Raw genomic sequence first — 122,687 nt, 5'->3', positions numbered from 1 at the left:
GTCACTTTTAAGCTTGTTGCAATAAAATGAGTGTTTTCAGGGGAGTTTGTTATTAACAATAATTTCTTCTTTTTTGTTTATTTTGTTTTGTTTTATTTGTTTGTTTGTTGTTTTTTTTTCATTATCAAGCAGATAAACAATGTCCGCTACCCAGTGAGAACACTAAAGCAAATCATTTTAAATGTTCTCTTCTGTTCCCAAATCGTTTGATGGCCCTTTAAAGGCATCGATCTGCATAAGCTGATACAGTCAATCTGTTAGAGTGCTTTAACTGAAATTTAGGTTGAAGGAAGTTTTAGGAAACGAATTTTTATTTCCCGAATATATGAGCTGTTGTTTGCTTCACAGAAATGCTACTTACTTCGCATTTTTATCGAAACGTTGGTAGTTTTCTAGTATTACAAAATTTTGAACTAACGTTTTGCCCAACTTGTTTTCTTTGCGGTTTTATTTCCTAATCTGTTTGTACACAACATTTTGTCGACTATATGTACGATAAGTGTAAAAGAACTACAACAAAAGTAAACTAATGTATATGCAACTGAAAATGACTGCTGAAATTAGCTTCTTGGTGCACCACGCCTATAGAAGTCTGTATGAACAAGTGCATGCTATACAATTCCATTTCGATAACTTATAATTAACTTGCTCATGTTAATCGGGTTTTACAAGGCCATCCCAAATCTTAATTATCTGGCTTAATTCCAGTCCTGACTCAACGAAAATAAATTGCACCATCCACGAAATGGTGTCCTGAATAACGCAGTGAGTTTAATTTTCTAGTCAAGTTCTTTAACTAATGCAGACATGGCCGAACTTTCTTCTGCTTGAGAAACACCTATCCCACCCCGGCAACCTTGAACTGAGGTTCTCATTCATATTGCGGTTAACACCCATCAAGGGCAAAAATATTGCCGAAAACTGAAGTTAATCGCCCGGGTGCATTGCTAAAATAACAGACGCTACATCTTGTAACGAAACGCACCCGTTAACACCAACTAGAATAACACAGAAATACCCGGTTGCTTGGGTTTCCGTGCCGGCCACTGGGATATGATTAGTCCTATAAACTGGTTCGTATCATTTCTGGTATTTACAAACTGGCCCAGTCTGGTAGATGTCGTCTGAAAAAATATTGTAAGCACACTTCATTTTCAGCTTTCATGTCCAACGTGCTGCGAAAAGTCAGTGAATCTAATGTCAACAAGAATATATCGAAACCGCTCTCATGCAGTTAATGTTCTTACTGCAAATGTTTGTCTCACAGAGAGGTCATTTTTTTCCCTTCAGTGCAGTTGAGCTGTTGTTGTCCTGTTGGTATCGCCCCCAACATACATGTCCAGTATCTCAGCTAGTTCGCTTGCTGTTAGCAAACCTTGTGCGCTGGTACTCCCTTCCACAATCACAACCTTGGTTACGAGATCCGAAGGCTCAAGAGTTCCCTTTTTAGCTTTAGCAACGGCGGTTTGCGTTGAATCTGTTGCACTGACGATGTATTCTTTCGTCACCAAGACTTGCTTTTGCATTTTGGAGCTAGTAGGATCGAGATCTTACGCTGGCAGTCTCGTTGACAAGGAGTAGACCGCTGTCAAAAACTACTCTTTTACACGTCGGTTACTTCTACAATTCCCACGAGTTTAGTATTTTTTCGATTCTTCTCCGCTAGATCGAAAGAATTTCAGCTAGAGCACAACTGCTAGTACAGGCTTTGTGTGGCGTTTCCCGGACAAAGAATAAACAGTTTTGCCTTAGCTTGCGTCTTAGCTATCTTTTGGAAAGATTAGGGTGTTTTTAAATAAACCTTCTTTGATTGGCCCTTGTCAATCGTGGCACCTGTTAATTCAAGCAATGATATCACATGGAGTGTTTCCGGGGACTCAGTGACTTAATCCTGCCCAAGGCGGGGTTCAACTGTTGTTTATGTCAACAACAAACCGCGTTTAAGAGTTTTCGCACCCAAAATGAAAAACAACGATAACTGATTAGTGGGAGCTTCGTTAACAATATTTTAACGTGTTTTCCGTTCACTCCGGCGTACGAAGCTTTCTACAAGTAAAATACTTCTGAAGAACATTCAGAAATATCTAGAATACTTGGAAACAAATTCTACGCCTGCAATAAATGTTGCTAGTATTGGTTTTTTAAAATGTTTCCTTGTTTTCGGGAAGCCTTCACGCCAGAAAGCGACAAACGTGTGCGGGCGTGCATTTCCCGCGCGGATGGTTGCGCGCGTACTCACGTGATCAGTTCCTCGCTCGAATACCGTCGACCGCTTACACTCCGGAATCGTCAGCTCTTCTCATTGTTCTCATTTACACTTTCATTCCATTTTTTCCTTTATCAGTTGCAGCTAGAACATACAACAGGCTTATTCGATGGACGTAAGAAAATTTTAAAACAAATGTTAGGCGGAGCAAAAGTGCCTCCACGATGAGAATTAAGTTCGTTTAGTAATTGATCGCCTTTATCTTATTACCCACTAGGTTCATCAATGGACTAAATTTGCTCAGCGCCTCTTGAGAATACATCCCCTTTTTTAAGCTCACTTCTACACATGGCAAATATAACTTTAACAGTTGGTACCGTAATATAATCTTGCATTTTTTTTCTCTTTCTATTTATATGTACCTTTTCCCTGCCTCATTAGGTCTTTTCTATTTGCGGTTGGAAACTATCTTGTAATTGAGCTTTGAACAATACATGTTGTTAATGTCGTGGACTTTTTAAAAGATCCAACAACGCAGGCGTCATCAAAAATGCCATAACCGCGTGGGGCCTGTGTCGAAGACGCCGTGTCCGTGGCGGGAAAAAAACAGCAGGATTCCGGCAGCGCTTAGCGGCCACTCACTGATACTGAATAAAAAAGTAGCGAAATTTTTTTTCTCTCCAAGTAACAGAAACTGATTATAATAGTGTTTGTAAGTGCAAATGGCGACTACTAAAGAAACCTGCACATTACGGATGAAGAATTTGTTTTGCAATTCAAGTAACTTACGATTTCCCTTACTACAACTACCCGCCGTTCAATTTGGAGAGCTAAAGCTGAGTGTAGGGCAAACTTCAGTTGTTGAAAAGCACCACATTCCTCTGGTAGAAGATGTTCTTCAAATTCCACAATGCTTAGTGTCCGACCAGGGAACGGTTTGCGAAGGAAAAGAATGACTTTGTATGCTTTTAAAGCGATATGCCTTTCCTTGTCGATACAGCTCCGACATGATATCTATTTTTGGAAGAACGGTAGCAGAATTTTGCATGATAAGCGCAACACCGTACCGTAACAGACTGGATTAATAATGCACATCATAGCTACAGAATCACGCAATGGAACCAAACCATTTTAAATCCAGTGCCATTAACAAATTGCTATTGTTTCATAGATGGAACTGTACGCCCAATTACTCGACCTGGGGAAAACCAACGACTGCTCTACAATGCCAACAATGGGCACAAAGGCGTACATGGATTGAAGTTTCAGTCCGCGATCAAACCAAATGGGTTAAAATTGCACATTTTTACGACCCAGTAGGTAAGCGTAACTGCTAACAAATTAACAATAATCTTTTGACTTGGAAGCCTCCATTTCAGTTACCCTGCAAACAAGTCTCCGATATAGCAACAACTTAAATTCTAGCTCCAAATTGAAAAAACAAATTCAAATAATTGACAGGTGGGGCAGAGGATTTAGTACAGTACCTCTTCCAGACCTCTATTTTCATTGCATGGTCCCCAAGTACTGTAGCTCCCATTGTTTTCTGCGGGGGATCCATTGTTCCCAACCAATGACCTATTGTTTCGTTCTCCAATCATAGACCTCGTCTGGATAGCTACTGTCTTCCTATCCAGAATATTTGGCTGAAGGTGTCGTTTAACTAACACATGATAATCGGGCACCTTCCCGTAAGATCTTCTTTGGCCATATGCCATTCCTTTTCCATTTTTCTCGTGTTTTTGTGTTTTAACTTGGCAAGGGCATCGTTTCTTTGGAACGAGATCAGTGGCTAGTTTTGGAGACCTGAAATTTCTTGGTGGAAACATGAATTCAAACTTGGCAACGAGACAGTTCATTCTTGTGTTGCTGAAAAACCTACATGTCATTTCTGACTAGCAAGTTCACAAGGTTCTTACATTGCATAAATACTTGAAACTGATGCGTATCCAAGGCACAAGACTTCTACATATATAAATATAATAACTTGTATTTTAATTGACTTTGAATAATTGATACATGTCTCTTTTCATATCAACTTTATAAGTTAAAATTACATTTGACACTTCGCACCCAAAGCATGCGTTCTCACACACCACAACGAATAAAAATTATTTTCTGCAAAAAGGGTCTGAATCGGAACGCTGAGAAAAAGTCTCTAATGGAATGCTATCCTGCTAAGAAATCAATGTCCTGTTTAAAAGTGAAAGAGCATTTTTTTAGTTTTGTTTGATGTTATCAAAGATAAAAGATTAAGATCAGAAATACGCTAGAGATATCAACGAGATGCCTACAGTCAGTGCATCCTGGGCTATCCAGGAACAGGTCGTCATTTAGATGCGGAACACAGCGAAGAACTTTTTAAAATCAAACAAAATGGCGTTTTTTAATGTTCAAAGCAGCACAGACGGTTTTGTTTCAACCGTATAACGAAAACCAACCCTGCCTCGCAAAATATAACTGGACAGAATTTCCGAGTTTCACTTTTGTGAGGGTTAATCGTTATGTACGGTCAGCGGTGGATACTCCGATTCGTCGTCCAGTCTTAAGTTTCCATTCCCCTGCGGGTCACTAAAGGCGGCGGCAGCTTGGGAAAAATCTTCCGTCCCTATATCCCCTAGGGGCGGAGTGTTTTGACTGGTTTGCGATGAGGCCCGGGCTCGAGTGTCTTGCGAGTCGTCTTCTTTGTTTGATGGAGAAGAACTAGGATCCACTGGAGCGCTCTCCTCCTCCTGTGAACACAAAAGCAATTAATGAAGAGAAAGATGGTGAACGTCAAGCTTGGTATACTTGGTATGGTGGAAGGTAAATTGCAATGATGTTAAGTTTAGTACCACGAACCTCAGACAAAGAAAAGCCTACGTCCCTGCTGGGAATCGAACGCATGACCTTCCTCACGTAGGCCAGTTACGCTACAGGGAGACCACGACCTTACCATCTCGCGTATGAGTGGATTGCTGTGCAGTTGTAATGACGGAAAGGCGAGACTTTGGGCTTTTAGAACCGATGAAAATCAAACAAAAGCTCTCAACTGAAAAAGCTGCCATGTTTTTCCTTTGTTTGGTGTGCTTACTTTCACGATTTGACCCTCACAAAAGCGGGAAACCACATAGCAGTAGTTTTGAGAACTTCATCAGTTTTTAAAGCTCTAAATTTCGTATTTAGCTTAGCTATATACCGATATACATATTATATATGCACAGCACCCCACACAAACGGAGGATGACTTGTATCGAGCTGTTTACTAGGTTCATAAGTGGAATGCCACTGGTACAAACCACTTGGATAAGCGATGTCTAGGAGGCCCTGTGCGGTGGTAAAAACAAAGGTAGTTATTGTCGAGATCGGTGATGCAGCGACTTAACAGGTGTATTCAGTTTGTCATGTACACGAGAACCCTGAAAACGGGAAACGCTGGTGCGAAGTACCTCACAATGACTTTGATCATGTGCACAAGAACAACGTCCGCCCAAGTATAAAGAGCTTTCAAACAACAAGACGTCATATTGAGGTCGGTATTTTATTACTTCGCGTTGTAAAAGATAAATGGTCTCATCTGAAAATTTCATGCGCAACGCTCATAGTCGACTACTGACTGATTCTGCCAAGAAGTGAACCTGGCTAAAAGGCGAGATGATCAGTTAGCTACTTACCAATGGTTTATCGAGCCCCTCTCCTTGACCAATTAATCTAAAACAGCACAACAGGGTTATACGTAATTAATTCCAAAACTGCGATAAACGCCTATTAATGCTTTATCAATCTCTGCTTACGTTCAGTTGTATGTTCATAACATAAATGAGTAGATTTCTTCATGGTGAGTTGTTATTTGTTAGAGTAACTACTTTGGCTTGGGTTTTATGGCTCTCAGTTGAATGCCGTTCTTTAACAAAAATTATCTATTTCTCCGGCGTTCGGTAGGAATTCGCTTTTTCAAGAACTCTGTACAACACAATTTCCAACAGGCAAAGTTGTAGTTTTCAGTATTAACCTGCAAGTTAAGGTGATTCCATCGAATTGCATTGCGCATCCTTGCTGCGCATAATTTTTCGCATCATTTAGCACGCGCACGAGCGCGCGCGCGCACAACATTACGGGATTTCCTTGAGGTTAAGCTCGGCAGGAAAATAAGTGGTCCTTTTCTTCTAAACGAGCACGGTGACCCCCATTTTTTAAATGCATCAATTTAAATGTCACACGGTTGACCACTATATATCGCGATTTAAAGAAAAGTTTAATACTCTACTTTGAGATATTTTTATTTGAATGCTTTAAAAAGCACGTATTTAGGTAGTGCTGCCTGCGTGCACACGCAGCAAAATCCTTAATTTCTTTCATAATCTTAATTTCAGTTCAATGAAAATAGTTTGTTGTGTAAGATTAAAGTACATTTTGTTGAAATGCTTCGATATTTTAATGCAAGAAATTAATTTTTCTAGAAATGATAGTTCCCTTTTCTGATTACTAGCGTCCCTAATGTAAACCTCGTGGGTCATCTATTTACTACAATAGCCATCCAGGTTGCACAAAAACGAGCACGGTGACCCCCATTTTTTATTGCATTTTTGTAATGCTCATAATATAGTCATGAACTGGACCAAGTCTTAGGTAATTTTAAATACTCCTTCTTTTTCAGCGGAATCTCCATAAGTCCACTATTTTTCTTCCATCAGGTAATAATGTAAAGAAGTCTATGTACGAGCTTCACCAATGTAGGTAACAAGGAAAATATTCACCAACAGCTCCTCTAAAAACATTGCGGTCAGGCTAGTAACCATTGGTCAATCTTTTCTTTGATATTTGTAGTTGCCCTTACGCTATCTTTGCTCTCTTGAACGGTTTGAAGCAATTTTCAGCAAGGTTTTGCTTAAAATCATATCGAATTCAGTGAAATCATATCGAAGCTCAAACAAATGGCTAACGATTCTGAACCAGGTGACATTTACTTTGGGCAAATCGATGACCATTACCTGTGTTGTTTGAGAAGCGTACAGTCCCCACCCTCCTCGGGGTCGATGTTGTAGATGTAGAGATAACCGTCCGCACTTGAAACCAACAGTCGAGGGAGCTTTCCAATCCTATGGGGGAGGGGGAAAGTCAGACGTGGCAAGAAAAATTTGAATCTTTACTAGCGCTATTTTACTCTGTAGCGGTGCTACAGTAAAAGATACTTACATTGCTATCGCGCAGACGTTTCTTAGACCTACAGAAGCAGACAAAAAACCAAGATATTAAATATTTGTTTTTAATTGCTGCGTTTGAGCATCGCAATAAACAGTTGCCTTAAGGGTATTTGAAGCCCTCTGGGTAAGAACGTCCTAATTAATTACTTTTCAGGCACAAATACAGACTGGTTGGCTAGCTATACATCTTGAAGTTCAATCTCAACCCAACCCTAGGAAATGGTAGCATTATGACAACAAAGTCCTTTTCATTTGTCAGTCAACTCCCTTTAATGCGTACACTCTCGGGACCGCGAGTTAGTGTCCTTAATAGCGAGAGTCCGTAATAACGCGAATTTATTGCAGTCAAACGTCTGTAATTTATTTTGCCGGGGATTTAGTTGCTGTACGTATTATTGGGGTGTCCGTAATAGCGAGGTGTCTGCAAGGCGAGAGTTGACTGTCGGTATGTCACAGTTGACAACGTTACCTGCTTGTGGTAATCTAACGCTAGCAAAAGCTCTTTCCTGGTTGAAAACTTCAGCGACCTAAAGACATAACAACAAAACAGAGATCAACTTTAACTTTAACACTCGTCAAGTCACCAAACAAGAATAGTTCTAATAAGCTGCAAGCTTTCACTGGAAAGGAAATACTTTTAGATAGCCACCTTGTTAGCTTTAGTTCTACATGTAATAGAAGGCAAAGTCGCAAGAAGTGAAGCAACTAGGAAACTAATAGGAGTATTGGTCCCCCCCCCCCCCCCCCCGATGGGATGCTAGTCCGTTGCTAGGTTTCACCAAGCAGTTTGTCGCCAGTACCCACTCATACACTTGCGTGAAGAGAGAATTTGTCTCTTGTCTAAGAGTGCATGTAGAGCACGATGACGTTCAGATGTAAGATCCAATCTGTTCTCCAATGCACCAACACGCCTCCACAGAAATGGCTCTAGTAATGCAGCGTTCCTACTGTACATACAGTGCTCTAATACACCACTCACATGAACAGGAAGATAACTACTAGGAGAAAGTGCTTTGCCAAAATAGCCCATCAATCCACCAGCCTCATCTGTAGGTCTGTAAATCAATCAAACAAAGTAAAAGGGAAATGAGTACAAATCCACGTTAATAAAGGAAATATAATAATGACAATCTTCTCTCGGTGAAATGAAGGACTTCTCAGACCTCAGTTCCACCACTTGACACTATGCTGAATTTAAACGTTGACTGCTTCATGTCAAATCAAACAGATGTTGATTTTCAGTAGGGAACTCTACAACTAGAGATACAAGTTTTCTTATAATAATTTGTACAATATGTTGGCTTGAGCCAAATTTTGGCAGGCCTTGTATTTGTAGCCTATTTTTAAAGGCGAGAAAAATGTTTGCCAAAAAGTCTGTCCTTTGGAGATTGTACGACTTCCAAGTTTTTCAAACTGTACTTGTAAAGATCTGACACAGACTTATGATAATAATAAAATAATAATTATTCTGACACTAGTTTTAAACGCTCGCAAAACTTTGCCACGAGGCATCACTTTCAACGAACCACGCCTGAAGGTCTCTAGTATCTCAGAGAAAACAGAGGACATCATATAACTTACTCTTTCTTTGGTGCTTCAAGTTTGAAAATGTGCACTGTCTCTGTATTGCTTGACGCACACAGGAACAGTGAATCGTGACTGAAAGCCAGCGAGAAAATGGTAACACATCTAAACAACCAAAGAATATTAAAATTTAGTAGCTTAAGTTTAACTCATACCATTAAGCTCTACATAAGCAAAAAATATGAAAAGTTTGAATGTACCGTTTTACTCCTCGTCGAAATTCATAAAGCTTTTGTCCATCTGGAATTGCAAAAACCCTAATGACAGTTCCCTACAGAAATGAAACAACAATAGATGTTAGGAGGAATCATATTGGACTGATTTCCCTGCTAGCAGAGGCCTCTTTTCTGTTGTTTTCATTGAACTGACGGGCACAGGGAAAAAAGAACTATGCCCTGGGTCAACCCAGGGCAGAGGTCTCTTTTCCTCGCGTCCATCACATCAGCGAAAACAACAGAAAAGAGGCCTCTGCTAGCAAGGAATGGACTGATGTACCTTACTTTTCTTATATTTTTATTCCAGAATCTACATCTTCTACTTATAGTCACCCACCCGTGATACGGCACTGTAATTATGTTTCAAACTTGCCTTTTCTGATGCAGTTGAAAGTTTGGTGCCAGCACTGTTGAATGCCATGGCAGCAACAGGAGAATCGTGAGCTGGAATCATGGTTACTGCTCTCTGAAAAAAAAATGGTTTGATAAATATATTTCCTGAACAAATACATAATTATTTAGATACTATACTCATGAGAGACATTTGGTGGTTTGAAACCTGACGTTTAATTAAACTTTATTGGAAATGGCATCTCAAAGTGAAAATGAACGCTTTGCTGCGCGCAAATGTAATCTCTGCATTGAAAAGGGCTGTAATAAGTGAACAACTAGAATTTACTGAGTTGTTCATTGACCAGAGAGACTTTGCACAGCAGACATTTTGACAGTTGAAAATGCACAGGATGTTACTTACCAAGTTTACACAGTCAAATATCTGGACTTCACCAATCTAAGGAAAAAATAGAAACTACGTTACATCCGATCTACCTCAATCTTAAAACTAGGAACCTTTGAAAACCATGAAAACAAGCTGCCCTGAGCAAGCGGCCTGTTTTGATATTGGTTACCTGATTACTTCCAGGATAAGCAAGGTAACAGTTATCGGAGTTGACAGAGAGAGCACACAGACCTAAAACAAGAAGATATGTCAAAGTTAGTCAGTGACTAGTCTCTCTTTCACCAGGGGGGAGGGGAGGGGGGGGGGGGGGACTCAAGAAAGGTTCACACAGGGAGGTGGGCAGACAGTATGAAGTAATTCTGGAATTCCCATAGGGGTGGTGGTGGGGTTCAAACCAAAACACCTTCCGTGGGAGTGGGAGGAATGGATCTTTTCTGTCCAAAGAATGCGTTATTTATATGTGCAAACCTGAGGGATTAGGCGGTGTGTCTCTTATTGTGTGTAGAACCTGCAAAAAAAATGCAAATTTCCTGAGCGCAAATCACTGTTGATCACTGATCAAGGAATTGGTAAATCACGCAAAACTTAAAGAACTAAGTTTTATTAAAAGTATCTGGTGTTTGGCCAGAGTGGAGGGACATCCTTGGAATGCAATGAGAAAACATTCCCTAAGCAAGCTTTTAACTAAGAATTGAAAATTGCACATTGAAGTCTAGCATAGATTAATTTAATAGTACCTGGAGTTTGGTGAGAATGGAGGAATGACCTTGGGATTGTGGGTATACTGTAAATATAGTGAGTGAGTATTCCCTTGGTAACCTTCTAACAAGGAGTTGAAAATTGGCCATCAGAGGCATGTCTACCATACAATAATATTTAAAAAGATTACTAGGTAAATTTTCTACATTTTTTTTTCAAAATGTGTTTCTGGCTAAAACCTTGTCTCTGGACAAACTTGTTACATTTTCAGTTACCTTCATATCCCTAATGTTGTGAATGTATAAACTTTCTTCTAGCACAACAAGTAGCCTCTGAAAATATCAAGAAACAACCAACCAAAAATAAGCAAACAAATAAGTACGTATTAAATAAATAGGACACATTGATCTGCAGACAACAAAACTACTGAAGACGTGCCTTATCAAGACAGAATTGGTTACACCTTTAGTTGATGAACTTATTCTTAGAACCCAATTTAACTTACCACTCTGTTTAGCCTGACAGCTAGGATTGTGTTAGGGTAACTGTAATTGCATATTTCTGTACCTTTCTATAAATGAGAAGAAAATACAGAGTTGACATTTAAAAAAAATAAAAGAACATATTAATAACTTGTTAAGAGAAAGACCTGGTGAATGTTATATTCATAGCTTGTTATGAGCACTGGACTTAAGAAAAGGGATGGCGTTGTTCCAGAAGATATCCACACCCCTCCGATGGAAAGCTTTTTGGTTGCCCCCCCCCCCCCCCCACTCCCATGGAAATTTCTATTTAACCTCAAAAGTTTAGCTTTTGAGACTTCCACCCTCCCCCCTCCCCTTGACTTTTATTGACCTTTGATGGGGGAGGTACAGTATCTTCTGACGCACACTCTGAGTCCTGACAGAAGTTGCACCCATGAACTTCTGCCCATTGGCTGAATGTTCTAACTACTGAGCTACAAGAAAACTCATGGAATAATTCCACTTTCTGCTAACTTAATGTTACTTGTAATGTATAGATATTAAGGGCGTTAGTTTCTAGAGAAATGTTGGTGCTGTGTCAGTGGGGGAGTGGAAATGACAAGAGAGTTGAAAAGGTAACTTAGCTGCCGTCTTAAGCACTGAACTCTCTTTACAGTGGCCAAATAATACCTAATCATTACCCAGTTGATAAAAACAAATATATGTTACAATGTATGCTTTAAAGACATACTCTCATCCCATTCCTAGGTCCTGACAATTTCTATTTTCTGTTGTCTTTTTGACAAATAGATTCCATTGTGTTTTAGGTGCATCTGTTATGTATCACAGGAAATGAAATCTTACTAGTATTTTGTTTTATACAATAACAGAGACATTTCTTGACAAGCACCATGATGACTGTGGCCAAACATTGTCATAAATTGTCTCAACCTGGATGAAGTCACTTTCAACATTTCTAGTTTAGTGAAAACATCATACCCAATTTTGTTCGCAATGGACCAAAACAATAATTAGCAAAACACACTGATTGGACACTACTAAAGAGCCTTATCTACAGATAGACTTGCCCTGACCCGACCAACACAAGTCTCCACCTGAAACAACGACCCAGGTATGGTTCTTTGACTTTCTCCTTACCTTGAAATGACAAACTTTGAGTTTTCTGGGTGCTGATAAGCTGACAATGGCTACAAGGCTACTGGAAAATAATCTCTCTACTATACAGATGTCTTCTGTTTCTCCTGTAATAAAGAGAAAAACACAGTCCAATGTTTCCCTATAAGCATGCATTCATGTGTAGAGGATATTACATGACCGCGTGGATACAAAATTTCTCTTCAAGTATCACAAGAAGAGAAATTTCGTATCTCCAAGCGGCCATGTAATGTTCTGTTTATTATATGAACACAAATGAAATACCACATCATTGCAAAAGACGCGATTAATTATGTAACCATAGCAATGGTGATCTTTTCGCATGTGAAGATAACATGTTATTTTCACGTGTGAAGATATCATGTTTTCGCATGAAAGCTCACCTAGTATTTCATTAGTGTTTATATAATAATTAACAATTATTCCACGAGCGCGCGTTGGATATGAGATGATAGATAGCCAACGAGGCGCGTAGCGCCGAGTTGGCTATAATCATCTCATATCCAACAAGCGCAAGTGGAATAATTGTTTTATTAAAAACAACCGAGAAATATTGCTAGATCCTACTGATTTCGCTGTGCAAGAACGACCAGAAGGCAATTTAATGGTCGCCATTTCTCGGCCATGGTATAATTGCTCATATACCATGGCCGCTAAGCCAATCAAATCCCTCGAATTGCATTATACAATGATGCAGTTTTTAATAATTATCAATATCACCTTTTAGTTTACAAACTGTGCAGGATATTAATTTATAAGAAAGTAAAAAGAAAACCTCTGGCACCAGGATACCCTCTTATAGTAATACAAGGAATCCCTCAGGCTATGCAGACCTTTTTTGGACTCACTACATCTCCATTTTAAACTAGGTTTAACTTGGGGCGTCCAAACATTTACACCCAGGTCAAACGTTGAACTTCACCTGAGATGAACTAAATTGGCTAAAGCTTGACTGCTGGGTCAAACGTCAAACATAATTCATCTAACCAAGTTCAGAGCAGCAAAACAAATCGTTCAGTCAGCAGGATTCGCTCATTTAGTTCAATTCATGAAAAGATTGACATTTGTCCCGTGGCCGATTTTCACACTTTCTATCCATCTGACTCAGATGGATAGAACATGCTGGTCAATCCAAACTGAGTCAGATGAACTCCATTGAGCCAAACGTATCATGGGCCTTATTCACCCAGTTTAGTTTGTCTTATATGGAGTTCAACGTTTGACTCGGGCCTTAGAGTAAATAAAATGTATACCCTTTTATAGTCAAATCTAAATCTGGAGTAAAACATTGATGTTGGTGCGATGTCTAACAACCTTACAGATGAAATTGAATGTAAATGTAAAGATCAATACAGCATGAATGTACAGATTAAACTACAATTAACTCCCTTTATTGCAGACACCCTCGGGACCGCAAGTTAGTGTCCTTAATAGCGAGAGTCCATAATAGCGGGAATTTATTTCAGTCAAATGTCTGTAATTTATTTTTGAAGGGGATTTAGCTGCTGTCCGTGTTATCAGGGTGTCCGTACTAGCGAGGTGTCCGCAAGGCGAGAGTTGACTGTACTTAGTATACAACATCAAGTACATTATATTCACTGAACTCCAGAACTTTTATTTGAAAATGAAACATTCCGAAAAGTGAAAATAAATTTCAAATAATTTTAAGATATTGACTAATTTAATTTCTCAGTGTATTGTTACAGGAAAAAGAAAACGAAAACGAGCATGATTCTTGGTTGAAACCTATAATCAATGACAAAATAACCGATTGTGTCTTTAAACAAAAATTACACTTTACAAGTTTTAGGATACAAATGATGCTCTCGTGAACAATAGAAACAGCTCGATAATCAGCTGACGCGAGACTACAGGTTTCGTGACTGTACAATGATCGTTTTAATCAGTTTTATCTTACTGAGCCAACTAAAACTCTGCTCAAACGATTAATTAGAGCAGGAACAAAATGTATAGCTCAATGGTTTAGAACTAGTATTAAAAAGACAAAAACTAACCACTTCTAAGCTTACATAAACTATAAGCTTAAATGAAATGACGACATGTTTATGCACCTTGATGCTATTAGTTCGTCTAAGTTCACGTACCCTACTCACTCACCATACTCATAGATCTCTTCCAGCTTCTCCACGGAATTTAAAGAGAACAATTTATAACCAGTTTTCGAGCCAACTGCAAGCGAGCTTTAAAATCAAAGAGATCGAAAGTAAAACATGATATGATAGAACTTATCACTCAAAACATCTGAAAAAAAAAATGGATGTCGAACAAAGAGATAGGCGACTTTGCGCAAAGCTTTTCGCCTCATTTACCTGCAGTCTTGGTTAAAATTGACACAGAGCAAATTTCCCGTTGGATCCCCGCCATAAGCAGCAAGATTCATCGGTAAAACTGAAGAATTTCACTCCAGTTTTTCTATGATTTCGGAGAACTAGCAGAAGAGTTCACAAAATTATCAACAATAACAAAACCCGCTAATGACATGCGCATGGCTGATTCAGCGAAATTCGTTTACCCACAATGCATCTAGAATTGCGCTTTCGCCAATTTTCTTTTTCTGGGTTGAAATGTGAATTGTACGCACGGATCAGACGGAAATTTTCTGGAACAACTGGACGACCTTTTGGAGGTACTCCACTTTTGGGCTGGAATGAAAAAAAAACTGTTCCATTTGCACAAAATTGCCATTTCCATTTGTTGTCAAGTCGCGCCATCATTGCAAGTTGCGTTTCACGAGGCAGGCAATTTTGCTGTGCGTTTGCGTCCTTCCGTGGCGTTAAGCTATCCCTGAACGGGATTGCTCTGTCCATTGTCTCCTTTATCTATTCAACAAAGGAGAAAGGGGGAAATAGAGGTGGTAACAACCTAGGACACTCTAGAACCCTCTAGTCCTTTGTTTAAGTCTCTTGAAATTATAAAATTTTTGGACTTGATAACTTTTTATTTAGCCATCTTTATGTACAAATATCACAATGAACTATTACCACCTGTTTTTATTTCTTTTTTCACTAAAGTAACACAGATTCATAGCTATAATACAAGGCTTGCTGCAAAACAGTCTTATTATCTCCCAAAAGCAAGAACTAATTATGGAATATTTAATATTAGATTTCAAGGTCCATCAGTGTGGAATTCCATCGATGAAGATATTAAATCATCTTCTTTGTCTTTATTAAAAAAGAAAATGAAACAACACTTAATCAAAGATTACTAGACATCTTTACTTCGATTTCGATTTTGCAATTCTAAGATAAGAAATAATACTGTTTTGCAACGTAAGAATTATGGTCATTTTAATATACTGGTACTTTACTTAACTCTGTTTAACTTTATTTTTGTGTGTATTTATGTGTGTTTGTTCTTGTGTCCCTGACCTTAACATTTAAATATCTTTTCTTACAGCTGGCTGCCTGGCATTTTTAACGTTTAGGTTATTTCGGGCAGCCAGCACCCCTATCATCTATTGTATGTATATATTTATATTTTCTGTTGTAATAATAATGGGGTGAAATAAAGTATTGTTGTTGTTGTTGAGGATAGGAGGGGGAGGGGTTTGTTCTAGGATTGCTCATTCGGGTTAACGGCCAAGAGCCGCCTATGTCGAATAACACTATTCAGTTCTATCCACAATTCGCGCAAAGGGGAAAGCGTACGGTGGATAAGACTGAACGACGACTCGAAGACAGTCAGATAAGCGATCATAAACCTAGTACTGTTTCCGCGGGCTTTCAATTTTAACGGAAGCCTCTTGATCCTAACCACTCCCACACTGGAATGCCCCTTATTCCTCCTCGAAACTGGTCAGAGTGGTGTTAACTCTTCATAAGACTCGATTCTAACTCGAATTAACATCGAAGGCCAAAAGAGAATGTCACTTCCCATTGGCGGAGCCCATTTGGTTTCTGCGAATGAACGCAGGCTGGCGCGTGCGTGCGTGAAAAACGCTTGCTGTGCCAAATTGGGCGAGAACGCCTCGATCTTCTCATTTTCGAGTAACAGATATTTTCAGCGGGCCCTCGCATGTTCTTCTTGCTCGTAGTCTACCAATACGATGACACTGTCTCTATTGCTATCTTTTGGTGCACCTTCTTCCAATAGCTTGCAGTAAGCACAGTACGATATAGTACACATAGCAGGGGCACTTAAACTGCCCCTATTGACGGGGTTTGCTTGACGAAAGATGATCTAAAATATTGGGTTTTTTTTTCAGTTTTGCAAAGGAAAATGCAATAATCATTGACATATAAAGCTACTGGGGCACTGGTTAAAAAAAGTAATAATATTTATGGTCCATTATTTATAATCATATTGTCATCGCTGTGTTTATCATTATCGATGTCGTTCATATATGTCATTGTTATTTTTACATGCTTCTGTATTTTTAAGCAAAGCTAAAGAATATTCAACAACAAAGCTTTGATTGTTAACCATCGTAAATCACCCTTAAAAGTCGCGCAATTTCCCACTGTTTGGTGTACCCGAAATGAGACAAATAACTCTTTGCTTCTTGGTTCTGCTTGGCCAGCGAATACTGACATGTCCTCTTCAAAATTGACAGACCACCGTACGATTAACACGTCCAGTGTCACAACCTGAGCGGGTGGTTAGGGATCACTGAGACAAAACTCGAACTCATGAAATTATAACCTGCATTTCAAATAAACAGAAACTGTTTTAAACAGTGTTTTAAGCAGGACCTGGGCCCCGTTCAAGTTCGAAAGCCGATTAACGCTACTCCGCGATTAAAAGTTATCCGAGGTTTTCAGCTCGCTCGTTTAAAATGTTTTTAAAATCCAACTTTAAGCCGATGGTAAAGAAAAGTCAAAGTAAAAATTGAGGGACAAATTATCTTTTTGAAAAATCTTTATTGTTAAGAAATTAAACTCGAATCAAAATTCTCGTTTATCTAGGATTAGCTTAATCGGGCTTTGAACAACTAGGTCCTGATTTTTCTAACTCTGGCCCTGTTGTCCCAAACGCACACACGCCCAAACCGTAAGTGAAAGCCTATTCAATGGACCCACCACCTTAATTAAACCCGGCCCTGAACGTAAAAAATGAAAATAAATCCGGTCAGGATAACGTTTTTACTTTGGCAACTCAAAGCTGTTAAGTTTTCTTGAGTCTGCGTTTACTAAATTAACTGTAGAATAGTTTCTTTTCGTATTTGATATTTATAGCTTCAGTGTCTATCTAGGATCATGTGGTTATAGCTAAGGTCTTTTTAGCACCATAGCTTTTGTAATTTGTTATGTAAACGGCTCACTGGAAGAGCATTTTTAATGAAGTGTTATCGTTAATTAAGTTTTATCATCATCATCTTCATCATCTCTTAATCAAAGCGTTTGCTAGGAACCATACTATAAGACGAATCGCTTTTTTTTTTTTCAAACGCCACGTATTCAAACGGAAAACGAAGTCACAGCGCCCACCAGCCTGCACGTTTATCTTTAGTAAACTCACGGCCCGACTCACAAAACTTGTCATCTCACCGATTTCTCTTATCACTTTCTCTTATCTTATCACTTGTGTGATCACCGGTGCGGCGAGAGATTGAAGGCTGACGTAACCTTATTTTTGCTGTAGTAAAGTTAAGTTTACCATAATAAAGTTAAGTTTACCTCGTCTCAGTTATAGCTTTAATCGTTTACGTTTGACAGCGGTTGGCATGTGACCCTTTAGAAGTACTCACCCTAACTATGATTGGCATGCTAAATCGATAGGTGATCACTTGTGTGATCACTGGTGCGTCGAGAGATTGAAGGCTGACTTAACCTTTTTTTTTTGCTTTATTAAAGTTAAGTTTACCACAATAAAGTTAAATTTACTTCGTCTCAGTTATAGTTTTTAATAAACAACAAAAGCGTCTTGCCATGCACCGAAAAGAATTAGGTAGACCAACTCTCAAAACTGAGTCTTGAGAGTTGGTCTACCTAATTCTTTTCATAGTAGTTAAGGCCTTTTATATCAGTTAATTACCAAATGTGATCTTAAGTAGCTGACCTCACCACTCGACCACCTGTGTATCCTCCCTCTCCAGCTAAGAAATCCAAACACCTTATTGTGTTGTCATTGAACGTCCAGTCCAGTTGGCAGTCGTTCTGGAAGTATCTCTATCAAGTTACTTAACAACGAGAACCCCTCTACATCTAAATCGGAATCAGTCTTCTTTTTTTTATCAAAATCCAATCGAACTTGCTGCCCTCTTCGTTAACAAACCTTAATCAAAGAAGGATTTCCTTTCTACACCTCAGAGGTAAATATGCCCTTAATTAATTTACATTGGTTCTTTGGTTCTTTGCTTTGACAGAAATTCTAAAGTTTTCTTCGGCAAAATGTCACCTCAGAATTTTGTAACACTGGAAGACTTACTCCTTTTGGTTTCGGAAGGGCAAATATGAGAAATAATGGCCGGAAACAACAGCTCGCTGGAAATTGGGGAAATAAGTTTCTGTTACCTAAGACTGTTTAATACTTGTGAATTGTTCGTGGCTAGTCTGACGCGGCGTTTCGTCTCGGCCAAGAGACTCTTCAGAGACCTTTAGAATTTGTAGGCAAACTCGTTGAGCATCGCGCTCAAAGTCCCGTTCGCAAATTCAAGATGTTAGCAAATTTAAGACTGTTTACAACTAAAATTTTCAGCTAACACAAGTCTTCTCGTTGTTGTCCCTGTGTAAATTGTCCCTGGTCAACACTTTCTTGCTAAATACACTAGTTTTGTTTCATTGATTGTAATCTATTCGCCTTAAATCAGAATGCACCAAAAAGTATATAAATTTGCAATTCCAAAGAGTTTACATTAGCCGATTTGTTCCTCAATTATATAATCTGATCATAAATTCTTCAAAAAATCTCTCGAGGGTTGTTTGATGTGGTAGCAGTACGTATGGAATTGTACCAAGTGAGCCTTACTTCACGAGTCACAAAAATCTTAATATCTTTTGTAACTAAATGTGGCGAAAATAACCGCAGAAAGGTCCGCCGAAAGCTTCTTGTATTAATTAGCAGTTTATCCGTTCTTTAACCCAGAAAAAAATACCCTCTCCGGATGAGAAAACTAGAGAAACATGTTTACACTTTTGTAATCGTTCAGCAGAATTTTTTAACTGGGATTAAAAGAGCCAGTGACAAATAATATTCGTTGCTTTTATTTACTAATTTTCGTTATTTTACAATCCTCATTCTTTCATGATGTTTTCATATTTTCATTGTTGCACACGATGTTTTCGTCGTCGTCGTCGTCTTCTTCTTCTTCTTCTTCTTCTTCTTCTTCTTCTTCTTCTTCTTTTCTACCACTATTATGATCCAAAAATTACGCATAAGATTTCTTGTTTCTTTTCGGTCTCTTCGCCACTTTTTCTTTGTAAATTAATTTAAATTATTTTATTGTTTTTTGTTTCTAATTTCTTTATATGGCAACATAATAATAATAATAATAATAATAATAATAATAATAATAATAATAATAAAAATAATGAAATCTTGTTATTCTTTGCAAAACCACAATTTTAAATTCCTGAATGCATTTGAATTTTAGACACTTCCTAAAATGCCAACTGAATGGACTCTTTGGATGTTCTTGTTCTTCATGTCGTTTCATGGGCAGGCGGTAAGGATAGTCTGTAAGATAAAGGGCTATAAAATTAAAGGTGGGAGATAAGCTGAATACAGTCGAAGCTAAGACATGACTAAAAGCGCGTAGCAAAAACCAAAAAACAAAAAACGAAAAGTTTGTTAAAGATAAGGTTTTCACTTCGAAATCTCAACGGATGATAAGTTTTTTTGCGCATCTGTGAGTTTAATTAACACTGTGATTTAAATCACACGTTGATTTACTAAAAGAAGCTTCAGCAACTATTAGGTGAATCGGCGTGACAAACAGTAAACATACACGATGCAGTGCAGATCGGTCTCTATATACTTCACTTTGAGAAAGCTTGAAACGTTTTAGTAAATCATTAAATGATTAAAAAAAGCTGATCTTTGTGATCTCAAAATTATCAACTTTAAGTTCTAAGGGTAAAAACCTATCTTAAACGGATTTTTCAAATTTTTTTTTTACGTTTGACCGCGATGACAGCACAGGGAAAGCAACCCTGCTTAGCAAAGAAAATATTACTGAAACCTCACTTGGGAAGACGGGCTTTCGATGTCTTGGGAGCTTGTGGGACTGACCCTCCAGTAAGCCTGATAGAGGCCTTATGTACCGCTCGGAATGACGACGACGAATGAGTGAGTGAGTGAGTTATTTTTAGCATAAAAAAAACTTTATTTGTGTCTTACGTGTTAGTTGTGTGACGAACTCTACCCGATATACGAAGCTGAAGACATTCTACAACGGCAGCCAGATTGGTCCTCAAGTGATGAAATTGAACCTGTCGAAGTACCTCCCAGGAACGCGGCTCTCAAAGGAAAATTCAAGGAAGCAGGTATCAATCAAGTACTTCGTCCCAAATGGGCACCTCCCGGAAGAGAACCTCTCCATGGAGGACCTATCCAAGGAGTACCTATTCAAGGAGCACCTCTCCAGGGAGAACCTCTCCAGGGAGTACCTCTCAAAGGAGGACCTCCCCAAGGAGTACCTTCCAATGGAGTACATGACGAGACGTATGTACTATGCTCTTGAGTATCAGAGGCTTTTCTTGTGCGTGTTTCGTTTCCGGTCGAAGTCACTGTTTGACTCTTGGGCCTGGCCAATTCCAGGCCTTGAGATAGGAGAGAGGGGGGGGGGGGGGGGGAAGGGGGGCAAGAAAAATGCCCCCGTGACAAAACGAGAAGAGACGTCGTTCATGGCAGTTTTTATGGCATCGCTTTTTGAGTACGCTATCTTAGACGTCTATCTAGCTTTTTTGCATCAGAATTCGGCTGATCTTTCCACGTATGCGTGTCTGGTAAAAACCCCTGGTATTCAGTCTAAATTCCCATTTGTTACTTAATTTTCTCAAGGTTGTTCGCATAATTAATGCTGTTCCTCTGATGGAACCGATAACTCCCCATTGCGTAAGTCTCCTTTCAATGAAATTTCCTAACGTACATTGTTAAACTTAATACCTACTTGCTATTTTACGACTATCTACATTATAATAAAATTTCCTCGTTTTCCCTTGACCTTTAATCTCTGAGCAACATGGCTACAATACCCGTAGTGCATCGATTGATCAAGTAGCTATTGAACCTTTCAAAAACATATTTAATAGATATTAGGCGATTGATGCAAGTTTTGTCGCACCTCCGTTGGTAACAGTTTTGTCACGGAAGAACTGTGCTTCCAAATTGCACATGTAAATTAAACCAGAAATCCTGGAAGTTTGCATCAGGTTTCAACATTGTTGGAAACCCCTCAAAGATAAATCGTGTCCAAATCGGCCGTGTTAGTCCAAAAACGCAATTTAAAACTGCAACTAGGTTGTCAAACTTTCTTGAGTGCAAGAAATGCTTCATTCAAAACGTGCGACAAAAATCGCGTGTGTAAACGGGACTTTAACTAGTCTCCCTCGCAGCCTTTCTTTCTTTTCACGCAACGCTCCTCCTGGGAGGGAACGTTGCGTGACGAGACACAGAACGGCAGTCCCAATAGTGATCAGCAGTTAATTTCTCCTTAAAACGTCCATACTTTATCAAATGTGCAAGTCATGAGAATAAAGGAAACGATCACCAAAGATTGAATGTCTTGATTTTAAACAAATTCTCTCAACTAGTGGGATGAGAAATATGGAGAGACAATGAGAAAAATATATAGGTTGATATTGGGCTTAAAGTGTTACGAGTTCTTTGTCCTGGTAGTGTTTTAAAAAACAAAACATGTAAATGTTAATCATGGAAAAAGATACTCTTGGACCTTCATCTTAACATTAATTTTCCATTTTCCACAGATTATCGGTTCCACGTAATTTCCCCTTGAATGACCCGAATGCAGATGATATCCGTTGGATAAAAGAGAAAATTGTAGATGGCTATAAGTTTAAGAAACATGCGTCGAAAGACCTGTGGATCGAACAGCCTACTTTTGAAGGACTTCTTGGAACTCCGCAATTCAAGAGCGATGCTGAGCGAGTGGAGAGATTCTTTAAACGAAACAACGATTGGGAAGTAACTAAAAACAGCCCACAATTTCGCCAAGGGAGTCAATGTACTGATCTCTTGTACATCACAGCGGCGAGGTACCTCTATGTTACCCATGTTTTGTATGTAATGAGCGGTGAAAAGCTGATTCCTTGCTCGAACTCTGGAAAGAAAATATCGATCCCAGCATCTGGTGTCTGTTATCCAAAGCCTTACGGAACTGCATCCTGTACTTCAGACTACGATGTCGGACTCGTTGGCAGAGATGCTGGGATTCTTACGAAGAATTTTAATGAGCATTTCCAAAATCGCAAAACTGGATTTGGAAAACCTTCAGAGCTCGTTTTTGACACCAACGTGTACGCATTCACACTTGAATACGCCATGCCCTATTTGTTTGTCGATTTTCCGAACCCCGATTTTGCTAGAAACGTTGAGAACGAAGGAAAAAAATTGAACAACAGAATGCAGGAGGTAGCGAGCGCCTACTACAAGGTGTTCAAGTACAACGAAGGCTTTTTTAAAGAATTGAAAGAGGGAGCTGAGAAGGAGATAAAGGCAGTTCAGGCGAAGAAACACCTGGTTGACTGGCTGAAGCATTTCGCGAATTTAAACAAACAGGTTCCAATGAAACTGGGAACTGATGGAAAGTGGCCGAGCCGAAAAGACCACAACGATGTCTACCAGAAACGCGTGGAAGATATGTCCAGTAAAGGAGGGTATAATAAGGATTTGCTAGGTACTGGCACAAGTCTTTCACTCAGTCTTTCGTTCTTAGCAACCTCTCGCCTCCATTCGTAACTCACTGAGGCGTTTACCATTTGTTAATTTAGTAAACTCACAGACTTACGAGAAACGTTTGCCCGGGGTTAAAGGAAACCTCCATTCTCGAAACATAATAACGTTAAATTGTTTAAAATGCAATCTACTTTGAAATTTCGTTGGAAGACATGGAAATACAGTCAAACCTGTATATAACGGCCCTGTATATAGCGGTCACCCTGTATATAACGGTCACTGAACAACTTCCCAAAACTCGTCCCTTATATTTACTGTTAAGTTGACCTCCATATAGCGGTCACCTGTATATAGCGGACGCGGTCACCCTTTAGACTTCCTGAATGCACAATTTCATTATCTTCTACCTGTATATAACGGTCACGAAATTGGGTTGCGATTAACGAATAATGACAAGCTTTATTCATCAGCTCGCTAAATAGTAGCCACCAAGGCAGGGGTCTCACAAAAATACAAATATTGGTACTAAACACAACTACTAACACATGTCATCGCCTACGTTCGACAAATGCTTGCGGCAGATAACATTTAAGTGCCGTAACAATAGTTACCGTAACTGTAACAACACAACCGTACCACACTGTTTTCACTTTCGTCATAGTTCCCTGATTATAACACTGTACTATACTTATCAAGTTGACAGCCGCGGTTTTTCACTGAAAGTATACTGCACCTCCCTTAAAGTACACCACGGACATTTTATGGGCATTTTTGTCGTATTTATTGCGTTTCTGTTTAAAATTGTTGTCAATAAATGTAAATTGAGTGATTTTCCACTTAAAAACGTTGTTCATTAGCTTCCAGTAGACTTTTACTGCACCTCCCTAACCGTACACCACGGGCATTTTATCGGCCTTTTTTTTTAATCGTGATTATTGCGTTGCTGTTACTGGTTATTGTCAATTAAACGTAAATTGAATGATTATTTGCACATAGAAATGCTATTTATTGACTTCTGGGGGAGTTTAAAGGAAACCTGTGTAAAGCGGTCACCCTGTATATAACGGTCACCTGGCCATTTCCCAAGGGTGACCGTTATATACAGGTTTGACTGTAATATTTTAGTGTCAGACAAAACATGATTTGATAATCGCCTATTTTCGCTTTTTAAATTTCCCGGGCGCCGCCATCTTGGATTTCATGACGTAATACGGTTGCTCAATTGTTTCACATAAAAGAACCTCTGCTGAATAACAAAAGCAGCGAACTGGCTGCGTTTTTCCATAGCTAACCTGTTTTTGCTCTTTGTTATCCTGAAGGAAAGCTTGCCGAGGCTTTGATCTATGCCGCAGAAGCTTACCACACCCGAGGAGCTATACGCGTTGTTGTTGGTACAATCCAGATGGGTGGCACGAGACCTCTTACCAATAACGACCTTTGGGTCTCCATGATTGAAAACTGGGGAGATGCTGTCAAGGAGTACAATCACTGTAAAAACAATGCCTTAGCAGTGTGTTTCCTGAAGATGAGTAAATACCTGTGGAGAGTGTTTAACGCCATGAAAAGAATGCATGAGCTAAACATACTTCCGCCCTCCGTGCTCCCCTTTAACAAAGTCATTGATCCCGAAGCCTTGACGAAAGCGTGGGTCGATTACAAAAAGGCGGGAAGGTCTGCGATTCCCAATCAGAAGATCTTAATTCAGAGGTTTTTGGAATTTTTCAAATGCTTTGTAGCAGTTAAGGACATCTCTAAGCCTCTCTCCCCGGAATGTCTGTCAAAAATGAATAACAAAATCAACGAGTACAATAAGGCTTTGGCTTCCATTGTGCGTGATGAGCCATAAATTGCCCTAAGTAGCAGCCCCCAGCAATCGCTGAACTCACATTGAATAGAGCAGTTTCCAACTGAGTGTCGTAAAACTAAAACCAAAGTAATTTCTATGACCAATCACAACAGATGTAAACAACGCAACGCCAACCGGCTAAGCAATCATAGAGTCTAGTAAACACAAACTTACTTTTGACAGTCAATTGAAAACTGCATGCTCTATCATTAAATACCACTTTCTCTCTGACTTGCTCAAAGACTCGGGATGCTTAGTCCTTGAAGTCGTTCCAGTACTGAGATATTTTAATTTCTCGATATTCAATATTATTGATTAACCTTGGAACAGTCAAAGACATTTCTAATGTCCATCATGCATTTAGTAGACGGAAACTAGTGACACTTTTCTTTGTGATAATATTTCGTTTTGAAACAAGACTTGTGAAATGTGGCTTTAATGTATAGGATAGTAAGGGTTGAAGGGTTCGCACTGATAGAAGTAAAGAGACCGCAAGTTGTAAGTTCACACTTTGAGTTATAACATTAAAGATTTGCTGCTGCTACTATTGTTGTTGTTGTTCTCTAGCCCAACCCTTCTTCCTAGGGTCTTCGCGGTTAACTCTAACCCTAATCTTGTACCAAGACCTCACTGCAGGTTTGAAAAACCTAACGAACCCTAACTCAACCCCAACCTCGTTCCCAGGGCTTTTCCCTAACCCTCTCCTCCTCCTAACCCCGGGAGATCTGGGTACAAGTTTCCAGTCGCGCGAACAACGCGCGAGTTGCGTGTCATTTCCCAAGTTTGGAACCGGTTTTTTCGTCCATCTTTTTGGAAGAATCGTTGAACATGTAATGGAAAAAAGGTCAGTAAACTTTACAACTGCGCTTTTATGTTCCCGTTGTTAGCAATATTTTTGTACTTTTGCATATATAGATAAACTTAAATCATCTAGTTTGCCTTTCAGTGTGCTGGTTTACCGTTAGAGAGCTGAAAACTAGCAGAGCTCGCCCTGCAGAACTACAATACACTGCAGCTAGCTAGCGGAGCTACATGTAAACAGGCAAGGCGAACGGGTAAGCTTGTAAAATCTTTCTGTTTGTAAGTAAGCTTACTTTAACGTGGTTAATGGTTTTAGTGGATATTAAAGTAAGGCTTACGAGACAAAGAGACATTTTATACAGACTAAGGGGCTCGGCGCACAGAAGAAAGTCAAGAAACCCAAGCACAATAGTTGAGTTTATTGTAAAACCCGGGGTAGCAAATCGATGAAATTGAAAATCGATAATATTCGATAAAAATCGACAGAAATTAGTTAAACATATCGAAAATCGATAAAATTGATAAAAGGGTTCGTTGTGCGTAATCGATAATTATCAATTTTTCAATAATTAGCGTTATCGATTTTATCAATAAATATCCAATTTATCAATACTAGTTTATGTTACAATTTATCGAAATGAAATCAACAAAGGATATTAATGGTCTTCAACATTTTGAAAAAATAATCACTCCAAAACTTGTACGTGCTATTTTGAAGAAATTCAAAGGAATAGCATAAAACTTTTCCTTCAAATACATTCCCTTTACGAATTCAACGGTCTGGCTGGCCAGTTCTGAAACATCTAAAGTGCCCTATGCACGTTTTTCTTTAGTAAACTGACTCACAGACTCACAAAACTTGTCATCTCACCGGTTTCTCTTATTGTTTACGTTTGACAGCGGTTAGCATGTGATCCATTAAGCCGGCGACACACCTGGCGATTATATATGCTGATCGCGGCGAATTTGATCGCCAGCGAAAATGCAAGCGATGTTCGCCACCAATTGATGCGGAACACACCTGGCGATTTTTTTCACCGATCACGGCGATGTGGGACTTCAGCATTGTTCATGTGATAAAATCGCCCAACCTGATTGATTGCCTTTACTGGCAATTCGCAGCGATGAGCGTAGAAAATCGCGGGCACGGGCACACTTGGCAAATGCCGGCGAATTTAATCGCCGATATCTGACATTACATGCCAGATATCGGCGATTTTATACGCCGATCGCGGCGATCGGCAAAAATCGCAATCGCCGCACCGGGCACACCTGGCGATTTCCGCCGATCGCGGCGATCGGCGTATATAATCGCCAGGTGTGTCGCTGGCTTTAGGAGTACTTAGCCTAACTAAGATTGGCATGCTAAATCGATGGGTGATCACTTGTGTGGTCACTGGTGCGGCGAAAGATTGAAGGCTGACTTAACCTCAGATTTTTGCTAAAGGAAAGTTAAGTTTACCATAATAAAGTTAAGTTCACCTCGTCTCAGTTATAGCTTAAATCGTTTGCATTTAACAGCGGTTAGCATGTGATCCATTAGGAGTACTCACCCTAACTATGATTGGCATGCTAAATCGATAGGTGATCACTCATGTGATCACTGGTGCGGCGAGAGATTGAAGGCTGACTTAACCTTATTTTCGCTATGTTAAAGTTAAGTTTACCACAATAAAGTTAAGTTTACTTCGTCTCAGTTATAGCTTTAATAAACAACAAAAGCGTCTTGCCATGCACCACAAAGAATTAGGTAGACCAACTCTCAAAACAGAGTATTGAGAGTTGGTCTACCTAATTCTTTTCGTAATAGTTAAGGCCTTTTACCACAGTTAAGGGGGCGTTAAACCTAAATTTGAATGAAATTTGAAGAGGTTTTAAGAACACTAACAGACAGTTGATACCCACGCAAGAGCACTGCAGGTTGCTAGTGGACTAACTTGGTATCCGTCTATTAATTATTAACTACAAATTCCAATTTTAAAAATTCACTAAATCTTCAATATTTCTTATTTCTCTTAATTTTACCAATCTTTCTAGAAAAACTTCTCCTCCCAAATATACCTAAAAATCACCCAAAAATTCACAAAATACCCCACAACACAGATTCACGATATGATGATAGGGTTTTTGGATTCCTTGAAACGCGAACGAGATATTTCCATTAAAGCCATGTCAAGTGGCGGACAAGTGGCGTTCAGGTGTAACTGCCCCTTAATTACCAAATGTGATCTTAAGTAGCTGACCTCACCACTCGACCACCTGTGTATCCTCCCTCTTCAGCTAATGAATCCAAACACCTCACTGCGTTGTCATTGAACGTCTAGTCCAGTTGGCAGCCGGTCTGAAAGTATCTCTATAAAGTTACTTAACAACGAGAACCCCTCTACATCTAAATCGGAATCAGTCTATATTTTATCGAAATCCGATCGAACTTGCTGCCCTCTTCGTTAACAAACCTTAATCAAAGAAGGCTTTCCTTTCTACACCTCAGAGGTAAATATGCCCTTAATTAATTTACATTGGTTCTTTGGTTCTTTGCTTTGACAGAAATTCTAAAGTTTTCTTCGGCAAAATGTCACCTCAGAATTTTGTAACACTGGAGGACTTACTCCTTTTGTTTTTCGGAGGAGCAAATATGCGAAATAATGGCCGTTACTCATTTCCGTAAAGCAAACAACAGCTCGCTGAAAATTGGAAAATTGAAAAATTGTCACCTAAAACTGTTTACAACTAAAATTTTCAGCTAACACAAGTCTTCTCGTTGTTGTCCCTGTGTATATTGTTCTCGGTCAACATTTTCTTGCTAAATACACTAGTTTTGTTTCATTGATTTACGGATCTATTCGTCTTAACTCAGACTGCTACAAAAAAAATATATCAATTTGCAATTCCAAAGAGTTTACATTAGCCAATTGGTTCTTCAATTATATAATCTGATCATAAATTCATCAAACAATCCCCCGAGGGTTGTTTGATGTCAGTGGTAGCAGTATGGAATTCTACCAAGACAGCCGGCGACTGGAATTTCAGTGAAATCTCACTTCACGAGTCACAAAAATCTCAATATCTTTTGTAACAAAATATGGCGAAAATAACCGTAGAAATGCCCGCCGAACGCTTCTTGTAGAGCTTCTTATTAATCAGCAATTCATCCGTTCTTTAACCCAGAAAAATGAATCCTCTCCGGATGAGAAACATGTTCAGCAAAAAATTTTAACTAGGATTAAAAAGAACTAATGACAAACAATATTCGTTGCTTTCATTTACTAATTTTCGGTATTTTACAATCCTCCTTCCGTCATGATGTTTTCATATTTTCATTGTTGCATACAATGTTTTCTTATTCTTATTCTTCTTCTTCTTCTTCTTCTTCTTCTTCTTCTTATTAATATTATTATTATTATTACTACCACTATTATTATCTAAAAATTACGCATAAGATTTCTTGAATCTTTTCGGTCTCTTCGCCACTTTTTCTTTGTAAATTAATTTCAATCATTTTGTTATTTCTTGTTTGTAATTTCTTTGTGTGGCAAAACAATAATAATAATAATAATAATAATAATAATAATAATAATAATAATAATAATAATAATAATAATAATAATAATAATAATAATAATAATAATAATAATAATAATAAAATGTTGTTATTGTTTGCAAACCCACAAGTTTAAATTCCTGAATGTACAGGCAGTAAGGATAGTCTGTAAGATAACGGGCTATAAAGTAAAGCTGGGAGATAAGCTGAATACAGTCGAAGCTAAGACATGACTTAAGACCCGTAGCATAAAATGAAATGAAGTGCAACTAAAATGAAGTGAAGTGACGCGACAGAAGATGGCATTTGTATAACACGACACGACGTGTGACATGACATAATATGACTCAACAGTTCGATGGTTTGAATTAGTATGACATGGTGCGTGATATGACACGACATTGTATGACATGACATTTGTATGACGTGACATGACGTGTGACATGAGATAGTATGACCTGACGTTTGATATCACGTGTGACATGACATAGAATGACATGACATTTGTATGACATGGCGTGATGTCTGACATGACATAGTATGACATGAAGTTTGAATCGACATAACAAGAAATCACATGACAAACAGCAATACATGAACGGTGCGTGTCATTTTTTTCGGTTGCTTTCCATTTAGCCAAAAGGTTCGGTTAAGCCAGTTGAATGCAAATATGACGCGCGGATCAAACGAAAATTTCAGGAACAAACGGACAGTCGAGTACCTCCGGAGGTACTCGACATTTCCGGTTGCCGGGTACAGAATAGGCTCGATTACCAGCCGCTGTTCGGGAAAATGAGCCCGCGCTAAGTTCTAAAGGTAAAAACCTATCTTAAACGGATTTTTCAAATTTTTTTTTACGTTTGACCGCGATGACAGCACAGGGAGAGCAACACTGCTTAGCAAAGAAAATGTTACTGAAACCTCACTTGGGAAGACAGGCTTTCGTTGTCTTGGGAGCTTGCCGAAATGTGATGCCAGTAAGCTTGATAGAGGCCTTATGTGCCTCTTGGAATGACGACGACGAATGAGTGAGTGAGTTATTTTTAGCATAAAAAACTTTATTTGTGTGTCTTATGTGTTAGTTGTGTGACGAACTCCACCCGGTATACAAAGCTGAAGACATTCTCCAGCGACAGCCAGAATGGTCCTCAAGTGATGAAATTGAACCTGTCGAAGTACCTCCCAGGAAAGAGACTCTTAAAGGAAAATTCAAGGGAACAGGTATCAATCAAGTCCCTCGTCCCAAATGGGCACCTCCCAGAAGACAACCTCTCCAAGGAGGACCTATCCAAGGAGTACCTCTCAAGGGAGTACCTCCCCAACAAGCACCTCTCAAAGAAGTACTTCCTAAAGGAGTACCCCTCCAAGGAACACCTCACCAGGGAGTACCTCCCCAACAAGCACCTCTCAAAGGAGTACCCCCTAAAGGGGTACCCCTCCAAGGAGCACCTCTCCAACGAGCATCTCTGAAAGGAGTACCCTCTAATGGAGTACATTACGAGACGTATGTACTATGCTCTGGGTACCAGAGGCTTTTCTTGTGCGTGTTTCGTTTCCGGTCGAAGTCACTGTTTGACTCTTTGGCCTGGCCTATTCCAGGCCTTGAGATGGGGGGGACAGGGGGGGGGGGGGGAAGGGGCAAGAAAAACTGCACCCGTGACAAAACGAGAAGAGATTACTTTCGCTTGCATGGCGGTTTTTATCACACCGCTGTCTGAGCACGTTATCTTAGACGTCTATCTTTGTTGCATCAGACTTCGGCTGATCTTCCCACGTATGCGAGTGTGGTAAAAACCTCTGGTATTCAGTCTAAGTCCGCCTTTATTACTTAATTTTCTCAAGGCTGTTCGCATAAGTAATGATGTTCCTCTGATGAAACCAATAACTCCCCAATACGTAACTCTCATTTTAATGAAATTTCCTAACGTGCATTGTTAAACTTTATACCTACTTGCTATTTTAGGACTATCTATATAATGTTAAAATTTCCTCGTTTTCCCTAATTGACCTTCAATTAATCTCTGACTGCAACATGGCTACAATACCCGTAGTGAATCGATTGATCAAGAAGCTATCAATTGAACCTTTTCAAAAACATATTTAATAGATACTAGGCGATTAATGCAAGTTTTGTCGCATCTCTGTTGGTAAGAGGTTTGTCACGGAAGAACTGTGACTCCAAATTAAAAGTGTAAATTAAACCAGAAATCCTGCAAGTTTGCATCAGGTTTCAACAATAATATTGTTGGAAGCCCCTCTGCGATAAGTCGTGTCGAAATTAGCCGCGCTATTCCAAAAACGCAATTTAAAACTGCAACTAGGTTGCCAAACTTTCTTTAGCGCAAGAAAAGCTGCATTCAAAACTTGCGACGAAAAGCGCACAAAAATCGCGTAAGTAAACGGGCGTTTAATTATTTCAGTTCCAATTGTGATCAGAAGCTAATTTCTCCTTAAAACGTCCATACTTTATCAAATTTGCAAGTCATGAGAATAGAAGAAACGATCACAAAGATTGAATGTCTTGATTTTAAACAAATTCTCTCAACTAGTGGGATGAGAAATATGGAGAGACAATGATGGGAAGATGCATGTTGATCTTAGCTCTTAAAGTGTTACGAGTTCTTTGTCCTGGTAGTGTTTTAAAAAACAAAACATGTAAATGTTAATCATGGAAAAAGATACTCTAGGACCTTCATCTGAACATTAATTTTCCATTTTCCACAGATTACTGGTTCCACGTACTTTCCCTTTGAGTGACGAGAATGCAGATGATATCCGTTGGATAAAGAAGAATATTGTAGATGGCTACAAGTTTAAGAAAGATCCGACGAAAGACCTGTGGATCGGACAGCCTGATTTTGGAGGACTTCTTGGAACTCCGCAATTCAAGAGCGATGCTAAACGAGTGGAGGAATTCTTTAAACGAAACAATGATTGGGAAGTAACTAAAAACAGCCCACAATTTCGCCAAGGGAGTAAATGTACTGATCTTTTGTATATAACAGCGGCGAGATACCTATATGTTACCTATGTTTTGTATTTAAAGAGCGGTGGAAAGCTGATTCCTTGTTCGAACTCTGCGACGGATAGGAGGAAAATATCGATCCCAGCATCTGGAGTATGTTATCCAAAGCCTTACGGAACTGCATCCTGTACTTCAGACTACGATGTCGGACTCGTTGGCAGAGATGCTGGGATTCTTACGAAGAATTTTAATGAGTATTTCCAAAATCGCGAACCTTTTGGAAAACCTTCAGAGCTTGTTTTTGACACCAACGTGTACCCATTCACACTTGAATACGCCATGCCCCATTTGTTTACCGGTTTTCCGAACCCCGACTTTGCTAAAAACGTGGAGAAGGAAGAAAAAACTGTGAAATACAGAATGCAGGAGGTAGCAAGCGCTTACTACAAGGTGTTCAAGTACAACAAAGGCTTTTTTGAAGTATTGAAAGAAGGAGCTGAGAAGGAGATAAAGGCAGTTCAGGCGAAGAAAGACCTCGTTTTCTGGCTGAAGCGTTTCGAGGATTTAAATAGAGAGGAGGTTCCAATGAAACTGGGAAATGGAAAGTGGCCGAGCCGAAAAGACCACAACAATGTCTACCAGAAACGTGTGGAAGATATGTCTAAACAAGGAGGCTATACACTAAAAAATATCAAGGATTTGTTAGGTACTGGCACAAGTCTTACACTCAGTCTTTCGTTCTTAGCAACCTCTCTCCTACATTCGTAACTCACTGAGGCGTTAGTTACCATTTGTTAATTTAGTAAACTCACAGACTTGCGAGAAACGTTTGCCCGGGGTTAAAGGAAACCTCCACTCTCGAAACATATTAAAGTTAAATTGTTGAAAATACAATCTACTTAAATTTGAAATTTCGTTGGAAGACATGGAAATAATATTTCAGTGTCGAACAAAACATGATTTGCATGATTATCGCCTTTTTTCGCTTTTAAACTTCCCGGGCGCCGCCATCTTGGATTTCATGGCGTAATACGGTTGCTCAATTGTTTCACACAAAAGAACTTCTGCTGAATAACAAAAGCGGCGAACTGGCTGCGTTTTTCCATGGCTAACCTGTTTGTGCTCTTTTTTATCCTGAAGGAAAGCTTGCCGAGGCTTTGATCTATGCCGCAGAAGCTTACCACACCCGAGGAGCCATACGCCAAATCCAGATGGGTGGCACGAGACCTCTTACCAATAACGACCTTTGGGTCTCCATGATTGAAAACTGGGGAGACGCTGTCAAGGAGTACAATCACTGTAAAAACGATGCCATAGCAGTGTGTTTCCTGAAGATGAGCAAATACATGTGGAGAGTGTTCAACGCCACCAAAATAATGTACGACCGAGGCATACTTCCGAAATTCGTGCTACCCTTTAACAAAGTCATTGATCCCGAAGCCTTGACAAAAGCGTGGCTCGATTACAAAAAGGCGGGAAGGTCTGCGATTCCCAATCAGCAGATCTTAATTCAGAAGTTTTTGGAATCTTTCCAATGCTTTGTAGCAGTTAAGGATATCTCTAAGCCTTTCTCCCCTGAAGGTACATGTCTGGCAAAGATGAATGCCAAAATTAACGAGTACAATAAGGCTTTGGCTTCTGTTGTACAAGATAAGCCATAAATTTCCCTAAGAAGCAGCACCCACCAATCGCTGAACTCACATTGAATAGAGCGGTTTTCGATTGTGTGTTGTAAAACCGAAACCAAAGTAATTTCTCTGGCCAATCACAACAGATGTAGACAACGCAATCAGCCAATCAGAACTAGACGTAAATGCATGGACCGGCGTCAAGCGCAGGAAAACGTGTGCGACCTATCACGATTGGTTTTGGTTTGGCTTCGCATTGGTTGAGAAAATGGCGCGAGCTTTACCAACCAATCAAAGAGTCCAGTAAAGCAAAACTCAAAGCAAACGTGAAATTACTTTCGACAGTCAATTGAAAACTGCTCTACCATTAAATACCACTTTCTCTCTGACTTGCTCAAAACTCGGGACGCTAAGTCCTCGAAGTCGTTCTACTGAGATACTTTAACTTCTCTGTATTTAATATTATTGATCAACCTGGGATCTGTCAAAGACATTTCTAATGTCCATCATGCATTGAGTAGACGGAAACTGACATATTTCTTTGTGATAATACTTCGTTTTGAAGCAAGGCTTGTGAAATGTGGCTTTAATTTATAGGATAGTAAGGGTTGAAGGGTTCGCACTGATAGAAGTAAAGAGACTCCAAGTTGTAAGTTTACACTTTGAGTTATAACATTAAAGATTTGCTGCTGCTACTATTGTTGTTGTTGTTCTCTAGCCCAACCCTTCTTCCTAGGGTCTTCGCGGTTAACTCTAACCCTAATCTTGTACCAAGACCTCACTGCAGGTTTTAACCTAACGAACTCTAACTCAACCCCAACCTCGTTCCCAGGGCTTTCCCTAACCCTCTCCTTCTCCTAACCCCGGGAGATCTGGGTACAAGTTTCCAGTTGCGCGAACAACGCGCGAGTTGCGTGTCATTTCCCAAGTTTGGAACCGGTTTTTTCGTCCATCTCTTGGCAAGAATCGTTGAACATGTGATAGGAAAAAGGTCAGTAAACTTTACAACTGCGCTTTTATGTTCCCGCTGTTAGCAATATTTTTGTACTTTTGCATATATAGATAAACTTAAATCATCTAGTTTGCCTTTCAGTGTGCTGGTTTACCGTTAGAGAGCTGAAAGCTAGCAGAGCTCGCCCTGCAGAACTGCAATACTACACTGCAGCTAGCTAGCGGAGCTACATGTAAACAGGCAAGGCGAACGGGTAAGCTTGTAAAATCTTTCTGTTTGTAAGTAAGCTTACTGTAACGTGGTTAATGGTTTAAGTGGATATTAAAGTAAGGCTTACAAGACAAAGAGACATTTTATAAAGACTAAGGGGCTCGGCGAACAGAAGAAAGTCAAGAAACCCAAGCACAATAATTGAATTTATGTAAAACCCGGGGTAGCAAATCGATAAAATGGAAAATTGATAATATTCGATAAAAATCGACAGAAATTAGTTAAACATATCGAAAATCGATAAAAATTGATAAAAGGGTTCGTTGTGCGTAATCGATAATTATCAATTAGCGTTATCGATTTTATCAATAAATATCCAATTTATCGATACTAGTTTATCTTACAATTTATCGAAATGAAATCAACAAAGGATATAAATGGACTTCCACATTTTGAAAAATAATCACTCCAAAACTTGTACGCGCTATTTTGAAGAAATTCAAAGGAATAGCATAAAACTTTTCCTTCAAATACATTCCCTTTACCTGAATTCAACGGTCTGGCTGGCCAGTTCTGAAGAATGTAAAGTGCCCGAAGCACGTTTTTCTTTAGTAAACTGACTCACAGACTCACAAAACTTGTCATCTCACCGGTTTCTCTTATTGTTTACGTTTGACAGCGGTTAGCATGTGATCCATTAAGCCGGCGACACACCTGGCGATTTTATACTCTGATCGCGGCGAATTTGATCACCAGCGAAAATCGCAAGCGATGTTCGCCACCGATTGATGCGGAACACACCTGGCGATTTTTTTCACCGATCACGGCGATGTGGGACTTCAGCATTGTTCATGTGATAAAATCGCCCAACCTGATTGATTGCCTTTACTGGCAATTCGCAGCGATGAGCGTAGAAAATCGCGGGCACGGGCACACTTGGCAAATGCCGGCGAATTTAATCGCCGATATCTGACATTACATGCCAGATATCGGCGATTTTATACGCCGATCGCGGCGATCGGCAAAAATCGCAATCGCCGCACCGGGCACACCTGGCGATTTCCGCCGATCGCGGCGATCGGCGTATATAATCGCCAGGTGTGTCGCTGGCTTTAGGAGTACTTAGCCTAACTAAGATTGGCATGCTAAATCGATGGGTGATCACTTGTGTGGTCACTGGTGCGGCGAAAGATTGAAGGCTGACTTAACCTCAGATTTTTGCTAAAGGAAAGTTAAGTTTACCATAATAAAGTTAAGTTCACCTCGTCTCAGTTATAGCTTAAATCGTTTGCATTTAACAGCGGTTAGCATGTGATCCATTAGGAGTACTCACCCTAACTATGATTGGCATGCTAAATCGATAGGTGATCACTCATGTGATCACTGGTGCGGCGAGAGATTGAAGGCTGACTTAACCTTATTTTCGCTATGTTAAAGTTAAGTTTACCACAATAAAGTTAAGTTTACTTCGTCTCAGTTATAGCTTTAATAAACAACAAAAGCGTCTTGCCATGCACCACAAAGAATTAGGTAGACCAACTCTCAAAACTGAGTATTGAGAGTTGGTCTACCTAATTCTTTTCGTAATAGTTAAGGCCTTTTACCACAGTTAAGGGGGCGTTACACCTAAATTTGAATGAAATTTGAAGAGGTTTTAAGAACACTAACAGACAGTTGATACCCACGCAAGAGCACTGCAGGTTGCTAGTGGACTAACTTGGTATCCGTCTATTAATTATTAACTACAAATTCCAATTTTAAAAATTCACTAAATCTTCAATATTTCTTATTTCTCTTAATTTTACCAATCTTTCTAGAAAAACTACTCCTCCCAAATATACCTAAAAATCACCCAAAAATTCACAAAATACCCCACAACACAGATTCACGATATGATGATAGGGTTTTTGGATTCCTTGAAACGCGAACGAGATATTTCCATTAAAGCCATGTCAAGTGGCGGACAAGTGGCGTTCAGGTGTAACTGCCCCTTAATTACCAAATGTGATCTTAAGTAGCTGACCTCACCACTCGACCACCTGTGTATCCTCCCTCTTCAGCTAATGAATCCAAACACCTCACTGCGTTGTCATTGAACGTCTAGTCCAGTTGGCAGCCGGTCTGAAAGTATCTCTATAAAGTTACTTAACAACGAGAACCCCTCTACATCTAAATCGGAATCAGTCTATATTTTATCGAAATCCGATCGAACTTGCTGCCCTCTTCGTTAACAAACCTTAATCAAAGAAGGCTTTCCTTTCTACACCTCAGAGGTAAATATGCCCTTAATTAATTTACATTGGTTCTTTGGTTCTTTGCTTTGACAGAAATTCTAAAGTTTTCTTCGGCAAAATGTCACCTCAGAATTTTGTAACACTGGAGGACTTACTCCTTTTGTTTTTCGGAGGAGCAAATATGCGAAATAATGGCCGTTACTCATTTCCGTAAAGCAAACAACAGCTCGCTGAAAATTGGAAAATTGTAAAATGTCACCTAAAACTGTTTACAACTAAAATTTTCAGCTAACACAAGTCTTCTCGTTGCTGTCCTTGTGTATATTGTTCTCGGTCAACATTTTCTTGCTAAATACACTAGTTTTGTTTCATTGATTTACGGATCTATTCGTCTTAACTCAGACTACTACAAAAAAATATATCAATTTGCAATTCCAAAGAGTTTACATTAGCCAATTGGTTCTTCAATTATATAATCTGATCATAAATTCATCAAACAATCCTCCGAGGGTTGTTTGATATCAGTGGTAGCAGTATGGAATTCTACCAAGACAGCCGGCGACTGGAAGTTCAGTGAAATCTCACTTCACGAGTCACAAAAATCTCAATATCTTTTGTAACAAAATATGGCGAAAATAACCGTAGAAATGCCCGCCGAACGCTTCTTGTAGAGCTTCTTATTAATCAGCAATTCATCCGTTCTTTAACCCAGAAAAATGAATCCTCTCCGGATGAGAAACATGTTTAGCAAAAAATTTTAACTAGGATTAAAAAGAACCAGTGACAAATAATATTCGTTGCTTTCATTTACTAATTTTCGGTATTTTGCAATCCTCATCTGTTATGATGTTTTCATATTTTCCTTTTTGCATACAATGTTTTTGTCTTCTTCTTCTTCTTCTTCTTCCTCTTCTTACTACCACTTTTATTATCTAAAAATTACGCATAAGATTTCTTGAATCTTTTCGGTCTCTTCGCCACTTTTTCTTTGTAAATTAATTTCAATCATCTTGTTATTTCTTGTTTGTAATTTCTTTGTGTGGCAAAACAATAATAATAATAACAATAATAATAATAATAATAGTAATATTAATAATAATAATAATAATAATAATAATAATAATAATAATAATAATAATAATAATAATTATAACAATAATAATAATAATGAAATCTTGTTATTGTCTGCAAAATCACAATTTTAAATTCCTGAATGCATTTGAATTTCAGACACTTCCAAAAATGCCAACTGAATGGACTCTTCGGATGTTCTTGTTCTTCATGTCGTTTCATGGGCAGGCGGTAAGGATAGTCTGTAAGATAAAGGGCTATGAAATTAAGGTGGGAGATAAGCTGAATACAGTCGAAGCTAAGACCTAAAAGCGCGTAGCAAAAAACAAAAAAACAAAAAACGAAAAGTTTGTTAAAGATAAGGTTTTCACTTCGAGATCTCAACGGATGATAAGTTTTTTTGCGCATCTGTGAGTTTAATAAATCATACTGTGATTTACTAAAAAAATTTTAGAACTATTAGGTGAATCGGCGTGGCAAACGTTAACAGTTAACAAACACAATGCATTGCAGATCGGTCTCTATATACTTCACTTTGAAAAAACTTGAAATGTTTAAGTAAGTCATAAAATAATTCAGTAAACTCACAGACTCGCAAAAAAACTTATCTTCGAGATCTCAAAATTATCAGCTTTAAGTTCTAAGGGTAAAAACCTATCTTTAATGATTTTTCTATGTTTTTTACGCTTGACCGCGATGACAGCACAGGGAAAGCAACACTGCCTAACAAAGAAAATGTTACTGAAAGCTCACTTGGGAAGACGGGCTTTCGTTGTCTTGGGAGCTTGCGGGACTGAAATGCCAGTAAGCCTGATAGAGGCCTTATGTACCGCTCGGAATGACGACGACGAATGAGTGAGTGAGTGAGTTATTTTTAGCATAAAAAAAATTTGTTTATGTCTTACGTGTTAGTTGTGTGACGAACTCTACCCGATATACGAAGCTGAAGACATTCTACAACGGCAGCCAGATTGGTCCTCAAGTGATGAAATTGAACCTGTCGAAGTACCTCCCAGGGACGCGGCTCTCAAAGGAAAATTCAAGGAAGCAGGTATCAATCAAGTACTTCGTCCCAAATGGGCACCTCCCGGAAGAGAACCTCTCCAAGGAGGACCTATCCAAGGAGGACCTATCCAAGGAGCACCTATCCAAGGAGCACCTCTCCAGGGAGTACCTTCCAATGGAGTACATGACGAGACGTATGTACTATGCTCTTGAGTATCAGAGGCTTTTCTTGTGCGTGTTTCGTTTCCGGTCGAAGTCACTGTTTGACTCTTGGGCCTGGCCAATTCCAGCCTTTGAGATAGGAGGGAGGGGAAGGGGGCAAGAAAAATGCGCCCGTGCCAAAACGAGAAGAGATGTCGCTCATGGCAGTTTTTATCGCATCGCTGTCTGAGTACGCTATCTTAGACGTCTATCTAGCTTTTTTGCATCAGAATTCGGCTGATCTTTCCACGTATGCGTGTCTGGTAAAAACCCCTGGTATTCAGTTTAAGTCCCCATTTGTTACTTAATTTTCTCAAGGCTGTTTGCATAATTAATGCTGTTCCTCTGATGCACCGATAACTCCCCATTGCGTAAGTCTCATTTTAATGAAATTTCCTAACGTACATTGTTAAACTTAATACCTACTTGCTATTTTACGACTATCCGAAATTATGATAAAATTTCCTCGTTTTCCCTTGACCTTTAATCTCTGAGCAATATGGCTACAATACCCGTAGCGCATCGATTGATCAAGTAGCTATCGAACCTTTTCAAAAACATGTTTAATAGATATTAGGCGATTGATGCAAGTTTTGTCGCACCTCCGTTGGTAACAGTTTTGTCACGGAAGAACTGTGCCTCCAAATTGCACATGTAAATTAAACCAGAAATCCTGCAAGTTTGCATCAGGTTTCAACATTGTTGGAAACCCCTCAGCGATAAATCGTGTCCAAATCGGCCGTGTTAGTCCAAGAACGCAATTTAAAACTGCAACTAGGTTGTCAAACTTTCTATAGTGCAAGAAATGCTTCATTCAAAACGGGCGACGAAAAGTGTACAAAAATCGCGTGTGTAAACGGGACTTTAACTAGTCTCCCTCGCAGCCGTTCTGTGTTTCGTCACGCGACGCTCCTCCTGGGAAGGAACGTTGCGTGACGAGACACAGAACGGCAGTCCCAATAGTGATCAGCAGTTAATTTCTCCTTAAAACGTCCATACTTTATCAAATGTGCAAGTTATGAGAATAAAGGAAACGATCACCAAAGATTGAATGTCTTGATTTTGAACAAATTCTCTCAACTAGTGGGATGAGAAATATGGAGAGACAATGAGGAAAATATATAGGTTGATATTGGGCTTAAAGTGTTACGAGTTCTTTGTCCTGGTAGTGTTTTAAAAAACAAAACATGTAAATGTTAATCATGGAAAAAGATCCTCTAGGACCTTTATCTGAACATTAATTTTCCATTTTCCACAGATTAACGGTTCCACGTAATTCCCCTTTGAGCGACCCGAATGCAGATGATATCCGTTGGATAAAAGAGAAAATTGTAGATGGCTACAAGTTTAAGAAACATGCGTCGAAAGACCTGTGGATCGAACAGCCTACTTTTGAAGGACTTCTTGGAACGCCTCAATTCAAGAGCGATGCTGAACGAGTGGAGAGATTCTTTAAACGAAACAACGATTGGGAAGTAACTAAAAACAGCCCACAATTTCGCCAAGGGAGTCAATGTACTGATCTCTTGTACATCACAGCGGCGAGGTACCTCTATGTTACCCATGTTTTGTATTTAATGAGCGGTGGAAAGCTGATTCCTTGCTCGAACTCTGGAAAGAAAATATCGATCCCAGCATCTGGAGTCTGTTATCCAACGCCTTACGGAACTGCATCCTGTACTTCAGACTACGATGTCGGACTCGTTGGCAGAGATGCTGGGATTCTTACGAAAAAATTTAATGAGTATTTCCAAAATCCCAAAACTGGATTTGGAAAACCTTCAGAGCTCGTTTTTGACACCAACGTGTACGCATTCACACTCGAATACGCCATGCCGTATTTGTTTGCCGATTTTCCGAACCCCGGTTTTGCTAAAAACGTGGAGAAGGAAGAAAATACTGTGAGATACAAAATGCAGGAGGTAGCGAGTGCTTACTACAAGGTGTTCAAGTACAACGAACGCTTTTTTGAAGTATTGAAAGCAGGAGCTGAGAAGGAGATAAAGGCAGTTCAGTCGAAGAAAGACCTGGTTGACTGGCTGAAGCATTTCGCGGATTTAAATAAACAGGTTCCATTTAAACTGGGAACTGATGGAAAAAGGCCGAGCCGAAAAGACCACAACGATGTCTACCAGAAACGCGTGGAAGATATGTCCAAACAAGGAGGGTATACACTGAAAAATATTGAGGATTTGCTAGGTACTGGCACAAGTCTTACGCTTCTTTCGTTCTTAGCAACCTCTCGCCTGCATTCGTAACTCACTGAGGCGTTTACCATTTGTTAAAGTAAACTCACAGACTTACGGAAAACGTTTGCCCGCGGTTAAAGGAAACCTCCACTCTCGAATAATATTGACATTAAATTGTTGAAAATGTCATGGCATGGAAATAATATTTCAGTGTCGGGCAAACATGATTTGATAAGTATCGCCTATTTTCGCTTTTAAATTTCCCGGGCGCTGCCATCTTGGATTTTATGACGTAAGACGGTTGCTGAATTGTTTCACACAAAAGAACTTCTGCTGAATAACAAAAGCGGGAAACTAGCTGCGTTTTTCCATTACTAACCTGTTTTTGCTCTTTGTTATCCTGAAGGAAAGCTTGCCGAGGCTTTGATCTATGCCGCAGAAGCTTACCACACCCGAGGAGCCATACGCCATGTTGTTGGTACAATCCAGATGGGTGGCACGAGACCTCTTACCAATAACGACCTTTGGGTCTCCATGATTGAAAACTGGGGAGACGCTGTCAAGGAGTACAATCACTGTAAAAACGATGCCATAGCAGTGTGTTTCCTGAAGATGAGTAAATACATGTGGAGAGTGTTTAACGCCATCAAAATAATGTATGAGCTAAAGATACTTCCGCGCCTCGCCGTGCCGCCCTCGCCCTTTAACAAAGTCATTGATCCTGAAGCCCTGACAAAAGCGTGGCTCGATTACAAAAAGGCGGGAAGGTCTGCGATTCCCAATCAGCAGATCTTAATTCAGAAGTTTTTGGAATTTTTCCAATGCTTTGTAGCAGCTAAGGATATCTCTAAGCCTTTCTCCCCTGAAGGTACATGTCTGTCAAAAATGAATGACAAAATCAACGAGTACAATAAGGCTTTGGCTTCCATTGTACAAGATAAGCCATAAATTTCCCTAAGAAGCAGCACCCACCAATCGCTGAACTCACATTGAATAGAGCGGTTTTCGATTGTGTGTTGTAAAACCGAAACCAAAGTAATTTCTCTGGCCAATCACAACAGATGTAGACAAGGCAATCAGCCAATCAGAACTAGACGTAAATGCATGGACCGGCGTCAAGCGCAGGAAAACGTGTGCGACCTATCACGATTGGTTTTGGTTTGGCTTCGCATTGGTTGAGAAAATGGCGCGAGCTTTACCAACCAATCAAAGAGTCCAGTAAAGCAAAACTCAAAGCAAACGTGAAATTGCTTTCTACAGTCAATTGAAAACTGCTCTATCATTAAATACCACTTTCTCTCTGACTTGCTCAAAGACTCGGGACGCTAAGTCCTTGAAGTCGTTCTACTGAGATATTTTAATTTCTCGATATTCAATATTATTGATCAACCTGGCCCCAGTTGTTCAAAGGCCGGATAACTTTATCCAGTGGATAAGTCACTATCCGACAGTTTCAATTTGTGCAAAGATTTCAGTATTTCCTCGTGCACAAGCGAATATGCACACTCTAACCACTGCCTAGTTGGGGAATGTATGAAAACCTTGGACAACATTTAACGTGAAGTATACTTTAGACGCTGAAGAGTGCCTTATCCAGCGGATAAAGTTATCCGGCCTTTGAACAACTGGGGCCTGGGATCTGTCAAAAACATTTCTAATGTCCATCATGCATTAAGTAGACGGAAACTGACATATTTCTTTGTGATAATACTTCGTTTTGAAGCAAGGCTTGTGAATTGTGGCTTTAATGTATGGGATAGTAAGGGTTGAAGGGTTCGCACTGATAGAAGTAAAGAGACTCCAAGTTGTAAGTTCACACTTTGAGTTATAACATTAAAGATTTGCTGCTGCTACTATTGTTGTTGTTGTTGTTCTCTAGTTCAACCTTCTTCCTAGGGTCTTCGCGGTTAACTCTAACCCTAATCTTGTACCAAGACCTCACTGCAGGTTTGAAAAACCTAATCTCGTACCCCGATGTTCGGGAATGTCGAAATGTGATCTCCCCTCCGCCTGACCGTGGGAGATCTGGGTACGAGATTATGAAAAACCTAACGAACCCAACCCCAACCTTTCAGAGCGGAAAAACGCTCTGCGCAATTTTTCTGCGCATATCCGTTCGCGGGCGCAAGTGAATTGAAAATGCCGCCGTTCGATTCTGTATTGTTGAGCAGTGGCTTTTGTGGTTAAACTACATTTTACCATCTACGTTTTGTCCAATTTCATCGAAAATGCTATAAAATCGGACCGAGCATTTTACCAACACCGTGTAAGGACAAGAACGAAAACTGGACTTGCGGTACTGGTTCCGGTACATGACTATAAACGCAGCAAAGGGACACTTCTTTTGTAACTATGCTACCCGAGCTTTATCTCTATTTAATTCTCTATGTTCCTCATTACAAGACAATTCAATTTGCTGTCAGCACAACTGAAATTGCCGGTGAATAAAATTCCATGTAAAAAGTTGCAACTGGTCAACCTCTACTCGCTGGATGCATTTATTTATTTATTTATTTATTTATTTTTTCGTTTTTAAAAACAAAATTGTGCGACGAGTGAATGATGGCAAGAGTGCGACCACGGAAGGCTTTGTGAAAGAAATTCAAAATCTCCGCTAAGCACAGTGACTAAAGGGATTATTTGGGAAGTTTCCGTGATTAAAGATATTTTTCCTGCCTTCAGTTGACCTGTGCAGATAAATACTGTTACACATCAGTTGTATAATTGACCTGAGCCTACTAGATAGATGCACACACCGTGTCAAAAACAAACTTTTTTTAATGAATTATTGTGTTTATCATGATCAACTTTTAGCTAATTATACTGGACCGCAAGTAGCGAAAGCTAATCGAGGCGGGCAGTGAAAGACAAAAAGAAATAAACAATGTATTGAAGAGGCATAAACTAAACTAAAGGAAATAAAGCTGTACAATATACTAAGAGATCGAAAGTACTGAAAGTAACGCATCTCATGAAATTGCTCCCTCGACACCGATAATCAGATCCTTGCGAAAAAAATTAAAAGTCCGCTCTGGCAAACAGTTATATACTTTGGCAAACTCGGTAGTTAACGATTGACTATTTTTCTACCCAGGGTTGAGCTCTCGACCTTAAATATTCAGGGGTTTGCTTATATAGTCGCCTTTTGTAAAAAGGTCCATGACAATAACAGACCCGTAGAGGCGATTTGTTTACACGCCGCGGGAACAATGATGGTTTGAAAATCTTTCTAAAATTCTAAGAAGCCCTAAGAAAATCGAACCACAGCAAGGTTACATCTGCAGCTATCTTCTTGTGTGGGATAATTATCGCTACTTACCGAGATATCTGCGGTAGCGTAGTAAATTGTTGAAAATAAGAAAATTAAAATTGCCGCCATTTTTGAAACTTTTGGTGCCCAGTGCTCACGCAGAGTTCGCGCATGCTTTTTGTGTTTTTCCACCTTAACCCCTGTAGCGTTGCAGTTTGGTCTTCGTGGCGGGTATGTCTTCTCACCTTGTAACCAATAATGAACGTTCTTCTTTCCACCAATGAAACTGCGTTGTGATCGTGTCCTCTGTGATTATTTTGACAAGGGAGGGGATCAACTTGGTCGACTTTCGCCGGCGATAAGCATTAAGAAGTCGCCATTTTGAACTAAACACGAACTGAACTGAACCATCGCGAGATGACTCGTGAATTGCAGGTAAGCAGCCTTTGTATTATTTTCGTGCAGTGTTTTGCAGGACTTTTCTTTGTACTGTAAACTACATTCGATGCCAGTTGAAACCCGGATGGCTGACGCAAAGCTGTCGTCCTTTTGCTAGATGTGCTAGTTTTAATTTCGAGATCTGTGCAATGGTTCTGTGGAACTTAAACTGCGGAACACTTTATTACCTGATGCACGTTTTCCTGGTTTTACAAGTATCATAAGTTCGACTTCAGCTCGAGAACAATAAAAACTTGCTGATTGACCATGCCCCTGGGCAGGATGAAAGTCATCTCACCATGCATGATAAACTTTATCTGACCCAAAATTATTTCCATCTTGTCCTTGCTGGAAACCACGTACCCTGCTGGCAGAGCTTTTCTTAACTCCACAGGAAGAAAGAAAGGCTCTGCAGAAATTGTGTTTTATGGAGTATGCTCATATTTGCTTGGATATACTGTAGTTTCAAATTCAGGGTGTCTGAAAAACTCAGACCTCAGACCCTGGAAAAGCTCAGACCCCCTTAAAGATCATTTTGGGACTTAGCGTCCTGTCACAACATTGATGATCAACCAAAAGCTAAATTTTACAAATACAAAATGTTAATTGTTAAGACTGGTGATAGTTGATCATTCACCGAAGTGGAGGTGAATAGTGATGGATATTTACCCAGCCGCAAAGCGGTGAGGTAAATATCCATCACTTTCACCGACACTGAGGTGAATAATTGTTTTAGTATATACCACACAAGCTGAATAACCAGTGGACCACAAAATTATTTTATTTCTGACAATATTTATTCAGATAATACTGACAAAATGGTATGAAATTTAAAAAATCTTGCACACCACGTGGTAAGCAATTTCTCATGCAGTAGAAAGTTCTGTCTCACTTCCTTGCAGACAAATAAAACTTTTGGAGACACTTGTTTAGTTCCTACAGTTGTTGCCATTTATGTATTTTTTTAACAGCCACCTTGTTTATTGAGTAACCATGGCGAAACGGGTAGTACTTGGCTAATGACCTCCAAACTAGCCAATCAGTACATGCGAGAAGTACTATTCACTTGTGTGGTATATACTAATTTTATCTGTTTGGGGTGATCTACCGCACCGCTATCGTAAATTCAATTCAATGGTATTTAGGCATTTTAAAACTTTTCTTTAGTGCTGAGTTAGGTGACACACAGCCAGATTTTATTATTAACAGGACCTAGCACCACTGTGACCTTGAAAATTATGCTATTAGTGTTTTTTGTTTCTAAACTAGTTGTTGTCACCAAAGGATTATTTTCAACTTGTGTTAAATATTTATGGCTTTCAAGCCTTTTACTGAAGTGTTTGTTTGCCTTGTTTGATGGCTAATTGTGCATTTTAGGAGTATCTGGTCACTGCAGCCTGATATTGTTATGGCAAAATGTTTGTAACCAGTATCTGTTTCTGAGACACCCTTCAAATTCAGGCCAAGTCCTATGGCTTCAAATTAGTGTTTACCCAACAACAGCAACAAGCTTCCCCTAAATGGAAAATTTTGGAATTCAGATATCAGTAACTGCTTCCATCTCGATACCACTGAGGCCTTCAATTTTCACTGTTGAGTAAAGGTACACGCAAGTCATTTGAATTGTTGTGTGAATCATTTTGAAAGGCATTTCCTCACCAGAACTATGCACTTCTTTCAAAACTTATGGAAAAGCTGTAATTTAGGAACACAAAGAATCAGTCAATTGAAGGGCTGGGAGCATAACGGACCTATGTCGAATTTCAGCCCGTTTTTCGATTTTGCTTGGATTTGTCCGAATTTTTGCATGTGAACTTCAATTCGATTGAAAAACATTGTCCAGTGTTTTTTTCCGCCGATTTGTGTTTCATATTGGGAATAGTTACCATCTTCTAAAGAAAAATCGATAACATGATAGTCAATATGGATGACCAAAAGGACAATGCATTGAGTATTAATATTTGTATTAAATATAAACTTGTGGTCTTTGAACCATGGGACACAAAAGCGGTCTTTCTCGCGGGAGAAACGAAAAGAATTCTGTTATGCTTTTATTTGATTCTGTTACAAACTACTACATGCGTGACAGGAATGTAAGAAACGCACAACAGATACAATACGTCATCAAAATGTCAGCACATTTCTTGGCCACAGTTCTCACCACTAAAAAGTCATTTTTATATGTTCGCTGGCAATGTATTACCTTTAGCAGCACATAAATGCTTTGTTTATCATTTGATCACCATGTTGAAATGCTTTCCTAAATGTGTTTCACAGAGAAAATCTATTTTCGAACAGTTCTCACCCCATTACGTAAAAATAATTCAAAATTCTATTAATTTCTCTATTGCGACATGGATGAGAACTGTTGCCAAAGTACTAAGATGCACTTTTGCTGTGATCAAAAGGGGTAGAATAGAAGGGCAACAAATCGGTTTTTCATTGAGAGAAAACTTATCTCGAAACAAGCCATTTCCTTCCCTGCAACACGATTTGAATAAGCAAGAACTGAGGGCGAGAACTGTTACGCATTGAAAGAAAACTAAGTTCTATGTCACGCACTGCGTGACTTACGGCTTTACTGGCTTTCAAGAGAGCGGTCTTTGTATGAAGTGCAGTTATTTTCCCTAACGGTTAAGTGAAACGTTACAGCCACTAGTTGGTTCTATCGCCTCGAAGGGAAAACACAAAATTGGAGCTAGCATTTTGGTGAAATCACGCTAAAGCTATTTGCGCCACACTTAACCTACGGCTAAAAAGTAACTTTCTTGACATCGTTAATGCACAAAGCAAAAATATGCACCATACGACTTGGCTGACCGCAAGCCATAACTTACTTTACAATGTTTCCGCTTCCCAAATAGGCACGGTCACCTTATAACCAGAACGCGCGGTCCGAGTCCTCTTAACCGACGAGTACGACGTGGACGACATCTCTAACAACATTACCCTTCCAAGCGCGTTCACTGGTAAACAAGCAAACCACCACATCCCCCCCCCCCCAACTCAGTGTTGTTTTCTAGGTCACGAACAGTCTCCTGGCAAGCATCACCTTCCAAATCAACATTGCATAAGGGGGAGGGGGGGAGGGAGAAGTAACTGTGGTAGAATTACGAAGAGAGAAACAGTAAGTGAGTGGTTTTTCCATCTGTTTTCAGTTGTCATTGCATAGGGGGAGGGGGTGGGAGAGAGAAGTAAAGTTCTGTGGTAGAATTAACAAGAGAGAAATCGTAAGCAAGTGGTTTTTGCGCTGTTCGTGTTTGGTTTTCTCAAGGAGTTTTGTGCACGGTTGTAAAACCGCGAAATGTTTTTTAAACCTGGGAGAGCAAAAATTCGGACAAATCCGAGCGAAATCGAAAACCGGGCTAAAATTCGACATAAGTCGGTTATGCTCTCAGCCCTTCAATTGTTTTTCAAAGGCAGAATGATTATTTGAAATAAATGTGATGGTATCTTTCAAGCCTAGTGAATGAATGAGAAATTGATGTATTATTCTAGAAAGTGACACAGGCATGCTCAGAAAAAAGAAATCCAAGTGCTCCGATCAGGAGTCGAACCTAAGACCTTCCGATTACTAGTTCAGATGCTCTACCACTGAGCTATAGGAGACTCGTGGGAGCTTAGGCCAATATACCACACGTTCAACATTCAAATCCTAGCAGTATGAAGGATATTTGCCCCATGAACCTAGTTTAATGGCCTTTGCTCCTATGAGTCTCCTGTAGCTCAGTGGTAGAGCATCTGAACTAGTATTCGGAAGGTCTTAGGCTCAACTCCTGATAGGAGCACTCAGATTTCTTTTTTCCGAGTGTGCCTGTGTCACTTTCGAGAATAATACATCATAAGTCAGTTAGCAAATAATGATTTCTTTGCTTTTAACTCTGACTTTTAATTCCATGTTTAAGCTGTCAAGTATTCCTCAAAGTGTGTTTGCTTTAGCATTCTAAAAGTGGAGGTGTGTGATGAAGTCTTATTAAGCATAGATTCAAAACATTACTCCATCGAGGCTCTCAAGCTTATAAGAAATTGTTTTGCCTTGGTGCAGTGGGCTCATTTTTGGCTTTCAGTTTTTAATTTATTTTAAAAATGATATGTGCACTGTCAAAACCGGTCTAATGACAGAAAACCAGAGTGACTAGGCCAAAAGTTTGGACTTAATAGAGACCTCAAAGGCTTGACATGATTTCTGCAGTCTGAAAACGTTTGTCACAGTTCATGCCAGTCCTTACACTGTTAAACACGGGTGAAATAATTCTGGGATGAGCTAATCTGAGAGCAAAACCATGTAAACAACATCATGGAAATGACTGGACACCAAGCTGAACTTGTCCCAGAATGAGAAGTGCTCCATGTAAACAGGCTGTTAGTCTACTTGGCAGCCATTGTTCTGGAGATGTACTGTGTAGTGATCTCAATAACAACTTTTGTAGTACTAATAAAATTTAAGATTCTGTACTCTTAAGTAATAAAAATCATAAAATTTGGGAACAATCTATTTAGACCAACCAAACTTCATTAGCCCTGTTGAAAGAACAAATATGTTCCCAAAGTTTACAATAAAATAATAATTGTTGCCTTCAGCAAAGAGATTTGTGTTGCATAAGTTTCTTGTGCAAGAAAGCAGCACTTCCTAACAACAACCCATGCATTTCAAGGTGACTGGGTAAAATTGTAAGAACACTGACTGCGCTGTGATGGCAATTTTTGTCAATGATCCTGATCACAATGAAAAGCAATGGAGGTCACTCAATACACTTGTACTGTAAAAATTTGAATTTATTATAGCCCGCAAAATCTTCAGTAGAATGAGTGCTAGAGGCGCTTTATTTTTTAAGGCCAATTTAGACAGTACAGCTTTTGCTTATGACTGTTGCATGCAATTTCTTTTTTGTGCGCTGCTCACGTCATGAAAAAAATTGTACACAACTCTCGTCATTCAACATGCCCATTGCCTACAACTATGACTGTCATACATATAGGATTTTAAAATATGTTTCACAATCCTACAATATTTTATATGTCATGCACAACAAGTTGTAAGTTTGATTTACATGAAACATGAGTCAAGAATTTTTAATGAGTCCAGAGATTTTTGTAGCCTCCCACGCAGTCGTTTTTAGGGGACTCGTATTACGAGGTAATACGAGTCCCCTCAAAACGACTGTGTGGGAGGCTAGAGATTTTTGAGGCTATCTGTAAAATCAAAGTCAACGAACAGTTTGACTTATTCACTGAAGATTTTCTGTGAAAAAAACCGGATACTTTTTTTTCCAGATAGAACATCATGAATTCTTTAAACAAGAAACTGAACTTCAGGAGACAGGGTATATGTAGCTAGGGTAATGTAAATTGTCTGACTGGTAAAAAAGAGCTTGACCAATATCAAATAACTTCAAACCCCAACCCTAGATCAAATAATGATACTCCCTTGGGTTGGGCTAATAAACTTTATCTTTACAGGGTGGCCCAATCAGCAGCAAGGCTGGTATCCATAGGGGCCCTGTAAGTTTGTGGATATTAATTGACCTATTGATAGACTAAATACATGTATTTTTGGTAAACTTATTATCAGAAGATTGGCCAGAAGACAACCTTGGGTGGTCACCTTTTTTAGATAGAATGCTGTGCAACTGTATAATATTGGGAAGAATGCCAATAACACAAACCAACACTGGAATAATTAACCCTTAATATCAAAGAACAAATTCTCCTACCTTTTTCCCATACTTTTCCTATAAAAGTACTTGGGAGACGTTATTAAAATATCAAGAAATTTCATTTTGGGTTATCATATCCTTAATTCTCATGACCTCAGGGGTGGAATAAGCATTGATATTACTAGGGGAAATTTGATACTGATCACTGTTAATACAATACAAGTCAGAATAATAATATTATTCTTGTGTGTTTATTATGTATACCAAATAGGTTTTTAGCTATATTTTTTAAAAATGTTTTCATGCTATGATCTTCAGATTTAATAACTTAAATATTCCTTTATAAATTATTTTTCAGCTAGGTCACTCACTTTTCTAAAGTTCTTCACTTCCAAGTGTACTAAAGTTTCTATCTTTTATACATGCAGACATCCATAAGAAATTGACCAGTTCTCTTTTTATGGTCAGTCTCAACTTTTAGTGAACTGTGCATGTGCTGCATGAAACTGTCCTACTCTTGAACAGCAAAGACAAAAATCATGTTAAACAGCTTGGGATTTATGCAACCTGAATTTCTCTGTATACTGAGCAAATAAAAGTTTTCACCTACATCTAGACCGAGAATGCTGTATTATTCGGTAAGTGAAACAGGCATACTCGGAAAAGGAAATCATGTAGACTGTTTTACAATAAAAAAAAGGAAATAACTTTATAATCTACAAGAGGCAAAATAAAAGACTGCAGGGTTTGTTTTCCTTAGGCCATTTGGTGCACTTTGTCTGCTTTGTCAAGTCAAGAATTCAATCATTGTTGATGAAAAATAACCTGTCTATTCAGATAGGCCACTCTGAAATAATAATAACCAATCTTAATCATCATCATCATTATCATCTTCTTATCATGGTAACAATTAAGTTTCTTGATATTTCTGATTTTATGTAGATTAAGGGCAGATGGATGAAATTGGGATCAAGAATTAGCTGAACAGGTAAGTTCAAACATGGAAGCTACTTAAGACAAAGTAGTGAGATCAAATAAACAGTAGTTGTAAGTGTTCGGCAGTAGTTCCTATCTAACCAAACTATTGTAAATGCATTATAGACAATTCACTACCTTACAGAGAGCAGTAAGTTAATTATGAAAAGTCAATCCATTTTAAAGGGGCTATATCATGGGGATTTTTATGTGTTTTGATCAAGAATTGTGCTGCAACTGAATCTAAGTACCTATTTCTGTTTGTGAAATGCCCCCAAAAACACCAATAAAAAGAAGATGTCAAGTTTTCAATTTTTAGCAATTTTTCAAAGACACAAGAGGACTTGAAAAAGTTGGCCGTTTTTTTCAAGTTACAACCCACTTCTATCTTCGCCATCTGTAGCCAGACTTGTAATTACGTGTAATCACAGTGTACACTATAGTGTTGTAACTTTTAACAAAACTGCAACCTTCATTTTTGGGCTTGCATGTGTGAAAGTGCATCTAGGTACTTCAATGAAAGTGTTACTTAAAGTAACTGACATTGTCCTCCAACCATTTTCTTAGCAACATAGGTCATTCAATGCCTTGTGACATCACACCTGGGTATACATAACCTTGGCTAAAACGGCAACGCAACTGTACTAACAGAAATTGTCATTGTCAGATTCACGCTTGGTCAATACTTACCAGCCCTTACCCTTGCTGAAGGGAATGTTAGACAAAATAGACATTACCTCGCTCCGAAGACCGCTTTCCACTTTAGGGAATAATACACAAACTCTAATTTTCACCATCCCTCCAATAACTGCCACGTGGGCTACAAACGTACTTTTCCTAACTCAATACTGGTTGAAAACTTATCTGTGTGCGTAGTGAGGATATTTTTTGATTAATTTATTTTGCTTTTCTGAAATAGATTGACAGAAACATAACTGGAGTTATAATTGGATGAAGCACCGCAGAAGATACATAAGAAGACTAAGAGGCAGATTATGAGGACATGATGAAAATAATGGAACTTTGTGCAAAAAAGTTTGTTGAATTAAAGAAACTCACATTGAACGGCCAGCATCAAGTTGAAGTCAATCTATTGTACCATTCTGAGAGAATCGCTGCTTGTAAACCATTTACACTTTTAAACTTTAAACGATTCGTTAATTCTTTTAGTTGATTCTTTCGCCCGTACCAAGAGAGCCATTTTTTTTACGAGATTTTAAAACAAACAAACAAATAAACACATCAAAATTGAATGAAGTCTTAGCTTTGGAATAAATTTGCTTTAAACGTAAGAAGTCGCCATCTATATCCATACACTTATTTATAGCTTGTTTTGCAGCGCTTGGTGCACTGATAAATGTTGCAAATGTCATAGATAACAGAATAAACAGAGAGTTGAAAGGTTGTGGAGATAGACAGTCATATCATGTCTAGGAGGGGCTCAAGATTTTGAGCTATTGATGAGTCAGGGAACATTGTTAGATTAGCCTTAGCGTCTAACCAAGGGGAATCAGCTCAGTTAATTCAGCGAGTTGAATTCAGTAGACACACACAATTGTGGTTCAATGGCTGCTTGTATTTTGCTAGTTCACTCTAAAGCTCAGCTACAACATTCTCTGACGAAGAACTTCTCGCGTTGCTTTTATGTTGGTTGGAGTATGATTGACAACCTACTGTCAAAAACTCATCAACTACTAACATAGGCTTACGTAAGCCCTTCTATGATTGGTTAGTGTTGGAATTGGAAATGAGTACCTTCCCTTTATTTACAGTGAGAAATGTACCGTCCTTTCAAGATTTTCACTAGGTTCTTCGATATGTCCAACCAAAATAAAGCAACGGGAGAAATATAAAAATTACAGTGAATATTTGTATCGATAAAAAACTACACATTCACAATCACTAGTTTGTAACATACTCGGATGAAGTTTCAGGCAGTGTTCAGTGTTCTTGTTGTAAAACAACAACTTTCCGAGAAGAAAGGCGGTACTACAAGTCCACGCCTATTTCCATAAATTAAGGTGTACATGTTTACAACTTTCAGCTACCTTATTAAAGATACAGTACGTGGTTACAGAACAAAAAGTATTGACATTGACAGTCACCTTCAAATGAAAAGATCTAAAGATTATTTTTATTAAAATAAATACAGTAAAAACTAACTTAAATAATAAGATATCGGCTGGTATAGATTCGGTAAGAAACACTGAATACCTTTACTAGAAAACGATAAAAAACAAGAAGGATGGCCATTTCCAGGCAAATGCCAGCGAAAGGTTAACTTAAGGTCAGATACAATAAATTACGGTTTGATCTTATGTAAACAATGTATTGTTCTTGAGGAAAAACTTATTTTAAACATATTTGGTAGAAGGATCAATTTCCTGGGAAACAATCCAAAACAGAACACCTGCTTATACCAAATCTATACCAGGAGAAAACAACATTTGATCAGAGCTAGATCAGCATTATACTAAAACATAAATAGAAGGACAAACCATTGAACTTTTAAATGTTTTTATCCCTTTGACTCGAATATTCCCGTAAATAACGTATATGTTGTACCGCTTCCCAACACCGAACAATAGATAAACCCCAGTAAACCAATCATAAAATATTACAAGAGTGAGTTTCGACATTGTTCGTATTTTTATTGTTTAACAACATGAAAAGATCATCTCACTGGCACAAATTCTTGAGGGATCTCACCAGCCATCGACCATATGTTATTTGTCCCGTTGAATTAGCTGAACAGTAGATTTGCAAAAGGAAAAATATTGGCTTGCGGAAAGAACTATTTATGAAGGCTCTTAGTAGTTTTCCATTCTTGCTCGTAATGCTAACGAAAATCAGCGGCCGATTTTGCTTTGATGAGGCCTCTTTAACCCGCTAAACGTTCGAGTAATGAGTTGTAAAATTCGATTGAGGTACGATTTTCCTTTCTATCTGTGAATATATTAACTTTCATGATGTTCCAGCTGGCTTCAATGCTGAACACACTTTTTCATTAATTGAAGAGAGGAAAGACTTCTATTGATCATCATAAGCAACCCTATTGACCAACGCTGTTGGTAGACACCGGCGCGCGGACAAAACTTTGTAAGGGGCGCTGAACGCAATTTAATGGAACTTGTTAGTCGTTTGTGAACAGAGACGGTTTTAGGATTTTTGTTGCCCAAATATATCTTGGCTACCAGAATTCAGTGCTGTCTATAACACAGAGGATTTGTAGTACCATTTTCTCTGCGTTTTACTAGACAAGTTGTGGCTTGTACAATGTGCTAAGGGTTCCGCCTAGAAGCCACAGTATTCCGAGTGATCAGAGAGTGAAGGAGGGGGAGGAAAAGTTAACGTGTGGGGAAAAGTATGACTAGGGGAAAAAGGGGAGAGCGTGTACACCTTCACTCATTTATGGCGTAAACTACTGGGCCCTTTCATTTGTCATTCGAGTGCTTTTGCTTTTCGATATTGTTTTGATTCACGAAGTTGAGGTTTTTTGGATGATGTAAATAGCCCATCTTGTTTTTATTTTCCCGGGGCTTTCAGCGCCCAGGTATTACGACGGCTTTGATCCTAAGAAACTGGATCTCCCTGATTGGTTAAGCTCAGTGTCATTCTTCACGCGTTGAGTGAGGCTATTTTACCAGTAAATACGTGATTTTCGATCATTTGATTACAAGGTATGGCATGAGAACTTAATTCGTGCTCCGATAGTAGACCATTTTTCCCGACAAAGTATAATCATTTACGACTGGGAAGCAGCAGCAAATACAAAACGTATAAACAAATAACAGGATGATATCTGTACTGATGAAGGGCCTATCGCACATTGTTAAGAAGTCAATCAGATAACAACAGATTGCTGTTCTGATGAGAACCGAATTACCAAAAAGTACGTCATCGTAAAACAACTTTGCTCGAGGGTCAAAGAAATCGGCCGGTGCTGTAGAAGAGCCTGTTATTTCCACTCCCCTTCACCTCCCACCAAAATAAAAAATAAAACTTGCGCTGGGTGGCAGTGATTTATCTGATTTGAAATCACTTGAAAAACTGGATTATAATGGATAAAAAAAAAATGAAATAATTGACTGATAGTTCATCGTGCTGCCAATTGCTGAGCTCCTTTCTCAGTGCGGTTTCAAGTGTTCCGAATTACTCAGTCTGAATTGGACTCACTAGGTGCCACAAAGCAACGCACTTTCAACATAACTTTTCAACTTTATTTATTGCCCAAAATCACTGACAGGTATCGTTACATTAGTATTTCTTAACCCTTTAAGCCCCGAGGGAAATGCCAAATTTTTCTAAATCGGTAACTATAAACCAGGAGACCACATGTGATATACCATTTGAAAGGTGTTTTCTGGGGTATGCTATAAATCACACCAAAAGAAATGGAGGAGGTCACAGATTGAATTGACAAGTGCCCAAAATGAAAAAATAAAAATGTTTAAAATTTTCCTGTTCCTTGTACAGATTGGGTATGTCCCTAAACTGTAGCTTAATTTGCAGCTCTCAGTGCATTGGTTGTTGTCAGATATTAACTTGGCCTAAAAAGTACAAAGATAAAAAGTTCCAAAAGTTGCAGGGGTGGCACTGATCAAGTCTTGTATAGGAGTGGGGCATGATATTATGCCTTCCATATGCAGATCTTTCCAAGATCTTTTAGTTGTGCAAATTTCACACAAATTGACTGAATATTGAGCATGTAATTGCATCTTGTGCCATATGGCACTATCGGGGCTTAAAGGGTTAGCAAAAGTCATGATATTGAGCTGGAAAGCTCACAAGCCTTTCTAGGCTTATCCGCAGAGACCCCATATTCACTAGTATCTCCGGTTGTAATAACCGCGCCACAGAGCGCTTTGTGGTGTTTTGATTAGGCCACAAAGCGCTCTGTGGCACCTTCTTTAGTCCACAAAGCGCTCTCTGGTGATAAAATTGGAAAAATCATATAATGTTCACAAGATCGTGTGATATGCTTGTAGGTGTCAAGGAAACACCCAGTTTTCATTGTTGAATGCCCTAAAACTGACCACAAAGCACTTTATGGCTTCACATACAAAACCACAAAGCGCACTGTGGTAATTATCAGATAAAACATCACAAAGCGCTTTATGACTTTCGTATAAAACGACTTAAAAAACGCTCTCAGTGAAGACAAAAAGACATAAATCTGCAAATTCCGCTAGTTAGTTTTAAAGTAACAGAAGTAAGGCGACGGTAGATTAAAAACATGAGACAGACGTGAGTACTGAGATTTGTGTCGCGCTTCTCCTTTGGGCTCCCTGAGTGTTTGTTTGCGACAAATAAATGGTACTGAAAACCGGACAACTGATGTCCCAAAAATGTATATAGACTGAGGACACAACTGAACAATTGAAACGGTACTATTGTAATAAAACTTCAGAACGTTGCCGAACATATTGCGCTCTAAGTCACAGCAATTTTGCTTTTTAATTTGGGTGCACTAGGTTTCTAGAGAAAATTGGAATGCTATGATACGAAGATCAAGGAGAATCGTTGAGTTTGAAGCTCTCCCGTTTGTCGGGAAAGAAGCGTCCTCCTTCTTGTGACCTCTTGTCGGTTAGATCGTAAGCTCAATGTTAGCATTTCCTTCTCTGATTTATCCTCTTATTTACGAGGATAGTATGAACAAGACTTTAGAGGCTTATGGAAACTGAACACCAACGCACATACTGTTGCTTTCGATTTTTAAACGAAGTCGATCGATGTAAGCCGCTCAGTTACGTCGCTTTCAAATCAAGTCAAATATATTTGCCACTTACCCTCACCCCGTCGAATAACCAATTTTGCTCGAAGACCGAACTGCAACGGAGTCTCTTTACCAGTCTTAATTCGCGTGGGCCAAGATAGATCGCATTATGTGATTGGCCCATCATATCACATGACGTCAGAGGACATGTCTGCAACGGAGGACATAACTGCAATGGTACAAACCCCAACCCTCCCCTCCTCCTGACCCCGGGAGATCTGGGTACGAGTTTCCATTCGCGCGAACAACGCGCGAGTTGCGTGTCATTTCCCATGAACCTTTGAAAGTTTTGAACTGGTTTGATCGTCCATCTTGTGGCAAGGGTCGTTGAACATGTGCCAGCTAAAAGGTCAGTAAACTTTACAACTGCGCTTTTATGTTCTCTCTGTTAGGAATATTTTTGTACTTTTGCATATATAGATAAACTTAAATCACCTAATTTGCCTTTCAGTGTGCTGGTTTACCGTTAGAGAGCTGAAAGCTAGCAGAGCTCGCCCTGCAGAACTTTAATACTACACTGCAGCTAGCTAGCGGAGCTACATGTAAACAGGCAAGGCGAACGGGTAAGCTCGTAAAATCTTTCTGTTTGTAAGTAAGCTTACGTTAACGTGGTTAATGGTTTAAGTGGATATAAAAGTAAGGCTTACGAGACAAAGAGACATTTTATACAGACTAATGCACTAGTCAATTGAAACCCCCACCCCCCCGGACCCGGGACAAATAGGGGGATTTGACAAAGGCCCTGATCAAATCATACCAAAACCTCCAGCCCCTGGGGAAAATCTTGAGATAAAATTCCCCTACCCCTGGAAACAAATGGGCAAGGGATTAAAAAAAACCCAAACCAAACAAAACAAAACAAAATGAAACCGTTCACACTGTTGATTAGGAGCAAAATATACTTTAATAAGGCAATAGTTTTCTTGTAATACATCTTAACAAAACTTGCTACTGATTATTAAATTTTGCAAGAATATGAATTTCACATTGCAACAGAGCATTTCTGAACAGTGATTGCTTTGAAAATGTTAAACAGCACATTCAGTGTAAAGCCACTTTTGACTTGGTGCATCCACAAGTCCCACGCATTCGAAATGGAGCCACTCTATAGGGGAGCCAGGATTATCGCAAGCAATCATATTGGGTACAAGAGTAACAGGCCTGCACGGCTCCCTAGCGTATAATTTGGCTCTCACTGGCATATCTTTGATTGACCGCCCCCTCATTGTAACATATGAGAAGCAGGTCTTTGTAGATTTCTTTGAGCAATGGTTGTTGCTCTATTAAATGCCAGTCTTTCATGACTGCTGGGTGGTGTTGTGTTACGAAAGGCAAGACTCGTTTGTTCTCCTTTGGTTTTTGAAGGAGTGCTAATTTCCTGTTTCCAAATTGCACTTCTGAGAGGGTCCTTTGAACAAGGTTCTCGGGATAACCTCTTTCCTGTAGGTGTGATGTAGGATTTTAATGAATTTGCTTTTCAAATATTAATTTTTAGAAGAGTTTGTTCTGAGAAGTCTCTGTGCTTCGCCTTTGATGAAGCCTTTTTTTACCCCTGGTAGGTGGCACGAAGAGAAGTGCGTATATTGAAATGTTTCAGTAGGTTTGAGCTGCGTACGAACATCAAGAACTGAATTGCTTCTGAATCTTTCGCCTATAAATGTTTGTTAATCCAGAAATGTTTCCGTTTCTGAAATTTCAGCCGTAAATTTAATTGTGGGGTGGTGTTTGTTTGCTTACTCAATGAACTGCATTATCTCCTCTCCTTAAAGTCCAGAGCGAAAATATATCGTCTATATATCATTTCCAAATGAGTGGTTTTAAAATCTCTGTTTCAACCTTACCTATAATATAATGGCAAAGGCGACTGCCATTTTTGTACCCATAGCTGTACCATGGGTTTGTAGGCAGAGTTATTCCATAGAACTGGAATGAATTTTCTTCTTACTTTTGAATTGTCTTTAAACCAAATTTTGCGAAGCATTTTGCCAATATAAGCCAATCCGGATGGCGCAAAAATGACGATGTGCAATCGATTGACTTCGTGACGAACTTCGGTACCAGTCAACCACAGTCAAATCTCCCTGATTCCCCGAGGTGGGGACATATAAAGAAGCAAAACACATCTTATCTACCACCCCCAGGGGACAGATCTTTCATCAAAAGTGCTTATATTCTCCTATTATCCCCCTATCTGTCCCGGGTCCAGGGGGGTGGGGGTTTCAATTGACTGGTGCATAAGGGGCTCAGCGCATAGAAGAAAGTCAAGAAACCCAAGCACAATAGTTGAGTTTATTTTAAAACCCGGGGTAGCAAATCGATAAAATTGAAAATCGATAGAAATTAGTTAATCACATCAAAAATCAATAAAAATTGGATAAAATGGTTTGTTGTGAGTAATCGATAATTATCAATTTTTCAATAATTAGCGTTATCGATTTTATCGATCGATAAATATCTAATTATCTAAATATCTAATTTATATGTTGAATCTTGTATGCGCTATTTTGAAGAAATTCAAAGGACTGCGTAAAACTTTTGCAATGTCTTCACAAGCGCCTTCTTAACCTTATACTGTATAATTAGAGTTACCACAGGCAGACTACCCTCTGTTTGTGTGGTGTAATTGCCACTTAGAACTTGAGGCTTTATATTTATGCAACACAATTGGTTGAAATTTTTTTAGTGGAGATACTAAAGTCGCTTTTTACCTTTAAGTGGAAATAAAGTTTCAAGGAAATGTTGATTGAGTCTTGGCGGTGTTCTTTGCCATTCTGAGCCGTGTCGAGTGTTAAAACCCCCGTGCTGGGCAGAGTTGGGTATTTGAAGTGCAACGGCTGCAAAGTGTTGGTTGGCTAATTTAAAATGGACCGGATGTTTAGAATCCCTTTTGTCGCTGACTTTGCTACAAATCATACATGCAGTTTGAAACCTACCTGAGCCTAAGGCCAGTAGTTACCTCTAGTACTGGCCTTAGGCCGGTAACAGTAAACTCACCAGACAAAGGTTTCTACGGCTCTGAATCTTCAGCAAAATCATGGGTGACTCAATCAACATTTCCTTGAAACTTTATTTCAACATAAAGGTAAAAGGCGACTTTAATCATTTATGTCCACAAAATTTCAACGGATCCTGTCGTGTGAGTTCCAAATAGCAATTACTCCACACAAACAGAGGGTGGTCTGCCTGTGGAGTCACAATCAAATGTGGCCTTAACGAACATACCACTACTCTAGGGGACAGGCTCTGCCTTCTCTGCCACCCAAGTTTTGCCACAACAATCGGTGTTGTAAATCTTCTTTGTTTTCCCCAGCATACAGGGCTCTGGGCTTCTGTACCATGTCTCCTTTAGCGCAATTAGGAGCCAATTTCACACAGTACATCCAAGTCAGAGTCCTATTCAGAGACAAGCATATTCACCAAAAAGATAAGGTGCACTGTAGCTTGGCTTAGTCTTCTACAGCACAGAGTTCATAAAAATTTATTATGGGTAGTGAATGAAAGGGTCTCATTACTATGCTCATCAGTTCAGTATGCAGTTCAGTAAGTTTTGCGCCCAAGTTTCACCGTTAAAACTCCACTGTTGTCAGGGGGGACAGAGCTAGTTTCCGTTAGAAGCATCCCATGGTATTGACCACATCAGTCTTCTGTGCGCGCGAAATCTCCGCACTTCTGAAAAATGGCGAAGTGCCAACTGAAAGCAGAATATACTGGAATACAAAGAAATAGATGAACTGAAATGGATCAGCTTTATGATTCCAGCTGCATTAGTGAATTCCGGCATTTATTCTTTTCAGTCACTGGTGCATGACCATACAATCGCTACCTGTGGGAAGGTAATTTTAAACTGCATTCATCGAAGAACTTGAGCTTAAAGGGATCTTTGGTATAAACATTTGAACATTTGCAGTCAATTTTTCTAATTTTGCGCGCACAGGATTTATGATGTCAATAGCACGAGCTGTTTGCAATGGAAACTACCTGTTGCCCCTGACAACAGCAGGGTTTTAACAGTAAAACTTGGGCGCAAAACTTCCCTTGTTGCATACTCAACTGATAAGCGTAGTAATAAGGACCCAGAGATTCAGCGTACTTTGTAAGGGATTCAAATGTATGATTAAATGGGCAGGCGAGAGTGGGAGACAAAAACTTGGTATTAAAGAGAATTGAAAATAGAAATAAAGCATTTGCAAGTGGCCAGAACTAGGAGAAATATAGGGAAGTTATGGTACAGAAGCTGAAAAGGGCGGAGTTGGAAGGCAGGAAGTTGAAACCGCTACACCCTATCCTTCAAACCCTCAACCCCCTACCCCAGTACCCTTTTGCACTTTTGTCCTCAATGCAGTCAGGATGACAGAATTTGGATAACCTGGAGCCCAATACTTGTAGAAGTGACCAGGATTCAAACTCTTTTCCAATAATTAATTTATTGTTCAACCGCCAACCTTGTTCCCAAGAGGACCCTGGGAATTGGACAAGGTTATTTGACCACTAGTAAAGAACAAGATCTTAACCAGCATGTGTGTATGATAATTATACACATCTCTCTTCCTATGTTAATTTCAGACATCATGACGGGACAAAATAAAATGAACAAAAGAAAACATCATCCTCCAGCAGTAGGAAATTGTTTAAAGAGGTGAGTAGTTATTTTCGTTAACTTAATTTCTTTATTGATCAATATTTATACTAAACACACCCAGATGCATTACCAGCATACCGTAAAATCCCAGTTTTAAGCCCTTGGCTTATACAATTTTGTAACGAGTTTTGGGTGGGTGTATATCCCAGGGGTCAGGGGGGGGGGGGGGGGCTTATAAGTGGAGTAAAAAATGTTCCGAAACAAGCTGATACCAGAAGGTACTTTATTTTTCTACAAGCCCAAATTCTAAACACTATCCTCAACCGGAACATAACAAAACAAGATCAGACTTTGATCTCAGTTTTACTTCACAAGGTTAATTAAGGCTTTCTACTTCAAACTTGTCTTGTTCATCATTGTCAATGCCATTGTCTGAGTCATCCATCTCAAGGTGAAACTCCACTTCCTCTTCAAGGGGTGGGGGGCTTATGAGTGGTGATTTTTTTATAAAGGAATCCCATACCCTTTTTTAGTGTACTTTTTTTTTTAATAGTTAGTTAACAACTGCATTAAGCTGAATGGAAGAAGGGTGCCCGGGAAGTACCAGGGGCCTCCACTGTGACCAGCTAGCCCCTAGACAGTAATACGCTCCCAAAGCTGGCAATCCCCGCAACCCAGCCATGAGCCCCCACACCTGGTCATCCGGACTCCCGTCACACTGCGTAAGCAGTGGAAAAAAAGGGGAATCAAGGGGAGAGGGAGAGAGGGGCAGAAAACCGAGACAATCTGACAAGAATACTCCACAAAAACGCTACGAACCGCCACGCTTAAACGCCACTACAAAGCAGTGCTCTGCGCATGCGCTACCTACCAAGAGCCGCTGACCACCCAATGAATGCCAGCTTTTCTTTGTTGTTAACCTAGTTAAATTGCATTTAACGCCTATGTCGCAAATGGAGGTTGGGTGCCCAGGAGCCAGGGGCTGGTACCGCCAACCCAAACCCAGGTAGGTAGAACACCCCATAAGCCTGCCCTACCCACAACCCAGCCACGAGCCCCGCCCGCAACCCAGCCCCAACCCTAGCACCCGTCACACTGAGACAAAAAGCTCAGTGGAAAAATAATAAGTACATAAGACAACGAACTAACCCTAACCCTAACCAACCCCCAACACCAATCCCCAACAATAACAAGGTAACACTACTGGGAGGGAAGGGAGGGAAAGAAAAGCCCAACAAAACGCGATAAACTAGCCACGCCACGAAAAACGCTGAGTAGAGTAAATTTCCGAGCACGTGCAAAGGAGCACGCCTAAACTGCAAGAGAATACCGCTGGCCATGCAACTGCCTGCAGACCTGAACCAGGCCCCAAACAATAATGTAACAACAAATGCCCAAACGCTAATGTGCTACCCGTGCTCAAACTATACGCCAATAAACGCTAACGCCTCGCTACGCCACGCCACCACGGAGCAAACTTGCTCCAAGTCGTTAACTAAGTTAAATTACATTTAACCCTATTTAACTTCATTTAACAACTGCATTAAGCTGAGTGGAAGAAGGGTGCCCGGGAAGTCCCAGGGGCCTCCACTGTGACCAGCCAGCCCCTAGACAATATTAACGCTCCCATGGCTGGCAATCCCCGCAACCCAGCCATGAGTCCCCACACCAAGCCGAAGGGACCTCCGGGCTAACCAAGAACAATAGCCCGGAGCCTAAAGAGGGGCTTGTGGCTGGGGGAGCCCGAGCCGCTAACGAAAACACTGCCAGATCCCGAGGCCCAAATACTAAGTGTTATCCTGAGATCAAACATACCTGCTAAATCAACCTGCCCGTGACGTTGAGAAACGACTGCACAGGAGTCCTGACATATAACTGGTAAGCATCACTGGACCAACGACCCAAGGTCTTAATCAAATGATCAGGGAGACCCTGTTATGCGGCTGTAGTGGCTGCTCCGATGCGGAAACTGTGACCTGAAAAAGATCCGGTTATCCCCGCAGCAGACAACGTAGACTTAAGAAAATCCGACAGTTGCGATCAAGTTAGAGGGCGACCATCTTGGTGAATGAAGAGAGGACTAGGTGCCGGGCCCCGCTGATGAAGGTAAGCCATAACTGAAGAAATAGGGCAAATGGATGTGCGACCACGCCCCAGGTAGATAAAACAGCCCTGACGAAAAGGGTCCGTTTTTGAACACTTGATATGAACCCGCAAACAAGACGGATCAGAGGTAGAGTCCAGCTGCAAATCCTGAAGTGTCAGATGAACGTTAGGATCAAAGGGAGAATTGACAGTGAATTCCCCGGCCCTCAAGAAACCAAAGAAACCCACGCAACATGCGGCCCACATCATGGACTGGGTATAGTCGGAGAGAGTCAGAATGCCGTGAATAGCTTTCATCAAGTCGCCTGTGACTGGTTGGCGTGAGTTCGTTCGGGAGCCCTGATGCCGCTTAATCCCACGTAGTACTCTTTGGAGCTGCAGACAGTTGGCAAGGGGATCACCGAACCTCATATCAATGTGTAGAGAACAGACTCCAGAGAGATACACCTTGATTGAAGTGTGATGGAGGCGGTCCACCAAGTGGGAGCAAAAACGCATCAGGGTCTGCTCTGAAGCTGGGAGAATGAAGCCGTCCTGGTTCACACTGCCATCCTGAATGCAGAAGTCTAGGAATTGTTTTTGAGCTGAAGAATAAACGCGCCGGGTTGATGGGGCAAGCCCATTGGAAAGATAGAACTGACATTTTTGGGTTAGAGCCGGAAGCTCCTCCAAGATGGCTTCCGGAATTCGAGTTGCTGTTGCTGCTGCATGAGGTGCCAAAAAATAGAACTTCTGAAAATTAAAGCAAAAAGAGCATCAGCCACCGGGTTTAGCTTTCCTGCTACATGGGTTGTGGTGAAGGAAAAACAATGCGGCACTGCTAAGAGGGACAAGTGGCGGAGGAGGGCCATCAAGGTAGGTTCGCGAGAGGTTCCGGACCATAAGGACCTCAACAACAGCCATATTGTCAGAGCAGAATTCCACACGTCTGGTGGACCACCGGGAGCCCCAAAGAGAAGCCGCTACCACCACGGGGAATAACTCTTTGTAGGCCATAGACAATGCCATTTGGGTAGACGACCACGCACCAGTAAACCATTCCCGCTCAAAGATAGCCCCATAGCCAAGGGAACCCGCCGCGTCCGAGGACACTTGAAAATCGGGCAAAGGGGCCCACTGAGGGAAGAGGAAAAAACTGGAGCCATCCCATGCGCGGAAGAAGTCTCGCCACCAGGTGAGGTCCAAGTGAAAATCTTTATTCAGCCGAATAGGGTGGTCATCTTTTCTGAAGGCTGACAGAAGATTTATCATCCGACGCAGGAAAGTACGACCCTGTGGGACCACCTTGCAGGCATGTTGCAGGTGCCCAATAAGTGACTCCAAATCTTTACGCTTGCAATGCTTCTTGCACGACCACTCATCCAGTAGACCCATAATACGGTCAAATTTTTCCTTTGGTAAACGAGCCTGAAGAGCAACGGAGTCCAACTCAATGCCAAGGACTGTCATGACTGTAGAAGGACCTTCAAGTTTATCGGGGTGTAACGGGACACCCCAGTCAGCGAAAAGTTTTATGCAGGCAGCAAGGCTTTGTTCACACTGAGATGAATTGGGTGGGCCCAAGGTATGAAAATCATCCAAATAGTGCTTGAGAAAAACCACGTTATAATTATGACGAACAATCCACTCCAGTAAATTCGCGATGGCCGTGAAGATAAAGGGAGCCGAATGCAGACCAAAAGGAAGAGCTAGGTCGACAAAGAAGCTACCCCTCCACTGCATTCCCAAAAGAAAAAGGTCGTCCGAGTGCACTGGCACGATCCGATAGGCACTCTCTATGTCGAATTTGGCCATCAGCGTCCCACGGCCATACATCATAATCCCACTGATGACATCATCCACTGACATATACTGAACGGAGAACATATCCTTTGGGATACCATCAGTGACGGTGGCCCCTGTCGGGCTGGAGAGGTCAAGGATAAGACGCCATTTTCTGGGCTGATGTTTCTTAGGAATCACCCCAAAGCGACTGATGTGAAGATTGGGTATAGGAGGAGTAGGAAAGGGGCCAGCTATTCTTCCCTTGACCAACTCGTTCTGCAAATAAGAGTCAATAACTGAAGGCTGAAGCGAAGCTGAAGGCATGTTTCCCGCGGCCGATCTCAGGGAGACAGAGGACGAGTTGAAGCCTAAATGGAAACCGTGGCGAAGACCGGCAATGACATACTCCGCCTTAGCCCTGTCTGGGAAATGGCGTAACTCGAACTTCAGCTTGTCCACGTTGATGGGAGAGACCGTACCTGGAGGATGCAAGGGGGAAAAGGAACTGTCCAGAGAGGGTAATGGATCCAAGGTAGGGGGGCGCTGAGAGAGACTGTCCGTGGACTGGGGAATCCCTGCCTGGCAAGGAACCTCTGTAGAAGCCTGATGAGCGATGGTCGGGATAGCAAACTCGGAGGGGTCATGATGCACAGGGGTGTCGGTCCTCATAGTACTGGAGCCTGAGCCGTAAGGCTGTGAAGAGGAGGAGTAAGAACAACTGGAGAGAGCACAACCTGAACTTGAAGAACTGAAACGCAGCTGACAGGAATGCAGACTGTTTAAATATTTACACTATTTACAAATTAGCGCCGTCGTCGCTTGCCCCCCGATGGTGTGGGTGACTGGGAGGGCCAAGCTGCCTGGGAAGACCGGTATGGGCATGATGTACTGCGGTGATCTCCAGTGCAGGCCTCAAAGGCGTGGCGAAACCGACACCGGCCAAAGGGCCAACGGCATTCACCAGCATTCCACGAATGGCAGAACTGGGTGGAGCGAGGGTTGTGGTCAAGACCTTGCGGCGAGGATAGAGCCTTAGGCTGGTGAGTAGACGAAGCAGACGAGCTGGGAACCAGCTCATGAAAGTTGTAAAGGTCAGGATTCATTTTTGACCAATCCCTCAGGCCTGTCGCGGCGGCATCTTTCCGAAATGCGGTGTCGTATTGTTGCCAAGCTTTCCCAGGGAATTTCTTTGCCGTCTAGATAACCAGAAGCTTGTAATGAGACATCAGCCCATCTTGATGGTTGGGAAGCGCACAGTACTAGGCAATAAATGGTAAATGCCTCCACCCATGTAAGGATATCTTGTATTTCCACCGTTCTTTTATGAGCCGGAGCGACCACGAGTTTACCCTCCAGGAAGGTTTGAGTCTCCGACTCGTTTACCTTCAGGTTGTCCAGAAGAAGGTCCGCCAGCTCCACGAATTGGCCGCTCGTAATTTTGTTGGCCAGCTTGTGGGGGATGGGCGAGAAGCCAGGGCTGATGACGAAGTCTTTCCCAATAACAGGAGCCGTGGATGAAATGGTGGGGAAGGACGAAAAAGGAACGCCCCCAACGCTCGCTGACGTCTGCGAAGCTGACGACAGAGAAAACGAGGGATAGCCGAAGGCGGGAGATGGAAGAGTGGAAAAGGTAGAAACAAATGAAGGAACAACAATATTACCTGACAAGGCGGATGATCCCGTCGGTAAAATGGATGAAAAAGTCGAAGGACCAGCAGGAATCGTGCTCGAAGGGGCGGTGTGCTAAGGCGCGATGTCCCGGCCTTGCATCGACGCGAGAATCCCCGGTAGGCAGTCCGATAAAGCCCGCGACATCGCCTGGGCCAATGCCTCACCGCTGAAAGTCGGTCCAACGGGCTGCGCTACGGAGGAAATCGCGGCGGCATCGCTTGGTGGTGCTGTTTCCTGTGATCCAGTAGTGAGCAAAGACGGAGCTGAGTCGGGGAACATGGCGGAGGCGAGGCTGTTGTTCGTCGATCGAGCCATAAAACAGATACAACTGATCAAAAAATGAACGCGTCGTCGACACCGAAAGACGACAAAAACTCGTAACAAACAACTCGTAATAAGTTGTAGCTTTTATATTAAATTGTTAGAGCTTGATGTATTTACTGTGTTTAAATAAAGATGACGATGATGATGAGTGTGTGTGTGTGTGTGTGGGGGGGGGGGGAAGGGGTGTTTATATAAAGATGGGTGTATAAGCAGACGTAGTGCATTACCGGAATAAAATTTTTGTTTACAATAGCCTAGCCAGCTAGGACTAAATTTGACCTGAATTAGCTTAGATTTTCTTGCAATAAGATGAGGACCAAGGAAATAAAACATTTTTGAGCTAGAACCCTGGCGCATTTGAACAACCAGTTTCTCTCGGCTGTGGGCTATTTGCCAGTTTATTTTCAAAAAAATCCTAATTCCTGGGGCTCGGTCCGGTGGGGGGGGGGGGGGGGGGATGGAGGATGGGTACTGTTGGAATTGACTGATGCATTAAAGCGGAAATACCAAAAGATTTATACCTACTCATACAACCTTCGGTCGTGTCGCGTAAAAAAAATTCTACAACATTGACAGGGATAGTTGTATTGGCAGGCACAAGCGTCCGCCGTGCTAAATATCCTGGTGTAATTGCATTAATCACAACTTTTCTTTATTCTTTTCAGGATACAAGGAACATTCAGATACTGGAATTAGGCAAGCAAGCAAGGAGGCAAGCGAGAGAGATCAATTAAGTAGAGGTAGATACAATAACATTGATACTGATTGAGCGCAGCTTAAAGGTTACCATATTCACCCGCATATAGGCTGCTTATTTTGAAGATAAACCGGTCTTTAGGGTAGCATTAGGTGTAATGCAATAGTGCAAGCATCAACTATGATATACATTAAGATTTTTAGGGGGGACGGGGGAGGAGTAACTGGATCGCAAAGTTTAGAGTACAGTTGATGCGTGCGTTCGTCCTCTATGTGGGTTAATCTGGTATCTTTTGGCCAGAGTACTAGGCGTTATTTTCTTTCAATGGCAACCGCAAAGTGAGCGAAATTTAGGTCCTGGGCGGCTAACGTGTAGTCCAGAGCGATTCTGTGAAATAATTAATTTGCACCAAATTTGGGATAAATTGGAAGTGAACGCCCACGTACTTGGCTTTATAGCTTTTCTTCAATTTTTCTGAAACAAATGAATTAAAATAAATTTCAAGCTGCTGTGGTTGATACAGTGCAACACATGAATAACAACTTTCCTGATGCAAAGAAAACAAAATTCAGTGCTTTGTGATAATTCATAGCGGGTATAAAATGAAAGCAGCTAAACCAAATTTGTATTTCCTATGCATTGTCCGATCAAACCTCTGTTAACAGAGTATAAAGGTACAGAACATTCATCTGTCTAGAATCATTGTTTGATTCTGTCGTTGGTGACATTGACAGTCTTTTCGAGATGAGCAGACGAGGACGAGCAACTGTTGAATGTAGTAAACAAACACAAACTGGACGCACTTGTTTGGGACAACCAAAGGTATAATTAAGAGCCTACACATGACCAAACGGTACTAAGCAGTTCATGGCAAACAAAACAGCGAACTTCTCTACTGAACGGAAGGAGATGATGCTGGCAACAAATGACTCGGTCTTTCTACCAACTGAGAGGCTCTCCACTACAACCACAGAAAACGCACAAACAATACATACATCAATGCGACCCATAACCTCGTTCTGTTGGACTCTCGCTAAATATTTTTAAAAAGATTTACACTAGAACGTTTTGCAACAAACCTAAACAAAAACTAACAGCTTCTGAAATGATTGAAACTTTTAAATGCGGTGGAAATGACTGACACCTTAAATGTGAAATTACATTCTGCCAATATTTCCAATTCCAACTAGTCAGAATGCAGATAGCCATAAAAAACTTTCCTAGTATTAAACCACAGCTGTAAAAAAAAAACATGGATATCGTGGACCTTCTAGGCTTGTGCTTGTAACTTGTGGACAAAACCCCTGGATATGTTTTGCTGAGAAGATTGAATTGAAGGGAATTGTAAGTTTCTGTAACTAAGACATGAGAGCAACTAAGATCAGCTCATTACCGACAATGAATGTACATGTACATTAGGCCCGCACACACCGATGGACTTACAAACAACCACTGTATATACTTGACAAGACAAGTACTTTGGTTTTGGTTTTACAACACTCGATTGAAAATCCCTCTAACACCTACTGACATCACTGCTTAATTGACCAATCGGTGACCAGGGGAATAAATACCATCTACTGATGTTCCACAATTTACTTGACTATGATGATGACTTCTGCTCAGTCCGTCCAAACATCAGTCAATGTCACCAACAACAGTTCTTTTTTTAAAGTCAGACTATAATTAAAGCAAAACAAACCAAAAAGTTTGTTTCTGATAACTGAAATCAATACTTTTCTTTTTCACTATCCAACTTCAAACGTAACTTGAAACAAGTACCAGTAGTTTTTTTTTACCAGTAGTTTTTTCAGTTTGAATCAATCACTTGAGGATTTCAGCAGGTACTTCTCGCTTTTTAGGAAGAATGTTGAGTTTGAAACACTTTTTTTGTAGCAATGTCAAGTCATTATTCATTCACTGATTCAGTTGGTATTGGTGTAAAGTAGATTCGTCTGCATGTGGTACAACAAAGTGTTGGCAGCTTCACAGTTTTCTGTTAAGGCTTGAGGTTTACTCGATCTGTCATGCAGAAAAAGAAAATGTGAAAACTTGTTTGTCACTGAATTGAGGCCTTTTCTGTAGTCTGACCACTTTTATTTAGTTGATTGAGAAAAGATATTGGCATTATTCTTAGTAAAAACAAGCTTTTTTTTCTTTTCTCAGAGAGATTGGATTTGTCAATATATTTAGCCTTTTGTCTGTAATAATTCAAAACTGGTTAATGGAAGCGAATTTTTCAGTGAAATCTTGAATATGCAATTGTCTTTTCCACTGTTTATATTTTAGCCTTTTTTTGAAATTCGCAGTATGAGCCGCAATCGATGTTACCAAACCAATCGTGAGTAAAAGAAAAACATAACATGAATGACTATTGTCAGCTTGATCAAATATTGACACTTGTAAAGACTTCAAAAAGGTAGAGATAAAACAAAAAATTTGTCACTAAAAATGTTGGACTATTTGGTACATCTGAATAACACAGCTGTAAAATTGGTATTTTTTTATCTTAATTTTTGGGGAACGTAGTTCAAACAGACACACCCACTTTTCTAAAAAATAGTTTGGTCACATGTTTGTGAGACAGCGGTTTCCAAATTATAAAATAGCTTACCAGTTTTCAATTTTTGCCTGTAGTTGAGATGCAGCAACTTCCTCAGTACAAAGTTAGATCTTTTTTACTGTTGAGTGAAGATTTTGATGTCTAAGTGAAATTTCCCAGTGAAAATAATTTATTGACCATTTATCTGTTTAAGTGTTTTAGTCGCAGGTAACAGGTTCAATCGTTGCGGATAAGAACAGGCGTATTCAGCCACATTGTGACAATTGTACATATCAGTTATTCATCTTTTAAAAACACAGGATAGTTTTTGAGAAACAGCTAATGCAATCAGAAGAGAACTTTGAAAACCTGCCTGAATGGGGAAAATCAGATTAATTTTGTTAGAGGTGATGCACAAAAAATGGGTAATTTTGTAAAAAAAAAAAAAAAAGGAAAAAAATCTACGCAAATAGGCCTACTCACCGATTTCTATCTTCTTCAAATATTCAGCTTTTCTCAAAAGTCAGCTTGGAAAATTTAAGACAATAATGGAAGCAAATAAATTCAAATTTTTTTACTTGCTCACCTTGTGGCAATATTACAACTTAATGTTTTTGGTCGGTTGTAAGGTTTGAAAGTTGCTGTTTTTCAGAGGAACTTTAGCTATACAAGGATTAAGCTAGGTATTTGATTTTTTCGGATAATATTTTGTATTTTTAGCTTTCAGTAATGCTGTTGATGTTGAGCCACGGTTTCTATTAAAAAAAAAATACAAATGGCAGGCCGCTAGTGTTTGTCAGTTTTCAGCCAGAAATTGAAATTGACACATTTAAGTAAAAAATGTTTGATTATTTGACTGTTTTCGTTGTAAATTACAACTTACCAGTGAAAATGTGGAGCCATTAGTCACTTTTCAGTAACATTATTAATTTTCCTTTTAAAGCAATTTTAGGTTGAGACACGATTTCTCAGAGAAAAGTATTTTTTGTCTATTTTCGATTTACTAATACAAATACAAGCAAAAATTGATGATAAAAAAAATCAATGTTTTGGGATCTTCATGGCACCATTATCAAGTTAAAAATTGTAAATTATGCTCCGACAAATTTATATTTTAAATTTTACTTATTAGGATACTTGAGCTTTAATTTTGTTTGCTTTTCAACTTCCACTAAGCAAATGTTAGACCATTTGCTTCCAAGTTGTCATTAAGAATTTTGAATTTGAGGCATTTTTCAATAAAAATGTTTTGCTGTTTATCAGTGTTCAGAAGGAATTTTTAGAAAGGTGGAGACATTCAATTTCTCAGTGGACGGTCTGGCTTTATGTTTTTCTCTTTCAGTTTTCTTCATTTCTATTATTTGAAAGGTTGTTAATGAAAGGCGACTTCCAAAATCAGGCCATTTGTAGGCCAGATTTTAATAAATATTTTGAAGCTGATACAACTTTTCTGTAAAAAATTGCAAGGCTCATTGTCAGTTTTTAGCAAGAATTACAGTGTTGAGACACTTCAGCAAGAACTGAATACAGCTGTAGGCCTTATCACTGTTTTCGACGCCATTTTGACGAGTAGGCAAAGATGTCTTGAAATAACAGTGTTTGTATGGAATTTCGATATCAAATAATTTTTATAAAACATTGCTTCTGAAAAATTCGTGAATTGGAAACTTTTGGCACTAGGAAAAAGGATTTTAAGAAAAAAAATTGGAGGGATGTAGCTGTGCCAGAAAGCGTCCAGTCGTGTTTTGAACTTTCCATACATTTCCCTGTATTTTTTCCCCCGCGAACTATTTTTAGTAGCAGTTCACGGCTGGTTTGCTATACAGACAAATGTATGGAAAGGTCAAAACGCAACTGGATGCTTTCTAGCACAGCTACATTCCTCAGTTATTTTCTGTAAAATCCTTTGTATAGTGCCTAAAGTTTCCAATCCATGAATTTTCAGAAGCGATGTTTTATGAAAAAATTTTGACATAGGATTTCCATACAGACACTGCTCTTTCAAGACGTGTTTGACTACTCGTCAAAATGGCATCCAAAACCGTTATAAGGCCTATCTTGTACTGTTTGTCAGTTTCAGCCAACGTTCTAGATACTGTAGCTTCTTTGCCATTTCCTGTTTTCTATTCAAATAAGTTTGATTGTTTCAGCCAACTTTGAACAAAGGATAAGGATTTAAACCTTCAGATACTCTCTGAAAATTAACGTCAAGTCATTTTTCCTTATTCCGGATAAAAAGTTGAGGCTTCAAACTGGCCGTTTCTCAGTTCAGTTTAAATTCTGTTTCAGTGAGCTTTCAGTAAAAACTAAAAAGCCTCATACGCCACTAATTTCTCTGGAAAACTTAAGGCCATTTGACTGCTTTCAAATAAAATTTGTATTGGCTCAGTCAATTTTAGTGAGGATTTTAAGCTTCAGACATTCCTGACATTTTTTGTATTCAATTTAATTTTTCCTTATTTATTTTCAGTTAAGATTATAGCTTCGGTCTCTGTTGATTTCTCTGGAAAAAACCTTAGGCTGTTTGACTGCTTTCAAATAAAATTTGGATTGGCTCAGTCAATTTTAATGAGGATTTTAAGCTTCAGACATTCGTGACATTTTTTCTGTATTTAAATCAACTTTTGTTAATATATTTTTAGTAAAGATTATAGCTCCGGACTCTATTGATTTCTCTGGAAAAAACGTTAGGCCATTTGACTGCTTTCAAATAAAATTTGGATTGGCTCAGTCAATTTTAGTAAGGATTTTAAGCTTCAGACATTCGTGACATTTTTTCTGTATTTAAATCAACTTTTGTTAATATATTTTCAGTTAAGACTATAGCTTCGGACACTATTGATTTCTCTGGAAAAAACGTTAGGCCATTTGTTTGTTTTCAGTTCAAATTTTGACTGTTTGCGTAATGATTTAAACTTTCAGACACTTATCATTTTACTGTGAAAAGCTAGGCCGTTTATATGTTTTCAGAATATTATACATTTTGATTCTTTCATGCAACATTCAGTAAACTTTTTGAGTCTGAAACGCTTTTTCTTAGGGGAAGTGTTAGGACGATTTTTTTTTTGTTTTGAGTTTGCAACTGAATAACCTTTGTCGAAAGTTTTCAATAAAACATTACAATTATCTTTTGATTGTTAGTTTCCAAACGCAAGATCCCGATTCGTCAAGAAACCGTTAGGCCGTTGGTTATCTTTTAGGCAAGAATTTGAGGCTTTTAAACACGGACTCGCACTATAAAGGAACCTTGGCTTGGCCAAGCCGCCAGTCATTTCATTGTAGACACTGGGCTGTGAACATCGTAGAGTCCGTGCGGCAAGATACAATAGAATATTGACAGAATAAATTTGAAAATCGTATGCGTATTTCCTTCGTGAATAATACTAGAGTATTGCTAATTTGATTTTTCGACCCAGTTGCAATATATTTTGTCCAAAATATTCTTTTAACAGGTTTTTTTTTCAAGACACGTTTGGCTTTATTTCTCGAAATCCCTAGTCCATAGCGTTTACTTTGTACTTGCTCATTATGTCCGCCATCCCTAATGTGACGTTGAAGCGGTGACTGGAGTGCGACAATTAGGTAGGAGTAGCTATCCCTTGTTTGTGCGGGTCCTTGTTTAAGCGTTCTAACACGAATTCTTGGTGAAAATTTTAGGCCATTTGTTAGTAGTTTTCTGGCAAGAATTTCGAATTTTATGCGCGATTTTTCAATTTTCAATGAATGTTTTCGGAGGATCCACAATTTCTCAGCAGCATATATACTGTATTATCAGGTCACTGGTATTTTTAGTCTAAATTTTGTTATTTCGCCCCGTTTTAGTGATGAAAACAATTCATGGCCAAAATTGTCATGCAATCAACTGTTATCAGCTCGAATTTATCGGTAGCTTTGATCGACTGATTTATTTTTTTACGATCATTTCAACAATCCATTTTGTCATCAAACTTGGAATTGTTAGTTATATTTGTGTTGCACTGTATCGATACCGAAAGACGAATTTTCACGATGTTAAGTGTGCTTCTCTTGAATTCGCAAAATGTTGAAAATCCCTGGTAATTCGAATTGTTTACCAAATATTTCTCGCTGTTTTCATCAATCGTATGCAAGCTTTGCCGAGTAAATATTTTACTCATTAAAATCGCTTAGAAATTAATTTTTGTGTAGCCTTCGGATGATTTTAGGAGCAAATTTCAATTTTCAAGTAAAATCAGTATCATTTCAGCTTAAAATTGTTCGGCAATTGTTATGAAATTTGAATCTATTTACTCTTTGCAAAGTCTGCATTAAATTTGTTAGCCAAAACTTGTTCGCATTTTTGTATTGGAATACTTAAGTCGAATTTCTTTTCAATTCTCTCATGGTAACCCCTGTTTAAATTGCTCCAATTTTCCCGCCAAAAGACTTAGAAAAAATACGGGCGCCTCAAATACGCATTCGCCAATTTTTTAAAATGTTCAAAAAATGCCAAGTTGTTAACATTTGTTTGAAAATCTTAAATTTCCCCGCCAAAAAACTTAGAAAAAATACGGTGCCTCAAAATACGCATGCGCCGTTTTTTTTTTTTTTATAATTTTCAATAGTTATTTTTAGTGTTCTTTGTTCTACTGTAAGCTTAATGTAATAATAATTGATTAGAGGACAACAACAATAAAATCTCAACAGTCATTTCAGTTTCATTGTCTTTATTATCTCTTTAATTATTGTTACAAGTTCTTCTACTTCAGTTAATTAGTTAAGTGAAAATCGTTTAATTAATTAAAAGTGTGACAAAATTTTTCTTCCTATATGTACTAAGTCTTTTGGCGGGAAAATTTGAGTAAATTTGCACAGCGTTTCCCCTGGCAACGATTTTGACAAAAAATTTAACGGGGAACCCCTTGAACATTTTTTGTTCCCAAAAATGTTCAAGGGTTACCCCTACAAATTTTAACCCGCCAAAAAACATACACCATCTCGAACAGAAACGTTTTAGACGGAATTCCAACAAAAAAAAAATCTAAAACCGGCTTAATCTATAGATTTCCTGCACGAGATGGTGTATATAAGGAGGATATTAAAGACAACATGGCAAGCTATGAAAACTAATACTAACTTTAGAGAATTTTCTCTGTAAAAAGACTTTTGCACGGAAATTGTGTACGATAAAGAATGTTTTGGAAAAAATAAATCTTAAATTCTCGTATCGCAATCTTTTTTTCTTTCAAGTCCAATCAATTCTTAGCTTAGCTTGCCATGTTGCTTTTAATAGCAAGATCTTTTTCTGCAAGACAATTTTCGTTGTAGCACATGCAGTGGAAAATGCGTGGCCTTAACATTTTGCGCCATTGAAAATGACTGCTGTTTGGAAGTTTGGAGCAAATGATAAAATTTAGAGCATAAAACAGACAATTGTATGGCTCCATGTTCTTTCGAGTGTCAAATTCAACCCGAGTTGAAATATTTAGCTCTTCGCGATCATGCATTGATAAATCAGTTTATTGTGCTACATCGAGAACAGGGCGTGCAGAGAAAAGGTCTTTTCCTCCAACATCACATCTAGAATTAAGAGTTTATCATAAAACCCCAGTGTCTGGTTCTTGGTACAAAATCATTGTTTCAAGTGACAACAAGTTCCATTTTAAAAATCGGAAATTTGAATAAAAAACGAAACATGAATCAAATAAACGCATGGCATGTTAGGCAGACCACAATAAACGCAAAATAAAATCAACATGAAAAGAGTCTAGTCGAAAGCAAAATGTGCAAAATTTTTTAAACGAACGAAAAAATGAGGACAATATTTGCGTTTGAAGAAATTACGCGTCCAAACAAGTCTTGCTCGGTGTTTCAGTGCCTGTGCATAATTTTTATAAACAAATTGAAAAACGAAATTCTACATAATGGTCCCATTCGAATCGACTGTATTTGTTCATAGAACAAATTTTAAGTTGAAGCAGCATGTGTCCAGAAAAAAATAGTTTTGTACAATTTAGACCCACAATCATTAGTGAATAAGAAAAATAATCACATGCAAAACACAAACGCCGCCAAAATGGGTTTTGCTTTGGTTCCAAACGGAAAGTTTGAAATTTGTTGGATAACGAACAAACAATTGAAAGCATGTTCCTATAATCTATTATCGCGACAATAATCAGGACAATTTTGTTACAAGAAATTCAACTGCTACAAAATCATTTCGAAATCCTCAAGAAATTATAAAAACACGGCAATGACGAAGACATTTGCGTGACAAAAAGTATTTTGGATCATTATGAATTAACTGGTTCCAAAGTCTTCTGTTTTGCTGAAAAAATGATCATATTGTCCCATAATTTTTTTCTACTTTAAAAGCGAACGACAACAAAATGTTGTGGAGTGGTGCAGAGAAATTAAATCACCAAATGAATTGATCAAAAATTTCACTCGAGGTTTGCAATAAATGAAACATCATTCAATGTTTAGTCTCGATAATCTGAATTTTTTTTTGAAAAAGTTCTGTTCTTATTGTGGTCTGTATAACAAGCCTTTTTTAATCAATCTTAAAACCAATTTTTCTTTTTACACCAGACATCAGAGTTTTATGACAACTATCAACTGTACAACGACAAGAGAACAGAGGCACTTCAGTCAAGAACGCGCGAAACATTCCGTTAAGAATTATCTTTCCTGACAAGTTAAACCAGAATTCGAGAGGCGAAGAATTATTTTTGTAATGTCTACGACTATAAGAATTATGTTCCTTGAATTTGATAAGCAAAAATTTTTATAACCAAGAACTTGAAAGTGCCTCTGTTCTCGCGTGTAACAAACGTTTATCATTCGATGCAGCGAACGTGTCGATATTTATAAGAAGGCAGTGACAGTTTACCATATACGTAAATATGTTTTCTCAGTAATCAGTGATGTCAGCCTTGAGGTAAATCTGAAATAAGTCAATTAAAACTTTCAACTGATTAACAGAAATGTTTTCAATCTTTTCTTTCTGGAAAAACGCACATTTCGAGAAAAAAAGATATACAATAAACATTGATGCGACAACACCAGAGTTTCGAAACAAAATTTTTGTTTGGATTTTAGTCGTAAAAACAAATTTATTTTTGTTTCACAAGTGTGAAAATGAAATAATTTGGCAACTTCAAAAGTGGTTAGCATTTAAATGAGCTGGACTTTACAAAAGCGTGTCGTTTTTCGGTAAATAAGAATTTCATGACATTTGATATCAATTTTATTGTTTTACTTTGTTTAAATTTGAAAATTGGAGAAGGAAAAATGTGCAAAAATATATCTACATTGATCTCTAGCTTGTTTTGTAAAAAGGTTTTTGCCAATCAGTTGCTAAATAAAGAGTTTTTCTTAGTTCCAAGAAACAAATATTTAACACCATGTGCCGAAATTGCATCCTGTAAAAACTTTGTGCTTGATAAACTGTCAGTTGCCAACTTAAAATACCAAACATCCGACGACATCTACTGAGCCAACAATAACTAATTTATATCTACACGTTGAGCGATCAACAAAACAAAATCGTATTTCTTCTGTAGGTCAGAAGATCCAATAGACAACCAATTTTCGCCAACACGAGAAAAAATTTTCCTTCAGACAACTTTGGCATAAGTTTTAACGCGAAATAAACCCACCAACTAAATCGTGAAATTACCCATCGAATGAATTAGAAGATCGCTCAACGTTCAAATGGTGGCTGATATTAACCTTAGTTATCACAAGTTCTTTTGTTTTTCTCCCATAACAAGGGGCGAGGACAAAACATGGACCCACTTCCCCCCTTTTTGAACCCAGCCGCAAAGTCGATCGCTTTGTGTTTGTACGCACGCAATAAAATCACAAGTTGTTTTACTTCAAAAAAACATAGGTATTGTGTATTTGAATAAACTTTTTGGCTGGAACAGCTTTTACAAATTATCCTGGTTTTGGAATTATATATTTGCCTTTTGGAAAAGCGAAGTGTAAACATTGACAATTTGCAAATTGAAGCTACTTGAAATCTGATATGTTTGCGCGACTAATTTTAGCAATTGGCGTTTAAAAAAAAAAACTTTTAGAACTGTAGTCATTCTTAATATTGTTGATTAGTTTTCTCTTTCCAATTGGTTATTGTATTTCCTTGTGATGCAAAGAATCTAGTTCACATGTTGCTTTTGCAAGTCACAGTTTTTACGCTTTCTTTTAAAGTTGAGGACAGTTCCCAAATGAAGTTCCCATGTTTTGTCCTTGCCCCATATCAAGTCCTATATGCCAAGCTAAGATTTAGCCAAGAAAAACTGACTAGATAATGTTAACAATTCTGTCTGTGAATTCATTTCAAAATCCAATTCAAGTATTACAACAATTTGGAGAGTAAAGTCAAACAATTGGCAGCGAGATCATCTCAAAATTCTTAAACTAAATTCATTTATAACGGACCAAAATTCCGTGCAAAATAAATTCAATTCCTGCTTTGTGTCAATTTTCTACATTTGCTGAATACGAAATCAGTTCACTCTTCCGTAAATTGAATACATTTGGTAATAATACAAGCTGGCAATTTTTTCAGCCACCATTTTTTTAACTAGAAAATATAAAAGTTCTTATCTTTGCCGAGTTCCTTCTGCCCTGTTCGTCCATGCCTGTTTGTTCTCTTCTGAATCTTTCGTCTTTCCTTCCCACATAGTTTAGCAGTCTTTCTGAAAATGAATGATACGGCAGATAAGTGCAAATGCTCAATTTTAAAACATAAAACGGAAAAACTCTTCAATACTGACAAACAATGTTTCAATTTTAGGCGAGAAGCAGTTCCTCCAAGCTTAGATAAACGTCCTAAACAGAGAACACAAACTACAAGCTCAGCTCAAACTGAAGCGACGCTGGAAGCACGTGCTAACTTCACGGAGAAACTATTTGTAGTCTTTAAGCCTTCTGAACAAAGTTTAGGTTGTAAATTTTGAGAAACAATGCTTACCTTGATTGGAGTTGTCTTATAGACTCTTTTCCCTGTCGTAAACCTTTCCAGCGTCTTCACGGTTCTCTCAGAGTTCCCTCAAAAGCACGAACTTTTCTTTACAAGACATCTTCACACAGTCACGGCCTGTGTGGTTATGGCAAATTCAACAGTGTGTCATGAATATTGATTAGAAAATGAAACCAATCGCGGGCTACTACGTCACTTGACAATAGTTTGGTATGCATGAACGTTTTTTCGCATTTCTTTTAGCAAATGAATCCCAAAGCGAAAAAGGAACAAAGAAGAAAAAAAGACGGCCATTGCGTTCGCTAAAAAAGTTCGCATTGATAAAAGTAATAATTTTTTAACAAAATTATTCGGTAAAGGAGATTCCAGACAGGAAAAAGTAAATTGGGAAATTCTTAAGCACTCTAAGGGCAAAGAAGAACTTTACGTTTTGTTCAAAAGGAGAGCTCAACAACAACGTCAACAATAATCTTTATTTTTTAACTTTTAGCAATTTACAACTGGACTGTCCCGCAGGTAGCAAGTGCTAGTCTTGGCAGGCACGTTTATTTAATTTTAATTACGAATTCTTTATTTTATGTATCAAGAGCAAAGAAAGATGGAATAGAAAGGAAAGGACGAAAAACAGAAAGAGAGATTTACACTTGTATGCAAGGTTTACGGCAAGGTTGGTTAAAATGAGAAATTATGAAGAATTGTTAGATGACGCTTTTGCTACGGAGGATTTAACTTTAGAGATAATCTTGTGTATGTTAATAAAGGAAACTTCTTCTACAAGAACACTCAGCAGTATATTTTGAATTCTGTTCAGATTCCTTGGGGGTGTTGGCGGCTTCTAGAGGGCTGGCCGCCATCTTGGATTTTAGCATTAAAGGCATTGTACCTTTACATGTTCCCTTTCGCATTCTTGCGGAATCCCTTTTCAGTGTAAACCTAGCGTCGTTTTTTCGCACCAGCTCTTCCCAACTTGTTTATAAATCTATTTGTCAATACTATTAAAATGAAATCGGAGTTAAAGTTCTCTGAACTTGTGGATAACACTGTACTGTGTTTCTCTCTGGTCTATTCTTAAAATAATAACATGAATTGAGTAATGACGCCGTACACCGTTTTCCATATATTCATTTTGCAAATCTGCTAAGAGACATTACCATAAAATTCGCACCGTACGGAAAAGATGACGGCTGTATATTTTACCAAAATACCTTGCGAACCTAACACAGCCAAAAGGCACATAGAAAATCATATTTTTTTTTTTTGCGAAATTCGTCGCTGTACTGAACAACATTGTGTATGCTAGGTTTGAAGTTTTTAGAACTTTTCCGTGCATTTTTATTAGCGTTTTTTGGAATTTCAAATGCTAAGGATTATGGGTAACCGTACCAGTTGCCATCTTTTTCGGTGTGGTGGATTCTGTTGTTCCTAAGTGAAGGTTACGTCCGTATATGTCAGGTCACGTTGCTGTAAAACTCACCGCTATAAAACCTTGACGTTTCCCTTTGAAGTCTGTACTTTAGAATGCATTATTTACGTTACAATTAGTGATCCGTACCGGGTAGGGGGTGGGGTGAATTTTTGGTGGGGGCGTGGGCTCGGTTTTCTAAACTCTGACCCTATTTCAGACCAAACTAAGTAACTCTCCGGTACCCTTTTTCAAACCTTGATTTCTGTAAAACCCATACCCGTTCAGACTTTCCGACCAAAACGTTCAAAAACCACATCCTTTGGCGCCTTACATACCGATACAAAATATAGCAAGAGAAAATGAGGAGACAGAGAAAGAGACCCCAGTTATAGCCCTTGGGATATGTGAATTTCACTCAAGTTATTTTTAGAAGTCGTGAAAACGGAAGTCTTTTCCCCGAGACGTCCGCAAACGTATCTTAGACATCTGTAAATGCCACTTAGGAAAGCCATACTGAATATTCAACAGCCGCCATTACACAATGGGACGTTGGCACGCTCCGATGACTTCCCGTGACGTCACACTGGCCGTTTGCGGACATCTCGGGAAACCGACTTCCATTTAGACGATGTCTTAAAATAAACTAAGTGAAATTCTCATATCTCAGCCAACACCCCTAGTTTCACTCTCTGTCCCCTTATTTTCTCTTGAATATAGACCGTAGGGTAATCTTGGAGCAATTTGTTAATATATTTTAGTTGTTCTTGCTATTTTGTTCATTTTTCGCCACCTCCGCCGTTAGGATCAGTCTGCCGTCTGTATTGTGCATTTGACTGAAATAATTTATTGATCCAGGTGTACAAGAGACCCGGCACCACTTATCGGTTTGTCGTCGTGGTCTTGCATATTTTAATTGCTGAGCTGCTCATTTTCGAGAGATGGGTTGTAGGTTTCGTTGACAGGAACAATTCGTATCGTAGGGCATTGCAACTTTGTTCAGGTTTACAAGTCTAAGACAATAGCCGGCGTTTTATGCTGACAAGGCGTGTACAATATCGTAGCATTTTGAGAGAAAATAAATACACAAACCACAAGTTATTACAAACAAGTGTTTGGTTTTATCAACAGAGAGATTCAAGTGCTGACGTTTCGAACGTTAGCACTTCGTCAGAGCTTTGGATTCGCTCAAAACGTCAGCTGTCAAATCTCTTTATGGTCTCTTTTGGTCAGCGGGTGGTCGTGCTCTGGTGATAAAACCAAACATTCGTTTCCACGCCCCAATCCCCCCACGTTGGAAAGAACAAGCCGCGCGTTCGAGCGTCGAGTTAGTTGACGTTCTGGCCTGAATTTGTTGTAGAGAATAATGACACAAATAGTACAAGTTCAGTACGGATAAAGGCTCGGTTCAGCACTCTTTAGGAATTTTTTGTTCTTCGCTGCTTGTGGTGGTTGCTGGGAAAAAGAAAATCTAGAGATTCACTCTCTCGGACACAAGGTGTTTCAACAATCTTTATTCGCGAGAAAAATAAAACATGTTAGAAATATACAACAAAGCTACGTATTTATCACAACCGTTTGACAAACCATGTCATAACAAACACTAAGCTTCTGGCACGCATAAAATATTGTTAACCTGTGAATACCGTTAATCTATCTGTTAAAGCAATAAAATTTACTCAGGAATTTGATAGCTGCTTTTTAATTACTCATCATATGTACCATTCCTTTTCATTACAATAGAGTCTTCCAGTGATAACGTCACAAGAACTTTATTCAAGAAATTATGGGACTTGCTAAGATCTTGTGAAAGAGCATGATGAAAAATGCCTCCTTACCAAAAATCAGCATCTTATTGCAATTGGACGGTGAGATATCGGTACAAATCCTTCAATTTTGGGTTACATTTGTGACGTCACACTTCAGGACTCTATAAATCTACAGTAAATCTTTCGATTTTTGAGTCTGTGGATGAAATCCCGAAGCACGACAAGGCTAATCAGTGGTACTTTACCAGGGCGTTTCTCGATTTTAACCCTTCCCTCACGGACTCAACCACGCTCACAATAAATTTCAACAGAAAACGACCAAAGAACATGCTCTCAGTTCAACTCCTTGGTAGAAAATGTAAATACAGTTAAACAAAGCTTTCCTGTTTCAACCGCCGATCTATTCACTCTAATAGTTTTCATACAACACTTGTTACGGCCATCTCTTTACTGCAGCCCGTAAATTATTTCTGTGAGTAGTCGTTCTTTGTAGGTTCGATTTCTCCCTACCGAGTGACCAAGCCTTATGCTTTCACCTTGTCCTCCTCTAAACGACATACAGTGCAACTTGAAAAATTGTTAGAAAGTAGCTATGCAAACAACAATATTTAATACGACGTCCATTTATTTATTTATTCGCATCGTGCCAACTGAGGGGAGTATGACACGATGTCAGCTCTGAGATCCATGCTGATATCAGTCCGTATCTGATTCCAGCTGACTTGCAACTGCTCATATAGACACAAAGATTCTTGAGCTGTACGTAGTTTGGCGTATAAACATGTTTGAGCCAGCCAACGCTGTTTCAAGAAACGTCTCAAGGCTAAGGCTCATTCGTTTTAGTTGATTAGTTTTAAAACTTTCCCAATAGCAATGGTTTTACCTGATAAAAGAAAAAAGAGAGAGAAAGGGATTTAGGATACTTCAGCCAGTTAGTTGAGCCATGAGACTAGTGATCATCTCTCATCACAAGGATTACCCCAACCTACCCGGCCCCAACCCTCAAGTATTTTGAATTCGTAAGTTTCTTGAAACATGCACTGGTGCCGTTTATTTATGTGGGGTGGGGGGGGGGGGGGGGGAATATGGTGGGATACACAACACATCCTAGTGGGCAGAAAAGTTTAATTCGGGTAACATGACATCCCTTTCAGTTATTGTGCCCGTGGATTGGAAACGCCCCCATCTTCAGGTTTTTGATATTAATTTTTTGATTCTTAGATTTCATAGTTGTTTAACTTTCCCTATGATGTATTCAATTAAGTTTAGAAGGACCACTGAAATTGGTCTTAGCTGTAGTGTTTCCCACATTTTTTTTTCTGTTTTCTACTGTCTGTCATATTTTTTTGTAGCTTATTTTTGCATGGCAACGCTAAAATAACGATAAAAAGCAAACAAACAAACAAACAAAACATTTTGCAACCAACTTGAATTGTTCTTGTGTGGTGGTGTATAAAATTTTAATCCTTTTTTTATTTCTTTTCAAAATCACAAACTTCGAGTTGAAATAAGTAACTTACTTGTTAATGGTTAATTGGAAATTCTTACCTTCATCTCTGAGAGTAAATCTACCCATCTGTGGAAAGTCAGAGAACTTCTCTATGCAGACAACTCCTGTTGTTTGTAACCGTGCAATGGCCACTTGGTCCTGTTTGATAAATCTTGGTCTTTGCTTCATTCTTTTTCCTGTTTTCTTGTCAATTACATCTATTAAAACCTAAATTCAAGAATAAATAAATAAATAAATAAATAAATAAATAAATAAACAAATAAATAAATAAATAAATAAATGTAAGTAAATAAATAATTAAGTGCAAATCCAATGAGAACATGAAAGTAAATGGTCTGAAATGTCAGCTGCCTCTAATGACAGGAAGAGGTGATATTTACCTAACATGGGTCGAGTCAAAATCAAAGGGCTGGCAGCATAACTTCCTTATTGAGAATTTTAGGCTGTTTGCTTAATATGTTTGCAAAAGGCCTCAACGCTACTTCGATTCACTCTCATGAAGGGTTAACGTTCGAAACGTCAGCACTCGAATATCTTTACGGTGGCCAATTTACCTTTAGTTGTCAACTCTCTTGCTAAGCCAAACATTCATTTCAAATACATTAGACTGCATTTTCCATCGTTTTCTTCAACAAATCTTCGTTAAAACAAAGACGATGGGTCTAAAATTATTGCCAAATTTCATCTCTCTTGCATTCTCGATTTTTTGCACCACGATGACTTAGAGTCCTAAATCATTTCACAAAGTTAAGAAACTTTGCAAAAGGCTTGCAGAAGAACAGCCTCCCATGCAGTCATTTCTAAGGGAGACGTATTACCCTATCTCAAACGCATTGATACTTCCTGAAGAGAAAACAAAGGAAATCCCTATCATAAAGGAGGTTTGGAAATGTGGTCTTGATTATCATAAAATTTGGCGAACTTTTGCATTGATTTTGTCAAGAAATTATTACGAATTATAGTATTAAACACTCGAAAGAGTGTTTCATCCTACTTCCAAATGCCTCAAAGTTGGTTAATTAAACTCGGCTGTGCACCATTTCATCACCTCACTTCTTGGTGTTTGGAAATCAGAGGAAACACTCTTCCTCGTGTTTGATATATTACATACAACTTCCCTAAAAACACCTGCATGGGAGGCTACCACAAGAAGTGCTACAATCATGGACAAATCTGATAAGAAACTGTTAGTCCATCTCCAAATTCGAGCGCTACAATGATACATCAACAACACAGCCCCACCCCCCCTCCCCCTCATCAGTGTTGCCCTGCTGCTGAAAAAAAACGCTGGGTCATCGTCCAGCCTTGAAAGCAACATTGAGTCATGGGGGGGGGGGGGGGTAAGTGAAGGTTTGGTATTTTCCAGGCAATGTTTTCTTTAAGGTTGATTGAAATATATGCGCAAAATTCCCAGTTTTCTTAACAAGTCTTGTCCACGATTGTAGTGTTGGGTCTCGAATTTACGATACGTCACCCCTTATGGGGCCATGTTTTGAAAAAACTTGTAAGCCATGTGCAAACTATTTAAATCATCTGAGAAAAAAAAAAAAACAAGAAGTCTGGGTTGACTTTGAAGCTGGCTGAGGCACCCACCCACTCTCATATGTTTTGATAGTAGCAAACACAGACTTATGTTAAGCAACATGTCATAAATAGCGTCATCTTACCACAAATGAAACTTCTTCTATGACATTGTGAATATGAAGAACAGCCCTATACCCTGCACAGATAATGGACTTGTGCTCAAGAATGACCACCTTTGGAAGAAAATAATCATTGACTTCACTTAAAAATATTCTATGTTCTCCTGCCAGTAAAGTACATTAATTTCCCCCTACTTATATACCATTAATGAATTATTATTATAAACTAGTATTTACTAGTTCTTTTGATGTCGCTTTGTTTCATTTTCTAACCATTTTAATGTAATTTTGAGGGAACCCAGGATCCCATCAGCGACATGATTTCTATCTAGGCTCCCTTTTCAATCATGTTTCTGTGAATAATTTGAACTGAACAGTTTGTCAGGAAAGCCCTGGATTATTGCCCAGAGTTAATTAAAATTAATTTGTTCTAGTCAGTTGGCTATCTACTGGTTCACATGGCCCCTCAACCTCTTCTGACTCCTGAGGCTGTGTCGCCTGTGTCACTTTCCAGAACAACACCTCATTCTCATTCATTCACCATGCTTAAAATATACCATCACATTTATTTCATAATATACGACACGTTCGACATTCCAATCCTGGCAGCATGCAGGATATTAATTTTGTCCCATGAACCTAGTTTAATGGCCTTAGCTCCCATAAGTCACCTGTAGCTCAGTGGTAGAGCATCCAAACTAGTAATCAGAAGGTCTTAGGTTCGACTCCTGATAGGAGCACTCAGATTTCTTTTTTCGGAGTATGCCTGTGTCACTTTCCAGAATAATACATCATTCTCAACAATATTTCTGTTGCTAAATACCATAACAGGGTCATCAGAATGAAAAATACTTGTCTGACTTTTCCACAACTATTCACTGACTGCCAATGATGAATCCTATGGCAATAAAGCCAGTGACTGAAGCCACAGAAACCTACTCCTTTGCAGTTCATTTTTGGAATGACATTACCTTTGCCAGCAAGGAAACTGAATGGCTAGCCAAAGATAAAGTTCTTTGACTTTACACTGTCTTCGTGTTAGGATTAAGAAACCTCTTGACTTTATTATTTAACATTTTTGTGCCCTTCACTTAATATGTACTGGTTAAATTGATCCACAGTGAGAAATGCATGAACCATACCTGAGCCTCAAATGTTTTAACAGTGTGGCATAAGTTATCTGGTGAACATAGGACAAAACCAGGAGAGACATCCTAGGAAAATTTATAAGACACATCAACATTGGCATTTAAAACAATGCAGACAACTTATTGTATATTAAGTCACTGTCCAAATTATACATTGTGAAGTGAAGATTATCGGCAAAATTATTGTTAAAGAATTAGTCCATCAACGACAAATTTAACTCAAGGAGTGTTAACATGACCTACTGTAATCTTGGACAAAACTGTTACGAAACTCTTTGTTGACCTGAAAATTCTACCACTACAGTGATGCATCAACAACTTCTCCCTTGTCAGTGTTGGTCTACCGCTGAAAAATAAGGCTGGGTAATCGTCCAACCTTCAACCTTTAGTGAAGGGTGGGGGGAATGAGTTTTGACTGTTCTCCAGATGGTGTTTTTCCTTAGGGAGATTGAAATCTATGTGCACAATTTGCATTTTCTCAACTCGTTCTGTCCAAGATCGTAGTACAACTTTCAAAACTGATCTGACTGTGCCTTGTTTCAAGCTGAAAATCCCCTTGTCTCTTTCATATCTTTTTGGAGAATGACAGAGGGCAAACTTTCATTGTTAAATGCATCAATTCAGCTCTTATGCACCTTACCTCTTCTTCAATTCCTCTCAACTTTAGTTTAACATTATCACCAGCTACAGCTCCAGATTTTTCTTCTTCATCAAATATTATCCCTAACACCTCAACTGGAACCTGTGAAAAGAATAAAGGAACATACTCACATGGAATGCAAATTGCAGTATGCACATACAACTTGCGGCCCTTTACACTATCATATCAGAATTATGATAGTTAAGGAACCTGTGTACTGAGTCAACTACATTTAGGCCTAGTAGAGTCTTCTTTACAAAATAATACCCTGTACATTTTTATTCTATTGGAAACCATTGTAGTTAACTGCTATTCTTCACTATTTTATGTTATGCAAGCTGATTTATGTACAAAATGAATGAAAATTTGTGAAAGTGTTGATTTAGTTCAATTGATGCAAATTCATGAAAATTCATGTAATTAGACAAGATTCAAATTTCTTGCCCTTTCTGAAGAGAACACTTACAGTGTATTATACATGAGTTTAATTATGACCCTAATCAAATTAGCTAAACCCACAACAAACATTGAGATGTTGAAGGGCGAAAATGAACATTATGGTTTCAACTAGAGCAATCACCTTGTTAGGCATCAGCATCAGTGAATCCCCCTTACTAAGTTTTCCAGACTCCACTTTACCAAGTATCATTGTTCCCATGTCCTGCAAGGCACAATATTCATGTACACAAAATTATAAGAAATACAGCAAGGGGTTGAAAGGAACAGGTTCAAAAGGTCATGTTTGTAACTGGAAGATTTTATCAAATTAATTTTTTATTTTATTCTTCCTTTTTCAAGGTCATTCCACTATAATTTATTGAAGGGTTTGTTGCTTAACCAACTTACAGTGAATTTTAGAACTATTTTTGTTTTTTAGCTCAGCTTCACCAAATTTTTGGTATGTGGCTTAAAATTTCTTCAGAAACCGTCACTCCAATGATTTATCTGATGTTTTGCGCTTCGTGTTGTGATAAAAACGGAAATTTGCCAATAGTCATAGGTTTTCATTGCAAATGAATATTGAAAGAAACTAATAAAATATTGGGGCAACGTTTCCTGAAGGAATTCAAAGCCAAAGGCAAAAAAAAAAAATAGTGAATCTGAGCTAAAACAACTAAAAGCAATCTGAAATGCACCATATGCCAGTGATGCACTGAGCCTAATAATAATTATTATTACTGAAGGCAGAAAAAACTCAACTATTGCAGCTGCAGCTGGTTTCTTCTCGGCCCTTTATGTACCCAGCCATTCAAATGATTAAAACTGGCCACAAGCAATTGATAATTTATTATTTTTTGGAAGTGGTCATACCTTGTATCTTTCCGATATAGGTAACCTGAGAGGTCCATCAATAGAACGTGTCAGTGATGGGAGCTCATCTATATACTCCAAGAAAGACTTGCCACTGCAACACAAGTAAGTTGAAAAATAAACATCTTACTTACCAACAGGTTTTTACGCAGAAGATGAAGACAAGCTACGCGACAAGTTGGTTCTAACTTAAAGTTTGAGGCTGTGAATGAAACCCTAAAGTGTGATCCTCAAACAAAAGCTATTCAGTAGTGCTTCCTTGGGTACGTTGGCGCTTACCATGTTATACAAAGTGGTTCTAGCTTTTGAGTCTATGGGTAAAATTTTAAGGTGTAACCAGTAAAATGAAAACTACAGAGCAGTATTTTAATGTGGCAGAATTCATATTTGTGCTCCATTGCAAGCTGTTACTTAAGTACAAAGTGACAACAATTAACGTAAGTTATATGTAAGTGCTGTAGCTCTCACCTAAACCAAGTACAAACATTAGGATCTAGTCTTTCACGAAGATTGGCACCTGTCAATCCTGAACAAGGCATATAGTGGATATCTATGGAAAAACATATAACACATTTCTTGAGCATCAGAAAAAAAAAACAAAATAAGCTACATAGAAATTTTATTTGTCATGAAAATAATTAAGTACAAACAAACCTGACTTGGGATTAAAGCCAACTTTCTTTAAGAATGGTGTCAGCTTTGTCTGGATTTCTTCATACCTTTTGGTGAAAAAAACAATAGGTGAATAATTCTGTAGAAGAGTTGCAGCGTAAAAGGGGCTTTCTATCTCTCCTTTTAACAGTTATAGCTCTTATGATTAAAGAAATATAGATTGATCAAACATAATTTCCCCACTCTTGTAAGAATTACTATATAACCCAAGGCCTTGCCTTAGTACCTGATTATAAAATCCTAGTCACGTTGCACTGTTTTAACTTTCTTTTTAGGGGAAGGGGGGCAGGGACAGTGAATTAAATTCTAAATTGTGATTATTCAAATAAAAGATTCTGAGCAATACCATCAAAGATATAATTGAGCAAGTTGTTATAACTTTTGAGTCTGTTAACAAATTCCTAAAATGTGACCATTGGTACATGTACTGTCAGAGCATAAAAGGGTTTAACTGTAAACATTCCACTTGTAACAACCTTGATTTGTCCCATTCCACCGTAGGATCATCCATTTTGTTGACAAGTATCACCAGATGTTTCACTCCAGCTGTCTTTGCTAACATTGCATGTTCTCTACAAAAAGAGGTACAAATGCTTTGAACATTTTTCTTTGTTGTACATTTTTCTTTGTTGGTTACCTTCACCCATGCAGGTCTAGTAGAGATCTGGTGTGTTTTCTCTCTGCATCATATCTCATTCAGAACTAAGACCAACCCCCCCCCCCCCCTCCACACACACAGTGATACAGCACTTGTAAACCAAGTCTGAACACTACTGGCGCGGATCCAGGTTTTTAGGAGAGGGGGTTCGATGAAAGGCGGCCGCCGAAGGCAGTGCCCCAGTAGCGGGGTCCTGGGCATCCTCCCCCGTAAAATTGTGAAATTTTAAGTCCTCGGAAACGCAGTTTCTGCTATTCTAAGGCAAAGTCAGTGTGTTTTAATATCTCAATTTTTAAAGTTAAAATGCCATTCTTTTTCATAAAAATATAACAAAGCTATGTAAAAACATGTTTTAGCTTTATTGAGCAGCAGAGGCTTAACTTGGTTATGAACGTTTTGCATTTAAGATTGAATGTATTTATTTAATATTTTTACAAGCTTTTGGCGTTAGCTTTTTTAATTTAGGGGGTTTGATCGAACCCCCCGAACCCCCCCCCCCCCCCATAGATCCGGCCCAGCACTACCTTCAGCTGCACTGATTCATGTAAACGACAGTTTGACAGTATGTAGTATGCTGTAGTATACTGAAGCATACTGTAGTATACTCACTAAGATGAATATAAAATACTTGCTCTCCAGTAGGCAGAAACAAATCTATAAATTTTACTTATATCTAAGAATCAATAGCAAATAATGGGCAATTATGGATCTCCCATGTTTTGTAGTACAGTACATTCCTGCTCCCTTGACAGATTCAAGTAAACAACACCAAAGAAAAACAAAATAACACAATGTTATTAATTCGATAACTACCTGGTCTGCCCTCCTCGCTCAAATCCAGTTTCAAATTCTCCTTTTCTGGCAGAGATTACCTTAGGAACAAAAAACAACATCTGGATTAAAACAAATCGTCAGCTTTACCAAAAACTACGCTTTATGTAATTGTACAAAATGCCTCAATTGCTGAGGTTCAAGGTAAGCAGTGGCCTGAAAAAGCTAATCAAGGGACAGGGAATGGATTTTTGTTTCATGTCACAATGTTGTAGCAGGAAAACCAAATATTTACTGAGCTATACCCTACACTGTATGCCTTAAATGTAGCATCAAACAAAGCACAACATACATGTATAACACCATGTTTACATGCATCTATAATAAATTCTGACAGTATGGGAAACTCAATCCCAGGCAGGCCTAAAATAAGGTGTTGATAGAGTATGGGTAGAGGCATGATTTGTCTCTGAGGCAGGGATATGAATTTGAAATCCACATCTATACAGTAGACTATGATTGAGCTGATATGTGGACTGAAACCAATATATCATTTTTGCAAATTATACATATACCTTTCCTTTCAATATCAGTGAGATTGAAGTTTCTCTATGTGACCACTTGGAACAAGCACTACGTATTTACAACCTCATTAATTAATTACTTGCACATACCAGCACTCCAAGATCGGCCTGACAGGCTCCACTTATCATGTTTGGAACAAAGCTCTTGTGACCTGGAGCATCCAGTAATGTGAAATGTTTGTTGGGTGTGTCAAATGCTGCTCTGCCGACTTCTACTGTTTTACCCTGAGAGACAAAAATAGTCGTTAGATCCAGTCATTTGGAAAAGTCTTTACTAGAATGTAGCATAGTTTCACTTGTTCGGTAGGTAACCCTTTAAAGTAAGAGTCTAATAATATTATTGCAGTTAGAAATGCTTGAAAAATTATTTAAGGAAAAATAAAATGTTATTTAAGGGAAAGAGACCCTAGAAGGTAAGGCATATTTAATTATATAAATTCTTTTGATATTTCTTTGCAAAAACTACAACAGACTGCGCTCGCGTGATTGTTATCATTGATAATCAACAAACTTAAATGTTTCAGACCAAACTCTCAATGTTAAGCCTGGTTATTAGCTGCCAACTTCACTACATATTAAAGGGAACCTCCACTCCGACAACAAACTGATGGTAAATTGTCGGAAATAAAGCCTAAATTCTAAATTTTAATTTTCAAAGTAGAAGTAACATTCAAGCGTGCTAAAAATTTGATATGATTATCGCCTATTTTCGATTTTAAATTTCCTGGGCGCCGCCATGTTGGATTTTATGACGTCATATGGTTGCCACTATTGTTAGTAAGCAAAAAATGTTTTGTGTGAAACAATAGAGCAACCATATTACGTCATGAAATCCAAGATGGCAGCGCCCGGGAAATTTAAAATGAAAAAAAAAAAAAGGCGATAATCAAATTATGTTTTGTCCGACACAGAAATATCATTTCCATGTCTTACAACGAAATTTAAAATTAGATTGTATTTTCAATGATTTAACGTTAATTTATTTCAAGAGTGGAGGTTTCCTTTAATAAAATATATGCTGTAGGTCAAAATGATTTCAAACTAGGTTGATTTGTATTTTCCTTTGTTTAAGGATTTTGTATTTACATCTGGGACAAAGGAAAATAAAAATCAAACTAGTTTGAAATAATTTTAACCTGGGATTTATTTTAACCTACAACATATATCTCTGCTGTTAATGTTTCAGAAAAGCTGTCTTACCTTATCTCTTTCTTCTTGGTTTGTGTCTAATGCCCATGATAAATACCTAGAAGAAGAAAAAACATTAACAAAATTTAATAATAATTACTTTTGTACTTATATCTGCCAGTACAAGGAACACACTTAGAGCAAATGATAATCAGCCAGGATATTACAGTCTAAAGTCATTTACAAAGATATTTTGTCAACATGTCGATTCAACATACCATGTTTCTCTGTTTTTTTCTTTTGCTTCTCTTTCATATTTTTCAAGTGTTCTTTTGTCCACCTGCCCTGTCAAATACCTATCAAGATAAGCATTAATTATTAATATAACACAGTAAACTTATCACTAACATTTTGCACAATTTAGTGAGAAAGGAAATCACATTTCACACAAAATGCAAAACATGTCTAATTTGCCATAAAAAAACTTATACTTACATGACATGACCGCCAATTGTTGATTTCCCAGCGTCTGAAGGAAACAAAGATCTGAAGTTCAATACAGGCCTGTTTTTATGAATTCTAAAATGAAACTACAAAAACTTGAGCCAGGGATGATGTATTGTGACACTTGTCCATACATGTAGACTGCATATTAAACCTTCTGTAACATGGAGCTAGATTCTGGAAGCCAGAATGTCAGATGAATAGGGTCACAGGGTTGGTGGTTTGAGGTTTGGTTCGTTTTGTGTCATGTTGTTTCCCTAGACAAGAAATTTAATCACACAATGTGTAGCAACAAAATGTTAGGGATCACCCTGTGATGGACTAACATCCCATCCAGGTGATGGAGCGGTGTGGAGGGAGCACTTATGCTCTCAGTGGCAAGCTTCAGGTTACAGAAAATGTGTTACGCTCTGGCTGTTTAGATCACCTACACTGTATGCCTGACATGCGAAGTACTATTTTAACTGAGATCAGATTTGGCATACATTAAGCCTTAATTTAGGTATAACTATTAGTTCACCAGACATTTGTCAGACAGCAGTCTGCAAAAGCCATGTACCACAGTCGACTCCTGATAACTCAAACCTTGCGCTAACTCAAACCAATTTTCCTTTCCTTTGAGCTCATTTTCTATATAATTTTACCCTCGCTAACTCGAACCAATTTTCCTTTCCTTTGAGCTCATTTTCTATATAATTTTACTCTTGATAACTCAAACTCCTGCTCTCTTGAACTTTTTTCAATTTCCCTTGAAGGTTTGAGTTATCGGGAGTTAACTGTAGTTCACATGAACAAGAAGAGTTAACAATAAACTTACCAACATGACCTATAAATATTATATTAACATGTTCCCTCTTGTCCTCAACTTCCTCCTCTTCAACTTTTTTCTTAGAGCTGCCTATCTTTGTAGGCTTTGCTTCCTCTTCTTCCTCCTCTCCCATTTCAACATCATCAATGTCTTTATCTTCTGCAATAACAAAGCATTAAAAGAGAAATCACCAAAAATGATTCACATTAACATGAAAGAGATTCACAGGCCTAAAAAAAAGTAACTGCACCAACAAACAAGAGAACATTTGATTGAGAGAGCAAATTTATTTTTATTTGAGCTACAAGAATCTTGAGTACATGCCTATTGGCTAATGCCAGGCTAACAAGGCCTGTGACTGGCTGAACATGTGTCACCTTAATGTATGCATAAAATTACAAGGGAGGACCATAAGACTCAGCTCACGACGTGATTCGTGCATCTGTACAAAACCCAAAGATGTTTGTCTGACAACAGAAACAAAAAAAAAAATAATTGTCTAGTTTTGTTATAAATTATCACCCCAGCGCAATAAAACTATCGATTAGTACCTTTGGCCAGAGACAAAGAAGGTCGGAATGGATTGAAACTTGAAAAACAATTGGCTAATGTTTTTCAAGTTTTCGTATTTTTGTTTCCAAAATGCACTAGAACAGAGTACGAGCTGTTTCTGTCAAGAATTGAGTTGATTTCTCTCCTCTCTTTGTTCTAGAATTATTTTGCAGCAAAGTGAAGGTCTCATTTCACCATTTTTAACAAAAGAGGTCAAAAACCCCATGATACTTCCCTTTTAATCACAAACTTGTCTGCACCAATGAACACACACGTTTTATACTGTCCATTCTATAAAATCCATCGATTGAAAGTTATACATGTAAGTAGTCTTACCTTCTTCTTCCATATCCTCATCTGGTTTCATTGAAGGGTCTGTGTCTCCACCTTAGGTAAACAAAAATAAAGCCTCTAAAATCATTATTTCAACTAAAGCCTAAATCAAAAGGGCATCTGAGTGACCAACCCTTTAAGCCTCAATATCAAGCTCACCATTGTCCATAATTAAACACTGTTCAAGGTCTTAGGGTGTCCTAAAAAGAAGACTTTTTTCTCACACAACAAAATATTATTCTGGCTAGTAAAATAATTATGATTGCCAGTTTCTTGTACTACCTAAAAAAGATCAAGATAGCATTCTTTGATTCTCCTGAATAAAATGCACCATTTACATAAAAAAGGTATAAATGGAAAGGGAAAAAGCTAAAAAACACTCGACTGAATCTTAAGTGGAATTTGAAGGGCTACAAATGATGAAATTGCTCTTTGAGGATCGAGATGTGTTTTTGTGAAGGTAAAGATAAGCTAGCCATTGAAAGAATTCATGTGATCACCAAATAAAATGTCTTGATCTTTAAAGTTCCTCCCAACTAATTATAATACATGTACATGTATTGTAGGAAATATGGAGAGAACAGTTAGGAGAATACACAGGTTAATATTGGGACTTAAAGGGTTAAGGACCATCACCCCATGCAGTGTACTCACAATGAGTAAAGGGGCCCAAAGAAGGAAGGTGTTGGTGGGGGAAGGTAAGGGTACATTCTGTGTATATCTGACACTGAAGATATGCCAAGAGTTTCAAAGTTATACACCAAATACTGCTGAAATGCCTACCATAGAGAAATGTTACACCAACCGCCATGCCAACCTCACCACCCAGACTCCTAGTCTGTGTAACTATTGGTATTGTCCGCACAAGGATATAAGTTTTGGTGGTCAAAAGACGTCAAGAAAATACCACCTGCAAATCGCCTTTTCCCCATTCTCCCTGAGGCTTTGCTAATCATTTGCTTAACTTTCATCTTTGTTCAACATCCCTATGCAGGCTAGCTACCAGATCCCCTACTCTGCTCCCCTGCCTAAGACTCTAAATCCTATAATGGAAGAGAAATCCTGGATATTGTTGAATAACAACAGTTCATTTGAAGAGTGTAGTTTTCAAAAGCCAAGGAAATTTTTCTTCATGCCAATGCCTACATGTATATATAATGCAATTTTATGCCAGACACAAGACGCTACTTCTGTCTTACGCCACTTTACGCCAAAAACTACGATCGTGTGCCAGTATGCCAAGCGGATTTGGGAACACACGCCAAAGACGTTTGGCGTAAGCTAAACAAAATGCAGCCTGGGGGTGGGGGTGGTGGTGGGGGAGGGGGGGTAGGGGAGTATATTTGTATATTTCAGTATTAAACACGTTTTGTGAATGTAAGCTTACCCTCCATGACCTCTTTGTGCTGATCTGGCTCAGTAGTTTCTGGCTTAGCATCGCCATTAGTAGATGGGACAGCTATCAAAAATAATCCCAAATACAGAAACATGCAGTCAAGATAGACATCGTCTAATATGAATCACCTTTGAAGTTAGCTTTTAAATAAACGTGCCATACGATCGACATCTTCAAAATTATTACATTTATCACTACTAAAGGACGCAAAATCTTACCTTCGGCTGCCGGAGATTTCATGAACGAAGGAACAAACGCTGGGGCATTCACGTTTGGAACGAAAGGTTTTGCGTTGACATTGAGTGAATGAAGTCTCTCGCTCAGATCGCTTGCCTCTCCGCTCATTTCTCCTGGGCCAGGATCATCTAAAGAATCCCACGAATCTGGTGCATTGGCGTCCGAATTGGCTAGATCCATTTCTTTTTTCGTGGTTTCTTTGAAAGCTTTTGATGTTTTGGACGCAAAATTATATTTTTTTCTTGTGATCCACGAGAAATGGTGCAATTTTCACGCCGGTTCGTGGGCACTGAGCATGCTTCGTGAAACCGCTGACAAAACGGCGGCTCAGAGATAAGTCATAGTACAAATCAGTCAATTTGACTTCCTTTCGAAACTCGATATTAATAGAAAATGCATATGTTTAATAGGGGAAATATTGTCAATACAAATATCATCAATACAACCAACAGTTTCAAAATGTTTAAAGGGTCCTTCTATGCTTGCCTAAATTTCCGGAGGGGTAGCCGTCAAGAGCCGCGTGGAATAAAAGCCGGAAAAGTTGTCTCCTCTCGCAGACTAACGGAGGAAGGAGTGTATTTCGATGTAAAAGCTTCATACGGCGAGGCTCAACCCCTACCCTTCGACTTACCAACTTTTACAGGAATGTTGAACCTTTCATGCACATATCTGAAACAAAACATTTTGCCCTTTCTTGTACCTTTATGCCAACAATTGTCACAAGCGTTTTGAAACGGAAAAATAAAAACAGAACTGTGTGGTTTCATCTTTTCCAGGCGGCAAGCATAATCTATGCTTTGCATTTTCTGGCGAAAATTTCTTGTAGGTTCTTGCTATCTTTTTTTATAATTGCGATCATGTTCGATTCACAGTTTCATTTTGCTTATTTAGTCACAAGCGGAATAAAGGAGCTCCACGCCCCACCCAACCTTCCTAGAGGGAACCAAATGGCCGGGAGAGGGGCGGAAAAGTGAGGAGATTCAATATGGGAACAAAGCGCTTTCCGCTTGCCCGATTTACACCTCCCCTCATCTGCTGTTTTTTTTTTTTTTTTTAATCTATAGCGCACATATGACATACGTCCAGAATGTAGAAACGTCTCAAGACGATTTACATCCCTAGTCTGACCGTTACGTTGTAAGTGAGGCTACTTCGCATTCATATTCCCGCGCAGTCCACGATCTAGTTTAAGAAAATGGAAGGTCTGTGAACAGGTTAAGAAGCCTTGGCCTTTATAGTAGCCTGGCTGCATACCAGTCCCCGCTCCCCAGGACGTCCTGAAAGTCAGGTGAATAGAAAGGCGCTTCTGGCACCTTATAATAGTCTGAAATGTCAGCCGTCTCCTCTCCCTAACCCACAGCCCCTGTGGGTTAGGGGGAGGAGACGGCTGACATTTCAGACTAACCTTGTAATCGCTTCTCACCCATACAACGCTAGCTATGATGAAACACTAGACCTGCACCTTTCAAAAGCTCTATTTTCACTGGACCCTGAAAACCTGCAGCTGCATTGTTTTTTAGGGTTGGGAGCATTGTTCTGCTGTTCCTTTTTTTATTCTCTCGACCAACCGTGTACAACGTTGCAAACGGTGCAGGTCGCCTCCAGAAGAAATGCATCGCATGGAGGCCGAACATCGTCAGGGTTCGTTACATCCTCGGGATTTCGTTTCACGTCGCCGAGCAATAAGAGACCACCATTTTAGTGTGGTCACCGAGAAACGGGGTTGGGTGTTTGCTTGCTTTTTTTTTTTTTTTTTGTTGTTGTTGTTGTTTTAGTCGTTTCCACACTGAATTGCTACTTAAATAAAAGAAGTCACAAATCTCAAAATGATAATTTAAGATTTATTTGCAAAAATTTATACAATTTTCTCCGATAGTAGTTGAAATAGAATCATTTTACCCAGTACCAAAGCACTAATTTCTTTATTTTTAATTCAATTTATCATAACAACTGGAACGTTCTACAAGATCAATTCCTGACGCCGCAATTTACATGTAATTGTCCACCAGAACTCGTCAAGATGCCGCGAGAGCTTGCTTCACGTCTGTATTCTGTGAAGACTGCCTCTCGAGCCTCTCGTGAAGTCTTCGGCAATTTTCGGTGATCCCGATCATTCTTCGCTCTCTTGGGATTCTGCATCATCGTCGTATTCCCTTAGTTCCTCTTGGCTGTGGTCATTTGCGCCCTGTAGTCGGCTCAAATGTTCATTTTCCACGCGCAGAAAATTCCATATGAATCGCCTGCAAAAGAACGTAGTCGTAAATACTTGACAACTTATTCATGGAATTGAATATCTTGGGCCTGAGTGGAGAGCACGTTGTTTAAGAGTTGGAATTCACAGTGGGAAACACGAGTCACCGAAAGCGTGAATTCGCGAGGTGCGAAGTATCGAAAGCGCGAATTCACGCGCGCGAGTCTCACGCGTCCTCGGCATCTCCCCCCATTTCTCGCTCGTTCCAGACTTAATTATCGCTTCAAGATCACACACGTTCGTATGGCCGACGAATGCGTAAAAAGATACGATCATTTTGCGATCTAGAGAAAAACTTACGCGGAGAATGAAGGAAAGCTTTTTTACCTGAAGACTTCCAGTACAGCCAGTAAAGCTGTTAATATTTCAGAATGAAAAAGTCCTGCTTCGCCAACTGACACAGTTAGAATCCATGACAAGCGGAGGAACAGGTCACTAACCAAAGCAAAGTAATAGAAACCCTGTGCAAAGAACAAGAAGAAATACTCACTAAAACATTCGGGAGGTGCGGGCTTAATCATTTTAACTTACTTTCAGTCAGTAGCATAATTAAACGTAAGTAAAACTAAACACCACAGGAAAGTACTGCTTATTAAGCTTTCATTTGAATGGTCAAACCATAACCACAGGCTCAACTGAAATAGGCCATTTCCGAGTTGTTGTGAACCTCACTATGAAAGCAAGGCAAAATGTAAAGCTATTCATATGAAAATTAGTTTTGTTTGCATATGAATGAAAACAAATTTTCATAATAATAACTTTACACTTAGCCTCGCTTTCATAATGAGGTTCAAAGCAACTCGGAAATTGCTTATTATAACCACCTTGTACACATAATAAACAGCACCACAGGGACATACTCGTTTTATCTAAACATTTCACACATAGACTCAGGACCTTGTAACATTCATAAAGAATAGTACTACTGTGACAAAGTGCACGTAAAGTATTGTTTGATAGCTTTCACTTAAATTTTCAACTGTTCCTTACCAAGTGTTTAAAGAGCAGCTTTGCTCTCAAATATCCATGATTAGGATCCAATAATCCCCAGTCCATCTTAACGTCCCAGATGTACGTATAACACGTGCTTACAAACGCAGAGAAGATCCAAGAAAAGAAGTAGAAGTCCACTTCTTGTTTGCCTGTTCTCTCTGTTGGAAAAAGGGCATAACGTTAGCTGTATTTCAACGTAAAGAAAAGACTTCCTCGAGAATCATTTCAAGGTAAAGCATCAACTCGAAACAGTTTGTCGACAGACATTATTCCCTCAATTGTTCAATCTTACTTTGCAGCAAACTAGAGTTTTTATGGCCCTGGCTAATTGCGTTCGACGTAGAAAAAACGCGCCCCTGATACAGATTAGAGTCGAGATTGTATGGGACAACGTTGATTGAATGAATGGATCTTGGGACGCGTATCTGGCATCCCCCGCAGATTTTGCAGGGGCGGATGACGTCATCACCAACTTGGTAACGGAGAGAGAGAATCTGGGATCGAATGAACGCACTCCCTCAACCTATCTTTGATTATTACCAGTAGATAGTACAAGAATCAGTAGGGGAGAGTGTGGATTGTTGAGTTCAAGTGTTTCAAGGGTATATCGTGTTCTTTACTGAAAGTATGTTTCTCGTATGAAAATAAGTCAACTAAGATTTGCAGTTTTCAAAATTCGGGTAATGGCTTCTATTTCCTACAAATTTTGGAGATTCTCAAAAGATTTTTTCTTGAGTGTTCCTGGGTTGCGATTGCGCTGTGCTTGTATCAAATGCGTCATGTGAAACACTGTTCAAATACAGTACAGTCATACCTTTGTTAGTTGTTGCCACTGATGAAAAGAAGACAACGAAAAACGTTGTGGAGTATTTCCCTGCATTGGCAAGGTGTGGAAACTTCTGCTTTGTGTCATCGTATCTACGCAGACTCTGCGCAAAGCGCCACCAAGCAGGAAGACAAGCAATTAGCGGTCTAAGACCGTAAAGTTTGCTACCACATTGATTGCGATCTGCGAAAAGTAGAAAATAAAGGAGAACACCATTAGTGACTAAAATCGATATAACCTTAACCTTCAGTATCAGGCTTTTAGGGACGGAGGGGGTGGGGGGGGGGGTATAACCTCGGTCGGCAGAGGCTCCTCGGCGGGCAAGGGCAGCCCTGCATGTCTACAATCTGAGTATCAGGTCTTCTCAAGGGGAGGGGGGAGGGGATGGGAGCCGAAAAGCCTGTAAATCAGGTTAGCATGTCTATCACGCCAGCTACGCGCCACGAGGGCGCCATGAGGGCATCACGTGTCCCTCGCCAAACACGGGAAACATGCAACCCAAAGACAATTGCGCCGGGAACAGCAGGTCCATTCAAAGGACTTTTTTACTATTTTTTATCAAAGTACAATCTATTATCAAAAAAAAAAGGTTCGTGTTACAAACATGCCGGACAGAACGTTGTTGTATTAGTTCAATTGTGTCCAGTTAGATACGAAGTGTAAAGAGTATTCTGGACAGTTAAATCGTAAGGCGACATGATAATTAAGCCACAACGATTGTGTTTAACGGCATGGATTGCTCACCTTGAACTGAATAGTAATCTAGCGCGTAGAAGCAAGACAAGTACTCCATGTCAAGTATAGCAACCACGAGACTGTTTAACTGATCAGCGAGCCAGAAGTCAGCAAATGCCACGTGATGGAACGGCGCAGTCAATACTCTCCACTGTAAAACAAAAACAGCGTAAAGCATTTCGTCAAGAAGTGTTTACGTGGCGGCCAGGTCTTTGCCCTCTCGCTGTAATCTTAGTTATTTTTATTGCCTCCCTTTCCCTCTTTTTTCCGAAAACATAAGCTTAATTTAATGAACGCCTTTGATTTTTTTGTTTGTATATCAGAAACATTTAACAATTATTGGACGAGGTTGAGCAAAATATCGTGATTTGTCAGTGGCGAGCAGATCAATTATTTGCCGAAGCCGAAGGCTGAGGCTAATAATTGATCTGCGAGACACTAACAAATCACGATATTTTGCAACAACCGAGTTCAATAATTGTTTTATCATTCGATCACCAAGTTTGTTTTTCGCGATTATTTTGCTCAGGGTTTCAATTACGCTTGAGCAGAATATTATTTGCAGTAAAACACTGTTGGACGGTATTGCGCATGAGCAAACCATTATCTGTAGGTAGTTATTTGCAGGTCAAGTGGTTTGCTCTCGGCCAATGAAAAGGAAGAAAAAAATACATCGTATGATAAAACGATTTAACTAACTCGCCATGAATAGCAACTACTTAAGATGCGTAAATAAATGCGATGGTCATTTGCTTATTCATTCCTTCATCCGAAGTTTACATACATGTATTTTGTCTCGCAGATCACTTCGCCTCGACGGCTATATTAAGAATTCACAGAATGACCAGAATTTTTTTCAGGCTTTTTTTTTTTCGCAACTGCTTATTTTAAGTTACTTACATAACTGCGATGTTTATTCACTTATTCAGCTATCTGCAGGGTAGTGTAACTGTATTCGTTCTTTTCTTAATAAAATTTCTTTGTTGTTCAGTTGTCTACGTTTGTAAACCGGCAGAAAAAAGGACAAATTTGCAAACTGGCGAATTGCATGGTACAACCAACAAACTAGATATTGAAACATTAAGGTTGAAAATTTCGAAGGGAGACAAGTTTAAACTAGAATCTTTTACCTGCCAACTTTTTCTGACTAAATAAAAGACGTGAGATTTCTATCCTGGGAGTGCCTGGATTTTTGAAGACGACACGACTATATCCGAAGATTTACGAAGATTTCCGAAGACTTCCGAACACGCCCGAAGATTCCCAAAGACGTTTCGAAAATCCCCGCGGGCGTGAGACTCACGCTTTAGGCGTGAGAGTCGACAGGTATAGAAACTTCAAAAGAAACGCATAAGAAACCGGGAGAAGGCATTCAACTTACTAATGCTCGCAGAAGCCAGAATCTGCAGTTTCTGAAACAAATGTTCAGCGTGTTGATGAGGAACACCAGGAAAAAGCAACTCAGCGCCAAGGGATGTGCATAGTGAGGAATTCCAAACTGATCAGAGAAAAGGAACGTTACCGCACTTGCGCCCCACACAACGGCAAAAAATATGGCCATCTGTTGAGACGAAAAGAAAAATAAGGAAGCGATTAGAAATGGCAGCTTTAACCCTTTAAGTCCTAAAATCAAAGAACAAACTCTCCCATCTTGTCTCTATATTTTTCTTATAAAACTAGTAATAATCAAAGATTAGGGAGTGCGGCCGATGTTACTGGGTTCTCTCTCCTTTGCCAAGTTGATGATGTCATCCGCCCCTGCAAAATCTACGGGGGATGCCAGATACGACTCCCAAGATCCATTCATTCGTTGATTGTCCCATACAATCTCGACTTCAATCTGTATTAGGAGTGCGTTCTTTGTAAGTCGAACGCTGTCGAGAAAATGAACTTTGAACTGGAACTTGACGAAAGATTGAAATAGTTAATGAAGAACTTTGAACTTGATCAATTGTTAACCAACCGGATGTGAAAAGCGAACCTTAATTACTTTTGTGATATCCGATCCATGTATTTTGATTGTTTTAAGATTGGCCTAGACATAAGAAAGAACATTGCGAAACAGGACTCGAATAGCAATAGAGAAGCGCGCGGAGTTAAGAGATCGATATAGTGATATATTGTGAAGCCTTAGATTTTGAGCCTTAACGGAGGAACGAATTAGCCATTAAAGGAAGTTTCCATTACATGGTCCGCCTCGAGCCGGATAACATTGGATAACATGACGAAGAAGAAAAAATCACGACAGGGGCATCGCTCGTACGCAACGAAGCTGATGGCCAAAGCAGAAGAAATCGTGAAAAACTACGATCCGTCTTTAGAAAACAAGCTGAAACAACTGAAAATGTCGCTTCAAGATCGACTAGAAACTATTCATAGTTTGGACGCCGATATTTTAGACACCCTAGATGACGAGAAAGCGATTGAAGAAGAGATCGAAGAAGCTGGTGTCTTCAGTGAAAAGATATTGGAGATTGTTGTCGAAATTGAAAGCGTGTTGTCACGAAAAGACAGCCATGAGCATGGTGCTCCGTCGCCAAGCCAAGCATCACAAGGCCCAGCCATTGCAAACAAGCACGCGAAACTGCCTCGACTTACTTTGAAGAATTTCTATGGGGATCCAAGCCAGTGGCTTACCTTTTGGGATAGCTTTAGGAGCGCAGTCCACGAAAATCCCGAATTACACAAGATCGATAAATTCAACTACTTAAGAAGCCTTTTACACGGATCTGCAGCCTCTACAATCGCCGGTCTACCTTTAACGAGTGATAATTACAGCGCAGCCATTGACCTTCTAACGAAGCGATTCGGGAACAAGCAAGTAATTATAAGTAGTCACATGGATAGCTTCCTAAAGTTGACGCCTTTACAAAACACATCGGACACTCGAAAACTGAGAGAAACCTTCGACAAAATCGAAGCCCACGTAAGGGGATTACAAGCTTTAGATGTGCCTGCAGAAACGTATGGAAGTTTTTTGGTTCCCGTACTGATGTCCAAAATTCCCGACGATATTCGCCTTTTGGTGGGCCGTGAAATCAAGGATGGAGAATGGAATCTTACTGAAATACTGCAACTTCTGCGAAACGAAGTCGAGAACAGGGAAAGATGTCAGGGAGTACCGGCCCTTACCACGAAAGAGAAATCATACAGTCCAGATGATCGAAGGAGTGGAAAACGAGAGCCAACAAGCGCGTCGGCATTATTCACAGAAAACACGCCTTCAAGTACAACGCATTGTACATTTTGTAAACAGCTACACCCGACAGCGAGCTGTCACGTCGTGACTAGCAAAGCCGCAAGAAGAGAATCTCTGAAAAAGCAGGGACGGTGCTTCGTTTGCCTTAGAAGAAGCCACCTTGCAAAAGATTGCCAATCGAAAATTGCCTGTTTTAAATGTTCTGGTAGGCATCATGTTAGCCTTTGCGAAATCGAAACTCCAGAAAGAGTCATGAAAAAGGAAACCAGGGTAAATGGCCAAAACAACAGCGACAACGGAAATGCCGCAAACCGACAGCCTCCTCCTGTGCAAGCAAGTACCTTTCACGTGGGATCGCAAGATTCAGTGTTACTTCAGACCGCCTTAGCCCTGATACAAAATGGAAGTACAACAGCCTCGAACGGAATTAAAGCCAGATTAATCTTCGATTCAGGGAGCCAGAAGAGTTACGTAACACAACGCGTGCGTGACCAGTTGAGCTTGCCAACGATCAGCAAAGAGTCTCTTTTGATAAAAACCTTTGGAACTGACGTCACTGGCCAACCAACTGCGTGTGAAAAGATAAAAGTCAGCGTTGGAAATACAAACAAGTTGTCATCGAAAGAAATTGAATGCTTTGTAGTGCCGACAATTTGTGCGCCGATCGGAAATCAAGAGATTGACACTGCGATAAAACGATTTGCCTATCTAAGAGATATCGAATTGGCCGATGGTGTACATGGAAACGAAGAATTGGAGATAGATTTACTGATAGGAGCGGATTTCATGTGGTCGTTTTTCACTGGCGCGACAAAACGTGGAGAAAACGGTGAAGGTCCTGTGGCAAGTTGTACCATTCTAGGATGGGTATTGTCTGGTCCAGTCTCTGGAGAGAGCAAAAATCCGCGACTTTCAAGCGTTAATTTCGTTTCAACACATGTTCTTAAAGTTGCCGCTGAACCAAAACACGAAAGTCCCCGAACGGAGGAATTACTCTGTCGTCTTTGGGACCTGGACTCCATTGGAATTCGAGACAAAGAGACTGTGCACGAAACGTTTCTGGAGAACATATCATTTGCAAACGGGCGTTATTGCGTGACGCTTCCCCTGAAAGAGAAGCGAGATCTCCTTCCTGACAATTATGACCTTAGCCTCGTCAGGTTAAACTCTCTGATGCGACGTTTACGAAAGGAACCTTCAATCTTAAGAGAATACAACCAAGTATTTGAAGACCAACTTCGTGAGAACATCATAGAACTGGTGGACGAGAAAGAAGAACTGTCACGCGACATCCATTACCTACCCCATCAAGCTGTCTTAAGAAGTGACGCCTTAACAACCAAATTAAGGGTTGTTTTCGATGCAAGCGCAAAGGTGAACCCAAGCTGTCCCTCGCTGAACGATTGCGTTTATACTGGTCCACCGCTGACCGCAGGGATTGCCGACATACTAATGCGCTTCAGGGCCCATAAGGTGGGATTAGTTGCAGACATCCAGAAAGCCTTTCTTAACATAGAGGTGAACGAGCAACAAAGAGACCTCATGCGATTCCTGTGGATCGATGACATCAACAGTGAAGATCCAAACGTCCTGATCTATCGTTTCTGTAGAGTGATCTTCGGAATGAACTGTTCGCCTTTCCTGCTGAACGCCACCCTTAAACATCATGTTACCAAGTACTACGAGAACGATCCAGACGTAGCACGCAACACATTAGAAGGCCTATATGTCGACGATTGGACGTCTGGCGGCGAAGACGATGACGAAGCCTACGCTCTCTACAACACAACGAACGCCTGCTTCGCAGCCGGAGGATTTAACCTGAGAAAATGGGCCTCAAACAAGAAAGAAGTTATTGAGAAAATCACCCTTGATCGCCTCAAAAAGGAACGCCTTAAAGAGCAAGAGTCACCCTCGAACGAAGACCAGTCTTTCGCAAAACTCTCCGTTGGTGGCTTAGATGAGATTGACCCGACTAAGGAGCATAAAGTGCTTGGAACTAATTGGAACTTGGAGGAAGACATCTTTATCATGAAGCTAAACAAAGTTGTGGAATTCGCCAGAAATCTGGAACCTACCAAGCGAAACATTCTCCGAATCGCAGCTAAATTGTTTGATCCACTGGGACTTATTTCACCGGTGATGGTTGGGCTTCGAATGCTGTTACAAAAACTGTGCCTAGACAAATGCGAATGGGACAGTCCCATCCCTCAACACCAGCAGCATTACCTCCAGAAGTGGATGAACGACATGGAAAAGGTCAATCAGATAAGCGTAAGCCGCTACTACTTTCCGGGCGAGAGAAAGAAGGTCAAGTCAGCCTCCCTGCATGGTTTTGGAGACGCCTCTAAAGAAGCCTACTGTGCAGTTGTTACTTGTGCATTGAAACCGAAGAAGGATACAGGACCAGCCTTGTAGCGTCCAAGACGCGAGTCACGCCCTCGTCGCCCATGACTATTCCAAGACTTGAACTACTTGCCGCACTCATCCTAGCACGCCTGGTCGCAACCGCACGAGAAGCCTTGTCACAAGTAATTAACATCGAAGAAGTCTTCTGCTGGACTGACAGCATCACCGTGTTTTATTGGATCCAGGCCAACAAGGACTTCAAGCAGTTCGTTCAAAACAGAGTAGACGAGATCCAAAAGTTGACCGATGTAAAGAGCTGGCGCCACTGCCCCGGAGTCGAGAACCCCGCTGACGTCGGGTCCAGAGGATGTCCAGCATCCGAACTAGTGAGTAACAGCCTGTGGTGGGAAGGTCCTGCTTGGCTTAAGGGTTCCTCAAAGCACTACCCGAAGTCCGGAGTATCGAACGAAGAAGATCTTTCAGAAGAGTGCAAGAAAGAAGTCAAACCAATGAAACGGAGCCCAGAGATTGTGACAAATACAAGTAGCCTTGTTAGCCTGACCAAAGAGCCTACACCGAACAAGCCTGTGAAGTTTACCGACGACATCGACTGCGAACGATTCAGTGATGTCATGAAACTATTCAGAGTGACAGCCTTCTGCCTAAAGTTCATTAGAAATTTGAAGTCTTCGAGAAACCGAAAGAGAGAGCCTCAGAATACAGAGCCAAGCCTAACAGCGGAAGAGATTGATGAAGCAAAGTGTCTATGGATCCGCAGTTTACAAGAAACCTTGAAGAATGAGAAGAATTTAGACAACCTTAAGCTTCAACTTGGATTGTTCAATGACGAAGACAACGTTATCAAGAGTAAAGGTCGACTCGGAAACGCACAACTGCATGCCGCAACACGTTACCCTATCCTGTTGCCAAGAAGACATCACGTGACGAAATTGATTGTTGAAGCCTGCCACAGAAAAGTGAAACATGGAGGAGTCAAAGAAACACTCACAGAATTGAGAAGTGAATACTGGATTCCGAAGGGAAGACAGCTTGTCAAGAAGATCCTTCACCACTGTGTCGTATGCAGGAAATTGGAAGGAAGGCCTTACACACCGCCACCGAGCGGCGATCTGCCTGAATCAAGGGTCACCGCCACCTCTGCGTTCACACACGTAGGAGTAGATTTCGCCGGCCCCTTATTCGTGAAAACTGGGAGCGGTGCAGCCAAACAGATGAAGAAAGTTTATATTTGTCTCTTCACATGTGCCACTTCAAGAGCCTTGCATCTGGAACTTACCCCAGACCTGTCATCAGAAGCATTCATAAGGTGTCTACGAAGATTCACAGCCAGGCGAGGAACACCAGCCTCCATAACGTCCGACAACGCCAAAACATTCAAGAAAGCCAACAGAGACCTTGTCCAGTTATTTCAAGACAAGAAGACCCAAGATTATGCCGCAAACCACGGCATAGCCTGGCTCTTTATTCTGGAGAAGGCCCCCTGGTGGGGGGGATACTATGAGCGTATGGTACAGCTAGTAAAGAGGAGTCTCCGCAAAGTCTTAGGAAAGGCACAGCTGACATATGAAGAACTCCTCACTGTTCTGACAGAAGTGGAGGGAGTGCTAAACTCACGACCTCTTACGTACATCTACCCTGAAGTCACAGACAACCCACTTACACCCTCACACTTAGTGATCGGAAGACGTTTAGCCACTCTACCGGATAACGACCAGCTAAGCGATGATGAAGAACCTGTATCCAAACTGCAACGAAGGGCACTATACCTCAGTAAACTCCTGGAACATTTTTGGAAACGCTGGAAAAACGAGTACCTTGTGGGCCTGAGAGAATTTCATCGTTGCAGCCCAAAGGGAGTTCAGGACAGAGAGATCAAGACTGGTGACGTGGTTTTGGTCCATGAGGACACTTCACGAAGTAACTGGAGATTAGGAGAAGTGATAGAGGTGATTGAGAGTAGCGATGGTTACGAGCGAGGTGCGTTATTGCGAGTGACAAGTAAGAAAGGAAAGCACTCAAGGATACGGAGGCCGATTCAGAAGCTTTTCCCACTAGAAGTGAACACAGGAAACACACCTGCACAAGAGCAAGTCGGAGTTGTCCAAGAACCCAATCCTCGTTCCGAAACCTCGAGACCACCAAGACGGGCAGCAGCAGCTACTGCCGACGTAATCAGGAGACTTGTTGACCAACAGTGAGCGGTTGGTCAAGGGGGGAGTGTCGAGAAAATGAACTTTGAACTGGAACTTGACGAAAGATTGAAATAGTTAATGAAGAACTTTGAACTTGATCAATTGTTAACCAACCGGATGTGAAAAGCGAACCTTAATTACTTTTGTGATATCCGATCCATGTATTTTGATTGTTTTAAGATTGGCCTAGACATAAGAAAGAACATTGCGAAACAGGACTCGAATAGCAATAGAGAAGCGCGCGGAGTTAAGAGATCGATATAGTGATATATTGTGAAGCCTTAGATTTTGAGCCTTAACGGAGGAACGAATTAGCCATTAAAGGAAGTTTCCATTACAAACGCTATGTCAAGAAAATTCACCTTCGGGTGATCATATCCTTAATTCTCATCAGTGACCTCAGGGGTTGAATAAGCATTGATATTTCAAGGAGAAATTTGATGTTGATCACTGTTAGGACTTAAAGGGTTAAAAGCCGTAAAGTTCCGAAATTAGTGAATTTTCATACTTACGGTAGCTTAGGCAGGTACTGTTTAAGGGCGATAAATCTTTATACACACGTTACTAGTAACAAAACACACGCAGAACTTTTCAGCAAAAACGAGTGGAGTTATCTTTCTCTTTCTCTTTTCATAGAAAACTTGTAACAGGCCAGATAGCACTAAGGACGTTTCCAGCACAATTTTAGAAAGTTGTGTTTTGCATTTCTCTCCCAGGTCCTCACGATCAATTCATTTCGGTGAAGCAACCGAGGCGAATGCTTATTCGCTCGGACCACGTGACCCGAAACGGATTGACCGAGATGAAAGACAGAGAGGGGCCTGTGAACTAGGCAATATCCTTCCCAGGTGACTAAACGTACTTACCTCCAGAACTCGAAGGGGGCAGAGAAGGTTCTTGAAGTCACAAATGTGTGCGTTATTGATCCCAACAGCCTGCCATCCATACAGATTGATCCCAAACAGAAAGAATTCCAGAATGAACAGAAAGAGTCCTCTGTACATACGGAATGCGGGCTGCCACTGGATATCATTGTCGGCTTTAATTGCTGTATTGGTAAAGAAAACAAATAGGTCGATTTACTAGTCAACCAATGGCGCCAACTACTTGTATACCCTTGATATCGAATTTCCGTTCGTAAAGGCGTTTTTGTTTTGCATAACTTGAAGGAAAGCAAGAAGATAGTTCAAGCGCGTTCGATGTACCTTTGAAGTCAAACAAATTAAAGTAAGGTTTGTTGTGTCAGCGAAACTTTAAGATCAAAGCCTTAGTGTCTTGTTGGTGTCTGATAAAGGGTGCTAAAGGCGAAATTAATTTGGATGCTGTGTCAAAGCAAGCCAAGCTTTAATTCTAGCAAAAACAGAACGATGCTAGTTTAAAGGATTGACCGGCTCAGCCGTGTTTTTTAGTCTTTCTTCTCAAACCACTGAGCTGCGAAGCGAAGAAAACGAGCCGAGCGGCGAACAGATCAGAAAAAAGGGAAAGACCGGGGCCGGGTAGTTCGAAAGCCGATTAACGCTAATCTACGATTAAAAGTTAATCGTAGTCTTCATCCCGCTCGTTAAAAATGGTTCTAAAGGCTAATTTCAAGCTAAAGGTAAAGAAAAACCTAAGTCAAAACCGAAGGGCAAAAGTCTTTTGGAAGAATCTTTATTGATTGATTAGTAATTAAACTCGAATCAAAGTTCACGTTAATCCAGGATTAGTTTAATCGGGCTTTGAACAACTGGGCCCTGAGTATTTGCCACATAGATCAGGTCCCAGTTGTTCCAAAAGTAGATAACTTTATCCAGTGGATAAGTCGCTACCCAGTAGATAAAATGTAGCCACTCAGTTCCCGTTGGATAGCGATTTAACGGCTCTTTGAACAAACGGGAGCAGGGTTTTTTAGGGCATTTTGACAGGATTTCTCGAAAAATGAACTGCATAACCACTTCTTTCAACTGAATTTTTTTTGGCAGCCGGGGGCACAAAAATCGTTCCTTACCTGCGATGACCAACACGGTAAACAAAACAAAGAACATGCCGCTCAGAAGACCAAGCCTATACGTCAGCCATATTTTGTAGTCCTGGTAACATAACAAAAGGAAAGTGTTAGCCAATTATGGGTGATTGAAAGAGTTAACCCTTTATGCCTCAAAGATGAAATGTCTTGATTTTTAGACAAATTCTCCCAACTACTACCATAAGTAATATATGAAGAACAGCGAGGAGAAGCTCCATGTTAAGGGTTAAAACGATCGGCCTTATCTATCGATTGTTGTAATAACAGTAATACCTGAGTACTTTGTTGTATTTCTTGTGCATCGCATTCGGACTCAGCTTTCTGATGATACCTCTCATCTGTTACATTATCTCCAGCTTCACAACCCTAATAAAAAAGAAATACTGTATTTGAGTTTCAACGGTGTTTTGTAACGGGAAAGAAAATGGCGCGGGAACAGCTTCGACTAAAATTGAAAGGTTCTGACATTCTTGTTTTTCGTGTGAGCGTAACGATGAACTCGCACATGGGCGCTTAACCCTTTAAGCCCTAACCGAGTGATCAGCATCAAATTTCTCCTTGTAAAATCAATGCTTATTCAACCCCTGAGGTCATGAGAATTAAGTATATGATCACCCAAGGTTAATTTTCTTGATATTTCAATAACTTCTCCCCAATACTTTTATAGGAAAAGTATGGGGACAAGATGGGAGAATTTGTTCTTTGATATGAGAGGTTGAAGGGTTAAGGAGAAATAATAGATCGTTTAAAACTCAGTGTTTTCAGGACAAAACAGGATAAAACTGTTTTCAAAATCTGCTGTAGTTTTATGTATTTTATTATGTAATTATCATGCATCATGAAAATGCTTTAAAGTACATGTTTCGTTTCTAGTCCTTTCATATCTTTTTCTTTTTCTTCTTCGTTTTTCTGTTTTTCTTTTTTTTTTTTGACCCGAAAGCTATCCTTGGACTTTAGATGCAGATAGTCGGAGCAAAAGAAAATCGAAACTATTTTTCCTTGCCTTTTCTTTTTTTTTTTTTTTTTTTTCATGTTTTGTTTTGTTTTGTTCTTCTTTGTTTTGTTGTTGTTCCAAAAGCAATCTTTGGTCTCAGATGCAGATAGTCGGAGCGAAAAAAATCGAAACTGTTCTTCCTTTCCCTTCCCTTTACTTTTCTTTTTTAATGTTCTTTTTTGTCCCGAAAGACATCCTTGGACTCAGACGCAGGGAGAGATCGGAGACAGGCAGGCGCGCGAAGCGAAAGAAAATCGATAATCGAGAATGAGCAGAATAAGAATATGCGCTTCCGGCGTCCCCCGCGCTGTCTACCTCCAAGATCACGTCCTGTTTGCGTATACAGTTTACCTAACCTTCAGAACAAATACTACAGCCTCGAGAAGCCGTTCGAGTTACATATCTTCCCAAGCCGCTCCTTTATTTTTCTGCTACGCAGGATGATCGGAAATGATTAGAACTGTGGCCAAATTGGTCACTATAGCCGGAAAATGCTGTGCGTCCATTTACAACTATTTGTACAAGAAAAAGTGAATCGATTGCAAATAAAAAAGCAAACTATATATAAAAAAAATTTAATAAGAACATACTCTTGCAAAAAAGAGTGGAGGTGCGGGGTTTCGAACCCCGGACCTTCCGCATGCAAAGCGGACGCTCTACCACTGAGCTACACCCCCGACAGATAACATGGAGGGCGAAACAAAAGGAGAGAATTCAACCAGCATAAAATATACACATTTTTTCTTGTCGTTTATAAAACAATCCTTCGTTGCTTTATGCGGTAGCTTCTTGTTTAGAAATCATCTATATGGTTTAAAGTTACAATTTCAGTTTACCTCCCAAGTGTTAAGCAACACAAATATGATACCTATACCTTGTGTTTCAAAACACATTTTACCGGTGCAGTCAGCGCTGTGGATTTTTTCCAATGATCTATCCTTACTGAAAACGTGCGGTCTGCAACTTTTTGCGAACTACTACCTAGAACGCGGGCGCGGAGTCCAATACACGCACTTCGCATCCTTTGAAAGGTCAGCTCTAAGGTCAACCCGCATGTTATGTAAGAAGTACTTTAAAATTGAAAGACATGGCCCTCGTATTCAAAAGAAAAGGATGACTATGTGAGCTATTAGATAGCGCAAGGCAGCAAGGCTGCCCAGGAAAGCAGGAACTTCCCTCTGACGTTTCTAAAAGTGAGTTTCCGGCGCTGAAAAATTGTCATGTAGAATCTCGAAAAATAAGACTTCAGCTGTGCTGGCTCCATTCCAAGAGAGTTTATGAAAGGGAGTGCCATTCTGTGTTTCTCTTCGAAAGAGCACTGGAAAATAAAACCAGCCCCAGATGGACCCCCCAGATGAGAGTAGATTGTTACATCGACATCGGAGAAGTTCGATCATCCGTGTGCAGAGACAATTTTTTTTCAATTCTCGTTTATAATATTGTTGATCCTTCTTGAGGCGAGAAATGATTAAAATGCGCATAAATCTTTAAATCCCCGAACTAAACAATAGATTACAGGCCGAAGGAGTTGAGAGGCTAGAGGGTGACAGATCGGGAATTTGAGCAACGTAATGCTCAATTGCGCACCACATGCAACGAGGGTTAAATGCCAAATTTTGAAGCGCTCGCAAAAGGGAATCTCGATACGCAGAAAACCAAGTGACGAAGTAAAAATGTACAAAAGCAACTGCCTAACTCTTTTGATATTCAAATTTATCAACGACTGTGTTTAAATAGCGCAGCTGATTGCTGTTGATGAGTAGGTCGTTAAAACCTATCAGCTGGCAACACAAATCTGCTAAAAGATCAAGCAAAATTACTTACCTCGTAGGTCTGAACTTTGTCGTAGCACCGATTCCGACATCGTCTCCGCTTAACGTCGTCCGAATCGTTGTCCAAGCTCTGCACAACCGTCAAAAGTGCCTTGAAATGCATCGTTGATTTATTCACGTCGTTTAATGACCAGCAAAATCACAAGAAAAACATAGACAGTGTTTATGCCGCAAACATCCCAGAGCAGACACACAGCCTGGGATTTATAATTGTGGCGGATTCTGTATCATTACCGAGGTAAAAGAAACAGAAGGGAAGAGAAGAAGACAAAGGACGCAAAAAGAACCGATTGCGCTAGAGAAGAGACAAAACACTTGATAGGAGACCAAGGTGCCTTGGGGTGAAATGTTTTCATTTTGCACTGGTCACGTGAATCAAAGAACCAATCAGAGAGGTCACATTGTTAATATTTTCAATCAGTGCATTGTTTCAGTGACCGGAAACTCGAGAATATGATATATGTGATCGGTGCTTGTTCCAAAGTTCATAAAGAGGCTGGGCCCCAAAGGGCAATTTGCGCTTAGGCTGCGAAGCAGACATTTGTAAGTGTTGTAAGGCACAAAACCCCACTGAAACACTTGTTACGAAGGCTATGCTAATGGCAAATTCATTGACAAAGTGCCTAGCGATGAATTTACTGAAGCGTCAAATGATAATCGGGCGATTTTTAAAATCGTTGGGTTTGCAGCGCAGTCAAGCGTTTCCACCCCCTCCTATCCCCTCCCCCTCCCCCGTTATTTCTTTCTAGTCCCAGTATCTTTGCGGCCAAAAGCAAAAAAAGCACTGGTTATTTAATAAAAACTTTAGCGAGTACAAGTTGATTTGCGTGCTGTTATTGTCAAATAAGTTGAAAAAGTAGTAACAGCTGCATAAATAGTAGTAAAAATTGTACATATTTATTTTCATGCCTGTTTTTGATAGTTGGCGGCCATCCATGATATTGAAGATATCCTGAACAAACAAATGCGACTTTGGAGTACCCGGGTAGCATGAAAATGTTGCGGGTTCTAATTTCTGCGGATTTTGCGGATTTACCTCGATCCGCAAAAACTAGTTCCCGCAGAAAAAAAAAAACTGCAAAATAAAACGTCGCATAAATTAACTCGGCTTCAGTCAAATTAAAAACTCTGCTTTTTATAATCGACGTGTGCCACTGGGGTGATATACATTGGAGAACAGTAACACGAGTTTCCATTGGAAAAAGCAACCAGAGCTTTAACAGATACATATGGTAGTCTGTATCTAGTCTGTTTTATTAAACCGTATTAATGAAACTGTGTTTTGTTGCAGTAAGGTATTACAGTGATATGTCTCTAATATGTAAGTAGTGTGAACTGTGACTCAACATACCGTACAATAAAAGTTGAAAATATTAAGGTTTATTCCACTTAAATGTTCTGCTGCTTGAACAAGAGAATCGAAAAATTTAGTTCCCGGCAGAAGTTTCAGTCATCTTAAACTGCAAAAATTTGTTCCCGAAAACCACAAAAAATCGCCAATCCGCAAAATAAAACTCCCGGAATGTTTCGTGCTACACTGGCCTTAGTATCAGGCCTTTCTAAGGGGAATGGGGAGAGTGATAGGGAGAGGAGGAGAGGAGACAGAAAACTCAGGTAGATAATGGAGAGAGCAGAGATACGAGATGGCAGATAATTTTAGATTAAAATGATGACGACGACGATGCAAATTGTCGCTTCAACTTCATCAATGGCAATCATTTTTTCTCCAGAAATCGGTGCAAATCGAGGGGTCTTTTAATCTGACAAAACCGATATTATCGATTCCCTATGATTTCGTAGTTTACACAAGAAACAAAGCCAGAACAAAAGTATTTTACCAAATCGGAAAAATAGACAAGAATTATCATGAAAATGATGTGTTATTCAGTCAGTCGGACACAGCTGATCAGTCAGCCGAAAATTGAAATCCGAGTTCTACCAATTGGATTCGAAGCTATGACCTTCTGATACTGCCTAGTTCAATTTGAATGTAAACGGATTCTCTAGAGAGTACAAGGTTCATGTTACAAACATCTTGTATATACTGCTCGGTGTTGGGTGGAATCCCGCAAAGTGGCGCCCAACCACGTATGGCCTGACGATGACGATGACGATGTGTCATCGAAAAAACGTTTTCAAGCTTAGGTAATGAGGCGGCCTGTACCGTTTCCAACGTCTTACATGGTTGACAGGTAGAACAAAAGAACGAACAACAGAACAATACCCCCAGCCCAAAAATTCATCATAAACCCGTTATCTGACAACAATGGAAGGGCTTCAACTAAGGAGTCAACAAGCATTGTAAATATCGCACATTTCAAGACCTAAAAGGCAAAAGACCTTGGGTTTTCAGTGATATTTCGGTACCTTTCAACACTAGCCATTTTCGTTTCGGACAATCTATTTGTTTTATCACTAAACTTCCCATCGGATGGTTTGTATAAGAAAACAGTAAGCACCCTTGATTTCCGTCGTTTTCACCAAACGTCCAACATTGATCTACTCTTTTCCGATGCTGCATAGTTTCTGTAGTTACACGCAACATTTGATTATCCAGGCCTGCACCTTTCAAAACTGCTCTATTTTCACTGGACCTAGATAACCTGCAGCTACACTGATTTTTGCGTCTGGGAGCATCGTTTTGTTCCTTGTTCAGACTTGGTGCCGGTGCAGGGCCCTGAAAAGGACGTTGTCCTGTCCTCGTTCTTCAATTTAGCGCCCACCATTTTGTTTTCTCTATAGGCAGGCATGTCAGAGGAAAAAAAAAGGGGGGGGGGGGGGGCGACAAAATCCTGTTCAGACCAGAGCCCGCTCGGCCGTGCTCGGGCACCGACAAAAAGCTATGTTCAGGTAATGGTTAACACCATTAATATGGTTTTCACATAATACTCTCGGACAATTTATGACTGACTGCTCGCATTTTTCATTCCTCTTAACAAGCAAATCGTAAAATGGCTGGAGTTTTGACTGTAAAATCGTAGTGTTTTCAACATGGTGGTATAAACGAGTCCTAAAGTACTGATAAGTGAAATCAAAGTACTGAATTTATTAGGCCAGGCCCTAAAATTCAAGAGCTTTTCATTAAGGACTTCTTCACATGAGCCCGATCAACTTGACTGGCTTGGTTTCTAAGATCTCTCCTCACCGCTCTTTCCTTTTAAAAATTTCGATGTGTTTAGATGTGAAGGCGGGCTAGCGTGATCTCGGTTGCAACTGGGTAAACCGACCTGAAAAAGTTCTTGTATGAACTCTCCAGCCCAGTTACCAGGCCGAATAAAAAATGGCATATGAAAGCCTTAATTCAGTACCAAGAACTGCAAATAAATGGAAATGGCAAAACTTAATATGGATGATATTTTTATGTTCGGGCCCGTGGTTGCTTCACAGTTGCCACATGACTCCGACAAAGGTTGAAAGGAAGAGAAGGCCGATAAAATTTCCCACATGAACAGAAGACAAAATTCGTCCTGGCTCAAATGGAGAGGGTTGTTTAGAGACAAGGTTGGACAACTTATGATGTTTACACCAATTCTCAGTCTTGCTTATGCAACAAGGATTTCAGTAGCAGGAAAAACACAGCCGTTGACTATGCATAAGTTTAATGACTGTAGCAGTTTTTGTAGACAAAATAGAAATAACAACTATGAGTTTGCATAAAATAGCTCCTGGAAAAACAGTATCACAAAACTAAACGAGTATATCTTATGTGGAAAGGTTCTCCCAGTTCCAAATTTGCAGAAAAATATTTGCGAGGTCTAACTATACTCCAAAAACCTATGTTCCTAAAAAAGATTGTAGAAAAATAACATTTGATAGTAAGGCATAACGAATTGAAATCTAGTGGACTATAGATGTCCTTTAATCATTTGAAACTGTCAAACCCGACTTTAATCCTAAAAATAAATTTCAGTTAATTGATTCTAAGCTTCCATGCTATCGTCCATTGACGTTGAGGAGTGACTACGTCCAGATGCGGAAAGTCCTCGGTTGAAGGAAGACTGCAAAAGAGAGAAAGAAACACTGTTAGTTCGCTTTCAGTCGTTTGGGAGAACTTTTTGGCTCTCAGAGCGAAAACGTACAGTCAGCTAAATGGTTCTAAATTTTCATATGCTGTACAAGGTGGTTTTAACGGTTGAGTCTGTGGATGATATCTTCAAGTGTGACCATTCAAATGAAAGCTACTGAGCAGTACTTTCGTATGGTGCTGTTTATTATGCTATACGAGGTGGTTCTAACTTTTGAATTTGTGGATGAAATCTTTAGTGTGACCATTCAAATCAAAGCCACTGAGCAGTACTTTCCTGTCGTTCCACTTATAATACTTTTGAGTATGTGGATGAAATCTTGAAATCTAAAAGTGACTTTTTAAAAGAACCCTGCCATTATAAATTGCCCTCTCTCAAAACTGGGAACCCTTTAGGAGAGGGCAGATTAATCCTACAAGTTTGAGATTCTGGGACTATAAACCGATTCAAATCAGATTATTTTTCTGTGACTACAAATAATTTAATTTGTTTTGTTCAAGAAAGGGAAGCCACCTTCTAGAACACACGATTAGCAGCCACAGTAGTTCTAAAGTCATACCAATGAAAGGTGGTTAACCCAGTCACCAAAGGACCGTCAATTTTTAATTCATGAAGATATCTAATAGCACCATAACTGACAATTTTAACGTGTGAAGGGAGAATGACTGCTTACCCCTTTGAAGGGTGTGCTCGAGCCTATTGGCTGTGGAGGACCGTTTAAGGTTACCTATCCCACAAAGCGCCAAATACTGAGTTAGAAACTCATTATGGGTGAATACCCTTTGCACACCTCAAGTTCCTGAACTTAGAAACACGTGCACTCTCTCGACGATCGGAGCTTGCAGACAGTGAAGTACCAGAAGGGAGGTGGCCGAATTTTGAGAACAGATAGAAATTGGTTTCATACGGAGGGGTTTTCTAGAGTGCAAGTGTTCAAGTTAGAGGAAAGAGTGTGCAAAGTGGTTCCTAAAGAGATCTTTAGCTCTCCTAAGCTACAAAAGTTAAGATAACTGTCGTGAAAGAAGATGGAATAAGCGATGTGAATGACTAAGTACTGTGAGTAGTGGGAAAATATGGCTTGCGTTGATCCACTGGGCGAGAACAGTGTGCGATGCAAATCTAAGCGGTGACAGTATTGATATGCGTATAAAGATGACGTAGGACGGATTCTTAGTGCAGTTTAAGTGACGCACTGGACAAAAAAAGTGTGCGATAGAATACGTTTAAGGCGTGCCAAGTAGCGAAGGTACTCAAAGTGTAATGAGTGCCACAAATGGCTTAAGAGCTTTAGTGTAAAAGTGATTGGCTGGCCGAGAACAGTGTACGAAGGAAACACGTTTATGGAGTGCAAAGAGACTGACTGTGCTGCTAGTGCAGAAGTGTTTAGCTGGCCGAGAACAGTGTACGATGAAAACACTGACTGTACTCAAGCGTAAACGATAACTGCAAGTGATCCAGTAACGAGCTTTAGTGCAGAAGCGATTACTGCAGAAGGGTGCAAGACCGTACGTGGTGCGAATTACGAGTGTTACTCACTGGGCGAGAAGTGAGATGAAAGGCAAAATAGTGAGTGAAAGTATGAAGGAATGGGTGAGGTGATTCAGTGACTGATGCTGTATCAGTTACCTATTAGCTCTCTTCAATCCTCGCCGCCAGGGCTAGCAGCAGTGGGGCTGCGCGGGACTCTCTGTGGCACAAAACATGCCAAGTTAATACAACTGCTTTTAATACAACTTATCACTGTCTCGCCCAGTGGAGCCTAGCACATCAATGCACAGTTGTACGAGCTAAATTATGAAACCTTAAGCATCCTGAATTATCATAACTGATAAATACAAATACAACAACAAATTGGTGAAATAAGTGATAATGGACTCAGTAAGGGTAGTAAAGGCTTCTTCTCACATGACTGAATACACATAGGTCACGTGACAACACTGAAGAAGACTTAAACATGAATATATGAAACATCATATATTGAACTGCGGATGAAAGATTAAATAGAAGAAAAGAAAGAAGACTGTGAGAAACGATCGAAAGATTTAATGCTTCAACGTAAGTAGACCTTGAGACAAGAGTTATTCACACAAAGGATAGTTATGTTTTGAATCGTGGTCACAAGACTAGAGACGTTTCTCCAGATTGAAGAAAAAAAGACGACTTAATTCAACAGACGCGCACGACCAGGAAGATAGACTTGAAAATAAGAAAAGCAAAATGCCGTAAGGAAGTATACACAAAACAGAATAGAGGAGAGAATATAATATTTAAAATTTTCAAACTAGGCATTCGTGACTAGCTATAATTGCAAGTCGTCCAAAGTTAATGATAAAAAGAGAAAAGTATCAATACAACTGATTCGAGATTTTGCAAGGGGCCACGGAAAATAAAGCACACTAAAAGAATGCAAATGTACAAAAACATGGTGCAATGACCGTAATATACGTTCTAGGCACGAAGTGGTAACCTTTAAATACACAATGCAATTGTAATTAGGTGGGTGCATGAGTGCAGTGGTTTTCAGAGAAGTTGACTAAATTGGCTAAAAACCAAAGGGCAGACGGCACATGTCAGTCAAATCATTAGTGCTTTGCATTTAAATTAGGCATTAGAACAATAAACCATAAAGGAAGAGGGTGTGACATTCGCTAATATGTACACTGATATATATAAAGATAAAGACCAATTTAGTTGTTGCACGTCAGTCAATTCAGCGAGATAACTCTTTAGCTTGGAGCATAGAAGTAGATGGAAGAGATCAAGGTGACGAGTAAACCAACTTGATACGCACCAGCAGTTTGTTCGAATTTGGAGAAGATGGAATAAAGAAGGAAAAGAATGGGACAGAAGCCAACAACGCTGAAGAGAAATCCTGTATGTCACACAACATGACTGATCATGTCATCGTCTGTAAACATTCAATTCGTTAACGCACCATCAACTTTCATTAAATCGCGGTAAATTGATAAGGAGAAAGTGTAACCTGACTTCACAGGAGGCGCCTTGCCAAGTTTACGTTCGGAAGGAGGTCGGCTTACGGGGTGATTCCGGAAAGGAGGTCAGACATGTTTACCAAGACTGAAGGTTTATTATTGCAACGGGACTCAACTTGCAGAAAACACTATATTACACGCCACACAACTGAGAAATGTCACCAACAACAGGAGTTCAAACCTATTTTGTTTAATCAATCCGTGTGAGCGTGTTCTGTTATCAAAACGTTCATCTCTTTTTTATGCTAATTCCTTTCTTCTCGGGTGTAAACGCGAAATTCCGACGCAATATATTGATCATCAATATTTACATTCCTGAAGCCAAGCAATTTACACCTCGTTGTCTGGTAATTTATTTTTATGCAAAGTAAACTAATCATCCGTCAACAAAGAAATCAAATATTTATTACTAATTGGCCTAAATGAATTTTCCTTTTACGAAGTACGAATCTGTAAAAAATTATAATCTCCTCTAAGCATGATTGCAGATATTTATATTAGTAAATTTAGGTTTTTATTACGACGTACAATCGTTAGAGAACAAAGCCTTTATTTCGAGTAAGCTAAAAACAAAATTAGTCTTGCATGGAATTCTGCATTCTCTGTTAAATGCCTCGTTAACAATGGGCGTACTAACGGGGGTAGTGAAAGGAGGACTGTCCGGGGGTACTGACGGGAGAGAATAAGAACCATTGAGTAGCATGACAAGATGCTATTTACAAACACTGAAAACCAGCTCAACGAAATGAATGA

At 39.6% G+C, this 122,687-nt stretch overlaps 7 protein-coding genes, 3 long non-coding RNA genes, 1 other non-coding gene and 1 pseudogene across 13 annotated transcripts in view; 5 read left to right on the top strand and 7 right to left on the bottom strand.

Annotated features, from left to right (window-relative positions):
- Positions 1–4,180: 4,180 nt before the first annotated feature.
- Positions 4,181–14,757, bottom strand: LOC146458349 (WD repeat domain phosphoinositide-interacting protein 2-like). Its single transcript, XM_085090700.1, has 17 exons — positions 14,597–14,757; positions 14,385–14,467; positions 12,249–12,352; positions 11,132–11,197; positions 10,902–10,958; positions 10,396–10,435; positions 10,097–10,158; positions 9,943–9,978; positions 9,562–9,654; positions 9,174–9,244; positions 8,971–9,078; positions 8,369–8,444; positions 7,859–7,916; positions 7,382–7,409; positions 7,177–7,284; positions 5,860–5,896; positions 4,181–4,938 (listed from the first exon to the last, which is right to left on the bottom strand). Exons 1-17 carry the CDS (start codon positions 14,665–14,667, stop codon positions 4,702–4,704), a joined length of 1,335 nt encoding a protein of 444 aa, XP_084946826.1. The 5' UTR covers positions 14,668–14,757; the 3' UTR covers positions 4,181–4,701.
- Positions 14,758–18,340: 3,583 nt separating this feature from the next.
- LOC146458348 (uncharacterized) lies at positions 18,341–25,477 on the top strand. Its single transcript, XM_085090556.1, has 5 exons — positions 18,341–18,540; positions 19,822–19,893; positions 20,575–20,891; positions 22,157–23,085; positions 24,404–25,477. The coding sequence occupies exons 2-5, from the start codon at positions 19,834–19,836 to the stop codon at positions 24,928–24,930; spliced, it is 1,833 nt and encodes a 610-aa protein (XP_084946682.1). The 5' UTR covers positions 18,341–18,540; positions 19,822–19,833; the 3' UTR covers positions 24,931–25,477.
- Positions 25,478–30,141: 4,664 nt separating this feature from the next.
- LOC146458347 (uncharacterized) lies at positions 30,142–34,221 on the top strand. The gene is made up of 4 exons (XM_085090876.1): positions 30,142–30,249; positions 30,355–30,776; positions 31,997–32,943; positions 33,378–34,221. Exons 1-4 carry the CDS (start codon positions 30,142–30,144, stop codon positions 33,896–33,898), a joined length of 1,998 nt encoding a protein of 665 aa, XP_084947002.1. The 3' UTR covers positions 33,899–34,221.
- A 3,595-nt stretch (positions 34,222–37,816) lies between these two features.
- On the top strand, positions 37,817–43,580 carry LOC146458346 (uncharacterized). The gene is made up of 5 exons (XM_085090557.1): positions 37,817–37,829; positions 38,492–38,563; positions 39,245–39,531; positions 40,797–41,737; positions 42,134–43,580. Exons 2-5 carry the CDS (start codon positions 38,504–38,506, stop codon positions 42,673–42,675), a joined length of 1,830 nt encoding a protein of 609 aa, XP_084946683.1. The 5' UTR covers positions 37,817–37,829; positions 38,492–38,503; the 3' UTR covers positions 42,676–43,580.
- Positions 43,581–45,193: 1,613 nt separating this feature from the next.
- Positions 45,194–53,452, top strand: LOC146458344 (uncharacterized). Its single transcript, XR_014858236.1, has 3 exons — positions 45,194–45,412; positions 52,015–52,060; positions 52,967–53,452. It is a non-coding gene; the product is annotated as an uncharacterized LOC146458344 (long non-coding RNA).
- On the bottom strand, positions 46,755–51,213 carry LOC146458345 (uncharacterized). The gene is made up of 2 exons (XR_014858237.1): positions 50,319–51,213; positions 46,755–50,104 (listed from the first exon to the last, which is right to left on the bottom strand). It is a non-coding gene; the product is annotated as an uncharacterized LOC146458345 (long non-coding RNA).
- Positions 53,453–58,114: 4,662 nt separating the features above from the next.
- Positions 58,115–75,636, top strand: LOC146458342 (uncharacterized). The gene is made up of 5 exons (XR_014858176.1): positions 58,115–58,172; positions 58,275–58,386; positions 62,387–62,459; positions 68,933–73,744; positions 75,093–75,636. It is a non-coding gene; the product is annotated as an uncharacterized LOC146458342 (long non-coding RNA).
- Positions 63,954–66,941, bottom strand: LOC146458343 (uncharacterized; annotated as a pseudogene).
- A 7,713-nt stretch (positions 75,637–83,349) lies between the features above and the next one.
- LOC146458341 (eukaryotic peptide chain release factor GTP-binding subunit ERF3A-like) lies at positions 83,350–97,803 on the bottom strand. Its single transcript, XM_085090609.1, has 19 exons — positions 97,501–97,803; positions 97,274–97,345; positions 95,890–95,940; positions 95,011–95,160; positions 94,185–94,218; positions 93,968–94,045; positions 93,762–93,807; positions 92,652–92,786; positions 92,020–92,078; positions 91,025–91,120; positions 90,531–90,595; positions 90,345–90,426; positions 89,877–89,970; positions 89,146–89,226; positions 88,566–88,667; positions 87,920–87,991; positions 86,802–86,891; positions 85,173–85,341; positions 83,350–84,507 (listed from the first exon to the last, which is right to left on the bottom strand). Exons 1-19 carry the CDS (start codon positions 97,697–97,699, stop codon positions 84,464–84,466), a joined length of 1,719 nt encoding a protein of 572 aa, XP_084946735.1. The 5' UTR covers positions 97,700–97,803; the 3' UTR covers positions 83,350–84,463.
- A 1,537-nt stretch (positions 97,804–99,340) lies between these two features.
- Positions 99,341–115,233, bottom strand: LOC146458339 (solute carrier family 53 member 1-like). Its single transcript, XM_085090626.1, has 10 exons — positions 114,909–115,233; positions 112,364–112,456; positions 112,073–112,154; positions 110,952–111,133; positions 103,706–103,885; positions 102,334–102,475; positions 101,578–101,772; positions 100,761–100,921; positions 100,098–100,231; positions 99,341–99,759 (listed from the first exon to the last, which is right to left on the bottom strand). The coding sequence occupies exons 1-10, from the start codon at positions 115,017–115,019 to the stop codon at positions 99,630–99,632; spliced, it is 1,410 nt and encodes a 469-aa protein (XP_084946752.1). The 5' UTR covers positions 115,020–115,233; the 3' UTR covers positions 99,341–99,629.
- Positions 113,690–113,761, bottom strand: Trnaa-ugc (transfer RNA alanine (anticodon UGC)). The gene has a single exon. It is a non-coding gene; the product is annotated as a tRNA-Ala (tRNA).
- Positions 115,234–118,498: 3,265 nt separating the features above from the next.
- Positions 118,499–122,687, bottom strand: part of LOC146458338 (uncharacterized) — a 42,876-nt gene continuing 38,687 nt past the window's right edge. Inside the window, exons 48-49 of one of the 3 annotated variants that reach the window (XM_085090589.1) lie at positions 120,568–120,628; positions 118,499–118,914 (exon numbers count right to left, since the gene is read on the bottom strand). In XM_085090589.1, coding sequence (XP_084946715.1) covers positions 120,581–120,628 — 48 coding nt within the window. In that variant the 3' untranslated portion in view covers positions 118,499–118,914; positions 120,568–120,580. Of the gene's footprint in view, positions 118,915–119,614; positions 119,669–120,567; positions 120,629–122,687 lie in introns of all 3 variants that reach the window. The other 2 variants (XM_085090587.1, XM_085090588.1) reach the window with 2 other exon arrangements.

The sequence above is a fragment of the Pavona decussata genome, unplaced genomic scaffold (assembly GCF_977016875.1).
Source record: "Pavona decussata unplaced genomic scaffold, jaPavDecu1.1 SCAFFOLD_233, whole genome shotgun sequence".
NCBI lineage: Eukaryota > Metazoa > Cnidaria > Anthozoa > Scleractinia > Agariciidae > Pavona > Pavona decussata.
This window is presented reverse-complemented; position numbering and strand designations above follow the sequence as displayed.

What these genes read in the sequence shown, in the direction of transcription:
- LOC146458349 (XM_085090700.1), bottom strand. Translation starts at nt 14,667, where the DNA reads ATGAATCTTGCTGCTTATGGCGGGGATCCAACGGGAAATTTGCTCTGT. An exon ending in CTGTCAGGCTAAACAGAGTG is followed by an intron (nt 10,959 to 11,131) that starts GTAAGTTAAATT and finishes TGATATTTTCAG; the next exon opens with AGGCTACTTGTTGTGCTAGA. An exon ending in TTTCGACGAGGAGTAAAACG is followed by an intron (nt 9,079 to 9,173) that starts GTACATTCAAAC and finishes TTGGTTGTTTAG; the next exon opens with ATGTGTTACCATTTTCTCGC.
- LOC146458348 (XM_085090556.1), top strand. Translation starts at nt 19,834, where the DNA reads ATGCCAACTGAATGGACTCTTTGGATGTTCTTGTTCTTCATGTCGTTT. An exon ending in AATGGAGTACATGACGAGAC is followed by an intron (nt 20,892 to 22,156) that starts GTATGTACTATG and finishes CATTTTCCACAG; the next exon opens with ATTATCGGTTCCACGTAATT. An exon ending in GTATAATAAGGATTTGCTAG is followed by an intron (nt 23,086 to 24,403) that starts GTACTGGCACAA and finishes GTTATCCTGAAG; the next exon opens with GAAAGCTTGCCGAGGCTTTG.
- LOC146458347 (XM_085090876.1), top strand. Translation starts at nt 30,142, where the DNA reads ATGACAGCACAGGGAGAGCAACACTGCTTAGCAAAGAAAATGTTACTG. An exon ending in AATGGAGTACATTACGAGAC is followed by an intron (nt 30,777 to 31,996) that starts GTATGTACTATG and finishes CATTTTCCACAG; the next exon opens with ATTACTGGTTCCACGTACTT. An exon ending in AAATATCAAGGATTTGTTAG is followed by an intron (nt 32,944 to 33,377) that starts GTACTGGCACAA and finishes TTTATCCTGAAG; the next exon opens with GAAAGCTTGCCGAGGCTTTG.
- LOC146458346 (XM_085090557.1), top strand. Translation starts at nt 38,504, where the DNA reads ATGCCAACTGAATGGACTCTTCGGATGTTCTTGTTCTTCATGTCGTTT. An exon ending in TGTCGTTTCATGGGCAGGCG is followed by an intron (nt 38,564 to 39,244) that starts GTAAGGATAGTC and finishes CTTACGTGTTAG; the next exon opens with TTGTGTGACGAACTCTACCC. An exon ending in AAATATTGAGGATTTGCTAG is followed by an intron (nt 41,738 to 42,133) that starts GTACTGGCACAA and finishes GTTATCCTGAAG; the next exon opens with GAAAGCTTGCCGAGGCTTTG.
- LOC146458341 (XM_085090609.1), bottom strand. Translation starts at nt 97,699, where the DNA reads ATGGATCTAGCCAATTCGGACGCCAATGCACCAGATTCGTGGGATTCT. An exon ending in AATATTTATAGGTCATGTTG is followed by an intron (nt 94,219 to 95,010) that starts GTAAGTTTATTG and finishes TGTTTCCTTCAG; the next exon opens with ACGCTGGGAAATCAACAATT. An exon ending in AATGTTTGTACTTGGTTTAG is followed by an intron (nt 89,971 to 90,344) that starts GTGAGAGCTACA and finishes CTTGTGTTGCAG; the next exon opens with TGGCAAGTCTTTCTTGGAGT.
- LOC146458339 (XM_085090626.1), bottom strand. Translation starts at nt 115,019, where the DNA reads ATGCATTTCAAGGCACTTTTGACGGTTGTGCAGAGCTTGGACAACGAT. An exon ending in AAATACAACAAAGTACTCAG is followed by an intron (nt 112,155 to 112,363) that starts GTATTACTGTTA and finishes TTATGTTACCAG; the next exon opens with GACTACAAAATATGGCTGAC. An exon ending in AGTGGCAACAACTAACAAAG is followed by an intron (nt 100,922 to 101,577) that starts GTATGACTGTAC and finishes TTTTTCCAACAG; the next exon opens with AGAGAACAGGCAAACAAGAA.